The sequence below is a fragment of the Hyla sarda genome, chromosome 4, assembly GCF_029499605.1.
Source record: "Hyla sarda isolate aHylSar1 chromosome 4, aHylSar1.hap1, whole genome shotgun sequence".
Classification (NCBI taxonomy): Eukaryota; Metazoa; Chordata; class Amphibia; order Anura; family Hylidae; genus Hyla; species Hyla sarda.
Genome location: NC_079192.1, coordinates 161,564,648 through 161,708,826, shown reverse-complemented (window position 1 = coordinate 161,708,826; position 144,179 = coordinate 161,564,648).

Genomic DNA, 144,179 nt, shown 5'->3' with positions numbered 1-144,179 from the left:
TGAGGGGTTATTGGCTGACATCCGCACGACCACGGATGTTCGCCATTACCGGCGGGTCCCTGGCTGCTATCAGCAGCCGAGACCTGCCACGCATGACCCGAGCATCGCTCCGATGCTCACGGTTATGCATAGGACGTAAATGTACGTCCTGGTGCGTAAAGTACCAGCTCACCAGGAGGTACATTTACCTCCACTGTCATTAAGGGGTTAAATCTCCCTCATAGTCTAAATCAGACAGTTGCCATATTGCTACCTTGTATTGATAAATGTAGTTGAGCAAATTACAGGGTGGGCCATTTATATGGATACACCTTAATAAAATGGGAATGGTTAGTAATATTAACTTGCTGTTTGTGGCACATTAGTATATGTGAGGGGGGGAAACTTTTCAAGATGGGTGGTGACCATGGCGGCCATTTTGAAGTTGGCCATTTTGAATCCAACTTTAGTTTTTTCAATAGGAAGAGGGTCATGTGACACATCAAACTTATTGGGAATTTCACAAGAAAAACAATGATGTGCTTGGTTTTTTTGTTCAAAACTTTATTTATATTTTAAGAAAATATTACAAGAACATTACGGACATGCAGGTCCAAAACAGTAGAGATGGTAAACAACTGTTAGCGCGACACACGCTAATACAACAGTAGAACTACAAAGAAGAAAAAAGTAGTGCGTGGACTTCCGATAAATTCACAGTAATAAGAATAAAGTAAGGTAATAATAGACAAGAAAGGTAACCATCAAGTAGGGATAGTTTGTCTCGCCATCATTGACATGTCATACCTGCAAGCCCTTTTTCAATTCAGACCTCACAAGGTAAGTAGCAATATTGGATCTAAACATCTTCAACCTATCTAAAATCATAATTTCCATAGTACATGTATGTATAAGATGGTGTTTAAGTTTGGCCACAGACGCTATGTCCTGGGACTTCCAGTTTCTGGCAATGGATATTCTAGCTATAGTGAGTACATGGAAGCTGATTAATAAGCTGGAGTGTAGAAGTTTTTCTGGATGAAGGGATAATAGAGCGACCCCAGGGCCCCAAGAGAACGGTTCTGAGATCAGTGATTGTAGCAATGCGCGCATACTATCCCAGAATGCCCTCAGCTTCGGGCAGGACCACCAGACATGGAACAACGTCCCCTGTGCCTCCCCACATCGCCAACAAAGAGGAGAAGCTTCTGGGTAAATTTTTGCTAAACGGGCAGGGAACAAATACCAGCAGTACATTAACTTCCTGGCCGATTCTAAATGACCTACATTATGTGACAATCTAGTTGGAAGCGAAAATAGCCATTCTCATTTTTTCTGTGAAATAGAGATGTTGAGGTCACACTCCCAAGCTAGTTGATACGGCAGTGTAGGGGATTTAGATTGTGATGCAAAAACTAAGTAAGCCTTGGACACCCCTCCCCTACCTGAGGGCGACCCGGTGAAGTATGTGTTATATGGTGTAGCAGGCCAGATGTGATTCCACCTCAAGCATGGCAATAAATGTCTAAGTTGGAGGAACTTATAAAAGTCCCTACTGGGTATAGAAAAACCATTTGAGATCGTACTAAACTGAGAGAGTTTGTTCTCATCACTAATGTCACCCAGGGATTGTATACCAGCCTCCATCCATGTGGAAAGATCAGTACTAGGTAATAACAGTTGGATAGCCGATAGCGGTGTGGTGTTGTAGGGACCTGGAGAGACAAAACTGTTCCTGATAGCGTATAGCCGCATAGAGAGACCCGCCTGAATTGTAGGTACATAGCTCGGTTGAAAATCACGCTGCAAGTAGATAGACCAGAGTAGAGATCTAAATGACGACACATCTAGGATGTCCCGCTCAATATTGACCCAGTGGGCCGTAACCTCCGTGTCCCACCACTGTTTAACCTGTGTTAGGATAGCAGCCCTATAATAGCAAGCCAAATTGGGAAAACCGAGGCCCCCCGCTCTGACAGGCCTGTATAAAACTTTCGCTGATATTCGAGCTCTTGAGTGGTTCCATATAAACCCCATGAGGAGGGACTGCAGACGATGTAGAACAGAGATGGGAAAGGAGATTTCTGAATAGGTAAAGGATTTTAGGTAAGTAAAAAAAATTTTGACCACTGCTACATGTCCTATCCAGGACATGGGGATTTTAATGAATTTGGCTATCTCCGTCTTCAGTAGGGCAGTGAGGTGAGTCATATTAGTAGATAGGAGAGTAGAAGCTGATGGTGTCAGTTTAATGCCAAGGTATGTTATACAATCCCCCGACCACAGGAGTACCGGGATTTTAGAGAATGGATTGTATTGTGATCCAAGTTGAGGGGTAATATCACAGATTTTGTGGGGTTTAATTTGTAGTAACTAATATCACTAAACGAAGAACAAATATGCATTATTGACCTCAAGGAGGAGATAGGGTTGGTTACGGACAAGACCACATCATCGGCGAACAGTCCGATGCGGTGATCCCGACCCCCCCACTGCTATACCCGTGATATCAGGGGAGCTCCGGATATGGTGAGCCATTGGCTCCATGACAAGAGCAAAAATCAGGGGTGACAAAGGGCACCCCTGGCGGGTACCATTCGTTATGGGAAATGTCCTAGATGGAGTCCCCCCGTGTATACCCTTGCAGAAGGCTTAGTGTAAGGTGCCATTAATGCTGTAATCAAGGGGTCTGAAAACCCAAATCTTCGCATCACCTCCCTCAGATAACCCCAGTGGGCGCGGTCAAACGCCTTCTCCGCATCCAGAGAAAGGAGCAGAGAAGGCGTCCGACCCCTGTTGGCCACCGATATGAGGTCCAGGAATCTCCTGGTACCATCAAGAGTCTGTCTCCCTCTAACGAATCCCACCTGGTCCATAGTGACCAGAGACGGGAGAATGGCCGCTAAGCGGTTGGCCCACAATTTCGCGTATAGCTTCAAGTGCCCATTTAGTAGAGAGAGAGGGCGGAAATTAGCAGGAGTAGTGGGCGATTTCCCTGGTTTGGGCAAGGTCATGATTACCGCCGTCATCATTTCACTAGGAATGGAGCCAGTACGAGCTATTTCATTAAAAACATTCGCCAGGGGAGACAATAAGGATGCGTGGGTTAGGTAAAACTCATTAGTAAGGCCATCAGGACCAGGCGATTTGGCCGTTTTAAAGGATTTCAGTACTGACAGTACCTCCTCAGTAGTGAACGGCAAAGCGAGGTCAGCTACTTGAGAATGAGACAAGGTGGGGAGATTTATCGAGGATAAGAAGGAAGAGATAGAAGAAGGAGTCTGTTGGGTAGTGTCAGTGGAGGAGGAGAGGTTATAAAGAGAGGTATAGTAGTCAGCAAAAGAGTCCGCAATCCCCCTGGGGTCCACTATCTTTGCACCTAGGGTACCGTCTAAATAAGCTATCCTACTATGTTGCTGTTTTTTAATAATCTGTCGTGCAAGTAGACTACCAGGTTTGTTAGCGCGCCAGTAAAAGTTCATCCTCATACGCCTCAATGCTAAGTCAAAACGGTAGAGATCTAGTTGACGCAGCTCCTCAGTAAGAGAGGAGATGCGAGTAGTAAGTTCTATGGATGCATTAAGCTTGTTTCGTCTGTGCAGGTCGGCAAGTTCAGTATTAATAGCAAGCCATTTGGCTGTTGTAGATTTTCTAAGGAACGAGGTTTGACTAATAAGCTGACCCATCACCACTGCTTTAAAGGCGCACCATAGCGTAGAATTCAGGGAGACCAAGGCCTGGTTAGTTTCAAAGTAAGAGGCTATGAGAGACGCCAATTTAGGCTGGAATTCTGGGGATTTCAGTACATAAGGGCTTGCGTGCCATAGTCTATCAATGGGCCTCGCCAGGGAATCTCTAATGGATAAGACAATGGGCTCATGGTCACACCATGTAATCGTGTTAATAGATGTCTGGAGAAGACAATCTAGTAGGGGGGCACTAATCAAAAAGCAATCAATTCGGGAATAAATTTTGTGGGAATGGGAGAAAAAGTTGAAATCAGATTCGGTAGGGTGCATGAGTCGCCATGCATCATAGAGACCATAGGAGTGAATGGTATGAAACATAGGGGAGGGTTCAGCAACCTTTCTCATGGATGAGGAGTCAACTGAGGGCCAGACGGGGCAATTAAAATCCCCCATTATTATAACCCTATCACGAGGATTAATAGCCGACCTGCGCAGCACTGCACGCAAGAACTTAACTTGTTTAACATTAGTGCATAAACTCCAAACAATACATATGGTGTGTTATTAAGAAAGCATCTCACAATCAAAAAACGGCCACCAGCATCAGACTCCACCTTCACATCAGTTAACGCAACTGAGTTTTAAAATGCTAGAGACACTTCACCTTTTTTACGGGGGGCAGGAGCATGTAATACGGTAGGGAAGGACCTATGCGAAAGTCTGTGTGAGTCTTCAGAGCGAAGGTGTGTCTCCTGGAGGCAGATCACATACGCTCCCAGGTTGCCAGCCTCCCTCCAAACCATAGATCTTTTAAAGGGCGAGTTGAGGCCCTTACAGATGAGGGAAACAAACCTTAAAGGTATAGTAAAATATTAACACAGTCCTAAAGGCAATGAGATGAGAGGCACACCAGGTGGCCTCCCAAGGGTCACCAGTCACAACAAGGCATTTTGTAAGGTGGATACAAAGATGAGGGAAGACCACGCCCCAAACAGACAAAGGAAGGTAAACAGACAAAACAGCGGTCCAGAAGGGCCACATAAAAAAGGAAACAGCAGTTGCCAGACAGGGAGAGGACGTGGAGTACGCTCTCGGGGGATACATTGGAAACACCAAGTGTACTAAACCGTGGCTAAACTGGCATTATGGCTGTGCGAATAAAGGGTGCAGGGAGAACATAAGACATCTCAGAAATCATAAAGAATAGTCAAAGTAGAAAATAGACTAATGTGATACATTACAAATGGGCAGTCCATAATCAGGCTGTCTTCCTCTTCTTCTTGGTGACCGGGATCCATTCCTCCGCTAGACGGGCAGATTCTCCTCTAGTGGAGGGGAGAGGTGTGGGTACATCAGAGCAGAGGCCCCAATCTTGACAGAGTCTGAGCAAACCCTGAGGCGTAGAAGCTGAGTGTTTCTGTTACGCTGAGCGCTCCGGCTCCTCCTCCTCCTCCGGAGCGCTCGCGGCGTCTTCTGCCCTGCAGCGCTCCGGTCGGCAGCGCTGACCGGAGACGCTGCTCTGTGGTGCCCGGCGGGGATGCGATCCACCTAGCGGGACGTGCCCGCTCGCGGATCGCATCCCATCCCACTCACCTGTCCTGATCTCCTGCTGGGTCCCGGTGCGCGTGGCCCCGCTCTCTAGGGCGCGCGCGCCAGGGCTCTCAGATTTAAAGGGCCAGCGCACCGCTAATTGGTGCCTGGCCCAATCACCCTAATTAGCTTCCATCTGCTCCTTGTATATAAAAAAAACCACTTCCCCTTCCTGTCCTTGCCTGATCTTGTTGCCTTAGTGCCCTGTGAAAGCGTTTAGTGTGTTCCCAAGCCTGTGTACCCAGACCTTCTGCTGTTGCCCCTGACAACGACTCTTGCTGCCTACCCTAACCTTCTGCTACGTCCGACCTTGCTCTTGCCTTGTCCCTGTGTACCGCGCCTGTCTCAGCTGTCAGTTGGGGTTGAGTCGCTATCGGGTGGAAAAACCCGGGGGTTTCCTGCCGCTGCAAGTCCATCCCGCTTTGCGGCGGGCTCTGGTGAAAACCAGTAACCCCTTAGATTCCGTTCCCCTGGTACGGCCCACGCCATCACCCCACTGTCACAGAGGATCCACCTCCAGTGTCCTAGCTGCATACCAGTCCGGATCCTGACAGTTTCTCTCCCTCGTATGTCACAATCACCTTCACAGGGAATCCCCATTTGTAGCTGATGGAGTTATCTCTCAAGAAGCGGGTGCCGGCTGCAAACTCTCTCCTCCTCGCTAGAGTAGCAGCGGAGAGATCAGCAAAGATGGAGAGGGAGGCAAATCTTTCAGGTAGGGTGACAGCATTACGAGAGTGAAGCATGATTCGTTCCTTAATGTGAAAGAAGTGCAGGCGAAGTATGGTATCTCTGGGCGATGACACAGGTACAGACTTAGGCTTAGGGAGCCTATGAGCCCGGTCTATAAGGAGGTCTTGAGACGATGCCTGAGGGAGAAAAGCAGTGAAGTAATCTGTAAGGAATTCTTTTAAGTCCTCAGTTTTAACAGATTCAGGGATCCCCCTCACCCTGAGGTTATTCCTCCGAAACCTATCCTCCATATCCACAAGTTTAAGCCTCAGGGAGGTGAGCTCCTCATCCATGGAGTTAATCAGGTCGGCCATGTTATTGTGAGAGTCAGTGACCTCAGTCATTTTATTCTCAATATGGGACATTCTGGAGCCCAAGGAATGCACTTCTTGTTGAATGCTATGAACAGCCGTATGGAGGGCATGTTGGAAGGAAGCCTGTAAATTAGCCAGCAGAATTCTTATAGCAGCCTCAGTTATAGGAGCTGCAGGGTCAAAAGCAGTGTGAGCCTGATTGCTGTGCACGGCGCTGGACGCCGCCAGTGCAGGGGAGCGTCTCTGGGCTTTGATCCCTGACAGGGAGGGAGACGCTGCAGGCTGTCCCGGAATGTGCTCGGGTGACTGGGATGACATAGTGCTTACCGACACGTCAGATGGAGCAGGAGACGAGCGGCACAGACGACTCACCGCCACCGGAGGCTGGACGGCAGACGCAGCTTGCTGGGACAGGGCAGGAGAGAAATGCCCGGGAAGGTCAGCGCCATCTTTGGTCCGCTCAGCAGCGGGGAAGAAGGTGGTGAGTTTCAGAGGGCTTTTCTTCTTAGCTCTAGTGCGGGTCATGATCAAAGCAGTAGCAGTCGATGCCAGAGGTAGTCGGGCGTTGTTTAGGCCCTTTATTCAGCTATGTAGTTGCAATGTGCCGAGGTAACAGCCGGTTACTGACGGAGCTATGCACTCAAGCGACCACCGGCATGCGTAGCTAGCCACGCCCCCGATGTGCTTGGTTTTAACGTAACTTTATTCTTTCATGAGTTATTTACAAGTTTCTGACCACTTATAAAATGTGTTCAATGTGCTGCCCATTGTTTTGGATTGTCAATGCAACCCTCTTATCCCACTCTTCACACACTGATAGCAACACCGCAGGAGAAATGCTAGCACAGGCTTCCAGTAGCCGTAGTTTCAGGTGCTGCACATCTCGTTTCTTCACAGCATAGACAATTGCCTTCAGATGACCCCAAAGATAAAAGTCTAAGGGGGTCAGATCGGGAGACCTTGGGGGCCATTCAACTGGCCCACGACGACCAATACACTTTCCAGGAAACTGTTCATCTAGGAATGCTTGGACCTGACACCCATAATGTGGTGGTGCACCATCTTGCTGGAAAAACTCAGGTAATGTGCCAGCTTCAGTGCATAAAGAGGGAAATGAATCATTATGTAGCAATTTCGCATATCCAGTGGCCTTTGATGATTCCATTGATGAAGAATGGCCCCACTATCTTTGTACCCCATATACCACACCATGTCATCAATTTTTGTGTTCCAACAGTCTTGAAGGGATCTATCCAATGTGGGTTAGTGTCAGACCAATAGCGGTGGTTTTGTTTGTTAACTTCCCCATTCACATAAAAGTTTGCCTCATCACTGAACAAAATCTTTTGCGTAAACTCAGGGTCCTGTTCCAATCTTTGTTTTGCCCATTCTGCAAATTCAGTGCGCCGATCTTGGTCATCCTCGTTGAGATGCTGCAGTAGCTGGAGTTTGTAAGGGCGCCATTTGTTAGTAGCTAATATCCGCCGAAGGGATGTTCGACTAGTGCCACTCTCCAGTGACATGCGGCGAGTACTACGCTATGGGCTCTTGCTGAATGAAGCTAGGACAGTCACTGATGTTTTTTCATTATTGACAGATTTCATGCGTCCACATTTTGGCAAATCCAACACTGAACCAGTTTCACAAAACTTAGCAAGCAGTTTGCTAACTGTAGCATGGGAGATGGGTGGTCTCGTAGGGTGTCTTGCATTAAAATCTGCTGCAATGACCCAGTTACTGCGTTCACCAGACATCAACACAATTTCTATCCGATCCTCACATGTTAACCTCGACGACATGTCAATGGCTGTAAACAAAGAGAAACTTGTAAATAACTCATGAAAGAATAAAGTTACGTTAAAACCAAGCACATCATTGTTTTTCTTGTGAAATTCCCAATAAGTTTGATGTCACATGACCCTCATCCTATTGAAAAAACAAAAGTTGGATTCAAAATGGCCGAATTCAAAATGGCCACGATGGTCACCACCCATCTTGAAAAGTTTCCCCCCTCACATATACTAATGTGCCACAAACAGGAAGTTAATATCACCAACCATTCCCATTTTATTAAGGTGTATCCATATAAATTGCCCACCCTGTATAGTGGTCGCTTGATTCCTGACTTCTCTTACTGGTAGTTCGGTTAGGTTATGTGTTTAACCCCTTAAGGACCCAGCCAATTTTCGCTTTAGGACATGGCCATTTTTTGCACATCTGACCACTGTCACTTTAAGCATTAATAACTCTGGGATGCTTTTACTTTTCATTCTGATTCCGAGTTTGTTTTTTCGTGACATATTCTACTTTATGTTAGTGGTAAAATTTTGTCGATACTTGCATCATTTCTTGGTGAAAAATTCAAAAATGTTATTAAAAAAATTGAAAATTTTGAATTTTTTTTTTACTTTGAAGCTCTCTGCTTATAAGGAAAATGAAAATTCTAAATAAATTATATATTGATTCACATATAAAATATGTCTACTTTATGTTTCCATCATAAAGTGGACATGTTTTTACTTTTGGAAGACATCAGAGGGCTTCAAAGTATAGCAGCAATTTTCCAATTTTTCCCAAAATTTTCAAAATCGAAATCTTTCAGGGAACAGTTCCGTTTTGAAGTGGATTTGAAGGGCCTTCTTATTAGAAATACCCCACAAATGACCCAATTATAAAAACTTCACCCCTCAAAGTATTCAAAATGACATTCAAAAGGTTTGTTAACCCTTTAGGTGTTTCACAGGAATAGTAGCAAATTGAAGGAGAAAATTCAAAATCTTCATTTTTTACACTGGCTTGTTCTTGTAGACCCAGTTATTGAATTTTTACAAGGGGTAAAAGGAGAGAAATCTTCCTAAAATGTGTAACCCAATTTCTCTCGAGTAAGAAAATACCTCATATGTGTATGTCAAGTGTTCGGCGGGCGCAGTAGAGGGCTCAAAAGGGAAGGAGGGACAGTGGGATTTTGGAGAGTGAGTTTTTCTGAAATGGTTTTTGGGGGGCATGTCACATTTAGGAAGCCCCTCGGGTGCCAGAACAGCAACAAAAAAAAAAAACACATGGCATACTAATTTGGAAACTACACCCCTCTAGGCATGTAACAAGGGGTCCAGTGAGCCTTAACACCCCACAGGTGTTTGACGACTTTTTGTTAAAGTTAGATGTGAAAATGATAATTTTTTTTTTCACTAAAATGCTAGTTTTCCCTCAAATTTTTTTTTTACAAGGGATAATAGGAAAAAATGATCCCCAAAATTTGTAACAACATCTCTTCTGAGTATGTAAATACCCCATGTTAGGACGTAAAATGCTTTGCAGGAAAACTACAATACTCAGAAAAGAAGGAGTCAAATTTAGCTTTTGAAAAGCAAAATTTTCTGAAATGGTTTTTGGGGGGCATGTCCCATTTAGGAAGCCACTATTGTTTCAGGACAGCAACAAAAAAACACATGGCATACTATTTTGGAAACTACACCCCTCAAGGCACGTAACAAGGGGTCCAGTGATCCTTAACACCCCACAGGTGTTTGACGACTTTTCGGGAAAGTTGGATGTGTAAATGCTAGTTTTCCCCCAAATTTAAAATTTTTACAAGGGGTAATAGGACAAAATGCCTCCGAAAATTTGAAACCCCATCTTTTCTGAGTATGGAAATACCCCATGTGTGGATGTCAAGTGCTTTGCTGGCGCACTACAATGCTCAGAATAGAAGGAGCGCCATTGAGCTTTTAGGAATTGAAAAAAGACATACGTCCATCAAGTCCATCAATAAGGGGAAGGGATGTAGTTTTATAATTCTGCATAAGCATTAATGTTATTTTGTTCCAGGAATGTATCTAACCCTGTTTTAAAGCTGTTAATTGTTCCTGCTGTGACCAGTTCCTGAGGTAGACTGTTCCATAAATTCACAGTCCTTATGGTAAAGAAGGCGTGTTGCCCCTTTAGACTAAAACTTTTCTTTTCCAGACGGAGGGAGTGCCCCCTCGTCCTTTGGGGGGGTTTAACCTGGAACAGTTTTTCTCCATATTTTTTGTATGGGCCATTTACATACTTATATACGTTTATCATATCCCCCCTTAAACGTCTCTTCTCAAGACTAAACAATTGTAACTCCTTTAATCGCTCCTCATAGCTAAGATGTTCCATGCCCCATATTAGTTTAGTCGCATTTGACCCTATTTTGGAAACTTGACCCCTCACAGAATTTAATAAGGGGTGCAGTGAGTATTTACACTCCACTGGCGTTTGACAGATCTTTGGAACAGTGGGCTGTGCAAATGAAAAATTAAATTTTTCATTTTCACGGACCACTGTTCCAAAAATCTGTCAGACACCTGTGGGGCATGAATGCTCACTGTACCCCTTATTACATTACGTGAGGGGTGTAGTTTCCAAAATGGGATCACATGTGGGTATTTATTTTTTTGCGTTTATGTCAGAACAGCTGTAATCGGCCACCCCTGTGCAAATCACCAATTTAGGCCTCAAATGTACATGGTGCACTCTCACTCCTAAGCCTTGCTGTGCGCCCGCAGAGCATTTTACGCCAGCATGTTAGGGCAACACCAGCATGTTAGTGTAAAATGTTTTATTTTTTTATACTAACAAGCTGGTTTAGCCCCCAACTTTTCCTTTTCATAGTGGGTAAAATGAGAGAAAGCCCCCCAAAATTTGTAGTGCAATTTCTCCCGAGTACAGAAATACCCCATATGTGGCCCTAAACTGTTTCCTTGAAATACGACAGGGCTCCGAAGTGAGAGAGCTCCATGAGCATTTGAGGACTAAATTAGGAATTGCATAGGGGTGGACATAGGGGTATTCTACACCAGTGATTCCCAAACAGGGTGCCTCCAGCTGTTGCTAAACTCCCAGCATGCCTGGACAGTCAGTGGCTGTCCGGAAATGCTGGGAGTTGTTGTTTTGCAACAGCTGGAGGCTCCGTTTTGGAAACACTGCCATACAATACGTTTTTCATTTTTATTGGGGGGGACAGTGTAAGGGGGTGTATATGTAGTGTTTTACTCTTTATTATGTGTTAGTGTAGTGTTTTAGGGTACATTTGCACTGGCGTGTTACGGTGAGTTTCCCACTAGGAGTTTGCGCTGCGGTGAAAAATTAGCAGCAGCCCAAACTTGAAGCAGGAAACTTACTGTAAACCTGCCCGTGTGAATGTACCCTGTATGTTCACATGGTGGGGCAAACCTCCAGCTGTTTCAAAACTACAACTCCCAGCATGTACTGACAGACCGTGCAAGCTGGGAGTTGTACTTTTGCAACAGCTGGAGAAACACTGGTTGGAAAACCTTCAGTTAGGTTCTGTTACCCAACTCAGTTTTTTCCAACCAGTGTGCCTCCAGCTGCTGCAAAACTACAACTCCCAGCATGTACTGATCGCCGAAGGGCATGCTGGGAGATGTAGTTATGCAATAGCTGGAGGTACGCAACTACAACTCCCAGCATACCGAGACAGTTGTTTGCTGTTTGGGCATGCTGGGATTTGCAGTTTTTAGAGAACACTGCAAAATGATCTCCAAACTGTGGTCCTCCAGCTGTTGCAAAACTACAAATCCCAGCATGCCCAGACAGCAAACAGTTGTTTGGGCATGCTAGGAGTTGTAGTTTTGCAAGATCTGGAGGGCTACAGTTAGAGACCACTGTATAATGGTCTCAAACTGTACCCTCCAGATGTTGCTAGGCAACTCACCGGCTCCTGTCGGATTCAGCCGCACGTCATCGCCACCCGCCGATCTCCGTCGCCCGCAGCCTCCGTCGCCTACCCGGATGGGTAAGTGGATCTTTGGCACCGGTCCCCGTCGTTTCCCCGTCCTGCCCCGCCTATTGTGGGTGGGCAGGACAGGGAAAAGGAAAGTTAACCCCCCCCCTGCCCCCGATCTGCTATTTGTGGTAGCAGGGATAGGAGGGATAGGAGGGGTGGCACCCTTGCCACCTCACTCCTATCGCTTCAGGGAGATTGTGGGTGTCTTAGACAACCGCGATCCCCCTTATATTCCTGTAATTACCCGGAATCGCGCAAATCGCAAGTGTGATTTCACTTGCGATTTGCCGCGATCGCCGACATGGGGGGGGGGTCTGATGACCCCCCCTTTGGCGTTTGCACTGGATGCCTGCTGAACGATTTCAGCAGGCATCCCGGTCCAATCTCTGCCCGGGTGTCATGACGTACGCGTACGTCAAGGGTCCTTAAGGGGTTAAAGCCTATTCAATTTAATGGTATTTCTCAGTCCCATCTTAGGGACAGGAGGTTAGTATCTTCAGCAGATTTATAGTGAAAAATATATTGACAAGTCCTTCATTGGACCCTACAAGGTAACATTAGAGATGACTGAGCCGAGCCTGGGAAACCTGGTCTCGCTTGTAACTTTGTGGAAAAAGCAGCTCTAACACATGGTGTTTTGGCTTCATGTCAGCTTAGCAGGAAGCAGGAACACTGAGATGATGTCAGGACAGCCCAGTACACTTTGCAGCTAAAAACAAGATTACATGACTGCAAGTTAGCCAATCATTGCTTGCATACAGTCCCAGGAGAATCAGAAGACAGCATAGAGGTAGGTTTAAAGGGGTACTCCGGTGCTTAGACATCTTATCCCTTATCCAAAGGATAGGGGATAAGATGCCTGACCGCGGGAGTCCCGCCGCTTGGGACACCCATGATCTTGCACACGGCACCCCGTTTGTAATCAGTCGCTCTGTGATCGCTCGTAATCAGACCCGGAGCGAACACGCTCCGGGGACTGATTACAAACGGGATGGGCAAGATCACGGGGGTCCCCAGTGGCGGGACTGGTCATGCATCTTATCCCCTATCCTTTGGATAGGGGATAAGATGTCTAAGCACCGGAGTACCCCTTTAAGAGACTGATAAAATCCTGTGCACTGCATTGCAGCCATCATCTTGGAGAAATTGCAGACCACTGAGCATTGCAAAAAAGAACTCACTGTGGAACTATTGACCCCAGAAAGCCTTCACAAATACAATTCTAAATAATTTGAGCAAAGCATTGAACAGTGGGCTTACCCCAGTGACCTGCTTTACTGTGTGCAGTTGGTGTACTACAAATCCTATCAGTGTGACTGCAGAACAATCCCATAAATGCTATCGCACAACAATATAGAGCAATTGGAGCAAAGCATTAGGCTGAGCTGTATTTTAACATAAATCCATATGTATAGCATTGAGAGTGAAAGCGGAATAGGTATTTTACGCCAAATTACCTCAATTTACTGGGTTTAATTAAAAAACAAAGCATTTGTAGCTGGGTTCAACACAAATATGCATTTTTAGCATTAATAGTGAACTTGGAATAGCCTTTTTAACACGTAAATGCCTGTATTTATCCCTCCCCTACACCCAAAAAAACCCCTAGATAAATAGTTTTTAAAGTTTTTTCAAGCTCGAAGGCCAGACTTACTTTTGTAAATTAGACTGGGTGTGCACAGTGTGCACAAGAACTGACATGATAACTATTTAATTTTTTTTCATAATTTATTGGCAAAAAAAATGTTCTAAATTTTTAATAAGCAGTGCCAAGTACAGCCCTAGTGGGACTGGTGGTGGTAGGCATGGTGGGGATACTGTAAGGCATTATGGTGGATAAGCTGAGGGAGAGCAAGGAGCCCATGATCAGATATCAGAAGTTCACGCTGAGAGGCTTAGTGTTGTGATAAGGAGGAGTTTAATGATTATAATGTAGTTTTGTACAGGATGTGGCAAACAGTTGAGGAGGAAGTGATGTGTTCACAGTAGGAGGGTAGTGGTACTTTCAGCGAAGAAAAAGCGGAGCCGAGGTTGGGCCAGGAAATCTGTGGAACATACAAGACATATGCCTGCTGGTATGATCAGCTCAGGAGCCAGTGATGGCAACACTGTTGCATCTGGAGGCTCAAGAAAAAAACCTTCCAAAGGAGGGACACAGTCGGGTGGTGGTGTACCTATGTGGTTTTTGAGATACCATTCGAGCTGCAACTCTCAAGACAGGATTTTTCAACTTTTCAATGTTTACAAAACATCATCAATGCCTCCTGTTCTCTGGCTACAGCTACCACTAGTCCCCCAATGCCTGCTCTCCACTGGCTACAGCTACCACTAGTCCACAAATACCTGTTGTGTGCTGGCTACAGTTACCACTAGTGAACCCCACTGCCTGCTGAAATGAAGGAAAGAGGTAAGTACTAAATAGCCACACAGAGGGAGGAAGCTCGCTTTGTCACTGCATGCTGCTGTGTGATGCTGGAGCACCAAGATCATTTCTGTGATATATAGACATAATATACAGACCATGCTGCGACTGCCAGGAATGGAGGAGGTCAATGGACCGTGGACCATCATTGGACCGCATGTAACTGATCGGACAGATCGTGGGAGCTCCTGCTGTGACTACTGACACCCACAATGGCTGCTCACCCATGGCTTCCACCTTTAATTTACTGACGAAGAGGGTAATCATCCCCTAGAAACATGTATTCTGTTGATATCACTTGTTTGTTGACTGATACAACCTGTTAATAAAACAGAGTTATCCTTTCAACACATCTGGAAAACAGCGGTTAGCGCAACCACAAGCCATTCTTTCAAAGGGGAGTTTCTGCCAAGGCTCCTTAGAAACTGTTCTTCAAGTAATTAATTCTAAATTATGAAACATTGCAGTTTTTACACATGCGGACATCTACTGATCAAACATGCTGCAATGCAAAGAGAAAAAAAGCATCTTGTTTTTCAGGCCCCAGTGAGATTGAACGTTATCACTTGATCATTGCAAGTAGAAAAAGGATAAATCAGACAATTCAGGCCTATTGTAATACATAGGATAAAATAACAAAAGAAGAGTAGAGTCATATGACATAAGGACTTTTCACATGGGCCAATTATTGAGAAAATGAACATTCCTAGGAACACTTATTCTTGATAATCAGACATGTAAAAGGGCTAGCAATGAGCCGACAAACAAGTAAATGCTAGTTCATCAGTTGATTAAATATTTTGTGTGGCCATTTATATTATCATTATCGCCACACATCATTCTGTCTAAATAGATGATATGCAGCCAATAGTGATGAATCTGAATGGTCACACAAACGATCCAGGGATTTGTATTTATCTCAATAAAATAAATAGTTATTCAACTTCCTTTGCAAAACATAGTACTTTCTGGCAAAACCCTTGTTGACAATCACGGAGTTCAGATATTTCTTGTAGTTGGTCAACAGGTTTGCCAACATCTCAGGAGGGATTCTGTCTCACTCCTCTTTGTAGATCGTTCTTTAGGGGTACTCGGGTGGAAAAAAGAATTTCACAAATCAACTGGTTCCAGAAAGTTAAATAGATTTGTAAATTACTTCAATTAAAAAATCTTGTACTTATCAGCTGTCAGGATCCGGACTGGTATGTAGCAACGACACTGAAGGTGGATCCTCTGTGTCAGTGGGGTGGTGGTGTGGGCCGTACCAGGGGAACGGAGTCTAAGGGGTTACTGGTTTTCACCAGAGCCCGCCGCAAAGCGGGATGGACTTGCAGCGGCAGGTAACCCCAGGTCGTTCCACCCGATAGCGACTCAACCCCAACTGACAGCTGAGACAGGCACGGTACACAGGGACAAGGCAAGAGCAAGGTCGGACGTAGCAGAAGGTCAGGGCCGGCAGCAAGAGTCGTAGTCAGGGGCAACAGCAGAAGGTCTGGGTACACAGGCTTGGGAAGACACTAAACGCTTTCACAGGGCACTAAGGCAACAAGATCTGGCAAGGACAGGAAGGGGAAGTGGGTTTTTATGTGTTAGCAGGTGTAGGTACTGATTGGGCCAGGCACCAATTAATGGTGCACTGGCCCTTTAAATCTCAGAGAGCCGGCGCGCGCGCGCCCTAGAGAGCGGGGCCGCGCCCGCCGGGACAGAACAGCAGGAGGACAGGGCAGGTGAGGAGATTGGGATGCGAACCGCATCCCCGCCGGTGATAACAGTGCATCGCTCCCGGTCAGCGGCTCTGACCGGGGCGCTGCACACAGAAGAACGCTGCGAGCGCTCCGGGGAGGAGCAGGGACCCGGAGCGCTCGGCGTAACTTCAGCTGCTGTATGCTACACATGAAGTTGAGTTGTTCTTTTCTGTCTGACCACAGTGCTCTCTGCTGACACATCTGTCCATGTAAGGAACTGTCCAGAGTAGAAGCAAATCCCCATAGCGAACCTCTCCTGCTCTGGACAGTTCCTGACATGGACAGAGGTGTCAGTAGAGAGCACTGTGGCCAGACTGAAAAGAAAAACTCTACTTCCTGTGGAGCATACAGTAGCTGATAAGTGAAGGAAGGATTACGATTTTTTTTATAGAAGTAATTTACAAATCTGTTTAACTTTCTGCACCAGTTGATTTGAAAAAAATTGTTTTTCAATGGAGTACCTCTTTAAGTCATTAAGGTTTCAAGGCTGACATTTAGCAGCTTGAATCTTCAGCTCCCTCTAAAGGTTTTCTATGCGATTGAGGTTTGGAGACTGGCTAGGCCACTGTATGACCTTATTGTGCTTTCTTTTGAGCCACTCCTTTGTTGCCTTGGCTAGGGGTTTGGGTCATTGTCATGATGGAATATCTATCTAGGACCCATTTGATTTAAAATGTCAAAGAACTTTTTAAGAAGAACGGCACCCGCCAAGAGTGTCCTTTATCTGACTTGTTGGCAGTGACAATATGTCAAAATCCTGATGTTAAAGGGGTTAAGATAGGACAGGACCACCATAAACTTGCTCTATACGAGGTTGACTTCTTGCTGTGACTGAGGAGCTTACAAAGCCTGAAGCCTTGAATGTGTCTCTTGATTTTTTTTTTATTCTATCAGACACAACTTTCCATTTCAGTGGAAAAATTATTCCATCACATATCTTGGCATCCAGAGGAAGATGATAGCTGACCTTAATGCTTACCTGTAGGCATTTGTCATGGTTTGGAAGTACTCTCAAAATGGATGTACTTTCGAGATTTCTTTACCTTTTCAAGATTGTGCCAATCAGTGTCCAAATGAGTTATTTTAGTACTCAGTGGAGGGCATTCTCACACTTCATCTCATCTTTAGCAAAATCCCAGTTAGATTAAGGGGGCTTACTAAATTGAGGGATCTGTATCATGAGGCAGTGGTTTTAGTATGATTTCCCGATTGCAGCGCAACGCATGCCCATCATATGAATATTCATGATTATTAACTCTTACATCCTAGTGACATGAGAGCCTGCGGTCACGTGAGCACTCTGCCCTTCTGCCACAATAGCAGATCACTCATATGACCACAGGCTCTCACATCACTAGTTCATAAGAATATTCATAAGATGGGCGATCATAGTGCAGCACACAGGATGGAGGCAGGAAAGCTGGGCAAGCCGACTCCTGCCTCCATTGAGCAGCACACCTGATCTGCATTCCAGCAACAAGGGGACCATATCTTCAAAACTACTGGACCAATTTCTGTAAATTATACCTTATTCAACTTCCTGTTCACTCGCACTAACAGCCTTTCAGTTTCCCTTTAACTTGGAACCCTTTATTTGTTGGACCTGTTTTGTGTACTTTATCAACCACATTGCTAAGGTGTATGTAGACTTTGCCTCTTTGCATGAGGCATTGTTATTTTTTTTATATATATATATATTCAAGGTTTATTAAAGTTTTCAAGTAATACAATAATACAAGCATTGTTATTTATTATGCTTGATACATTATGGCTGTTTTTTGTTTTAAAATATAATAAAAATAAATTAACATTTACATTTCAATTGGAAAAAGGCTAATCATTTTAAAATATAAGTATTATGATAATATTAACATCCTAACATCTTGTTCTATAACTGATGTTAAACTGTATCTCTTTATGCATTGCAATTATGAACTATAAGGCAAATTGTTTCACACGGTCTGGCAAACACTAGCAAGTAGCCATGATATTGTGGTCATTGCTGTCCTCCTGTATTTTATGTGGCAGGGAAATGCAGCTTGATTTGTTTATTCTAGACCCTCTTTTATTAATCTGACTAAGATAGATAACCGTTTGCCTACAGAAAACCATTTGCCTACTTTAACTGAAAATAAAAAAAAGCAAAAGTCACAAAAATATAAAAAAAAAACATTATAAATAGTGATGAGCTAATGTATTCGAAAATAAACAGATTTTTTTTTTATTTAAAATAAATTTTAGATTAGTTTGAATTAGATTTGTTGGGGATTAGCGTTATGATTTGCTTACTACGAATTACTATGATTGAATCTGAATCAAATATATGCCTGGTAAGACATCCCCTAGGCTGTTTTTCCACTGTGTTTTCAACCGGAGTCCCTGGTCCTCTACAGTAAGGAATGAGGCATACTGCATATGGCGTCCTAGCATAGGACCCTACAGAATCTATGTAGTAAGGTCTGCTTAATTCTGTATAATTGACAATGCCATGCATCACCACTTAACTACTTACACTCACTGGGCCAAGAGCTCTGCCCCTGCCCAGTGAGAATAGGACTAAACCAGAATAAGGATTGAATCTTAATCAAATCTGATTCAAGTGAAATCTCCCAAAGCAAATCTTGGGAGGGTTGCTAATATTCATTTATGAATTTAAGGCATTCAAAAGGAGGAACAATAGCAGATTAATAGCACAACCGCACATACAGTAAATAGGTTGTCTCCAATGGGCAGCTCCGTTTAAGAATGAAGCCACCCTGGCAATCAACTGATCTTTGAGAGTTTAGTTTTCTGCTAAGTGGCTGCTCAACTGACCTGCAGTGCCTGCTGCAGATGAAAAGCAGTATTACATGCTTTCCATTTTAATCAATGACTAACCATGTACAGTAAAACTTGGTCAAGTCAATTCCATGAAAGCTGTCTATGTTCTAACAGGGTTAATGGAGGTCACCCAAACAAAATAACCCATTTAACCATGATGACACAGGATACATATATCCGTCATAGTGTCATTAAAAAAGTGTATGGAGAGGACTTCGAATGCAAGCATGCTCCAAACTTGGTGACCCCAACTAATAGCTGGCATAATCACAGTTGCTAGCTATAAACAGTTTCAAAATGTGTGATACTTATAAGAAAAAAAATTAAATGCACTCACCATTTAAGGAGTTTTCATGCTTTTAATTGGCTCAATGTTGCATTGTCATGTATCTTCAATACCAGCCTGCCTAGCGGTACAAATGCTGGGAGGGTTGGGGTGTGCAGGGGGTTCTTTTATCTTATAAGTATCACATGAGGATTGATTATCATTAGAGATGAGCGAATATTTAAAAAGTTCAATTCGGCCAATTCAGCTTATTTTCCGGAAAAAATGTGTTCGGTCTGAATTTATTTGCTGCAAATCTGTATTAAAAATGGCTATTTCTGGCCTACAGAGAGCCTCAATGGGGGTGTAGAACACTTACTTTGGCTTGCTGTTACATGCATAGGTTGAGTGCTTGGTTAGTGAAATAATACTGTTATTCAGTATGACATGCAGATTACAGGTGTCGCTATTAATAAGGTGACCATATGGTGGCTGAATCACACAAAGTGAAGGTGGCAGCAGCATGAGGGGACCATGCTGTATAGTGCCTGAATGACACAGCGTGGAGGTGGCGGCAGCATAAGGAGACCATGTAGTGGCTGAATGACACAGCGTGGAGGTTGCGACAGCATGAGGAGACCACATAGTGGCTGAATGACACAGCGTGGAAGGTGGTGGCAGCATGAGGAGACCATATAGTGGCTGAATGATCAAGCCTGGAGGTGGCAACAGCCTGACGAGACCATAGGGCCTCCCAATTGAAAAGATTAAAGATATTTTTTAACATTTAAATTGAAGAATTCAAATAGATTAACCTAAAAAGTTTTATTTAAAGGGGTACTTCGGTGGTCAATGTGTTTTTCCATTTTTGACTTACCCTATTTGCTTTGTTTCCTACTCTATTTCCATTCTTTGTTGTCTTTTTATCCCCCACTTTGTTTTCCTATCTTTCCTTCTATTTCCTGTTTCTTGCTATGCTGAAAACTACAAATCCCAGCATGCCACATGCCTTGCTGGTTTGGGGCGGCTCTTTTTTGTTTGTTTGTTTGTTTCGCCCTTTACCCACCCTACTATTTTCCCGGGTCGGCCCCCTTATCCACAGCACACTAATATAATCAGCCTTGGTTGGGATACACTAGCATACACACACAAAAGGGACTACAACTCCCAGCATGTGTCATTCAGGAGTCTTCAGTCTGTGGCATAACACCAGCATGCTGCCTCTGTAGTCTCCTGGGGGTTGTCACCACACCACACCACACCACACCTCTGTAGGGCATACACCAGTGTTTCCCAACCAGGGTGCCTCCAGGTGTTGCAAATTTACAACTCCCAGCATGCCCTAACAGCCTTTGGGCATGCAAGGAGTTGTAGTTTTGCAACAGCTGGAGGCACACTGGTTGGGAAACACTGGTGTAACATGATGTGTATGCTGAATAGGCTAAAACAGTGTTTCCCAACCAGTGTGCCTCCAGCTGTTGCAAATCTACAACTCCCAGCATGCCCAAAGTCTGTCAGGGCATGCTGGGAGTTGTAGTTTTGCAACAGCTGGAGGCACACTGGTTTGTAAACACTAGCATACACACACACAACAGGGACTATCAACTACCAGCATGTGTCATTCAGGAGCCCCCCCTCCCCTTCACATATAGAGATCATTCCCAGTATGAGATTTATTCTTCTGCAGTCCATACATCCCTAGCCCCTGCACCTTATCATCCTCCCCTTCAGATAACACTTATCTTCTCTGTGAGGTCTTTCTCCTGTGCAGACCTGCGTCCTTAGAATACAGAGCAGGGGGGGGGGGGAGGTGAGGAGCTGTGGAGCTGTGTACTCAGCTGGATGAGATGAGGGAGCGTGGCTTGTTTTTCTCTTGCAGACAGAGGAAAAAAAAAAAGCTGTGACATCTTGTCCACAATAGACTCAGAACTGTGGACAACAGTAAAAGAAAACCATCTGAACTACAGGACTTCCTGCCCAACAAACAGGTAAGAAAAACACATACATGCTGCCAAAACATATAACACATGTATATTGCAAAAAAACAAAACTTACAAAGAAGATGCCATTTAGTCAAAAAAATTAACCACTGGAGTACCCCTTTAATGTGCCAGCAGCATGAGGAGATCATATGGTGGTATAGTGACAAGCCTGGAGATGGCAGATGCATGAGGAGACCATATAGTGGCTGAATGAGACTGCCTGTAGTTGGCGGCAGCATGATGAAACCATATGGTGGCTCAATGACACAGCCTGAGTTAGCGGCAGCAAGAGCAGACCATATAGTGGCTGAATGACACAGCCTGGAGTTGGTGGCAGCATGAGGAGACCATATAGAGGCTGAGGGACACAGTCTGGAGTTGGCGGCAGCATGAGGAGACCATTTAGTGGCTGTATGACACAGCGTGGAGGTGGTGGCGGAATGAGGCGACCATATAGTGGCTGAATTACCCAGTCTGGAGGTGGCAACCGCCTGACAAGACCATAAGGCCTCACAATTGAAAAGATTGATGATATTTTTTTACATTTAAATTGAAGATTTCAAAAAGCGGAACCCAAAAAGTTTTATTTAATGTGCCAGTAGCATGAGGAGACCACATGGCGGTAAAGTGACACAGCCTGGAGGTGGCGAAAGCATGAGGAGACCAAATAGGGGCTGAATGGCACAGCCTGGAGTTGGCGGCAGCATGAGGAGACCATATAGTGGCTGAATGACACAGCCTAGAGTTTGCGGCAGCATGAGGAGACCATATAGTGACTGAATAACACAGTGTGGAGGTTGCGGCAGCATGAAGAGACCATGTAGTGCCTGAGTAACACAGTGTGGAGGTTGCAGCAGCATGAGGAGACCATATAGTGGCTGAATGACACAGCGTGGAGGTGGCAGCAGCAGGATGAGACCATATAGTGGCAGAATGACCCAGCCTGGAGGTGGACACAGCCTGACGAGACCATAGGGCCTCACAATTGAAAAGATTAAAGATATTTTTAAACATTTAAATTGAAGATTTCAAATAGATGAACCTTAAAAGTTTTATTTAATTTGCCAGCAGCATGAGGAGAACACATGGCGGTAAAGTGAAACAGCCTGGAGGTGGCAAAAGCATGAGGAGACCATATAATAGCTGAATGACACAGCCTGGAGTTGGTGGCAGCATGAGGAGACCATATAGTGGCTGAATGACAGAGCGCAGAGTTTGCGGTAGCATGAGGAGACCATATAGTGACTGAATAACACAGTGTAGAGGTGGCGGCAGCATGAAGAGACCATGTAGTGCCTGAATAACACAGTGTGGAGGTGGCAGCAGCATGAGGAGACCATATAGTGGCTGAGTGACACAATGTGGAGGTTGCGGCATCATGATGAGACCATATGGTGGCAGAATGACCCAGCCTGAGATGGCCACAGCCTGACGAGACCATAGGGCCTCACAATTGAAAAGATTAAGGATATTTTTAAACATTTAAATTGAAGATTTCAAATAGATGAAACTAAAAAGTTTTATTTAATGTGCCAGCAGCATGAAGAGACCAGGTGGCGGTACAGTGACAAAGCCTGGAGGTGGCGGAAGCATGAGGAGACCATATAGTGGCTGAATGACACAGCCTGGAGGTGGCAGCAGCATAAGGAGAACATATGGTGGCAGAATGAGACAGCCTGGAGCTGGCATCAGCATGAGGAGAACATATGGTGGCAGTTTAAGACAGCCTGGAGGTGGCATCAGCAGCATCAGGAGTCCTGAAAATGACCCGGTGACAGAGTGGGGCGGTGGGTGGCAATACAAGTACCCGGTGACGAAGGTGGGTGAAAAAAGGAGAACTTGGCATCAGATGTGTGGCATCAGGCGGGTGGCAGGATTATAATAGTAGCTGAAGCAGGAAGGTAGAAGAAAACGGTCTCTTTTGTAAAAGTGTTAGTGTGCAAGTATTGAGGATAGGCATAACGTAAAACTTAACTGTTAGGATTCGGCTAGCTGGATGTGGATCCTCTGTGTCAGCGAGGGATTGGCGTGGACCGTGTCGGTGGACCAGTTCTAGGTTGCTACTGGTTGTTCACCAGAGCCCGCCGCAAAGCGGGATGGTCTTGCTGCGGCGGTAGCAACCAGGTTGTATCCACCGGCAACGGCTCAACCTCGCTGACTGCTGAGAAGGCGTGGGACAGAAGGACTACGCAGAGGCAAGGTCAGACGTAGCAGAAGGTCGGGGCAGGCGGCAAGGTTCGTAGTCAATGAGGATAGCAGAAGATCTGGAACACAGGCTTTGGACAACACTAACGCTTTCTCTGGCACAAGGCAACAAGATCCGGCAAGGAAGTGCAGGGGAAGTGAGGTAATATGGACAGGGAGCAGGTGGAAGCTAATAGACTGATTGGGCCAGGCACCAATCACTGGTGCACTGGCCCTTTAAATGTTAGAGAGCTGGCGCGCGCGCGCCCTAGAGAGCGGAGCCGCACGCGCCAGAACGTGACAGCCGGTGAGCGGGACGGGTAAGTGGCTTGGGATGCGATTCGCGAGCGGGCGCGTCCTGCTATGCGAATCGCATCCCCATCGTGAATGTCAGTGCATCGGTCCCGGTCAGCGGGTCTGACCGGGGCGCTGCAGAGAGAAGAACGCCGCGAGCGCTCCGGGGAGGAGCAGGGACCCGGAGCGCTCGGCGTAACATTAACTTTTAATAATATTCTTAGGATAAAATTTATGTGCCCCAAATTTTTTTGAAATCAAACGAAAGGTGTGCAAAAAAACACCATGTGCCACCTACACCACCAAGTATTGATGTGATGCAAAGACCTCTAAAAGGGAACAAGTTATGGTTCATTGTAACCAGTGGGAATAAAAACTTCCTGTTTAGCATTGCGCTCCGACCGCACATGCCGGCCGCGAGCGCTTTGTCCCTGCTGTCTGCCGGGCTGGGATTTGCATCGCAGGACGTGCCCGCATGCGAGTCCCAGCCCCTTATTTACCATGCTCCTCTGACTCCTCCGCTGCTGCTTCTCAGCTCCGGCATGCATGTCCCCGTCCCCTAGGTCGCGCGCGCTGGAGCTCTGAAATTTAAATGGCCAGTGCGCTCATAATTATCTTGCACACCTGACAGTTGTCTATAAGTTCTTGCACCTCCTTCTCTTCCCTGCTGGATCTTCAGTGCCACTAGCCTGAGATTAAGCATTCCATTTTGCCTGTTTGCCTTATCCATGTATCCAGACCTTCCCGCTACGTTATTTGACTTTGCACCTTTGCCGTCTGCCCTGACCTTCTGCTACGTCTGACTACACTACTGCCTTATCCTTCGGTACCTCGCCTTGCCCAGCTACCTGTGTGCTCGAGCAGTGTCAGGGGTAGTGACCTGGGTGTCGCCTGCTTCAGCAAGCCCATCCTGCCTTGCGACGGGGTCTGGTGTAGACCAGCGGCACCTTAGACTCCACTCCCCGATACGGTCCGAGTCATCAGCCACACAGGTTAGAGGATCCACATCCAGCTCCCTAACAGCAAGATCCGACCATGGATCCCGCTGGGGTCCCGCTGCCTGATAATCCGGATCTTGCTTCCATTGTGGGGCTCCAGTCACAGCAGTTTAGCCAGTTGTCCACCATGATGCAGCAGTTACTCACTGCTCAACAACCGCCACAGCCTCCTGCTCCGGTCTTGCCTCCCGCTCCTGCAGTCGTCTCCGGATCAAAACTCTGCTTGTCTCTTCCAGACTTCCTGACTCACTGCTTCATGCACATAGAACTCATGACGGAACAGTTTTCTAAGGATCGAGCAAAGGTGAACTTTGTCATCAGTCTCTTAACTGGAAGGGCTTTGGCCTGGGCAACTCAGCTTTGGGATTGCAGTGATGCTCTCACTAGTAATCTCCAGACATTCCTGTTGGAATTTCGTGGTGTCTTTGAAGAAACTGTCCTAGCTTCCTCCGCTGAGTTGGCATTGCTGAGTCTATCTCAGAGTAACTCCTCTGTGGGCGAGTATGCCATATGATTTTGTATCCTGGCATCGGAGTTATCATGAAATAGTGAAGCTCTTTGTGCTACCTTTAAGAGAGGATTATCAAGTCATATCAAGGATGTCCCCGCTGCCTGGGAATTGCCTTCTAACCTGAATGCACTAATACAGTTGGCGATTGACATCCGTTTCTCTGAGCGATTTGAGGAACTACGCCAAAAAAAGAAGTCTGCACGACCTTGGCGCTTTCCTCGTCTGGCACCTGTTTTCCAGCAACCACCGCAACCTTCTATGTTGACTCCCGCAGTGGAGGCTATGTAAGGGGATTGGTCTCACCTGACGTGCAGGAAAGAACTAACCGCGAAATGGGAATTTTTGCCTATACTGCGCCAGTGCAGATCACTTCCTCAAGGATTGTCCTCTGCATCCACAGTCACAGGGAAACGCTCGCACCTAGGGTTTGTGGGAGAGGCCTCCCTAGGTGTGAATGCCACCTCTCCACGCGCTTAAATTCTACAGTTCAGCTTTTTCTACCTTCCAAAGAGATCCTCTCTGTTCTTGCATTTCTGGACTCAGCGGGAAACTTCATTGATGCTTCCTTAGTACATAGGTATCATCTGCCTGTGTCCTGCCTGTTAAAGCCTTTGTACATCTCTAAAGTCAATGGAGAGAAACTGAACTGTGCTGTGCGATATCACACAGAACCATTGTCTATGCAGGTCAAACTCTTGCATAAGGAGAACTTGTCCTTCTATGTACTACCTCATTGTACTTCTCCTCTCTTGCTTGGCCTACCTTGGTTGCAGCTCCATACCCCCCCAGCTGGATTGGAAAACTGGAGAAGTTCTTCACTTGGTTCCGCAGTGCAATAGCCACTGTATTCATATACGTTTGTCTAAGATGGAACCTTCATCTTCTTGTCCTCTGACTGGGTTGCCTTCGTTCCTCCAGAACTTTGCTGATGTCTTTGGTCAAAAGCAAACAGAAGTTTTGCCTCCGCATCATACCTACGATTGTCCTTTTGACTTATTGCCCGCCACCACTCCTCCCAGGGGCAGAATTTACCTTTTGTCTGTCCCAGAGACTCTGGCCATGTCTAATTACATCCAGGAGAACCTTCAGAAGGGGGTTATCAGGAACTCCTCTTCCCCTGCCAGACCTGACTTCTTCCTCATGGAAAAAAAAGATGGGTCTTTGCGACCATGCATTGACTACCGAGGTTTGAATAAAATTACAGTAAAGAACCGCTACCCACTTCCTTTAATCGCCTGCGAGGTGCCAGAATTGAATCTAAATTAAACCTTCGTGGGGCCTATACTTATTCGTATACGTGAAGGGGATGAATGGAAGACTGGTTTAAAACTCGTGATGGACATTTCGAATATCTAGTGATGCCATTCGGACTCTGTAATTCTCCAGTAGTCTTCCAGGAGTTTGTCAATTATATTTTCCTCCTGTACCCCTGTGTTGTTGTTTATTTGGATGACATGCTCATTTACTCGCCCAATGTCCAGTCTCATCGCTCTCACCTTCGCCAAGTGTTACAGCGTCTCCGTGAAAATCATCTCTATGCTAAACTGGAAAAATGTACTTTTGAAAAGACCTGCCTCCCTTTTCTGGGCTATATTGTTACCAGTCAAGGTCTTCAAATGGATCCCAAGTTTTCCGCAGTTCTGGACTAGCCACAACCTACTGGTCTGAAAGCTATTCAGCGCTTCCTCGGCTTTGCCAATTACTATCGGCAATTCATTCCTCACTACTCCACTCTGGTAGCTCCCATCGTTGTGCTCACCAAGAAGACTGCGAAACGAAAAGTCTGGACTCCTGAGGTTGAAGAAGAGTTCAAACAGCTAAAGTCCGCCTTCTCATCTGCTGGTGTTCTATCAAGACTCGATCCTAGAAAACCGTTTATCTTGGAAGTGGATGCTTCTTCAGTTGGAGCAGGTGCAGTGTTAACATAAAAGTCTACTAAGTGGAAAACTTTAACCTGTGGATTTTTCTCTAAAACCTTCTCCCCTGCGGAAAAAAAATATACCATGGGAGATCGCGAGCTCTTGGCCATTAAGCAGACATTAGAGATGTCGCAAATTGTTCTCCGGCGATCAGTTCCCGGCGAACTTAGCATGTTCGCGTTCGCATCGCCGGGCGAACATATGTAAAGTTCGATTCGCCCCCTATACTTTAACATTGCAGTAAACTTTGACCCTGTGAGTCAGAGTCAACAGACACATTACAGCCAATCAGCAGCAGTCCCTCCCTTCCAGACCCTCCTACCTCCTGCACGGACGCCATTTTACCTTCATTTGGCATACTGCAGGCTTAGAAAGTGGACGGACAGAGAAACTGCTCCTGCTGTAATAGTGAAAGCGATAGCTAGGTTGCTGCTAGGTGGTGTATTCAGGGTCCTCTTTATTCCTAAAGCACTAGACTAACATCTGCTTTAAGGACAGTACCCAAAAAAGCCCTTTTTAGGGCTCAAATATCAGTCCGTGTGTCTTGCAACAGCTGAAGGCTCCCTGGTTGGGAGGGAACCGCTGGTTAAAAGGGGTACTCCAGCGTAAAACTTAAGTTCCTTCAAGCAACTAACTACAGTATTAAAAGGGCTATAAGTTCAGTCCGTGTGTCTTGCAACAGCTGGAGGCACCCTGGTTGGGAGTTAATCGCTGGTTAAAAGGGGTACTCCGGTGTAAAACTTAATTTCCTTCAAGCAACTAACTACATTATTAAAAGGGCTATAAGTTCAGTCCGTGTGTCTTGCAACAGCTGGAGGCACCCTGGTTGGGAGGGAACTGCTGGTTAAAAGGGGTACTCCGGTGTAAAACTTAAAAGGGCTATAAGTTCAGTCTGTGTGTCTTGCAACAGCTGGAGGCACCCTGGTTGGGAGGGAACCGCTGGTTAAAAGGGGTACTCCGGTTTAAAACTTAATTTCCTTCAAGCAACTAACTACAGTATTAAAAGGGCTATAAGTTCAGTCCGTGTGTCTTGCAACAGCTGGAGGCACCCTGGTTGGGAGTTAACCGCTGGTTAAAAGGGGTACTCCGGTGTAAAACTTAATTTCCTTCAAGCAACTAACTACATTATTAAAAGGGCTATAAGTTCAGTCCGTGTGTCTTGCAACAGCTGGAGGCACCCTGGTTGGGAGGGAACTGCTGGTTAAAAGGGGTACTCCGGTGTAAAACTTAATTTCCTTCAAGCAACTAACTACATTATTAAAAGGGCTATAAGTTCAGTCCGTGTGTCTTGCAACAGCTGGAGGCACCCTGGTTGGGAGGGAACTGCTGGTTAAAAGGGGTACTCCGGTGTAAAACTTAATTTCCTTCAAGCAACTAACTACAGTATTAAAAGGGCTATAAGTTCAGTCCGTGTGTCTTGCAACCGCTGGAGGCACCCTGGTTGGGAGGGAACCACTGGTTAAAAGGGGTACTCCGGTGTAAAACTTAAAAGGGCTATAAGTTCAGTCCGTGTGTCTTGCAACAGCTGGAGGCACCCAGGTTGGGAGGGAACCGCTGGTTAAAAGGGGTACTCCGGTTTAAAACTTAATTTCCTTCAAGCAACTAACTACAGTATTAAAAGGGCTATAAGTTCAGTCCGTGTGTCTTGCAACAGCTGGAGGCACCCTGGTTGGGAGGGAACTGCTGGTTAAAAGGGGTACTCCAGTGTAAAACTTAATTTCCTTCAAGCAACTAACTACAGTATTAAAAGTTCAGTCCGTGTGTCTTGCAACTGCTGGAGACACCCTGGTTGGGGACCTCTGCTTAAAAGGGGAACTCCGCTGGCAACCTTTTTTGCTCATTGTCACACTAGTGCAAATCACATTTGGTGTGACAGTTGTTCAAATAAAAATAAAAAAAATACCTTTTTTGGCTGTGAAATAAAACCAGTGCTGCCTAAAGGGGGGCTCTAACTATGCACTGCCTAATATGGGGGAATCTATGTGCTGCCTAAAGGGGGGATCTAAATATGTGCTGCCTAAAGGGGGCTCTATGTACTGCCTAAAGGGAGGCTCTAACTATGTGCTGCCTAATATGGGGGAATCTATGTGCTGCCTAAAGGGGGGCTCTATGTGCTGCCTAAAGGGAGTCTCTAACTATGTGCTTCCTAACATGCGGGAATCTATGTGCTGCCTAAAGGGGGGATCTAACTATGTGATGCCTAAAGGGGGATCTAACTATGTGCTGCCTAATATGGGGGAATCTATGTGTTGCCTAAAGGGGGGATTTAACTATGTGATGCCAAAAGGGGGGCTCTATGTGCTGCCTAAAGGGGGCTAAAGCACATTATTCCAAAGAATTTAGGAATAATAGGTGATTTATGCCCTTTACGGATTAAAACCAGACTCTGCATCAACTATGTAATTTTCCATGGGAGTTTTGCCATGGATCCCCCTCCAGCACGCCACAGTCCAGGTATTAGTCCCCTTGAAACAACTTTTAAATCACTTTTGTGGCCAGAAAGAGTCCCTGTGGGTTTTAAAATTCACCTTCCCATTGAAGTCAATGGCGGTTCGCCCGGTTCGCGAACATTTGCGGAAGTTCGCGTTCGCCAACCGAAAATTTTATGTTCGCGACATCACTAGTTGGCGTTACAAGAATGGCATCACCACTTGGAAGGCTCTGTAAATCCTGTTACTATTTATTCAGACCACAAAAACTTGCTCTTCAAACTGCCCATCAACTCAACCCACGGCAGGCCTGGTGGTCTCTATTTTTCTCCAGATTCGACTTCTACATCCACTTCCATCCTGCGGAAAATAATTTACGAGTAACACTTGCCAAGAAGGGAATTAATGATGCGAGAGTAGGGCCTTACAGGGGAAATTTTTACCCCCACCTGTTACAATGGACCATACATTGTTCCTTTCCACCTTTTAGAGGTCTTTGCATCACATCAATACTTGGTGGTGTAGGTTGCACATGGTGATTTGCCCACCATATCTTTTGTTTAGTAAAAAAAAAAAAAATGTGGGTACATATATATTATTTTAAGAAAAGCTAAGTTTTAGCTAAAGCAAATCCTCAATACTTACTTGCGGTCTGATGCGGAGGAATGTCTGTAACTGGGGAGCACCACCTTAAATATGTTTTGCACTATCCATATTTGTGAAGTGTTGGTGTGGCACCATGTTCAATCTACTCTGATGCATCAGGCATTGGTGGGTGGAAATCCTGGATGATCCATGCCTGATTCATCTTCACAAAGGTCAGTCTCTCCACATTTTTTGTGGACAGACTATGGCCCATGCCGCACTAAACACCCGATCTGGTGGCACACTACTGTCTGGGCAGAACAGCTTTTCCAGGGCAAACTCTGCTGGTTGCGGCCACAAATCAAGTTTGGCTGCCCAGAAGTCCAGCGGATCTTCAAGATGTGTTGGCATGGTCATGTCAAGGTATGCCACCACCTGCTGGTTCAGGTCCTGCTCCAGGTGTACCTGCTGCTGATGAGTTGCTTCACTATGCAGGTGAAGAAAGCTACGCATCAGCGACTGTAGAATCAGGCTGCTGCTGATAGAGCTGGTACTGCTCCTGCCACCCCACCCCTTCTCAGCAGCCATGGAAGTGGAAGGTGAGCGCAGAGGGCCCACCGAATCAGACCTGCGAGAGGATGGACGATGGGGCAGATAGGCATCAGCCAACTGACTACATAGGATATCTCTGTAGTAGGTCAGTTTGTGCTCCCTCTCAGTGGTTGTAAAAAAAAGCCCCCACTTTGTGCCGGTATTGAGGGTTAAATAAGTTGGAGAGCCAGAAGTCATCCCACTGGCGAATTGTAACAATTCGGCGGTCACTACGCAAGCAAGTGAGCATGCATCGTGCCCTTTGTGTAAGTGACTCGGAGGGACTCCCTTCCTCCATCTCCACTGCATACTGCCACGGTGTGTCTGGGTCCTCTGTCTCACCTCCTGCTCCTCCTCTCCCGTCAGATAACTAGAAAAACTGCACATCTCCCGAAACCTAAATTTTGCTCCACTGTGCCCCTCCACCTCCTCTTCCAGTTCAACCCCCACAGGGCTCATGTGGTGGTGAGATGTAGGCACCACTTCACCAGTGCCCTGACCAGCCATAATTTCCAACATGTGTTGTAGTAAATGACTGACTTATAAGGTGGGTTCCTCAAAGGGCCTGAGCAAATGGCAGGTGTCACGTATGAGCTGCCCCTGGTTGCCATTGAAGTTACATAGGGGAGTTCCCCTATCCACTTGGATCATCAATAAATTAGCGATGGCTTTTCTCTGTTCGTATAGTCAGTCCAACATATGAAGGGTGGAATTCCAATGTGTGGAAACATCGCAAATCAGACTATGTTGGGGGATACCGTTCTAACGTTGCAGCTCAAAGAGGGTGTACGAGTGGCTGAAGTGCATGCAAAGTTTCCTTCCCATTGTTAGGATGTCTTGCAGATAGGGGAACAATTCATGAACCGCTTAACAATCAGATTGAACATGTGTGCCTTGCAGGGCGCATGCCTCAGGCTTCCTTGTCACAGCGAAGACAAGATGTTCTTCCCGTTGTCGATAACCATGGTTCCCATTGCCAGTTTTCATGGAGTAAGCCATGATTCGGTTTCTTTATGAATTACTTTTGGCAGTTCCTCCCCTGTGTGACTCCATTCACCAAGGCAAACCATGTGAAGAACAGTGTGACACCGCCGGGCCCTGAACACATGGTATGCTGGAGGGGAACTGAGACTTGTCCGTGCAGTGGAGGCTGAGGAAACTGTGGAGGATGAGGACACTGTCCCAGGACCAATGGTCTGAGAGTGTGGAGGCGGAAGCGGCGTGACCTGTCTAAGTTGCTGTCGTGGCTCTGCAGGAACCACATTCTACCAGTGCGCCTTAAAGGACATGTATTGTCCCTGATCGTAGTTACAGCTCCACATATCGGCTCTGTCGTGCACTTTGGTTCACACCAACAGGCTGAAGGACTGGCCCACCTAAGTTCCACAAAATTGTGCAGGGCTGGTACTGCCTTCTTTGCAAATAAATGACGGCTTGGGACTCTCCACCTCGGCTCGGCACAAGCCATCAGTTCTCTGAAGTCCAGTCTGATGGCACAGAGTCCACCATTTGAAAAGGGAGAAACTGCAACACCAGCAATTTGGACAGGAGCACATTCATCTTTTGCACCATTGGATGAGTGGGCACATACTGTTGTCTCTTGGACATGGCTTTGCCGATGGATTACTGGTGGAATGACTGACTAAAATTAGGAGGAGCAGGATCATCTGGAGCGACAGAAGATGGGTATGACACACAGCTCCCTTCGGCTGAGGTGGAAGAGCTTTGGCTGGCTGAAACTGGGAGCGTTGTGCCACTGGGTGATGCAGCAGGCTGGACCACCACATCGGAGCCACAGTTCTCCCAGTCCGCTTTATGATGACACTGCATAGGTTGACGCAGGGCCGTGGTGTCAATATTGGAACCCTGGCCATGCTTTACCTTCTGCCGACACATCTTGCATGTGGCCAGGTTAACATCCTCTGGATGCGTGATGAAAAACTGCCACACCACCGAGTAGCTGATTTTTCCGCCAACAATCTGTACTGATTGACTGCTACTGTCACCGACTCCAGGAACCTCTGTTCCACTACCTCCCGTGAAGATAGGCTGCTGCGAAGCAGATGGTCTAATCCGGGCATGTTTGGCTCTAGACTTTCCACTTCTGCCACCATGCGGACTGCCAACCATTCTACCACCTTGCTGGCTCAGCTGCTGCCTCACGGGCAACCTTAAACCCACTTCTCCTGATTATGATGAAGCCCCTTCTGCACCCGGCTCCCAAGTGCGATTGGCTGAGCACTCGCAACACCACCTCCCACGCCACTCTCCTCATCACTACTTGCCTGCCTAGCGGAGGAAGCGGCAGATGTCTCCTCCACTTCTTGGCTGGGCAGTAGCTGCTAACTGTCCTCTATTAGATCATCCTCACTAAATAGTGGAGCTGAACCCACAGCATACGATACCAGCAGGTGTGTACTTTTAGCTGGCTTTTCACGGTATCTAGGCCCTTAACCTCTTAAGGATGGCAGGCATAACAATACGCCCCCTTTTTAAAGTCCCTAAGGACTGAGGGCGTATGGATACGCCCGTGGGAATTCCGGTCCCCGCCGCTAGCCAGTCGGGGACCAGACCGGAATGCTTGCTGAAATCATTCAGCAGGCATCCTGGCACATCGCTGAGGGGGGTCCTAAGACCCATCCCCATGTCGGCGATCGCAGGAAATCGCATGTCAAGTCAGACATGAGATTTTCTGCTATTCTGGGCTGATCGGGTCTCTGGTGATCCGATCGCCCGAAAAATAGGGATGATTGGAGCTGTCAGTGACAGCCCCGATCATCCTGAGGGATAGGAGGGAGGTCGCAGTGGTGCGATCTTCTCCTATCCCCTGCCATTAGTCAGAAATTAATTCTGACCAATGGCAGCGCACTACAGGGGGTTGCCATGGAAACCCCCGCTCTGCCCACCCCTGGATGTCAGGCAGAACGGGGGAGAAGAAGGCGGCCGGTACCTGAGGACAAGATTCCTTGGGGACCGCTGATCATCGGAGGAGACAGCCGCGGTAGGGAAGCGACGGTGGGGGGGTTGAAGGAAGGGGGCAGTAAGGCGATATTTACTGCTGCCCTTCTAGTGGTTGCCAAATTGATACTCCCAGCATGCCTAGACAGCCAAAAGCAATCGATTTGATTGTAGTTTTGCAAAATCTGGAGGGTCGCATATTACAGTGGTGCCAGAACGGTAGCCCTCCAGATGTTGCCAAACTTCAACTCTCAGCATGCCAAGACTGCCCAGGCATGCTGGGAGTTGTAGTTCTGTAGCATCTGTCACTTCAGATTTTGCAATTTTCATGAAAATTTTGAAAATTGCTGCAGAAGTTTGAAGCCCACAAATTTTTTCAATAAGTAAAAATATGTCCATTTTTTGATTCCAACATAAAGTAGACATATTGTATTTGTGAATCAATATAAAATGTTTTTGGAATATCAATTTTCCTTATAAGCAAAGAGCTTCAAAGTTAGCAAAATGCTAAATTTTCAACATTTTCATGAAATTTGGGTATTTTTCACCAAGAAAGGATGCAAGTAACAACGAAAATTCACCACCAAAATAAAGAAGAATATGTCACGAAAAAACAATCTCAGAATCAGAATAATCAGTAAAAGCATCTCAGAGTTATTAATGCATAAAGTGACGGTGGTCAGAATTGCGAAAAAGGGCTGTGTCCTTAAGGTGAAAAAAGGCTCAGTCCTTAAGGGGTTAAGACTTTAACAGGAACAAAATGGTACACTACTTAGATGTACCGACAGGTTACACTTAATAGAGGACAATACGCTTTTAGTGCTCTGCTCACCCATACTGGATGGCTACTATTAGCTTTTAAATTGTTGTACACAAAAGTGCTGCAGCACATAGTCGCTGTTTAGTACACACAAAATTGCACTTTCTCTCTCAATCTCACTCCCTCCCTATCAGTGTTTGTAGGCTGGATTTGGGCTTGAGATGAATCACTACTGTAAAAATGCTTTTCTCTGCAACACACTGCTCTCTGTCACTCTCTCTGCAATAGAATGCTGATGCGACTGGGAGTGAATCGCTGCTGTAAAAATGCTTTTCTGTGCAACACACACTGCTGTCTGTCCCTCTCTCTCTGTAATAGAATGCTCATGTAACTGGCCACTAGATTGCTGCCGATTGTATAGGGCTGTTACATTACAGGGTTGGCTGGCTGCTGATAGGCTGAATGCTGCATGTGATTCAGGGTCATCCCGCCAACCCTTGTTCCCGTCTTCTAAGATTCCTTGCCCCATGTCCTCACATGTGGATCCGCCATTTTAGATGCCCTAGAGCCTGGACCACACTAAATGGAGTTTAATTAAGCAATTCGCATCACGGCGATATTCGCATTAGTTGCTTTTTAATGAAATTCGTAACTAATTCAGATTCGTCAGATTCGATTCACTCATCCCTAATTATCATACAAGACTGGAAGGACGAATGACCACAGCATTCAATATGCTGAAACAATTCTTCTTCTTTATTCAAACATGGGGATACACAGACATCGGGAGTGGAGACAGGAGGACGGGCCAACAACTGTTTCGCCGAACACTGCAGCTTCCACTGGACCCTCGCGAGGGTCCAGTGGAAGCCTCAGTGTGAAGCGAAATGGTCGTTGGCCCGTCCTCCCGTCTCCACTCCCAACGTCTGTGTATCCCCATGTTTGAATAAAGAAGAAGAATTGTTTCAGCATATCAATTCCGTGGTCATTTGTCCTTCCAGTCTTGCTTTGGCTATCTCTCCAGTTTTCATCTCCACTGAGCACTGACTGGCTGATCCCAGGTGCTGCAGCTTTCCGCCTTGACAGATCTCCAGGTACACAGGTGTGAGATTGTGGGACTTTTGGCAGTGCCGACCCATCTTCCTACCTAGATGTGACCTAATTATCATATGCAGTAGCACCGCCGGAGTCATCACATAGCCTAGCAGTTTAATATATCGGGACTCAATCATTAATGTACTCCAACTGTGCCATAGTAACTCGTCTTTCTTTTTTGATATGTGTCAATAGTTTCAAAAAGTGTAGTGGCTGAATCCGCTTAGCTGATCTATTGTCATGGCAGCTCCTTGTGGCTGCCGTGATCTATCTTTTGCTACAGGCTGCTTATGGCAGAATGCCGATATAATGGATGAACGTAGAACAATAGTATTACATTGATATGTTTGCTTACAGACTCCCCCAGGGAGACTAAAAAAGTGTTAAAAACGGTTATAAATAAAATTTAAAAAATCCCCGCTCCCTATAATAAAAATTCTAAGCAACCCTGTTTTCCCATTTCAATTTCACAATACAAGTAATTTGTTGCAAAAAATAAGCCCTCATATGGGTCTGTCGATGAAAAAGTAAAAGAGTTATGGCTATTAAAGGGCAAATGGGAAAAAATGAAAAGGTTAAAAGGTTAAAGGGGTTACACATGTTTTAAATAAAAATTGTAAAAAGGCCCCAAAACATATTAAAACAACAAACTGACTGATACTTACCTGCTCTAAGCCCCCATTCAGCCTTTTTTCCACACTGCGGTCTTGCTTTAGGAGCGGAGGTTGTGTGAGCCCCGCATCCAATCAGTGACTCCATACGCCTAGCATCACCTTTCAGTGAAGGGAGCCATGACACCAGGAGTACGGAGCATGAGTGCCCACTTGGGGCTGAACGGGGGCTCACAGAGGAAAGTATCAGTTGGTTGTTTTAATACATTATGGAGCCTTTTACAAATTTTATTTACAACATGGATAACCTCCAATGCATTGTCTTTAACCCCTTAAGGACCAGGCCAATTTTCACTGTAGAACCAGAATGTTTTTTGCACACCTGACCAATGTCACTTTAAGCATTAATAACTCTTGGATGCTTTTACCTTTCATTATGATTCCAAGATTGCTTTTTCGTGGCATATTCTACTTTATGTTAGTGGTAAAATTTTGTCAATACTTGCATCATTTCTTGGTGAAAAATTCCAAAATTTGATGAAAAAATTGAAAATTTAGCATTTTTCTATCTTTGAAGCTCTCTGTTTGTAAGGGAAATAGACATTCCAAATAAATTATATTTTGATTCACAAATACAATATGTCTGCTTTATATTTTCATCATAAAGTTGACATGTTTTTACTTTTGGAAGACATCAGAGGGCTTCAAAGTTCAGCAGCAATTTTCCAATTTTTCACAAAATTTTCTAAATCAGAATTTTTCATGGACCAGTTCAGGTTTGAAGTGGATTTGAAGGGCCTTCCTATTAGAAATACCCCACAAATGACCCGATTATAAAAACTGCACCCCTCAAAGTATTAAAAATGACATTCAGTAAGTGTATTAACCCTTTAGGTGTTTCACAGGAATAACAGCAAAATAAAGGAGAAAATTCAAAATCTTCATTTTTTACACTCGCATGTTCTTGTAGACCCAGTTTTTGAATTTATCTCGAGTAAGGAAATACCTCATATGTGGATGTCAAGTGTTAGGCAGGTGCAGTAGAGGGCTCAGAAGGTAAGAAGCAAAAATGGGATTTTGGAGAGTGAGTTTTTCTGAAATGGTTTTTGGAGGGCATGTCACATTTAGGAAGCCCCTATGGTGCCAGAACAGCAGAAAACCCCCACGTGGCATACCCTTTTGGAATTTACACCCCTCAAGGCACATAACAAGGGGTCCAGTGAGCCTTTACACCCCACAGGTGTTTGATGACTTTTCGTTAAAGTCGGATGTGTAAATGAAAAAAATAATTTTCACTAAAGTGCAGTTTCCAAAATTTACCATTTTTATAAAGGGTAATGGGAGAAAATGCCTCCCAAAATTTGTAACTCCATCTCTTCTGAGTATGAAAATACTCCATGTTAGGACGTAAAATTCTCTGTGGGTGAACTACAATACTCAGAAGAGAAGTCACATTTGGCTTTTTGAAAGCACATTTTTCTGAAATGGTTTTTGGGGGGCATGTCGGATTTAGGAAGCCCCTATGGTGCCAGAACAGCAAAAAAAAAAACACATGGCATACTATTTTGGAAACTACACCCCTCAAGAAATGTAACAAGGGGTACAGTGAGCCTTAACACCTCACAGGTATTTCACAACTTTTTGTTAAAGTTGGATTTGTAAATAAATAAAAAAAATTTCACTAAAATGCTGGTTTTTCCCAAATTTTACATTTTTACAAGGGGTATTTGGAGAAAATTACCCCCAAAATTTGTAACTCCATTTCTTCTGAATATGGTAATACCCCATGTGTGGACGTCAAGTGCTCTGCTGGCACACTACAATGCTCAGAAGAGGAGGAGCGCCATTGAGCTTTTGGAAAGGGAATTAGTTTGGAATGGAAGTCAGGGGCCAAGTGCGTTTACAAAGCCCCCCCTGGTGCAAGAACAGTGGACCCCCCCCCCCACATGTGACCCCATTTTGGAAACTACACCCCTCACAGAATTTAATAAGGGGTGCAGTGAGTACTTACACTCAACTGGTGTTTGACAGATCTTTGGAACAGTGGGCTGAGCAAATGAAAAAAATAAATTTTTCATTTTCATGGACCACTGTTCCAAACATCTGTCAGACACCTGTGGGGCGTAAATGCTCACTGTACCCCTTAATACATTATGTGAGGGGTGTAGTTTCCAAAATGGGGTCACATGTGGGAGGGGACCATTGTTCTGGCAGTATGGGGGCTTTGTAAACACACGTGGCCTTCAACTCTGGACAAATTTTCTCTTCAAAATCCCAATGACACTCCTTTTCTTCTGAGCATTGTAGTTTGCCCGCAGAGCACTTTACATCCACATATGGGGTATGTTCTTACTCAGAAGAAATGGGGTTACACATTTTGGAGGGCTTTTTTCCTATTTTCCCTTGTGAAAATGAAAAATTTAGGGTAACACCAGCATTTTAGTGAAAATATATATTTTTTAAATTTTCCCATCCAATTTTTATGAAAATTCTTCAAACACCTGTGGGGTGTTAAGGCTCACTATACCCCTTTTTACATTCCATTAGGGGTGTAGTTTCCAAAATGGGGTCACATTTGGGTATTTATTTTTTTACATTTATGTCAGAACAGCTGTAATATCAGCCATCCCTGTGCAAATCACCAATTTAAGCATCAAATGTACAAAGTGCGCTCTCAATCCTGAGCCTTGTTATGAACCCGCAGAGCATTTTACTCCCAAATTTGGGGTATTTCTGTATACAAATATTGGGGGTCTTTTTTTTCCTTTTATCTCTTGTGAAAATAAAAAGTAAAGGGCAACACCAGCATGTTAGTGTAAAATTTTAATTTTTTTACACTAACAGGCTGGTGTAGACCCCAACTTTTCCTTTTCATAAGGGGTGAAAGGAGAAAAAGCCCCCCAAAATTTGTAGTGCAATTTCTCCCGAGTACGGAAATACCCCATATGTAGCACTAAACTGTTTCCTTGAAATACGACAGGGCTCCAAAGTGAGAGAGCGCCATGCGCATTTGAGGACTAGATTAGGGATTGCATAGGGGCAGACATAGGGGTATTCTACACCAGTGATTCCCAAACAGGGTGCCTCCAGCTGTTGCTAAATTCCCAGCATGCCTGGACAGTCAGTAGCTGTCCGGAAATGCTGGGAGTTGTTGTTTTGCAACAGCTGGAGGCTCCGTTTTGGAAACACTGCTGTACAATACATTTTTTTTTCATTTTTATTGGGTGGGGGGACAGTGTAAGGGGTGTATATGTATTGTTTTACCCTTTATTATGTGTTAGTGTAATGTAGTGTAGTGTTTTTAGGGTACATTCGCACTGCCGGAGGTTTACAGTGAGCTTACTGCTAGGAGTTTGCACTGCGGCGAAAAATTTGCCACAGCTCATACTTGAAGCAGGAAACTTACTGTAAACCTGCCCGTGTAAATGTACCCTGTACATTCATATGGGGGGGCAAACCTCCAACTGTTTCAAAACTACAACTGCCAGCATGCACTACACAGACCATGCATGCTGGGAGTTGTACTTTTGCAACAGCTGGCAGCACACTGGTTGGAAAACCTTCAGTTAGGTTCTGTTACCTAACTCAGCATTTTCCAACCAGTGTGCCTCCAGCTGTTGTAAAACTACAACTCCCAGCATGTACTGATCGCCAAAGTGCATGCTGGGAGATGTAGTTATGAAACAGCTGGAGGTACGCAATTACAACTCCCAGCATGCCGAGACAGCTGTTTGCTGTTTGGGCATGCTGGGATTTGCAGTTTTGCAACATCTTGAGGGCTACAGTTTAGAAACCACTGCACAGTGATCTCCAAACTGTGGCCCTCCAGATGTTGCAAAACTACAAATCCCAGCATGTCCAGACAGCAAACTGCTATGTGGTCATGCTGGGAGTTGTAGTTTTGCATGATCTAGAGGGCCACAGTTCACTGCACAGTTATCTCCAAACTGTAGCCCTCCAGCTGTTGCAAAACTACAAATCCCAGCTTGACAGCTGTCTGGGCATGCTGGGAGTTGTAGTTTTGCAACATCTGGAATGCAACATGTAGAGACCACTGTACAGTGGTCTCAAACTGTAGCCCTACAGATGTTGCTAGGCAACTCACTGGCTTCCGTCGGATCCAGGGAGCCAGCCGCACGACATGCCGTCCGCTGATCTCTGACACAGATCGTCGCCTGTAGCCTTGCCCGCAGGTTAAGTGGACTTCGTCACTGGTCCCCTTCGATTTCCCCATTCTGCCCTGTCTATTGTGGGTGGGCAGAATGGGGAAAACGAAAGTTAACTCCCCTGCCCTCGATCTGCTATTGGATGTCGCTACTAGATGCCCAATAGCAGGGATAGGAGGGGTGGCACCCCTGCCACCTCCCTCCTATCCCTTCAGGGGGATTGTGGGTGTCTTGGACAACCACGATCCCCCTTATTTTCCGGGTCACCATAGACCCGGATGACCCGGAATAGCCGCAAATCGCAGGTGTGAATTAACTTGCGATTTGCGCCGATATCAGCAGTCACCCTGGTCCTTAAGTACCAGGGAGCAAAGGAGTACCTGTATGCCCTTGGTCCTTAACAGATTAAAGGGGTGCTCTGCTGGAAACATCTTATCCCCTATCCAAAGGAGCATGGCACCCCTATGATTCGGTGCATGGAGTGAACTCCGCTCCGTGACCAATGACTGGCGATGTGGGCCACCACGCGCCCTCCATTCATGTCTATGGGATAAGGCGTGACGGCTATGTACCAGCCATCACGGCCCATCCCATAGACATGAATGGAGGGGGTGTGGCATGATGCCATGAACACGGAACCTGCAAGCTTCCGTTTTCTAGACCCCACCACTTCCGGCCCGGAGGTCACGGGGGTCCTGCCGCTGGGGATATCCTTTGGAAAGGGGTTGAGATGTTTCAAACGGAGGACCCCTTTAAAATCCAAACCGCATAGCACATATATTAACCCCTTAAGGACTCAGGGTTTTTCCATTTTTGCACTTTTGTTTTTTCCTTACCTTTTAAAAATCATAACCCTTTCAATTTTCCACCTAAAAATCCATATTATGGCTTATTGTTTGCGTCACCAATTCTACTTTCCAGTGACATTAGTCATTTTACCCAAAAATTCACGGCGAAACGGAAAAAACAATCATTGTGCGACAAAATCGAAGAAAAACGCCATTTTGTAAATTTTGGGGGCTTCCGTTTCTACGCAGTGCATATTTCGGTAAAAATGACACCTTATCATTATGCTGTAGGTCCATACGATTAAAATGATACCCTAGGTTTGATTTTGTCGTACTTCTGGAAAAAATCATAACTACATGCAGAAAAATGTATACGTTTAAAAATGTCATCTTCTGACCCCTATAACTTTTTTATTTTTCCACATACAGGGCGGTATGATGGCTCATTTTTTGCGCCGTGATCTGAAGTTTTTAACGGTATAATTTTTGTTTTGATTGGACTATTTGATCAATTTTTATTCATTTTTTAATGGTATAAAAAGTTACCAAAATAAGCTTTTTTGGACTTTGGAATTTTTTTGCACGTACGCCATTGACCGTCTGGTTTAATTAATGATATATTTTTTATAGTTTGGACATTTACGAATTCAGCGATACCACATATGTTTATTTTTTTTATTTACACTGTTTTATTTTTTTTATGGGAAAAGGTGGGTGATTCAAACTTTTATTAGGGAAGGGGTTAAATGACCTTTATTAACACTTTTTTTTTTGCAGTGTTATAGCTCCCATAGGGACCTATAACACTGCACACACTGATCTCCTATGCTGATCACTGGCGTGTATTAACACGCCTGTGATCAGTGTTATCGGCGCTTGACTGCTCCTGCCTGGATCTCAGGCACGGAGCAGTCATTCGTCGATCGGACACCGAGGAGGCAGGTAAGGGCCCTCCCGGTATCCTGTAAGCTGTTCGGGACGCCACGATTTCACCGCGGCGGTCCCGAACAGCCCGACTGACTAGCCGGGATACTTTCGCTTTAGAAGCGGCGGTCAGCTTTGACTGCCGCTTCTAAAGGGTTAATATCGCACATTGCCGCAATCGGCGATGTGTGGTAGTAGCCACGGGTCCCGGCTGTTGATGAGTGCCGGGACTCGGCTCAGGACGTAAATATACATCCTGCGTCGTTAAGGGGTTAAAAAGAGATATGTGGTGTGGTACCTGAAAAATACTTGAATATTTCTGTCGTTAAATGTAAAGAATAGAACTTCTACTTTGGGAACATACTTTTCCTAACTTTCTGCTTTGTGAGTCCACTTGACTGTACCATTGAGGGCTAAACATTACTTTATGTACTTAAAGGCTATTCAGCACTTGTTATGACACCTAGTTATCCCATATAAACACTAATGAGCTGACTGTATATCTTCTTGTGTATTTCACATTATTATCCATTTATCTAGAGGCAATGTAGATTTTCTAAAGATCTAATTAATAAACAACCAGTAAATGCTGGCGGTGTAATTTACATTGTTAATGCCTACATGTGTATAATAAATATGCATTTCTATGTCTTCAAACAAAATCTTTGTAGTTTATAACCTGTGGTAATTTAGGTTGTCATCCAAGTAAGCACATCTCAGACAAAATCAGTAAATATAGTTAAGTGAAGTAAAGTCATCCTTGGAACTCCAGTTTACTTTTCAGCTTCTGTTATGTCCCAACTGTGAACTTCAGTTAATCAAAGAGAAACTCTACACGGTGGAAAGCAGGTGAGCTTTACACTTTTCTTTCTTGATGATCTGCTTGCTTTATGCCTACATGAACTTACAAAAAAATAAGTTTTGTATTTAGATGCAGGGATGCAATGCAATAAAAATCAATCCGACATAGCCTATGCACTTCTGCTTATGACTGTATTACATCTCTAAACATCCTTAATATTATACAGTATACCAATGGGGCCCCTACTATACCTCTTGGTGCATTTGATTTTATAATATTTCCATACAGAATGAAAAATAATTCCACTTGCATGAACATTAGGTGCCTCTGTAGAGGTTTTTTCATGAGGCTTCTGTGAAATCTATGTATCTTATATCATTGGTAAAATACAGTAGGTGTCTACAGCATCATTTTTCAAAACATATACGAGGATAAATCCTTGATATTAGAATTTTAGAAATTTTTCAAAAGCAGGTCAGTTTCTATTTCATTGTTTGGTTCAGCTGTTTAGCTGTTAACACAAAGAGTTGACCATAAGAAAAAGCTGTAAACAAAATACAGGCAATTTCCAAACTAAAAAACAAACAGAAAGTAGTCAAACAAGCCAGGTCCAAAATAAGATAGCAACGAGGTACAGTAGGGAAAGGTAGAGAATAGTTGAGTCACAGGCCAAAAAAGTCAATACAGAAATAGAAGTCATCACAGATATAAAGCCAGAAACCAGGTAGAAACCAATTACACAGGCAATGGGTGCTGACCAGACAAAGCTTTTTTAGCTCACAAGAGGAAGGCGTGGTCAGTAAGACAGATTACAATTGGCTTGTCCTCCAATCTTCCTTATTGTTCTGGATTTAGTCACGCAACAAAAGGAGTCTCAGCCCAGGGCGGTAAGAGGTTTGAATTGCTACTAGACTCAGAAGTAGACATGCCATAACAGTTCTTCCACATTTTATTAAAGAAACTGGTCCATGAAGTCCAGGAGTTCACATACAATGTTTATATATCAACCAATATTATTCAACCAATCATCATCTCATACTCTCATACAAATGGAGATCTTAAACTCTTTGTTAGTAAGAGTTATTCATTTACCATACAATTTATAATAAAGAGGAAAGCAAGGTAAACACCAGAAATATAATATACAAGTATTTAATAGCCAAATGTAAAGACAACTAGATAAGTATATATTATGTGCATATGTGTGCCGATACTAATGCACATGAACAAAAATATGCACATTGTTTAATATAAGTAAAATAGCAAAAAATAAGCACATTACTTAGTATAAGGAAAACAGCAAAACTTGATAAATGTAATAAACAGTGAGGTTCACCATAATAAACACCCCATCAATCACTTGGAGTAAATGTAGAAGACTCTAATTAATCTTCAGATGTGTATTTGATTCTAATGAGGTTTTCTTTCTATCCTTAGACAAAAAAAAAGCCTGCATCTGAGAAAGACACCCTATACCTTGTTTTGCTTATTTTCATATAGGGTTTTAAGGAATAGCTTCCTGCCATTATCCTTAAGTGAGCGTTACCCGTCTATATTGTAGGTTGAACCCATCTTGTCATTAGATCTGTAATATATTCAGAATTAATTAAGATACATTTTACAGTTGATGTGTGGCAAAGTTAATGCCTAATTTATGTAATTAGTCAATTAAACTATATTTCTAGCATATGCTTAAAATGGCCAGAAGGTATTTAGTATCCCAGGTACTTGTTTTGATGTCATGAAATGCTGCTAATTAATTTTGCATGCATATTAATTTCATATCTGTTTTGCAGCTCCCTTTGTGAAAGCAGATTTAATATTTATCTTTCTAACCTTTTGGGGAGAATTCCTCTGTTATTGTTCAAATAAAAGTGACTTTTCAAATAGCATTTAACATACTTTCCCTTTTTCGAAAAAATGATATTTGCATACGATTTTTATTCAATTCACATATTAAATAATATTTTAATTAGCTTTATTTCAGCTGAATTAGGTGACTTTGCAATATGAGTTTTTTTTCTTCTAAATGAATAATTAATATTAAACATTTTCATGGGGAAACTGTGTGTGTTTTTAAGAAAACAATATCCTTAGGATATTTAGACAAGTGTTTTACCTATTGACTGTGAAATAGTTAAATGAGATAATGGTTACAAAGCGTGTTGATTAATTACAATTGTTGTCTGTGCATTTTCCTCGGTGCCCTAAGTTATACAGTTTTTTTATGAAGATTTATACAGTATTATTTAAGGGTGAAGTCAAAAAGAACATACAAAGATCTATTTTATTTAAATTATATTTGCATAAAATACAACAAATAGGATATAATTAAGGGCTGTTATTTCTCTTTGAACCGACACATTGTAATACAACTACTTAGGCTCCACTATTGTGTTCTGCTAGACCATGGCTTACCTTACTGAAAACCACTCTGCATCACCCACCATTGCATGACACTGACTTTAAGATTACTTTTCGGATTATCCCACAGTACTTAGCCCATTGTATCCTGGATCTGCCTGACCATCAGTGCTTAGCTAGTCTAACTAACTTAGCCTCACTGCTACATTTTCCCATTGGTTCTTCAAATTATTTCCTTGTGTTCTGGTTCTACCAGGGTCATGAATGCCTGGGTGCAGTCTTGATTTGGGCACCCCCTGGCTGGCATGGTTATATAATTAACTACTCCCCTTCACAATTGTCAAAACTAGACATGAAAAAGGGGGACCTAACAAGCAGGAACCCCATGTATGAAGAGACTTATCAAAGGGGGGTAACCCTAAATTGGAACTAATTCAAACAAATCTTTAATGAGGAAAAGATAATGAGTCTCTAGATAATTAGATTAAGAGGCACCATAAACATTAGTCAGCGTTAGGAATAGCAGTGTAGTGCACATATTATTTGTTGGTTAAAGGAACACTTCAGGGCAGGCACAATAATAGCTTTAACTAATTGAAGTTAGGATGTCAGGAGGCCACCATAGCCACCTTAAAAGACTGGTTAAATTAACCCCTTAAGTAAAGACAGCATCGGGAACCTCCTGGAATAATAACAACTATATATTTAGATGAGGTTGTTAAGGTGCCTGGAATATTCCTCTAAGAGGCACTTGGTACTTTATTCAGAAGAAATGAGAAAATCTATTCAGAAGTTAAGGGTGGTATTAACATGGTGTGGGGGCACAAGACAGCACAAACATTTATTCAGAGGTTAAGAATGGGATAGCATTTATTTAGGGATGATGGGAGGGTTAACATGCTTTTAGAGGAGAACTAACAGATGCACCTAATACTGAGTGCAGCCTGTAACATTCTACTGAAATCCTGGTTCAGTTGGCTCCTTGGCTCGGCTGAGTCTGGACACTGACTGCATGCCATTTGGACTCCTGCTGCCACATTGCTCCACTCTCGCACCATGCTCTTCACAAGCTTTGGGCTCTACCTGTCTCTTGTGTGCAGGCAGATGTCTGAAATAAGAAAAATTCCTCCCTGATTTTAAACATGGAGCATATATCAGCATAAATCCCTAGATCAACATTCGGACTCTACAAATCTATTATCCATAACTTGTAATATTATAGTTTTCACCGAAAACATCCAGGTCATCACAACATCATGTTGTAGCAAGTTTACTTGTCTCTTTTGTTTTTTTATAGTCTCTTTTATAGTTTCCAAACAAATAGTTTACCAGTTTAGCTATATACTTGCTGAAGAGAGGCATGTCTGCACAGGGTAATTGGCACTGAGGTCAAAAAGTTCCATTTTGATCTCAACTGACCAGAGCACCATCTTTCAAATGTTTGCTCCAAACAGGATTTTTTGTAGATCACTTTCAGCTATATACTTGCTGAAGAGAGGCTTGTCTGCACAGGGTAATTGGCACTGAGGTCAAAAAGTTCCATTTTGATCTCAACTGACCAGAGCACCATCTTTCAAATGTTTGCTCCAAACAGGATTTTTTGTAGATCACTTTCAACACTGGCTTTCTTCTTGTCACTCTTCCATAAAGGCCAGATTTGTGAAGTACATGACTAATAATATGGTTGTGCCATATTCTTTCCATTTTCTGATTATGTTCAGTGAGATATTCAAAGCCTGGGATATTATTTTATAATCTAACTGTGCTTTGTACTTCTCCACAACTTTATCCTAGACCTGTATGATAAGCTCCTTGGTCTTCATTCTGGTGTTTGTTCGGTAATGTTCTATAACCAACTCCTTGGTCTTCATGCTGCTGTTTGTTCAGCAATGTCATTTAACAAACTCTGAGACCTTTACATAACAGGAGTATTTGTACTGACAAGAAATTTCAGACAGGTGGACCCTATTTATTAATTATGTTACTTGGAAATGTGACTTTTGAATGTAATTGGCCACACCAGATCTTAGTGAGGGATTTTACAGTAAATGTGATAATACCTATGCACTCAACATTTTTCAGATTAGTTTTTTTGTAAATATTTCATAACGTTTTCCAACTTTTTTAAATGATTGACTATTTTGTGTTGGTTCATTACATAAAATCATAATGACATAGTTTGACTTTTCCAAGAAAAAAGTCCAAGGGGGTGAATTTATTTTGCAAGGCACTGTAGCCCCCACAGTAGGCAGGTAGTGCCCCCTATGCCAGGATGCCCCCTTCTCTCAGATGCAGGCGGCCATGACTAGTAGTGTAACCAAATGCACCAGGGCAAACATCAGACTCTGCTCCCGGTGTAGACCACAGCCTAAAGTAGTCTGTGGCCTACACCAACAACTTTCACCAGTATGCACATGGGCTCATACAGTGTTAATTTTGACAGTAAATTTCGATTTAGCTTTAGTCATAGTTTTTTTTTAAATAAAATTACATTTAAGTTATATTTTAGTCATTTGAATTGCTTTAGTTTTAGTCTAGTTTCAGTCAACTGTCATAAGATTTTAGTTAATTAAATATACATTTGATGGATCCAGCTAAAGTGTAAGGTAAATTCTAAGCAATTCTTAAATAAGGCAAACTTAGGAAACAAATAGCTATTAAACTTATAATATATAAGATTAGTTCTAATCTTTCTAAATCTTATATTTTCTAAATCTTATGTTTTAGCCTCATTTTTGTCAGTTGACTAAAGGTTAATAAATTGTATATGAAGTTTAGTCAGCATAACTTTTTATTTTAGTCATCATGAGTTTTTTTTATTTTGTTTTAGTCTAGTTTTAGTCACTAAAAAAAAGTTTCTAAAGCCATGAAAAAATCATCAATGATTGATGAATCGATGAAATTAACACTGGTCCAGTGAGCATATATCTAGAGCAGGGGTACTTAACTATTCTTAGTGAGGGTTCGCTTATCTAGGTCTGCCACTGGTAAAGGTCCGAGCAAAGCACTGAGGCCTGATTCACACCTAGTGGTCGTAGTGCCATGAAGGAAATAGGAAAACGACTGAAGTTTGGAGGATGTAAAAGTACTGTTTCCTGTATTTTCTGAATACTGCCAGAGACTGTACCCTTAAATAAAATACTGCCACATTGTATGTCTCTGAATATAATACTTCCACACTCTGCCCCCCTGAATATAATGCTGCCACAGGCTGTACCCCTTAATATATTACTGCCACACACTGTACCCATGAATATAATACTGCCACACACTGTGCCCCTGAATATATTACTGCCAAACACTGTACCCCCTGAATATATTACTGAAGCACGCTATGCCCCTGAATATATTAATACCGCACGCTATGCCCCTGAACATATTACTGCCGCATGCTGTGCCCCTGAATATATTTCTGCCACACACTATGCCCGTGAATATATTACTGCTGCATACTGTGCCCCTGAATATATTACTGCCGCACACTATCCCCTGAATATATTAATGCCGCATACTGTGCCCCTGAATACATTACTGCCCTACGCTGTGCCCCTGAAAATATTACTGCTGCATACTATGCCCCTGAATATATTAATATATAGTGATATACCAGGGGCACAGCGTGCAACAGTAAAATATTTAGGAGCACAGCGTGTGGCAATATTATACAGATAACACAGGAACGGACAAAATCTGTGACATTGCTTTCTAGATGTGGCCACCAATAATACAGAGAGATTAACTGGAAAGACTTCCATACTGCTGAATGTCCAGCCAGTAGAGAAGAATGTCCCCAGTTCAAAACTCTACGTCTCAGTTGAGGTGGCATGAAGGATCTCCCAGGTGGAACATCAAACGCTCAGATACAGTATGCCGTGAATTTGAATCCAGCTCAACCACATCGGAGGACCTAGAGAGGGCATCGGCTCTGATTTTCTTATCTGCAGGATGAAAATGAATAAAGAAGTTAAACCTGTAAAAGAGACCATCTAGCCTGCCGAGGGTTCAGGCGCTGAGTAGACTGAAGGTATAAGAGATTCTTATGATCCGTGTAGATGCTGACTGGATGAGAAGAACCCTCCAATAGATGTTGCCACTCTTCTAAGGCAAGCTTATAGCCAGGAGTTCCCGATCTTCAATAGAGTAGTTCCTTTCTGCAGGCGAAAAAGTCTTGGAGAAAAAACAACAGGTAACAGTTTTTCCCTCTGAGGATTTTTGAGTCTAAACTGCACCAACTCCTATGGATGAAGCATCTACCTCCAAAAAGGAGGGTTTCTCAGGTCTTGAGAGGACAGGAGCTGAGGCAAATGTAGATTTTAAACGAGAGAAGGCCTCTTCGGCTTCAGGAGACCAAGACTTGGGATTACAGTTTTTTTGTGAGAGCCACAATCGGCACGACCAAGGGAGAAAAATGTGGGATGAACTGGTGAAAATTGGCAAAGCCCAAAAAGCATTGTGTGACTCTAAGGCCAAAAGGTCAAGGCCAGTCCAAAACTGAAGACATCTTATCAGGGTCCATCTGTTAAAGAGTACCTGTCATCAACAAAAACTTTTAATATGTTGTTCATAATCATTAATGAAGAGATATTGTAATATATCTTCATTAAAAAATATTAATATTTATACCAGTTTTTTCATTTTATACTTTTGGCCACTAGGGGTCTCTCTTCTATGCCTGGTCTGCAAGCAGCATTATATGCTTTTCATAGTAAGTGTACAGCTTTTAGGACTAATGCTGAAAGGGTTCTGGTCCTTCCACCAGAAGTTCAATACTCTCAGCTCACAGGCTGGGAGCGAGTCCTGAGCTGAGAGTACTGAACTTCCGGTGGAAGGACCAGAACCCTTTCAGCATTGGTCCTAAAAGCTGTACACTTACTATGAAAAGCATAGGATGCTGCTTGCAGACCAGGCATAGAAGAGAGACCCCTAGTGGACAAAAGTATAAAATGAAAAAACTGGTATAAATGTTAATATTTTTTAATGAAGATATATTACAATATCTCTTCATTAATGATTATGAACAACATATTAAAAGTTTTTGTTGATGACAGGTACTCTTTAACCTTGTTTGTAGGCAATGTAACCAAGAAATGGAAGACTTGATCTCTCGAATAGACATTTTGCAAGCTTGGCATAGAGATGATTATTCCTGAGGTGCTGAAGAACCTGTCAGCATGAGACTGATGCTTCTTCAAATTGGACGAGAAAATCAGAATATCATCAAGATACACCATTACACATGTATAAAGTAAATCGTGGAAGATTTCATTAACGAATTCCTGGAAGACAGCAAGAGCGTTACAAAGGCCAAAAGGCATCACGAGATACTCAAAGTGTCCATTACGGGTATTAACCCCTTAAGGACTCAGCCCATTTGGGCCTTAAGGACGCAGACAATTACATTTTTACGTTTTCATTTTTTCCTTCTCGCCTTCAAAAAATCATAGCTCTTTTATATTTTAATCCACAGACTAGTATGAGGGCTTGTTTTTTCCGTGACCAGTTGTCCGTTGTAATGCCGTCACTCACTTTACCATAAAATGTATGACGCAACCAAAAAAATACTATTTGTGTTGTGAAATTTAAAAGAAAACCGCAATTTTGCTAATTTTGGAAGGTTTCGTTTTCACGCCGTACAATTTAAGGAAAAAATGACATGTGTTCTTTATTCTTTGGGTCAATACCATTAAATTAAGATACCCATGAAAACATACTTTTCTATTACTGTTGCGCTTAAAAAAAATCACAAACTTTTTAACCAAATTAAATTAATGTTTAAAATCCCCCTATTTTGAAGACCTATAACTTTTTCACTTTTCCGTATAAGCGGCGGTATGAGGGCTAATTTTTTGTGCCATGATCTGTACTTTTTATTGATACCATAAATGCTTATATAAAACTTTGAATCAATTTTTTATAAAAATTTTTTGGAATAAAATGTTATAAAAAAGCAGCTATTTTGGACTTTTTTTTTTACATTCACGCAGTTCACCGTATGGTGTCATTAACATTTTATTTTAATAGTTCAGATATTTATGCACACGGCAATACCAAATATGTATATAAAATATTTTTTTAAGCACTTTTGGGGGGTGAAATAGGGAAAATGGGACAATTTACGTTTTTATTGGGGGAGGGTGTTTTTCAAATTTTTTTACTTACTTGCGGTTATTCTTAGGATGTAAATGTACATCCTGGTGCGTTAAGTACCACCTCATCAGGACGTAAATTTACGTCCTGCGTCATTAAGGGGTTAAAGGCCATCTTCCATTCGTCTCCTTCACATATTCAAATGAGATTATATGCTTTTCGCAAATCCAATTTGGAGAAAATCTTGGCACCCCGTAGACAATCAAAGAGTTCAGAGATCAAAGGTAGAGGATAGTGATTCTTGATTGTGATTTTGTTTAATCCATCCTTTTTCCCATCCTTTTTCCCATCCCTGCATCGGCAGGGGAAGAGGAAATTTGGATGAGACCCTTTTGGAGGTTCTCTTGGAAATATTTAGCCATAGCTTGCGTCTCTGGGACTGACAAAGGATAAATTCTTCCCGAAGAGACTTGGCCTTCTTTTCGCAGAACACTTCTGAATAATCCTGATAAGGAAGAGGCAGGCTCAGCATAGAAGGAGGCGAAGAGACCATCTTAGGCTGGGTAGACTCAACACAGTGGTTTTGTCAAAAAGGTCCCCAACGAGTGACCTCACCAGATTTCCAGTTGAGACACGGAGTGTGACGTTGAAGCCAAGGAAGAGCAAGAAGAAGCTCTGAAGTACACTGAGGAAACACGTAGAACTCAATCCTCTCATTATGTAAGACTCCTACTTGCATGATGAGAGGTTCAATGCAGCAAAGCACTGTACAATTAAGGTTTTCTCCATTGACAGAAGAGATATACAAAGGCTTAGCAAACCGAGTCACTGGAAGACAATGTTTATGGACCAAGGATGCAGCAATAAAATCTCCTGCGAAACCTGAGTCCAAAAAGGCTGAGGCGAAGAAAGATGTCTTAGAAGAGGAATAGACTTGGACCAGCATGGTGCGAGCCCTAGGTGCAAGGGTTTCCCGGACGCTGTGGACATAAAAAACAGTCTGTCGACGGTTTCTATGCTGCTGTCTTAGCCAAGTTTGATCCACCTGCATAGCCTCTTCGGCAGAAGGCAATGGAGACAATAAAGGAGCACGTTGGAACACAGGTGCCAGACGGGGAAATCGCCACGTTCAGACATGCTCCCTCTCCAAAACGAAGTTCTTAGCACCTCTCGGCAAAACGCACATTGATCCGAGCGGCCAAAAAGATTACTTCACTTAGGGTAGACGGAGGATCTCGTGCAGCGAGAGCTTCCTTGATTCTACTAGAAAGTCCTTTTTTGAATGTAGCACACAAGGCCTCGTAATTCCAAGCCAATTCGGAAGCTAAAGTGCAGAAATGAACCATTTAATCGCCAACTGAAGAGTCCCCTTGGTGCAGGTTCTTCAAAGATATTGCGGAATTCAGAGAGAAAGGCTTGCAGGTTAGAAGACACTGAATCATTACCATCCCAAAGAGGAGTAGCCCAGGCCAGGGCTTTTCCAGACAGCAGACTGACCACAAACGCCACTTTAGCTTGCTCTGTCGGGAACTGATACGCTATGAGTTCCAAATGCATAGAGCACTGGGTCACAAAACCTATACACAACTTGGGATCTCCTTCATACTTCATAGGAAAGGATAAACAAAGCTTAGATCTGGAAGAAACTGCAGGGAGTGAAGGAGCCTCTGGAACAGGTTGCGGCTGCTGCTGTTGTTGCTGATAAATGGAAAGAAGCTGTTGCATCATAGCAGACAACTGATTCAGCTGTTGCGCCTGATGAGCTAACTGTTGCGACTGTTGAGCCACGATGGTGGAAAGATCCGTAACATCAGGGAGAGGCACCCCAGTGGGATCCATGGCCGGATCTTACTGAAACGGCAGTGAAGCAGGGAATCCGCTGAACCTGTTTGGATGATGGCGTGGGCTGTACTAGGGAGCGAGCGGAGTCTAAAATGCCGCTGGTTTTCATAAAAGCCCGCCGCAAAGCTGGATGGACTTGCTGTGGCAGGCGGCACACAGGTCGCTACCCCTGATACGACTCATCCACACAGGCTGCTGAGGTGTAACGTGGCACAGATAAGATGAGGCAAACTCTTAGTCTGGACAGGAAAGAGGACAGGGCAGACGGCACAGGAGCGTGGTCAGGAACGAAACTAGGAGGTCAGAGGGCAAGCGACACAGGAGCAAGGTCAGGTCACAGAGCAAGAGGTCAGGAACACTGTAGACAACACACAACTGAAACACTTCCTCTAGGGCTAGTGAGCACAAAGATCTGGCCAGGAAGGAAGTGGGTGGTTAAATAGACACAGGACCAGACAAGCACCAATCAATGGTGCGCTGGCTTTTTAAATGTGAAGAAGCCAGCACGCATGCCCTGGGAGGTGGGGGTGCACATGCTGACAGCAGGGAACAGTGGAAGGGACTGAGATGCAGAGAGGAGAGCGAGAACCCACCGTTCGCACACGGGCGCATTCCTCGATGCGAATGGCGGCAGAAGCAGTGTGGGAGGACGGGGCCGGAGCACGCTTGCAGCCAGTACGTCTGGCTGCAGCACTACTTGTAACAACAGTGTTCTTTTTACCAACAAAATATTGCTACCAGAGATATTAGAATTGAAGGAGTGTCACATAGGGTTAACCAATTAATTACGTGTAAAGCCAACAATGTAGTGTGTATATAAGTATGCCCATGGGGCTTTGTGTACATGGGTAAAACTATTAGATGCCTGTTTATTTTGGTTTGTGAGCACCTGAGATTCACTGTGACTGGAAAAGGTGCCCCAAGGTTGATTGCACATGTTAGGGAACAGCACGGAGGAGATGCCTCATGTTTAAAGTTTGCCGCCTTAGAGAAGATCGAGTGCCCCAGATATGGAGCTGATAGACATAAGAACTTTCTCCAGTGTGAAATCAAAAGCATCCTTAGATTAAATGCTTTGGGTCCAACAGGTCTAAATGACCGTAACGACCTGTGCTCGTTTTTATAATTGGTTTTACTTGCTGTCTATGTCGCTGCTCATGTTTATATGTTTCCATAGTGATCTATGACTACCTATTAAATACTCACCTGTGAGCAGTGACGTATACCGGTGACCCGAGGAAGTGCGCTCGGATGCACGAAACAGTTTGTTGCCACAATTTTGCCCCACTGCTTCTACCTGCAGTACACTGCCTGCTGCTTTTATGGAAAAAAGTTCTTCAAGCAAGTTTATGATGGTTAGTGGATTTTGTTCATTTTCTCAAATTGTTTTGTCTCTGTTGGCAAGGCCAGCTGTGTCACAGGTTTGCAAATACCCAGCCGTCATCCTCAATGAGGAATACTTTCAACAGCGACAAACAGAGATCCAAGGTGGAGTTTGACCAGGACAGGTATGTATGTTATGACAGGAGGACTGGTTAAACAGAGAAGTCTAAAAAAACACACACGTATATAGAGTATCCAGTGAATCTGGACAAATCATTCAAAATGGCAGCCAGAAGCTAATATGGACAAAAGGATCAATGGACCTCAGGAAGTTGCCTGGTGGATGGCCCAATAATTACAAGGGGCTATAGATGTCAGAGCCCTTTTAGTGTTCTTAAAGCCTATTAGCGGTTATTAGAAGATTTGACCATTGCACAGGGAGGCTGCATAAATGATCGCTAGGTCATTTGTGTGGCCTTTGCTGTCATTGTTAGCAACAGGCCCCTTATTACCTGGGAAGATGTGCAGCCAATGAACAATGATTTTTTGACAGGTCATTCGTCGGCTAAGCACTGGCCCTATGAAACAGGGAGAAATTGGCCTTTTCGACTGACAAGCACTGACAGTATAATCTCAAGTCACAGACTCATAGTAATTATTAAGTTGTTAAGTCACAGCCACTATGAAACAGCCCACCCAGGAAATCCTACTGTTTTGTGGGGAGAATGTCTCACAGTGAGGAAAAAGGAAAAGAAAATTGATAGAGAGATAGCAGTCAGTTGTTGTGGAGCAGCCAGCTAAATTAAAGTCTTTAGATTCAGAAAGTTTAGTTTGTAATTGGATTAAAAACTGGCATAAGGATCGTACTCAGAGAGTGATGGTCAATGGTTTCTACTCTGAATAGTCCCCATTTATGAGTGGTGCACCCCATGGTTCAGTACTGGGCCCGCTTTTGTTTACCTTATTTATTAAGGATATAGAGGATGAAATCAAGAATGGTGGGATTGCCATTCTCCATCATCATCTTTAAAACCTTAAGGACGCAGCGTTTTTCCGTTTTTTGCATTTTCATTTTTTCCTCATCACCTTCTAAAAATCATAACGCTTTCAATTTTGCACCTAAAATTCCACATGATGGCTTATTTTTTGCGCCACCAATTCTACTTTGCAGTGATATTAGTCATTTTACCAAAAAATCCACGGTGAAACGGAAAAAAAAATCATTGTGCGACAAAATTGAAGAAAAAATTTCATTTTGTAAATTTTGGGGGCATCCATTTCTATGTAGTGCATTTTTTGGTAAAAATAACACCTTATCTTTATTTTATAGGTCCATACGGTTAAAATGATACCCTATTTATATAGGTTGAATATTGTCGTACTTCGGAAAAAAATCATAACTACATGCAGGAAAATTTATATGTTAAAAATTGTCATCTTCTAACCCCTATAACATTTTTATTTTTCCGTGTACAGGCCGGTATGAGGACTCACTTTTTGCGCCGTGTTCTGAAGTTTTTATTGTTACCATTTTTGTATTGATCGGACTTTTTGATCGCTTATTATTCATTTTTTCATGATATAAAAAGTGACCAAAAATACACTATTTTGGACTTTGTAATTTTGTTGTGCGCACGCCATTGACCGTGCAATTTAATTAAGGATATATTTTTATAGTTTGGACATTTTCGCATGAGGCGATACCACATATGTTTATTTTAATTTTCATTTACACAGTTAGTTTTTTTATGGGAAAAGGGGGGTGATTCAATCTTTTAATTGGGAAGGGGTTAAATGACCTTTGTTAACTTTTTTTTTTCACTTTTTTTTTGCAGTGTTATAGCTCCCATAGGGAGCTATAGCACTGCACACACTGATCTCCTATGCTGATCCCTGCAAAGCCATAGCTTTGCAGGGATCAGTCAGATAGGGGCTCAATTGCTCAAGCTTGTAGCTCAGGCTTGGAGAAATCAATCCCCGATCGGACGCCGCAGAAAGAGGTAAGGAGACCTCCGCCTGCGTCCCAGCTGATCAGAACATCGCGATTTTAACCGTTTACTCTTGTTTTCAGACGCGGCGATCTACTTTGATCGCCACATCTGAAGGGTTAACAGCGTGCGGAACAACGATCGGTGCCGCATGCTGTTAGCCCAGGGTCCCGGCTATCTTTAGCAGCCGGGACCGACCCGGTGTGATGCGGGGTCACGGCGTGACCCCGTTTTTCACACCGGGACCGGGCTTAGGGCATACAGGTACGCCCTAAGTCCTTAAGAGGTTAAGTGCATGGCTGCTAATAGCAATCATTACTTCATTTTTTTTTCAAATCAACTGGTGCCAGAAAGTTAAACAGATTTGTAAATTACTTCTATTTAAAAATCTTAATCCTTCCAGTACTTATCATCTGCGGTATGCTACACAGGAAGTTCTTTTCTTTTTGAATTTCCTTTCTGTCTGACCACAGTGCTCTCTGCTGACACCTCCATTTTAGGAACTGTCCGGAGCAAGATAGGTTTGCTATGGGGATTTTCTCCTACTCTGGACAGTTCCTAAAATGGACAGAGGTGTCAGCAGAGAGCACTGTTGTCAGACAGAAAGGAAATTCCAAAAGAAAAGAACTTCCTCTGTAGTATACAGAAGCTGATAAGTACTGGAAGATTTTTAAATAGAAGTAATTTACACATCTGTTTAATTTTCTGGCATCAGTTGATTAAAAAAAATGTTTTCCAGTGGAGTACCCCTTTAAAGTCTATGAAGTGAGCATAGTTTCTTTGCCTGCTCAGAGTGTAAATGTACTTCTTGGTGCAATAAGTACCAGGGCATACATTTATGTCCAATGTCCTTAAGGGGTTAAAAAAATATAATATTGTTAAAAAAAAATATTGCAGTTTTAATTGATAAAATGAAAGGGCATCGTAAGTAGTCTTGTAATGAAGGTAAATGAGCGTACGGTAAAATATTCACTAATCCGAAGCACTGGCAAAAGCACCTCTAATTCGATTTAGCCATAAAGGGTTGGAGTACTTCTAATGAGATTCCTCGGTCTGATAATTAATTGACACTGTTCTGAATATTCATATGTATTATTATCAATAGAACCCTAATTGCTCAGTGAAATAGATCTCAGAGGAAAGTAAATCGCCCTAGACTTAATTAAAATAATGTATTCTACATATAACATGCTTAAGATGAGCCGTTTTAAGCCTCAATAAAGGACACCTGGCTAGCTGAAATATAGAATACAACAAAAAGATGGAAAGTAGATTGAAATGTACACCTAAATCCCCTATCCAAAGAATAGGGGATAAGATGTCTTATCGCGGAGGTCCCGCCGCTGGGGACCCCCGTGATCTTGCATGCCGCACCCCATTTAAAATCAGTCCCTGGAGCGTGTTCGCTCCAGGTTTGATTGCTGTCAATCACGGGGCCGGCGGCGTATGACGTCACGCCTCCGCCCCCGTGTGACGTCACGCTCTGCCCCCCAATGCAAGCCTATGGGAGGGTGTGTGACAGCTGTCATGCCTCCTCCCATAGGCTTGCATTGAGGGGGCGGAGCGTGACGTCACACTGGGCGGAGCCTTGACGTCACAACGCTCTGGCCCCGTGATCGACAGTAATCAGACCCGGAGCGAACACGCTCCAGGGACTGATTTTAAACGGGGTGCGGTATGCAAGATCACGGGGGTCCCCAGCGGTGGGACCCCCGCGATCAGCCATCTTATCCCATATCATAAAACTCTTGATTCCAACAACTTCAGTGTGTCAGCTTCAGTGTGTCAGAAAAATGTGGCTTTATCTGTGAATGCAGCAAAGTGTCAAGTGGTTCATTTGACACTGCTTGTCCCGCCACTAAAATCATTTTAGTCTAGAGCTCCACAACAACAAAAAGTTGCCATTGACTAATGGTAAAATTGAACCATCACCGTGACTGCAGTCAATTTTCTTCTGATTTTTACCTTTAATCCTTAAAGAGGTACTCCCATGGAAAACTATTTTTTTAATCAACTGATGACAAAAAGCTAAACAGATTTCTAAATTACTTCTATATAAAAATCTTAATCCTTCCAGCACTTATCAGCTGCTGTATGCTCCAGAGGAAGTTGTATAGTTCTTTTCAGTCTGACCATAGTGCTCTCTGCTGACACCTCTGTCTGTGTCAGAAAATGTCCAGAGCAGGAGAGGTTTGCTATGGTGATTTGTTCCTGCCCTGGACATTTCCTGGCAGAGATGTCAACAGGGAGCACTGTGGTCAGAAAGAAAAGAAGAACCCAGCTTCCTCTGGAGCATACAGCAGCTGATATGTACTGGAAGGATTAAGATTTTTAAACAGAAGTAATTTACAAATCTATTTGACTTTTTGGCACCAGTTTATAAAAAAAAAAAATTCCACTGGAGTACCCCTTTATGTTAACAAAGATATATAGACTAAAATGGCTTTTTGCCATGGTAGGACAGCCTCCATTGCATTACCTAGTTTCCTCCTAAGTTAAAGTGTACCTGTCGTCAACAAAAACTTTTTATATATTGTAGATAATAACATTATATGTACATTTGTAATATACATTGGTTAAAAAATGTGTATATTTTGGGGTGAAAAATCCTGTTTCTGCAGTTATTGCATGTGTTTCTTTTTTTTTTTTTTACTGTAAATTTGTATTGACATTTTTCAAATATATAAATCAAAGGAAATGACAAGCAAGTATAGATACACGGGCATTGCCCACAAGGATACAGGATGTTATAAACAGAAGGCTAGCTACAAGCCACTATGGCGCAACAACAAACTAAAAGACAATTCTACAGCTAGACAATCAACATAAAGCACATTCCTGTATGTGAAAACAATAATCTGCTGAACCCAGAGGGCAGCACAGACATCAATAGGGGGGATGAGGGGAGGGGGAGAGGAAAAACACTGAGGGACCACATAGACAAACACCAAACAAGACATAAGACACAGGTCAGGAGAAAGAAGAAAAGGAGGAGAAAATAAACAGAGGGGGAGACGAGCCCGACAGGTGAATGTGGTTGTCGGTCAGAGAAACGATCCAAAGGTTCCCAAACCGAGAGAAAGGAGGGAATAGTGTTTGCATGTGTTTCTCTATGCAGAGTCCAAATACAGGAAGTGAGGACAGGACAAGCAGGGCTCTTGTGCAGGCTCCTGGCTTGTCAATCATCCCCATGTGTGAGCCGGGGGCATGTTACAGAGCCCTGCTTGTCCTCAGTGCACAGAGCCTACTTGTCCACCAACACTTCCTGTATTTAGACTCCTCAAGGAGACACACGGGCAGTAGCTGCAGGGACAAATTATATATATATATATATATATATATATATATATATATATATATATATATGTTGTGACGATCCCTCTTGGGGATTAGCTCTGGGATCGTCCTGGACCACGCCATGGGATGCATTTCTTCTCAATAAACCAGCAAACAAACGCTTATAATGCAAATCTGGCACCTTGCCAGTTTTATTAGACAGGTTGCAGGGAAAGACATAAACAAAAAGCAGGAACAAAACAAAATCCTAGACCGTCTGGTCACTGACTAAACAGATCAGCTTGTCCTGACTAACAACCTCTGAGCTTCCCTCAGCCGGTGAAACATATGTCCCCTGCAACCTTCTACTCACAATTCATGTCACTCTCTTTGAGCCACTCATAGCTCGGCCTGTGTACTCATCAGCAAGCTCTGTCTCTTCCCTACAGCCCACATGCTGTCTCCTAGGAAGAGCCCAGATTAGACTGAGTCTCCATCTCATATACACCCCTCCCTTCCCTCCTGCCTCATTACTTAAGAAGCAGGTGAGAGCTGCTGCAGGGTGAGCCAAGGAAATACACCCTTTCCTTGCCACATTGCCACAATATATATATATATATATATATATATATATATATATTAATATATTTTTTTTAACCAATTTATATTACAAATTTACATATACTGGTATTATCTACATTATATAAAAAGTTTTTGTTGATGACAGGTATACTTTAAATCTTTCTCTTCCCTTGTACTCTCCACTCTTTATAAACCATATTATCAATAAGCATAGATTAAGCAATAGACTTTGCATGTTATCCTCTTCACTATTTTAGGATTAAAAATGGTTTTGAAGGAGCATTAAGTAGAGTCTTAAGCTTGAGCCAGTAATTTAAAACATACATTTCCCAATGGGCCAATGATGGCAGTGCCTTACTAGATTATCTCATTCATAGGCCCCACAAGAGATAAGAAGTGTGCCAACCAAGACCCAAGGCGAGATTGCTGAATGGACAGAGTTATTTCACAGTACTCTAACTGGCACCAAGGGTCTCATTACCTTGAGGCCATTCTTTATTTAATATTTCCATTTTTATCTATATACAGGATTAACTCACCATGGATATTTCAAAGTGGTGAATGTATATGTTAAAACTAAAGGACTTAGCAATATAAGCCTTATTGAAGCCCTAAAACTAAAGACCTTAGCAAATAAGCACTTTTGAGAGATTTCCCTTACTACCAACAGGGCAGGAAGGCTTATGTTCTGTATACACACAGGAGAAAATTAGTCAAAACCTGTGTAAAGGAACAGTTGATCGGTTGCCCATATCAACCAATCAGATAGATTCTTTAACTTTTAAGGGTGCGTGTACATGCTATTAATAACAGCGGGTTTCACATTGCGGGAAACCTGCTGCGAGTTACACTACCATTGATTTGAATGGGTCCACAGACAGTCCACAATAGTGTCAGATTTGTGGACTGTCCGCGGACCCATTTAAATCAATGGTAGCGTAACTCGCAGCAGGTTTCCTGCAGCGAGAAACTCGCTGCTAGCTACTAGCGTGGGAATGCACCCTAAGGGTAGGGTCACACGTAACGGATCCACCGGTGACCCAACCCTTGTTGTGCCTCCAATTGTTGCGTCGCCGTGCCCCTGGCCTGCTCGCAGCAGCAATCTGATGCTACGAGCATCCACACAGAGAGCCTGCAAGTCGCCGAGACATTGCGGAGCAGCCACGATGTCTGAGTGCACCTCGCATGTGCAGATTGCCATTGCGAGCAGGCCGTCGGGGGGTGAGTAGGAGGAAAGGGGGTGGCAACAGCTGGAACCCCAAAATGATCAGGTCCCCGGCAGATCCGCAGCGTATTTTATCCGTTATGTGTGACCCTACCCTAAAAGCACCTCTGACAAATAAAAAAAAAGCTATCTGATTTGTTGCTATGGGCAACTGGGCAGCTTTTCCTCTACACAGGTTTTGATAAATCTCTCCAACAGGCTCCAAATTTATATATTTCTCTCAAGACAAAAACTGTTGGATTTGCCCGTAGGATCCAATCACAGATTAGCTTTCGTTTTACCAGAGCAATTTGAGAAAGCTGAGTTGTCGTTGGTTGCTCTAGGCAAATCAGACAATTATTGTCTAAGATTGATAAATCTAGGCTACAGTCGTGTTCTCTAATTCTCCATGGCATGCAAACAGTACTCCCTCTCCCTTCTGGGACAATACATCCCACCACACTTTAGATGGGGCACTTATTTGCTCTTCAGTAAGTGCTGGACTATTTGCTACTTTTGATATCTATTATCTACTAGCTGAGCACCCGGCACAGCCCGGTTTTTCCTACCTTATCCTTGTTGGGGAGGAAAAGCAACAAAGAAGCTTTTGTCCTCATATCACGTCTTTAAATCCTGACCCGATATCCTCTCCTCATATCTGACCCCAAATCCCCTCCTCATATTCTGACCTCATATCTTTTCCAACAACAAAAAACGTGGTCTCAAATGGCTGGAGGTGCTCAACCCCAAATGCAGTTGTGCATTTATACTGGGGGAGCAGATCCTGCCCTTGTAGTCTGTTGCTAGGGGCAATCCCCAGCATAAAAATGCATACAATGGAGGATGCCTGCAGCGGACTACAAGTGCCACAATAGAATCCTACACCAGATAAACGGTGTGGATGTGTAACAATTAGAATAATACAATACAGAAATTTAGGTGCACTACTGTGGTAGATGTATACAATGACATTGGTTCCCCAGTATAAATACACAACTGCATTTGGGGTTGAGCACCTCCAGCCATTTGAGACCACTTTTTTTATGTTGTTTAAAAATGTATACTTAGAGGTGTGTAAACTCCATATGTTAATGCGCCTTGAACATTTTCCTGGCAGCATTAAGGTTGCACCTGTGAGGCCATGCACCTATATCAGCCAACTTGGGTGGGGCTTGTAGCCTGTCTCTCCCTCCTCCCATTGTATGTGTGCTCAGTCACACTGGAGGGAACTGGGAGCAGGCTGCATGTCGGCCTAATGCTGCTGTAATTGCCCACTAGCCCCTGGTTTTTGCTTATTACGCACAGGTAGGTTAGCGTTAGGTCCCGTGCCATTTGAGAAACCTTGGCGTTGGTGTGCGGGCTCTGGTGTGTCCTTCATATAAGGATACACTGGCGAATGTCTCAATTTTAACATCAGTGTTGAGGGATAGCCAATGTCATTGTATACATCTACCACAGTAGTGCACCTAAATTTCTGTATTGTCTCATATCTTGTCCTAATTTTTTGTCCTCATATCTCGACCTCATATCTCGACCGCATATCTCGACCTCATATCCCGACCTCATATCCCATCCCCATGTCCTATCCCCATATCCTGTCCCAATATTCCAACCTCATATCCTTTGCTCATATCCCGGCCCCATATCTAATGCTCATTTCTAATCCTCATATCCCATCCTCATATCCCGTCCTCATATCCCGTCCTCATATCCCATCCTCATTTCTCATCCTCATATCCCACCCTAAGGTGGGGCTGAGTTGTGGTAAAGATATTTTAAATAAAAGGGGTGTGGCTAAAATGGTGGGCATGTCTTTGCAAGATGGGCATGTAATGTGGGGAGGGTGTGGCTTGCCAGTCGGTCTGACACATTCACCAGGAGATGCAGAGCGGTGCTTGTGGAGTAAGGCACCAGAAGTCCTATATACTTGAATGAGACTTGAAACAAAAACCCCATCCTTCATATATTGGGGGTAGGTTAAGGGTTAATTTAACTATTATATATTTTTATTTGACATATACCGTATATACTCGAGTATAAGCCGACCAGAATATAAGCCGAGGACCCTAATTTCACCCCAAAAACCCAGGAAAAGTTATTGACTCCACTATAAGCCTAGGGTGGGAAATACATCATTCCCTTATGTAATCATCCAGACTCCCGTCATTAACACCCTCATCATCACCGCCTGTCATCATCCCCCTTCATCATCACCGCCTGTCATCATCTCCCCCCTTCATAATCCCCCTTCATCCTCCCCCCTTCATCATCACCGCCTGTCATCATCCCCCTGTCATCATCCCACCCCCCCTTCATCATCACTGCCTGTCATCATCCCCCTGTCATCATCCCACACCCCCCCTTCATCATCACAACCTGTCATCATCCCCCTGTCATCATCCCACCCCCCCTCATCATCACCACCATAATCCCACACACCCTTCATCATCACCGCCTGTTATCATCCCCCTGTCATCATCCCACACCCCCCCTCATCATCACCGCCTGTCATCATCCCCCTGTCATCATCCTACACCCCCTTCATCATCACCGCCTGTCATCATCCCCCTGTCATCATCCCACACCCCCCTTCATCATCACCACCTGTCATCATCCCCCTGTCATCATCCCACCCCCCTTCATCATCACCGCCTGTCATCGTCCCATTGTCATCATCCCACACCCCCCTTCATCATCATCGCCTGTCATCATCCCCCTGTCATCATCCCACACCCCCCCTTCATCATCACAACCTGTCATCATCCCCCTGTCATCATCCCACCCCCCCTCATCATCACCACCTGTCATCATCCCCCTGTCATCATTCCACCCCCCCCCTTCATCATTACCGCCTGTCATCATCCCCCTGTCATCCCCCCCCCCCTCATCATCACCGCCTGTCAATGTGCAGTGGTCTTCAACCTGCGGACCTCCAGATGTTTCAAAACTACAACATCATCACTGCCTGTCATCATCCCCCTGTCATAATCCCACACACCCTTCATCATCACCGCCTGTTATCATCCCCCTGTCATCATCCCACACCCCCCCTCATCATCACCGCCTGTCATCATCCCCCTGTCATCATCCTACACCCCCTTCATCATCACCGCCTGTCATCATCCCCCTGTCATCATCCCACACCCCCCTTCATCATCACCACCTGTCATCATCCCCCTGTCATCATCCCACCCCCCTTCATCATCACCGCCTGTCATCGTCCCATTGTCATCATCCCACACCCCCCTTCATCATCATCGCCTGTCATCATCCCCCTGTCATCATCCCACACCCCCCCTTCATCATCACAACCTGTCATCATCCCCCTGTCATCATCCCACCCCCCCTCATCATCACCACCTGTCATCATCCCCCTGTCATCATTCCACACCCCTCCTTCATCATTACCGCCTGTCATCATCCCCCTGTCATCTCCCCCCCCTCATCATCACCGCCTGTCAATGTGCAGTGGTCTTCAACCTGCGGACCTCCAGATGTTTCAAAACTACAACTCCCAGCATGCCCGGACAGCCATCAGCTGTCCGGGCATGCTGGGAGTTGTAGTTTTGAAACAACTGGAGGTCCGCAGGTTGAAGACCACTGCCGGGCCTTCATCATCCTTCATCATCTAGACCCCGACCCCCCCCACCCCCTTTAGTTTTGTACTCACCTCCCCTCGGTGGGAAGGAAGGATGAGCTGGTCCGGGCCATCTGTGCTGCAGGGACCGTCCGGTGGGGAGGGATAGTCGTTCCGGGCTGTCCATCTTCACCGGGGGGCCTCTTCTCCGCGCTTCGGGCCCGGAGTAGTGACGTTGCCTTGACGACGACGTACAGGGACGTTGTGCATGAACGTCCCTTTGTGTCGTCGTCAAGGCAACGTGACTATTCCAGGGCCAGGCCCGAAGCGCGGAGAAGAGGCCCCCCGGTGAAGATGGACAGCCCGGAACGACTATCCCTCCCCACCGGAAGGTCCCTGCAGCACAGATGGCCCGGACCAGCTCACCCTTCCTTCCTGCCAAGGGGAGGTGAGTACAAAACCTGTCCGGGCATGCTGGGAGTTGTAGTTTTGAAACATCTCGAGGTCCGCAGGTTGGAGACCACTGGGGGCGGAGAGTTCACTCGAGTATAAGCCGAGGGGGGTGTTTTCAGCATGAAAAATTGTGCTGAAAAACTCGGCTTATACTCGAGTATATACGGTAAGTAATATGTGAGCAAGTAATATCGAAATATCTCCAGCCGTATGGAAGTTATGCTGGAACATACATTTCCCATAGGTTTGCATTGGACTTTAAACAAAAAACCCTGACTCTCGCAAATGAGGGTATGTTAGGGTTAAATTAACTATCCTATATTTTAGTGGACATATAAGTAACATGTGACCAAGTATTATTGAAATATCTCCAGCCGTTTGGAAGTTATGCAGTGACATATATTTCCCATGGACTTTTATGGAACTGAAATAAAAACCCTGACTCTTGCAAATTGGGGTGGGTAAGGGTTAAATTACATATCCTATGTTTGTTGTTGACATATAAATAACATATGTGCCAAGTTTCATGTTAGTATCTTTTGCTGTTTGGACGTGATGCTGGAACATACACACATACACAGACACACACACACACACACACACACACACACACACATACATACAGAAATTGGGGGAGATTTATCAATGTCGGTGTGAGGTAGAAATCATTTAAACTCTGTCAGTGCTTTCTATGTTTTGCATGCCTGTGCAAAATTTATCAACCATGCGCAAGCTTGTTGATAAATTTTGCTCATACATAGACATTCCTTCATGTTTCTACCGTCTGACACATTGGTACATGAACTCCTCAGTGTTCTATATTTGCGCAAAATCTGTTGCCTTTGCACAAAGTTTTAATATCTAAACAAAAAATGTGCAATAATAAATTGGTGTGTAAAGCAGTATTCTTTCTACGGTACACGAGCACGTAGAGAACATCGGAAAATATTCTATCAAAAAAGACGCAATGAAAAAATAATACACAAGAAAAAGGGGTGAACTAAATGATAAATGGTAAGGCCTGCGCAGCTGGCCTGTAATTGTGGGAAGAGTGGGATGACCATAAGCGGCGTTCCCCCTCACATGACGGCGAACTCACGGCGTTGCCCCTCTCATGACGCCGTGGGTTCTTCGCTACGTCAGCTGACTCCACATCAGCTGACCAGAAGTAGTCAGACGTCCCGTTCGTGCTCGGATCTTCGCTGGTGAGTAGCCGGGGACGCCGGGGGATATGCCGTCAGGCTGCTTGGTCGCGCAGGCGACAAGTGGACAGCCCGGCTTCCCCCCCAGGTTTCCCCGGCTTATTACTGTTATTTACTTAACATACAGGGTGTGGACGTAGAATTCTGGCAGCAGGGCTCATCTACCCGCCCCCATGCCAGACGGCCGAGCTTCATGCTTCCCTGCTCTTGTCAGCCACCCTCTGTGCCCGCGCTGTGTTCCACCCCCCCCCTCACCTCCCGCACCTGTGTCTCGCACTTCGCTATACAGAAAAAAATAAAAAAATAAAAAAATAAAATATATATATATATAAAGATGAATGTAGGCAGCACACCAGGATTCGTGCAAAATTAAGGTGATTTTATTCCAAAGATAAAGTCTTTATCTTTGGAATAAAAGCACCTTAATTTTGCACGAATCCTGGTGTGCTGCCTACATTCATCTTTATTGTAAAACGGACTGGAGCACCGAGGTCTTCAGGGCTGGCACCCACCCAAAGTACTATTAGGAGGTGCTGCTTCAATTGGGATTTCTATATCTATCTATCTATCTATCTATATATATATATATATATATATATATATATATATATATTATACATATATATATATATATATAAATATATATATATATATAAATATATATATACATGTAAATAAATTAATTAATAAAAAAAAAATTTTATTATAAAAATCACAAACACGATTTCTGCAGGGGGGTTGGTTCCCGGGCTGCCCGGGGTGTCCGTGGCAGTTGCGTCATAGGTGCAGGGCAACAACGACCCCCTAGACTGCCGTGGGCACCTTATGGTGGCGGGGGAGTTAGCCTTCCAGGTCCCATTCCGGCATATGGCCACGCCTCCTCACATTTCACCACCGTCACTGTATATATATATATCGAACGTTTTACCAGCACTCGTCCCACGACCTATGTTCAAGCCATAGGTAATTGGCACTTGCAACCACTCTTTACTTAGCTCAACTCACAGTCCAAATTTTACTTCATAACTAGCGCCTCCGCAGTCATACACCTTAGCCATCAGATTCGCACGGCACTATTTCCATCCACATGTAATATACCTACGCATTCAGTCTCATGCGCCGAGTCATACTCACCAATTGGTAGATTTTCACCTATATTGTGCCATATGTTTGTCTTACGCCGATAGATGCTTATGCTAGTATATCCAGAATGACATTCACGAGTCTCTATTTAATAGGTTCCTCGCCTACATCTCTACGCAGCAAACCAAGCTCCTCAGTTCGGTAGGTTAGATTCATGCACGTCCATATTTCACTTTGACTATTGTTCATTGGTTGGTCATGTGTTTGCAGGTTCAAGTTATTGCCAGCCTCTTTTCTTGACCTCGGGGTCTTCTGACACTGTATTTGCTCATCTTCTATTCCGCCATTTAGGTAAGCGCTGAGTGTCCTAGGGCTGAATCTTTGGTGTACCTTCCGGGTAGTATAGCAGTTTTATAAACTTACTGTAAGCAGGCGGTAGCCTCTAGTCACTTCCCTTTTATGTGCGTGTATTGTAGTGGTATAGCTTCCGTTCACTTCCCTCATATGTGTATGTATAGCAGTTGTATAAGCTTACTGTCCGCGGCAGTAGCCTTCCAGTCACTTCCTGCATTTGTGCATTTTGTCATCAGGTGGTGTCGTGGCATGTTTGGTAGTTCCCCGGATATAACTCTAAGTAGATATTCATCTCCGGCCAGGCAAGCGTTTCTGATAGTTTCATCAGGTAATTCGTGATATTTGCCTCAGGTATGTGGTCAGCCTGGTAACTAAGAGGTTAGGTTGGCGGTGTATATAATATGCTATAACTAAGCTTTGTTGCAGTGGTCGGATCCCGCTTAAATTCTGCTGCCACCCGGTTCATAAGCCATCCTCACCTATTATCAGCGTCATTCACTAGGTTGGTATAGAGGTCTCTTCCCACGTACCCTGAAGCTGTACTAACCCTGTCTCTTCCTTTAGCTCCCTGACCTTCACGTTGGCTGTATCCTTTCTAAGACTCTCAGAACTTAGTTCACAGGGATATAAGGTGTGTATATCTTAGGGTTAGGTGTCTTACAGTACAGAGTTGGTCGTTCCAGGTCTTAAGGTGTGTAACCTTCCCTCTAGGTTGAGTTAAAGGTCACTTCCTCGGGTAAGAGTTGTACTTTATTATCCAAGTAATCACCTCATGAGCCTGACACGTCTTCAGGTTGTGATTACTTGTATTGTCGGCGCTCCTCTTTCACGGTGTAGTCACGTTTTCAGAATGTAATTCATGGTGCTTTGGGTTGTTATGGTACTCATATTACGTTTTTGCACTTGCCACCGGGCACATAATCATCTAGGCCCAGTTACGCATACAGTTGTTATCCGACATGTCTTCGGATGCTTTCCCTCTGTTCTTGTTTAGACGGTCAGGTATGTTAAAGGTAAGGTGTGGTGTCATGGTGGTCAGAATGTCGCACGCATCTGACATAGAGGATTCCACTTCGGTGCTGGAGAATGCAGCCAAAGGTTCCGATCAAGCTAGTGTCCCTTCCCTGAGAATATGGACTGTTCACAAGCTGACGGCAGAGCTGGTCAGAAGGGGCATTCCCTTCCCAGCTTCTGCCCGCAAGGCGGAATTGTACAAGATCCTCACTGCAGAGTCCGCCAGGCACAGCAGTGAAGAAGTTTCCATGTCCACCATTCAAACTTCACTAACACAATTGCACACCATGATCAATAACCTAACTTCTGACATGAGCAACATCAGTCATCCCCAACATTTCTCCAGCCCATTTTATACCTGCCCATATCAGGAAGGAGATCTTAGAAGGCAAGGACAATAATCTGGCATCTTTACTTATAGCGACTCACGATCTAAACGAAAATAAGACCATAGCCTGCGGAGATGTCTCCGTAGTCCTTAAGTCCAAAGATACCAGATTAAATAGGACGCTCACCTTATCCGAGTTTGTTATGGCATTTAGCATCTTTCAGGACGTAATATGTTCGGCCAAACCAGATAGAAGGGAAGAACTAGATCAGTACCTTTATAAGATCACAGAGTTAAGCCATAAATTCGGTGGGTACTCATTCTACGAATACAAGTCATTTTCAGCCAAAGCTGCCGCTGCCTTAAGCCAATATAATTACAGTGTGAATTGGGCTATTGTAGACACAGAGTTGTACTGTAATCACTTTTCAGGTCTCAAACCCCCGGGGTGCGCCACTTGCCATTCCTCCTCACATACGACCGAATGGTGCAGCTCAGCCAGTTTAGAGACTCCTCCTGACACGCCCAGCACGTCTAGATCTGCCCAGGCTAGAGGTCCTAAGACGTCTGGTCTGACAGATAAGTTAGGCAGACCCATGCACTATTTAGGAAAATCGCAAATCTGCAACAATTATAACTACACCTCCTGCACTTACAACCAATGCCGTCTGCTGCATATCTGCTCAGTTTGCTTTAGGGCTCATCCTAAGACCGCATGCAGCCAAAAAAATGAGAAGTCCTGACTAGCGGTGGTGGATTCGGATCTCTTGGGGCATTTTCTGCAGGATCACCCTGAGCAGCCTTATGTCCGACACCTAGTCTCGGGATTCCAGAATGGTTTCCACGTCGGCTTCGTGACCCTGCCGCAGATGACCCACGAGTGCGGTAATCTAGCCTCTGCTAAGTCAGACCCAGAGATAGTCACCAGCCTTATACAGACTGAATTGGATAAGGGGTTTATCATTGGTCCGTTTGTAGAATCTCCTTTTGAGATATGGAGGGTTAGCCCTATGGGGTTAGCGACGGGCAAGTTCAACAATAAAAAGCGATTCATCTATGATTTGTCCGGCCCCTATTCTTCCGCGATTCCGAGTCTCAATGCTCTTATTCCTGCAGAGGAATTCACCCTTAAGTATTCTTAATCATGCTGAGCATGGGGCGGGGAGCTTGGTTGTCCAAGGCAGACATATCAGATGCCTTTAAGCTCCTCCCCATCATGCCTCAGCAGTGGAAGTGGCATGGCGTTTGCTGGCAGAGCTTATACTATTTTGCTACCAAACTTACCTTTGGTGCACGCAGCAGTCCATGGTTGTTCAACCGCTTCGCTTCTGCTCTCCACTGGGTACTAGAAAACCGATTTGAGTGTAGTCACGTCATTCATTATCTTGACAATTTTCTGCTAATTGAGTCTCCCAATAGCTTCCCTCGAGACCTACAGGTTCTTCGAGCAGTTTTTGATCTTCTTAAGGTCTCAGTGTCTCCCGCAAAAAGGGAAGGTCCTTCCAAGGTCATCACATTCCTGGGTATTGAGCTCGATTCGCAGAAAATGGAGGCAAGACTTCCTGAAGCTAAGCTCATAAGGATTAGAACAGCCATACGTAGACTTAGAGAGCACCCCTGTATTTCCAAGGTTGAATTACAATCCATCCTGGGGATGCTAAATTTCGCTATGCGGATCATCCCTCAGGGTCGTACATTCATTTCTCGCCTTTTGTCTTTGTTACCCACAGCTCCTCAGCAGAACAGTTTGCTGCACCTAGATTACCAAGCTTTAGCAGATTTGGCAATGTGGGAATCGTTCTTGCACGACTGGAATGGCATTTCGTTCTTCATCCCCAGTTTAGGGAATGAATCACCCAGAATGAAAGTTTCATAAGGAATTCGGCGGCCTTTGAACTGTACCCGATAGTGGCAGCAGCTCAGTTATGGGGGCCGGCGTGGAACAAAACCACAGTTTTGTTTGAGTCCGACAATGCCGCTACCGTGGATATCCTACTGAAGGGTAGGTCCAGATGCCCTATCATCATGAGCTTGGCTAGGTGGTTAGTTTGGCTGTCCCTACAACATACATTTAGTTTCACATGTGCTCACATTGAAGGAGTTCAGAATGTTGCAGCAGATGCCTTATCTAGGAACAACTTGTCACATTACTTTCAGGTGATGCCAGAAGCCGACATCATAGGGGCGCAAATTCCCCCATTCCATTTGCTAGTCATGAATTGAACCAGCACCTTCGGATAGCCAAATGTTTGGTCAGTGATTCCTTTTCCGCAAATACTCGTAGAATTTATGGTGTAGCGTGGAACTCATTCTCCAAGTTCAGGTCCAAGCACGCAGAGGGCAACAAGGTTTCAGTTCTCTTCTTATTAGCATATGTCAGGTTTTGCCACACCACACTACATTTATCCCATAATACTATTAAGAGTTATCTAGCCGGTATCCAACACCATTTTTCCTTAACCTATACCTGTAGTTACTCCATATTCTCTTCTCGCTTGGTGAAGTCCGCTCTGAAAGGTATCCTTAAGAAAGAAGTCCCTCGCAACCCAGTCAGACAACCGATTACAGGCAACATGTTCAGGAAGTTGTCGGACCTGTTAAATTCCTCACCATTGGGTGTTCACGATAGTCTTACATTGAAAGCAGCCATGTACCTTGCTTATTATGGGTTCCTCAGATCGGGTGAGTGCACTGCTAGGTCTGTTAACGCACCCTTTCTTAAAGTCAAACAACTGTCATATGTTTCTGACCATTTCGAACTGTCCCTCAGTCAGACTAAGACTTCTTCACCGGGTCAAACAGTGGTTGTCCGTTTTTTCCCCACTACGCACAAATGGTGCCCTGTTAAAGTCCTCCGTGAATTGATGAATGCCTGTGCTAACTTGTCGGCTGATGATCCTTTTCTCCGTTTCAGATCAACCCACTAACTATTTCTCAATTCATCAAATATTTACGCATTTTGGTCAGGTCACTGGGAGGAGACCCGACTTCGTTATCCGGTCAATCCTTCCGTATTGGCGCAGCAACAGCCGCTTCTAAGAACGGAGTCCCGGCCCATGTGATCAAGAAATTAGGACGTTGGAAGTTAGGGTGTTACATGCAGTATATTCCTAACCCTCGCAAAGAAATGGCTTACGCATTCCAGTCACTAGTTCTGTAATTTTGCAATAAACAAATGTTTGTTTAAATCCGGGTTTTGCCCTCTTTTTCATGCATATTTTTTTCGCCGCAGTTATGGCACATTTCAGACTGCTTAGTTAAGGTAAGAGTTGGTAGATAGGTTATTGCTAGGGTCATACGCATATCAGTCATGTAGCATCGACCACAAATATATATATATATATAGATGAAGGCTACAAAGAAGCCATGCTCTTGCTAGACATGGATGAGGTTCTATGGTAAATGTTTTCAAAACTCAATAGGTGCAACTTCTTCTACAACAAAGGATAAGCTGTTTTTACCTGTAATGTGCTTAAGCACTTGATGGCCCCACTCTGAATTTGCACGGTCTACCACTTCTTTTGTAACTCCTATTGCATGTGAAGTAGGACTTTCAGGTAATTGGGGGCAGTCTAGCAGATCAGAATTTCATGAACTGATCTATGGCAAACATGATATACTATATGTAATTCTGGTGGTCATAAGCACTCAAGTGCTGCTGGATGTCTTTCTGAGCACCGCTTAGCCCCCACCACTTGTCCAAGGCTTCCTCCTTTATTCCTGTCTCTGCTTTCTTTGCTATTGCAGTTTCTAGTTTGACCCATAGGATAGACATGCATACTCTTCCTGCTACTTACAGGGCCAGTTCATCCATTCCTAAGGCACCTATCCATACCTGTCACTATCTAGCTAAGGCTGCTCCACCATCTCCTGTGTGCCTGAGCAATAGTGTTGTTTTTCCATAACCATAGCGAAGATGTGCTGTTCCTAAAACTAATCTGTTACTCTGTATCTGGCCTGTGTCTGTTCTCTAGACATTGCCTCTGCATAACTTTCATATACCTCATTTCCTCTCCTGATTTTGACCCAGACCGCTAATCCTGAACCCGTGTTGCCCTACCATCCCTTTTCTGTCTGTACTTGACTCAGCTACCTGTGTTACCCACTACAACTTACCTGCCTGTTCAAGACACTTCTGTGTAGATACCAAACATACTCACGCCAGCACTAGACCTACCACTGCTTGTGTTTATGGTGTTTGGTATCAAGGCTGTCTGGCCCATCTGGCCAGGCACTACCCATACCAAGGTAGCAACCTGGTACCTTCTAACAACAAAGTCAATCTTTCAGATCTTGGAGTGAGATAATGTGGGAAAACCTATAGGGTACTTGGACTCAGCTCCACATCATTTTAGCAATATAGTATATGTATGCTGTAGTTGTATATAAAACACACAGAGATGATAAAGTATTGTGGTGTCCCGGCACCGTATTTCATACCGTGCCTTGGTGGGGGGCCCCAAAGTCACAGTCCCTAGGACTGTGGGGGTCCTTTTCTCTAGTTAGCCCCTAGTCACCCCTTAGTAAGTTCATATTTATAAAAATTATCATTGTAAATATGTATATTGCATTACTCACTTGTTTGGCGTCACGGGACCTAGGGTCATGTGACCCCTTACTCAGAACTCTATGGAATGTTGAAGGACCTTAGGTGGTTCTTGTGTCACGTGTTCACCCACAATGCCGTGTAATGGTGAGTGACAGTTGTTATGCACCAATCCAAAACGGCTCAGCCCCTGCCCATATAAGGGAGTTGCGGCCATTATTCTCTCTCTTGGGTTGCTGTCACTGAACGAGGTAGGACCTCCGCAACTTTCAAGTATGTTTACTAGGCCAAAGCCCTGCGGCCTCGGCCTATACCAAAGCGGTTGTACTTCTACAATTCCCCGCTACTCTCCGCAAGATCACTGGACCTAAATGCACCCCTAAATCCAGCGGATCTATGCAACGGAATCTTTTAAAAGCTAAACTGAGCTTATCTGATCCCAACCAACTGTAAATCGCTGCTCAACTGTAAATAGACTCTGTTATCTGGACTGTTATTGATATTGCCTGATACAGAAAATCTTCAGTAAAAGTTCTTGCAAGTTTTCAGTTAAACAGTGGTTGTGGACAATCCATTTATTACGCACTCACCTATCGCGCTTGGGAAGGGGGGCGATAGGCCCAGCACCATTACAGTATTTAACCCTCACCCTCGCGTCACGAGTGACAAGGGTTAACAGCACCCTATATTGTTCAGAACAGCAACACCCCAACTACCCTACACCCCCCGAGGTGAACCACAAAGCCTTTTTGGCGTCTCACGAACAGGATTTGGGTGTGTGCCTGCTGCTGTTGCCACTAGCGAAAGTGTACTCCCCCCAATATAACGGACTTTATTCATGTGCTGCAAACCGCATTACAGTGTACAACAGCGGTGGGTGTGGTGTGCATTACAAGGGGGCCACGTGAAAAGTAAGGGGGGAGGCAAAGATTTATTCGCAGCAAGAATGTGTAAACTGCTAAATGAATACATGCTACGATCCTATGGTCCGGTCAGCACAGGAAGAGTTAACCTGCTGCCGGAGAAGCGCGCAAAAAAGGCCCGTGCTGCGCCACGCCTCGCCCCTGGGCGTGGCTGTCAAGTTGCTGTATCACAGCCGAAAGGGGACAGAGGAGTTGTTTCTGGGAGGACGGTAAGTCGGGGCTGCACCGATGGCATTCTTCCTGCCGGCAGCCATTTTGGGGAAGCCCACAATAAAAGAAACTCTGCAAAGCGACCTCTTCAGTCTGCACAAAGAGCCGGAGAGTACAGACATCGAGCAGAGCAGCATTCCACGTGGTGAGAGCACCAAGATGGTGCCGGAGCAACAGAAAGTTGTGGCGGTCGCAGCCCAACTGTTCCACGAACTTGCTGACCGTCTGCAGCAATTATCATTAGATGAAGAGGGGGCCTGCAATCTTCCCCCACTGCCTGACTATGACGATGATTGGCCGGACACACCTCCAGCAGAGAGCGCTGGGACACCTGGAGGTGCATCACCGGTGAGACTGCAGGACACCACAGGACTTGGGGTTCGTGGGCCGAGATCCCATCGGAGGAGTCTACAGTGAGTACCCCACCAGAGGTGGCCTTCTCTTCCTCCTCCAGCCCTGAGCCTGAAATACCCCTATCCAGCCTGCAGAGTGCACGACCGCGCTCACCAAGTTTGCCCCAGTGGATTTTTGTGGACGAGCTGGGATTCATCGAATATATACACATGGTTCTACTACCTGTACCTGGGAAGCCACTCCCACCAATCCCAGCTGCACAAAGAGAAAGGGCCCGTCAGGAAGCTAGCTGAGTTGATTGACAAAATAAAGGCCCGACACAGAGAACTGTACGCCCCTAAGCATGTGCATTTGCCTCCTGAGGAGAGAATTCGTTATCAGGAGAATACTAAAGAAATGGAAGCACTGTTCATCCGCAAGTGGGATCATCCCAGAGAAGGGGAGGAGCCTTTAGAATGACGAAGAGCAACTGTGGCCAAGTTCGACAAGGTCAGAGGGTATGGGACACTCCTAGATTGCCACACAGGGCAAAACATCCTCGTAAACCAGCGATCAGTACAGAGGCCATATCTTCACAAAAAGTTCTACTTCCTGGAGGTGGGTGAAATTGTGGAATACACCCCCGTCCGGGGTCTGCGAGGAGAGTGGGCTGCAATGGTCACCAGGCCAACAGCTCCAACACAGCTTCCATTTAAATATTTTCCTTCAACTGATTGGGAGTCTGATCCCTTCAACCTGAGGCCGAAATGGCCTGATCCTGATGCCTCCACCAACGTACTCAAGGAAGAGGAGCCTCTACAACATCAGTCATTTTCTTCAGAATGCAGCAAAGTGCCAAGGCCTGCTCATGACCAGGAAAGTAGGCCTAAACTTCGATCACCAACGACTGTACCTAGGCCCTCTCGGAGCAATGAGAGCTTGCCTCCTGCAAGGGTACCAACAAAAGTGCTGTGGCCCGCTCCTGACATGGAGATGGGGCTAAAACCTTTGGCGCCAACCTTGATCCCAGTAACCAGGGCGACAAGCAAACCCCTGGTCACTTTGAATCCTACTGTAACCCACTCTACTCTCACCAATGTGGTGTGGGAGAGTTATATTAACTCCCAGCCAGCCCCTGATGTTGGAAGAGCTAGGGGGTCTAGAAAAGGAACAGCAAGAGTTCGGAGAAATGTGTTTTGAAGGACTGTCATGTGATGACTGTTATGTTTCTTCTTGCTAACCACTAGTGTTGCTCGCGAATATTCACAATGCAAATTTTTTGAATATTCGCGAATATAGCACTATATATTCGTAATTACGAATATTCTTTTTTTTTTTTCACAGTACACATCACAGTGATCATCCCTTTCTGCTTCCAGCTTGTGTGGTGTAAAGAAGGCTCTCATACTACTGTGTGAGACCGGTGTGCAAATTTTCGCATATGCGAATATTTGCATATGCTAATTTTCGCATATGCGCATTTTCGTTTATGTTAATTTCTGTATATGCTAATTTTCGCATATGTGAATTTTCGCATACACGGATTTTCGCATATGCGAACATAAATCGAGAACATTACGGATATGCGAATATTCACGAATATTTGACGAATATTCATCCATATATTCGAATATGGCCCATGCCGCTCAACACTACTAACCACTTTAATTTTTCAGCAACAGAAAAGTTCAAGACATGTGTGCCTAGCAGGACTTTGCTAAGACAGTTCCAGTTCCACATTCAGCAACGTAACCATTGAGCTTTGTGCCTGACCATTTGGTCAAGAGACTCCTAGCCAGTAGGAGATTCGTAGGTTTTGTGCCCGGCTGATTGTGGTACGGCCGTGTTTTTCATGGACTATTAGTGTAGGTGGACTGCAGATCCTTATATGCCAGTTTTGTGTATATACCTACATACTCATAAGACTTTCTTGCTAAAAATCGCACTTATCAGGTGATTGCGCCTGAACTTTGTTGTAGTGTTAATAAATATGTAAGTCTGTGTAATAAAAATGTATATGGTTCTTGTACACAGAAAACATTGCTTTGTATCTGTGTACATAAAAAGTAAGTGTTACGCCGAGCGCTCCGGGTCCCTGCTCCTGCCCGGAGCGCTCGCGACATTCCTCTCTCTGCAGCGCCCCGGTCAGACCCGCTGACCGGGAGGGCTGCACTGACATTGCCGGCGGGGATGCTATTTGCATAGGGGGACGCGCCCGCCTGTCCCAGTCCCCGGCTGTCATGTGCTGGGGCGCGCGGCTCCGCCCTCTAGGGCGCGCACGCGCGCCAGCTCTCTAAGATTTAAAGGGCCAGTGCACCAATGATTGGTGCCTGGCCCAATCAGCCTAATTAGCTTCCACCTGCTCCCTGGCTGTAATACCTCACTTCCCCTGCACTCCCTTGCCGGATCTTGTTGCCTTGTGCCAGTGAAAGCATTTAGTGTTGTCCAAAGCCTGTGTTTCCAGATCTTCTGCTATCCATATTGACTACGAACCTTGCCTCCTGCCCCGACCTTCTGCTACGTCTGACCTTGCCTCTGCCTAGTCCTTCTGTCCCACGCCTTCTCAGCAGTCAGCGAGGTTGAGCTGTTGCCGGTGGATACGACCTGGTTGCTACCGCCGCAGCAAGATCATCCCGCTTTGCGGCGGGCTCTGGTGAATACCAGTAGCATCTTAGAACCGGTCCACCGACACGGTCCATGCCAATCCCTCGCTGACACAGAGGATCCACATCCAGCTAGCCAAATCGTGACAGTAGATCCGGCCGTGGATCCCGCTGAGGTGCCGCTGCCGAGTCTCGCTGACCTACCCACGGTGGTCGCCCAGCAATCGCAGCAAATTGCCCAACAAGGACAGCAGCTGTCGCAGTTGACCGCCACGTTACAGCAACTTCTGCCACTGCTACAGCAGCAACCATCTCCTCCGCCAGCTCCTGCACCTCCTCCGCAGCGAGTGGCCACTCCCAGCCTCCGCTTGTCCCTGCCGGACAAATTTGATGGGGACTCTAGACTCTGCAGTGGCTTTCTGTCGCAATGTTCCCTACATATGGAGATGTTGTCGGACCAATTTCCTACAGAACGGTCTAAGGTGGCGTTCGTAGTGAGTCTTCTATCTGGAAAGGCTTTGTCTTGGGCCACACCGCTCTGGGACCGCAATGACCCTGCCACAGCTACAGTAGTCCAGTCCTTCTTCGCTGAAGTCCGTAGTGTCTTTGAGGAACCAGCCCGAGCTTCTTCTCCCGAGACTGCCCTGCTGAACCTGGTCCAGGGTAATTCTTCAGTAGGCGAGTACGCCATCCAATTTCGTACTCTCGCTTCCGAATTATCTTGGAATAACGAGGCTCTCTGTGCGACCTTTAACCCCTTAAGGACTCAGCCCATTTTGGCCTTAAGGACTCAGACAATTTAATTTTTACGTTTTCATTTTTTCCTCCTCGCCTTCTAAAAATCATAACTCTTTTATATTTTCATCCACAGACTAGTATGAGGGCTTGTTTTTTGCGCGACCAGTTGTCCTTTGTAATGATATAACTCATTATATCATAAAATGTATGGCGCAACCAAAAAACACTATTTTTGTGGGGAAATTAAAACGAAAAATGCAATTTTGCTAATTTTGGAAGGTTTTGTTTTCACGCCGTACAATTTATGGTAAAATTGACGTGTGTTCTTTATTCTGAGGGTCAATACAATTAAAATGATATCCATTATTATATACTTTTATATTATTGTTGCGCTTAAAAAAATCACAAACTTTTTAACCAAATTAGTACGTTTATAATCCCTTTATTTTGATGACCTCTAACTTTTTTATTTTTCCGTATAAGTGGCGGTATGGGGGCTCATTTTTTGCGCCATGATCTGTACTTTCTTTTGATACCACATTTGCATATAAAAAACTTTTAATAAATTTTTTATAAGTTTTTTTTTTAATAAAATGTATTAAAAAAGTAGGAATTTTGGACTTTTTTTATTTTTTTTCGTTCACGCCGTTCACCGTACGGGATCATTAACATTTTATTTTAATAGTTCGGACATTTACGCACGCGGCGATACCAAATATGTCTATAAAAAATGTTTTTTACGCTTTTTGGGGGTAAAATAGGAAAAAACGGACGTTTTACTTTTTTATTGGGGGAGGGGATTTTTCACTTTTTTTTTACTTTTACTTTTAAATTTTTTTACATTTTTTTTACACTTGAATAGTCCCCATAGGGGACTATTCATAGCAATACCATGATTGCTAATACTGATCTGTTCTATGCATAGGACATAGAACAGATCAGTATTATCGGTCATCTCCTGCTCTGGTCTGCTCGATCACAGACCAGAGCAGGAGACGCCGGGAGCCGCACGGAGGAAGGAGAGGGGACCTCCGTGCGGCGTTATGAATGATCGGATCCCCGCAGCAGCGCTGCGGGCGATCCGATCGTTCATTTAAATCGCGAACCGCCGCAGATGCCGGGATCTGTATTGATCCCGGCACCTGAGGGGTTAATGGCGGACGCCCGCGAGATCGCGGGCGTCGGCCATTGCCGGCGGGTCCCTTGCTGCGATTAGCAGCCGGGATCAGCCGCGCATGACACGGGCACATGCTTAGGACGTAAATGTACGTCCTGGTGCGTTAAGTACCACCTCACCAGGACGTACATTTACGTCCTGCGTCCTTAAGGGGTTAAAAAAGGCCTATCCAGTAACATCAAGGATGTGCTGGCCGCACGAGAGATTCCTGCCAACCTGCAAGAACTTATCCATTTGGCCACCCGCATTGACAAGCGTTTTTCTGAGAGACACCAGGAGCTCTGCCAGGAAAAAGACCTTGATCTCTGGGCACCTCTCCCTCAGTATCCTTTGCAATCTACGCCTGTGCCTCCCGCCGAGGAGGCTATGCAAGTGGATCGGTCTCGCCTGACCCATGAAGAGAGGACTCGCTGTAGGGAAAAAAATCTATGTCTGTACTGCGCTAGTACTGAACATTTCTTGGTGGATTGCCCTATTCGTCCTCCACGTCTAGGAAACGCACGCACGCACCCAGCTCACGTGGGTGTGGCGTCCCTTGGTACGAAGTCTGCTTCTCCACGTCTCACTGTGCCCGTGCGGATTTCTCTTTCTGCCAACTCCTCCCTCTCAGCCGTGGCCTGCTTGGACTCTGGTGCTTCTGGAAATTTTATTCTGGACTCTTTGGCGAATAAGTTCTGCATCCCGGTGACCCGTCTCGCCAAGCCGCTCTTCATTTCTTCGGTCAACGGAGTGAAGTTGGACTGTACTGTGCGTTACCGCACAGAACCCCTCTTAATGTGCATTGGACCCCATCACGAAAAGATCGAATTGTTCGTCCTTCCCAACTGTACCTCTGAAGTCCTCCTCGGTCTGCCATGGCTCCAGCATCATTCTCCCACCCTTGACTGGACCACTGGGGAGATCAAGAATTGGGGTTCTGCTTGCCTTAAGAAATGCCTCACCTCTCCTCCCAGTCCCGTCAGGCAAGCCTCAGTGCCTCCTCCTACACCTGGTCTCCCCAAGGCCTATCAGGACTGTGCCGTGCCTCCTCATGGCCCCCGTCTTGGTGACACCCTGCCCAGTGCCAAGCTTCACCCTCTGCCCTCCCTCCCCATTCCCACTCCTGCTGTACTGCCTGCCTTTGAGGAAACCCTACAATCACTCCCAGTGTCCTCGTCCCATGTGAAGCAGTTGCCGGACAAAAAAAGGGGGAGACCTAGGGGGGGGGTACTGTTACGCCGAGCGCTCCGGGTCCCTGCTCCTCCCCGGAGCGCTCGCGGCGTTCCTCTCTCTGCAGCGCCCCGGTCAGACCCGCTGACCGGGAGCGCTGCACTGACATTGCCGGCGGGGATGCTATTCGCATAGCGGGACGCGCCCGCTCGTGGATCGCATCCCAAGTCACTTACCCGTCCCGGTCCCCGGCTGTCATGTGCTGGCTCCGCTCTCTAGGGCGCGCGCGGCTCCGCTCTCTAAGATTTAAAGGGCCAGTGCACCAATGATTGGTGCCTGGCCCAATCAGCCTAATTAGCTTCCACCTGCTCCCTGGCTATAATACCTCACTTCCCCTGCACTCCCTTGCCGGATCTTGTTGCCTTGTGCCAGTGAAAGCGTTTAGTGTTGTCCAAAGCATGTGTTTCCAGATCTTCTGCTATCCATATTGACTACGAACCTTGCCGCCTGCCCCGACCTTCTGCTACGTCTGACCTTGCCTCTGCCTAGTCCTTCTGTCCCACGCCTTCTCAGCAGTCAGCGAGGTTGAGCCGTTACCGGTGGATACGACCTGGTTGCTACCGCCGCAGCGAGACCATCCCGCTTTGCGGCGGGCTCTGGTGAATACCAGTAGCATCTTAGAACCGGTCCACCGACACGGTCCACGCCAATCCCTCGCTGACACAGAGGATCCACATCCAGCTAGCCGAATCGTGACAGTAAGTCAGTGTTGTACACGGAATATTGGTCGTTAGATGCATGTGTACACGAAAGGAAAAATTGTAAGTAATTCTTGTACACAAGTACATACACTAGAAACATTTAAAAGGTGTTAAAGCAGTTGCTAAATGGGTGACTCTCCTGGCTCCTCAGAGAGTAGCATTATAGTCGCCATTCGCTACCACCGGTCTCAAAGGCCTACTCAGAGTAAACTACCCTTAAGATATCAAGACTAACTTTTAAGCAGTACTTGCACACATAGTACCTTAAATAGCTCACTTAAATGTACTACCTCAGTCTTTCAGTACACCAAACAAAAACATATCTCACACTCAAGAAACACTTTAGGAATTGTAGCCTACTGATATTCAATTCCTGCCACTGTTATGTACACTACCTGGCCAGTAGGTGCTCTTGCGAGCTTAAAAATTAAACACGTATTTCTAAAGGTAACCTAGGTAAGGTTATTCTGTTGTGTTCTAGGGGTAAGTAGCGTGTAGCCGATAGACCCTAGTAGCTAAACTTACTGGTAGATAGCCTCAGGCAAGCCAGTATAACTTTTGTGTACTAACAGGTTACTCATCATGGAGAAAAGAAAAAGAAAATGTGTTGAGATTTAAAAAAAAAAATATGTATATATATACAAAAATATTTGAGAAAGCCAGCGTGAGGCTTGAGAAAGCCAGCGTGAGGCTGGAGAAACGTAGTCTCTCACATCATGGAATAAACTCACCGTTCCTTTGAAATCTACCTGTGGTGTGCTGCTTCAATTTTTTTGTATGCATTGAGGAACCAGTGAACCGAGGTTCAGAATATGAGGGCACCCCGATTTCTTTTTTTTCTACATATTTTTCTATGCATTTCTGGAGGTGCTGTTCTTATTGGATATCTATCCATATATATATATATATATATATATATATATATATATATATATATATATGTCTAGACAGCTTGAGGCTAAATGTATATGTCAGGATCCGGATAGGTATGCAGGGACGACATAGGTAGTGGATCCTCTGTGTCAGTGAGGTGATGGCATGGGCCGTACCAGGGGAACGGAATCTAAGGGGGTTACTGGTTTTCACCAGAGCCCGCCGCAAGGCGGGATGGACTTGCTGCGGCAGGTAACCCCCAGGTCGTTTCACCCAATAGCGACTCAACCTCACTGACTGCTGAGTCAGGCGCGGAACACAAGGACTAGGCAAGAAGGAAGGTCAGACGTAGCAGAAGGTCAGGGCAGGCGGTAATGGTTCGTAGTCAATGGCAACGGCAATGGTCAGGAAACACAGGCAATGGACACATGGGAACGCTTTCTCTTGCACAAGGCAACAAGATCCGGCAGGGACAGAAAGGGGAAGTGGGTTTTTATAGTGTAGGGAGTGCTTGGAACTAATTGGGCCAGGCACCAATTAATGGTGCACTGGCCCTTTAAATCTGAGGGACCCGGCGCATGCGCCCTAGAGAGTGGGGCTGCGCACGCCGGGACTGAGCAGGAGGACGGGGACGGAGAGAGACACGGGATGCGACCCGTGGGCAGACACGTCCTGCCGCAGGGATCGCATCCCCGCCGAGAAACACAGAGCAGTGCTCCCGGTCAGCGAGTCTGACCGGGGCACTGCCAGGAGGAGAAGAATGCCGCGAGCGCTCCGGGGGAGGAGCGGGACCCGGAGCGCTCCGCGTTACAGTATAGATAGCTGTATAAATGTCTAGTAAGCTTCATAAATGTCTAGTAAGCTTCATGATTTTCTAGGGAGCTTGAGACTACTTGTTAGATAGCTTCATAATTGTCTAGTGAGAACACTAGTCTAAAAATGTGTAGAGAGTTTCAATTGTCTAGTAAGGATACTAGTCAAACTAAAAGAAAATTTTGTCAGGATGTATAGAATGTTTAATAATTCTGTCCTTGTCCTAGTCCCTCTGCCTTAGAGGACAGGCGTCGGGGTTGACTTGTTTTAAGTAAGGGGGTTTGTGGTGTCCCGTCACTGTATTTCATACTGTGCCTTGGTGGGGGGGTCCCCAAAGTCAGAGTCCCTATGACTGTGGGGGTCCGTTTCCCTAGTTAGCCCCTAGTCACCCCAGTAAGTTCATATTTATAAAAATTATCATTGTAAATATGTATATTGCATTACTCACTTGTTTGGCGTCGCGGGACCTTGGGTCATGTGACCCGTTACTCAGAACTCTATGGTATGTTGAAGGACCTTAGGTGGTGCTTGTGTCACGTGTTCACCCACAATGCCGTGTAATGGTGAGTGACAGTTGTTATGCACCAATCCAAAACGGCTCAGCCCCTGCCTATATAAGGGAGTTGCAGCCAGTGGCGTACCAAGGGGGGGGGGGGGCGGGGGCGGTTGCTACTCTCAAGGGGGGTGCCAGGGGCAGACTGACCCGCCGCCGCCGCTGCTGGGGTCCGGGACACTCGTCTCAGATCCCCAGCAGTATGTGCTACATTCTCCTGTATGCGCGATACACGCACATACAGGAGAAGGTGTCCCCTCTGTGTGAGCCTCATCTGCAGCTACACAGAGGAGATGTGCCCTCCGCCCCCACGCAGCACACAGCACAGGCGCCGGTGACGTCACTCATCTGGCGCATTGACTGTGGAGGGGCGAAGATACGGGCCCTGCAGCTGAGGAGATCGCTGCGTGGGATATCAGTTGAGCATCCTTTTTTTTTTTTTTGCTCTGCATTTACCTACAGGGAAGGTTGGGAGAGGGTGGGTGCTCTGCATTTACCTATAGGGAAGGGGGGGAGAGGGGTGGGTGCTCTGCATTTACATATAGGGAAGGGGGGAGAGGGGGGGTGCTCTGCATTTACATATAGGGAAGGGGTGAGAGGGGGGATGCTCTGCATTTACCTATAGGGAAGGGAGGGAGGGGGGATGCTCTGCATTTACCTGTAGGGAAGGGGGGGAGAGGGGGGGTGCTCTGCATTTACCTATAGGGGAGAGGGGGGTGCTCTGCATTTACCTATAGGGAAGGGGGAGGGGGGGTGCTCTGCATATACCTATAGGGAAGGGGGGAGAGGGGGGTGCTCTGCATATACCTATAGGGAAGGGGGGGAAGGGGGGTGCTCTGCATATACCTATAGGGAAGGGGGGGTGCTCTGCATATACCTATAGGGAAGGGGGGAAGGGGGGTGCTCTGCATATACCTATATGGAAGGGGGGTGCTCTGCATATACCTATAGGGAAGGGGGGAGAGGGGGGGGTGCTCTGCATTTACCTATAGGGAAGGGGGGAGAGACGGGGTGCTCTGCATTTACCTATAGTGGAGAGGGGATGCTCTGCATTTACCTATAGGGAAGGGGAGGGGGGTGCTCTGCATATACCTATAGGGAAGGGGGGAGAGGGGGTGCTCTGCATATACCTAGGGCTGGGCGGTATGACCATATATCTGTATCACAGTATTTTTTTAACTTACGGCGGTTCCATGGTATAAAACGGTATTCCCCCCCCACAATCATGTGACCCGCCAGCACTGTTCTGCTCTCCCCAAGTAATGATCAGCCCAGCGAGGTACTACTCACAAATGTCAAGCACTGCACTCCTCCTCTTTGTTGGGGGCCGCCAGCAATGGAACTCACTGTACGCCAGTGGTCTCCAACCTGCGGACCTACAGATATTGCAAAACTACTACTCCCAACATGCCCGGACAACCAACAGCTGTCCGGGCATGCTGGGAGTTGTAGTTTTGAAACAGCTGGAGGTCCGCAGGTTTGAGACCACTGCTGTACACTGTATATCTATGCCCGGGCTGCAAAAGATACAGAAAATAAACTTTTAACTCACCCACATCGGCCGCACGTTGGGGACGGGAACGCCGGACAGCCGTCAGCCTATCACCGGCCAGAGCGATGCCTCGCCCCTGCCAGTGATAAGCTGAGCCCACTGTCATGTAAGAAGCCGGCTTCATACATGACAGTGGGCTCAGCCTATCACTGGCCAGGGCGGGTCATCGCTCTGGCCGGTGATAGGCTGACGGCGTTCCGTCCCCAGCGTGCGGCCGACGTGGGTGAGTTAAGTTCATTTTCTGTATCTTTTGCAGCCCGGGCATAGGTATACAGCGTACAGCAGTTGTCTCCAACCTGCGGACCTCCAGCTGTTGCAAAACTACAACTCCCAGCATGCCCGGACAGCCGTTGGCTGTCTGGGCATGCTGGGAGTCATAGTTTTGCAACAACTGGAGGTCCGCAGGTTGGAGACCACTGACGTACAGAGAGTTCCATCGCCGGCTGTTCGGGCATGCTGGGAGTTGTAGTTTTGCAACATCTGGAGGTCTGCAGGTTGGAGACCACTGGCGTACAGTATAGAGTTCCAACAAAGAGGAGGAGGGCAATGCTTGACATATGTGAGTAGTACCCAGCTGGGCTGATCATTAATTGGGGGGAGCAGAACAGTGCTGGCGGGTAACATAGGATTAGTTCCCCGATGTGGGGACAGGGCTGTGCTAGGCTGATAATACATTCCGGAGGGGGAGGGGCCCAACCGGTATTGCGGTATGGGGGAAAATTCATATCGTGCAGCCCAAAAAATTTGGTATTCGGTATGAACCGGTATGCCGCCCAGCCCTAGATATACCTATGGGAAAGAGGGGGGGGGGGTGTAGCTCTGCATATACCTATGGGAAAGAGGGGGGGTGTAGCTCTGCATATACCTATGGGGAAGAGGGGGTGGGGGGTTTAGCTCTGCATATACCTATGGGAAAGAGGGGGGTGTAACTCTGCATATACCTATGGGAAAAAGGGGGGGTGTAGCGTAGCTCTGCATATACCTATGGGAAAGAGGGGGGTGTAACTCTGCATATACCTATGGGAAAGAGGGGGGGTGTAACTCTGCATATACCTATGAGAAAGAGGGGGTTACCTGGCTACCTACCTACCTGCCCTTTTACTGTGCAGGACACCAAGGAGGGCATTATTACAGTTTGAGGGCCTATAGTTTGGAAGATTGTGTAGAGGAGGGGAGGGCACTGAAAATATGCAGAGTCTGACATGTTTTTCCTGCAGATGTTAAGAGATCCACATGGCGGTCTTATCCGGACGGAGAAGAAAAGGAAAGAGGACGCCGCTGATCAGAAAAGACGTAATTGTGAGTCCCAAAATGTAGCTGTAATCACTTATATGGTATACACATCCTGTGTGCAGCTGATATCTACCGCCATATGGTCCTGTGTATAATCACTTATATTGTATACAGATTCTTTATAGTATACTGGTCTGTATATAGTGGTTTTATACAGCATGGCGCTATTATCCAGTTATTGTGTGGTGGTATATATTTACTCCTTGTATACCAGTATTATTGGTCATAGAAATTTACCTACGTTAAAGTGTTTCTTACATATATAAATTTTAGTTTATTGTGGGTGGGATTTGGGTGGAATGGGAGCGTGGCAGAAGATTGAAGAGCTGCAGAGCCTAGCAGGGGCCCTTGCCTTTTTTTTGGTCCGGGGGCCCCGAGTATTGTCAGTCCGCTCCTGGGGGGAGGGGAGGGAGGGGGTGTAATTAAGGGGGGGTGCGTGTGTGTGTGTGTGTGTGGGGGAGGGGGTGCCAAACAAAGGGTCCGCCCCGGGTGCCAAATGCTCTAGGTACGCCCCTGGCTGCGGCCATTATTCTCTCTCTTGGGTTGCTTTCACTGAACAAGGTAGGACCTCCGCAACTTTCAAGTATGTTTACTAGGCCAAAGCCCTGCGGCCTCAGCCTATACCAAAGCGGTTGTACTTCTACAATTCCCCGCTACTCTCCGCAAGATCACTGGACCTAAATGCACCCCTAAATCCAGCGGATCTATGCTACGGAATCTTATAAAAGCTAAACTGAGCTTATCTGATCCCAACCAACTGTCAATCGCTGCTCAACTGTAAATAGACTCTGTTATCTGGACTGTTATTGATATTGCCTGCTACAGAAAATCTTCAGTTAAAGTTCTTGCAAGTTTTCAGTTAAACAGCGGTTGTGGACAATCCATTTATCACGCACTCACCTATCACTCTTGGGAAGGGTGGCGATAGGCCCAGCACCATTACAGTATTTAACCCTTACCCTGGCGTCACGAGTGACAAGGGTTAACAGCACCCTTTATTATTCAGGACAGCAACACCCCAACTACCCTACACCCCCCGAGGCGTACCACAGTATCATACAAACATAATTTGTCAATTAATGTGTTAAAAAGTCTTGGTTTGGGATTTAATAAAACTTTACATTTCCCACATCATTTCTGGTATTACACTTTGACTGACAGAGTACAATACATTGTATTTTCTTTTACTAACATCCTATTGTAAGAAGAGATGACAGCAATGGATGCAGATATTGATAGATTTCCCCAATCCCATGTGCACAATCACTTACTTTCCTCCCTGGGGAATCGTTCCTTTGTCTCTCTACAATAATAAATCAGAGAGAAGAGGGTCCTGGCTTCAGCCCAAACCTTTATGTGCTAATTATGATGTGTCCCACATAGAGCTACTTCAATGTCACCACTATATACACAGTTTAATCATAACTCAGGCTTTGTTAAACACCATAAAAACATTGTGTACTTCTCTCTCCATTTACAGAAACAGTTTAATGTGATTTAGAATCAACTGCTGAATGGTGAGGATGGATAGCAGCTAAACAGAACTGACTTCTCTTTTTCTAAAGAATATGTAATAGTCGCTAGATCTGCCAATGTACAGTACAATAGTCTTCATGGATTTTTAATTTAAATGCATTGCCTGGATTTGGGCCAGATAGAATATAATTCCTACTGATTCATTTTATTATAGGTAGTATGTTCTGAAAAATGAATTTCAAAGGGATAAAGATGCATAACAAGTAAAAGATTTCTTGAGCATTCTGAAAGTTTTTAGTATTGGGATATAGCACATATTAAATGGGCACTGTCACATTAAAGGGGTAGTCCAGTGGTAGTTCAGATCGTGGGGGGTCCGACCGCTGGCGCCCCCCCCCCCCCCGTGATCTCCTGTATGGGGCTACGGCTCCCTGGCCAGAGAGCGGGTGTCGACCACCGCACGAAGTGGCGGCCGACACGTCCCCTCAATACATCGCTATGGCAGAGCCGGAGATTGCCGAAGGCAGCGCTCCGACTCTGCCATAGAGTTATATTGAGGGGGCTTGTCAGCCGCCGCTTCGTGCTGTGGTTAACACGCTCCCTTTGCGCAGGCTACCGGGGTCCCGTACAGGAGAAAGCGGGGGGCCCCAGCAGTCAGATAGGGGTTACGTTTTCAGCACTGGATATCTCCTTTAAGAACTTTTCAAAATTTACAGTTTTTTATTGGTCAGGATCTCAGTGCTGACACCCCCACCGATCAGGAGAATGAGTGGGCAGGGATAAGCATGCTATAGTTGCTCTGTTAAAAGTCTATGGGGCAGCAAGACAAACATTGCTGAGACCCGGGAGTTAAGCTCTCTACCACGCTTTTATCAACCAATAAAGATTTTTGACATGTCAATAGTTTAATGCGTGTAATGCATCCATACACAGTACTGTATAGACAGTGTATGCACATGATGTCTCTCAATAGTTGATACTCAGAATTAGTAACTGAAATGGTTGAGAAAAATAAATGACAGTTTCCACAGTTAGCAGTTTTAAGGTTCCAGAGAAACCTGTTCTGTTACTAACATTGCTGTATACAGTATAGATAATTTAACCTCTTCAGGACGCCGGGCGTATGCATACGCCCAGCATCCTGAGTCCTTAAGGACGTGGGGCATATGCAAACGCCCATGGGAATTCTAGTCCCCGCCACTAGCCGGTTGGTGACCGGACCGGGATGCCTGCAGAAATCATTCAGCAGGCATCCCGGCACATTGCCCAGGGGGGTCCTGAGATCCCCCCCCCATGCCGGCAATCGCAGAAAATCGCATGTCAATTCAAACATGCGATTTTCTGCTATTCCGGGCTGATCCGGTCTCTAGTGACCCGATCACCTGGAAAATAGGGATGATCGGAGCTGTCAGTGACAGGGGCGATCATCCTGAGGGCTAGGAGTGAGATCACAGTGCTGCAATTTCCTACTATCCCTTGCCATTGGTCAGAACTGATTCTGACCAATGGCAGAGCAGGACAGGGGAGAAGATGCCTGGGAACCGCTGATCGTCGCTCAGATCCTGGCTCAGGTAGGGTAACGACGGTGGGGGGGGGGGGAATGAAAGTGAAAGTAAAGTGATCTTTACTGTGGCAACCACTAAGAAGGCCAAACTGCAACTCCCAGCATGTCCAGACAGGGTCTGGAGGGTCACAGTTTGGAGACCACTGTTACAGTGGTGCCCAAACGGTAGCCCTCCAGATGTTGCCAAACTACAACTCTCAGCATGCCTAGACTGCCCAGGCATGCTGGGAGTTGTAGTTCTGTAACATCTGTCCCTTCAGATTTAGCAATTTTCATGACATTTTTGAAAATTGCTGTTCTACTTTGAAGCCCTCTAATTTTTTTCAAAAAGCAAAAATATGTCCATTTTATGATGCCAACATAAAGTGGACATATTGTATTTGTGATTAAAAATAAAATTTATTGGGAATATCCATTTTCCTTACAAGTAGAGAGCTTCAAAGTTAGAAAAATGCAAAATTTGCAAAATTTTCATGAAATTTGGGGATTTTTCACCGAAAAAGGATGCAAGTAACTCCGAAAATTTACCACCAAAATAAAGTAGAATATGTCACGAAAAAAACAATCTCAGAATCAGAATATTTGGTAAAAGTGTTTTCGAGTTATTAATTCGTAAAGCGACGGTGGTCAGAATTGAGAAAAAGGGCTCAGTCCTTAAGGTGAAAAAGGGCTGCGTCCTTAAGGGGTTAAGCATTTACTCCAATTACTTTTAACCTAATGCAATGTGCTTTAGCCTTGTTTCTGATTTGTATTATAAATAAAAAAAAATTTGATAGATAAGTGGAAATTAAAACTTGCTTTCATGTTCTGTGTAATGTGTCGCCCATGAAGCTTTGGAATAAGCACTAGATATATTTGGTATATGGGAACAGTAGCTAGGGATCACTAGACTTTGGTAGATAATGTAGATAAGAATAAACATGCTGGAGACTAGTGTTGCTCGCGAATATTCGCAATGTGAATTTTATTCGCGAATTTGCGAATATTCGCGAATATAGCACTATATATTCGTAATTACGAATATTCGTTTTTTTTTTATTATTATTTTTTTTTCACAGTACACATCACAGTGATCATCCCTCTCTGCTTCCAGCTTGTGTGGTGTAAAGAAGACTCTAATACTACTGTGTGAGACTGGCGTGCGAATTTTCGCATATGCTAATTTCCGCTTATGGGGACCTTCATATCTACGTGATACCAAAGATATGCTATTAAAGTTAAAAAAACATTACTGTTACAGAAACAACATCCCTGGCATTCCTCGATGTTTAATATACAGCAACATAAAACATTCACTGGGTATCACAACAGTCACACATTTTTTGAATACTAGAAGCATTTTCTTCTCAGAACACAATCACTTTATTATTGATCTTCATACTTTCATTCTTGCACACAATTATTTTTTATTCAATGACACTTTTTTTCACCAGACACAAGGCACTGCCATGGGGATTTCCGGTGCACCAAATTATGCAAATCTTTTTTTTAGGGTGGTCGGAGGCAGTGGCGTTGCGACCTGGGTGCGGGGGGTGCGGCCCGCACCGGGTGACACCAACCTAATGGGGTGACACCAAGATGCTCCGCAGCACCCACCCCTCCCCCGCTACACAGACACCCCCCATCTGTGCCCGACCGGCCTCCCATCCATCAGCACCCCCCCCGCGCTGTGTGTGCGGTGCGCCCTTCCGTCCGTCAGCAACCCCCCCTCTTTCACCTGCACTGTGCGTCCGTCCGTCATCACATCCCCTCGCCGTCACAAGCACTGTGCCCGGCCTCCGCTCCCACGTCTGCGCCGGCCTGACGTCACACTGCATGGCCGCGCAGGAGGACCTCAGTTACGTCACTCGCAGGGCGCCAGGTGAGAAGGAGCGCTGCGCTGGATGGGTGAGTGTGTGTGTCTGTCTCTCTGTCTGTGTATGTGTATGTGACTGTGTGTGTGTGTGTGTGACTGTGTGTGTATGTGACTCTGTGTGTGTGTGTGTGACTGTGTGTATATGTGACTCTGTGTGTGTGTGTGACTGTGTGTGTATGTGACTGTGTGTGTGTGTGTGACTGTGTGTGTATGTGACTCTGTGTGTGTGACTGTGTGTATATGTGACTCTGTGTGTATGTGACTCTGTGTGTGTCTGTGACTGTGTGTGTATGTGACTCTGTGTGTGTGTGTGACTGTGTGTGTATGTGACTCTGTGTGTGTGTGTGTGACTGTGTGTGTATGTGACTCTGTGTGTCTGTCTGTGAGTGTGTGTCTATCTGACTGTGTGTGTGTTTGTGTATGTGTGTCTCTCTGTGTTGTATGTGGTTTTTTGTGTGTGTGTGTGTGTGTGTGTGTGTGTGGTGGAGGTGGGGGTGGGGGGTTGAACCAGCGATCTAATGTGGGGAGACTTTGACCCATTGTGGGGAACCTGCGGCCTAATGTGGGGAAACTACTACCAAGTGTGCGGAGTCTATGCTACCTAATGTGGGGAGTCTATGCTACCTAATGTGGGAAATCTGTGCTACCTTATGTGGGGAGTCTATGCTACCTTATGTGGGGAGTCTATGCTACCTAATGTGGGAAATCTGTGCTACCTTATGTGGGGAGTCTATGCTACCTTATGTGGGGAGTCTATGCTACCTTATGTGGGTAATCTGTGCTACCAAATGTGGGGAATCTATGCTACCTAATGTGGGGAAACTGCTACATAATGTGGGGAATCTGTGCTACCTAATGTGGGGAAATTGCTACCTAATGTGGGGTAACTGGTACCTACCTAATGTGGGGGAACTGGTACCACATGTGGGGAATCTATGCTGCCTAATGTGTGGAAAAGATGCTATCTAATGTGGGGAAACTGCTACCTACCTAATGTGGGGGAACTGCTGCCTACCTAATGCTCCCCCCCTGGCAGTAGCACCCTCATCATCCACCAGCAACACCCACCCCCCAGCAGCAGCACCTCCATCAGCAGATCTTGGTGGTGGATGATGGCGGTGCTCCTGCCAGGAGGATGATCCTGCCGATGGATGATGGGGGTGGTACTGCCAGGGGGGATGGCCAGTAGCACCCTCATCATCCTCCAGCAACACCCCCCAGTAGTAGCACCCCCATCATCCACTAGCAACACCACCAATACCCCCATCCCGTGGTAATAGCATCAGCTAACGGATGTTGAGGGGTGTTACTGCGGTTGTGGTATTATATTCAGAGGGTGCACTGTATGGCAATGTTATTCATAGGGCGCAGTTTGTGGTAGTTTTATATTCATTGGGCTCAGTGTCTGGTAGTATTATATACAGAGAGTGCAGTTTGTGGTAGTATTAAATTCAGAGGGCGCAGTTTGTGGTAGTATTATATTTAGAGGGCGCAGTTTGTGGTAGTATTATATTCATAGGGCGCAGTTTGTGGTAGTATTATATTCAGAGGGCGCAGTTTGTGGTAGTATTATTAGAGATGAGCGAACTTACAGTAAATTCGATTTGTCTCGAACTTCTCGGCTCGGCAGTTGATGACTTACCCTGCGTAAATTAGTTCAGCTTTCCGGTGCTCCGGTGGGCTGGAAAAGGTGGATACAGTCCTAGGAAAGAGTCTCCTAGGACTGTATCCACCTTTTCCAGCCCACGGGAGCACCTGAAAGCTGAACTAATTTATGCAGGAAAAGTCATCAACTGCCGAGCCGAGAAGTTCGTGACGAATCGAATTTACTGTAGTTCGCTCATCTCTAAGTATTATATTCAGAGGGTGCAGTGGGTGGTAGTATTATATTCAGGGGTACAGTATGTGGCAGATTTATATTCAGGGGTACAGTATGTGGCAGATTTATATTCAGAGGGTACACTATGTGGCAGATTTATATTCAGGGGGCGCAGTTTGTGGTAGTATTATATTCAGAGGGCGCAGTGGGTGGTAGTATTATATTCAGAGGGCGCAGTGGGTGGTAGTATTATATTCAGAGGGTACAGTGTGTGGCGGTATTATATTCAGGGTTACAGTATGTGGCAGATTTATATTCAGAGTGTACAGTATATGTTGGTATTATATTCAGAATGTACAGTGTGTGGTAGTATTATATTCAGTGGGTATGGTGTATGGAAGGTTTATAATCAAAGAGTATAGTGTATAGTAGTATTATATTTAGAGGATACTGTGTCTGGCAGGTTTATAATAATAACTGTTTTCATATAGAGGATGAGAATGCGCTGACATAGAGAGGAGACGTCTGGGCATCACATTCTGCAGACAGAAGTTTTAGCTGGGACAAGTCCTGGCGGTATGTACCATCTGAATTAGATAAGGGAAGACTATAGAGAAGACGTCACCTGTAGTCACTGATATCATTGTGTATTCTCCTCACTATAGAGAAGACGTCACCTGTAGTCACTGATATCATTGTGTATTCTCCTCACTATAGAGAAGACGTCACCTGTAGTCACTGATATCATTGTACATTCTCCTCACTATAGAGAAGACGTCACCTGTAGTCACTGATGTCATTGTGTATTCTCCTCACTATAGAGAAGACGTCACCTGTAGTCACTGATATCATTGTGTATTGTCCTCACTATAGAGAAGACGTCACCTGTAATCATTGATATCATTGTACATTCTCCTCACTATAGAGAAGACGTCACCTGTAGTCACTGATATCACTGTGTATTCTCCTCACTATAGAGAAGACGTCACCTGTAATCACTGATATCATTGTGTATTCTCCTCACTATAGAGAAGACGTCACCTGTAGTCACTGATATCATTGTACATTCTCCTCTCTATGTCCTATCAGAGCTGTAGTCACTTGTAAGTTCTACAGTTATGGTGAGTGAAACTACAACTCCCAGCATAACCTCACCACTGCTCAAAGGGGTACTCTACTGGAAAACATTTTTTTTTTTTATCAATTGGTGCTACAAAGTTAAACAGATTTGTAAATTACTTCTATTTAAAAATCTTAATCCTTCCAGTACTTATTAGCTGCTGTATAAGTGATTCACAGGAAGTTCTTTTCTTTTTTAATTTATTTTCTGTCTGACCACAGTGCTCTGTGCTGACACCTTTGTCCATGTCAAGAACTGTCCATAGTAGGAGCAAATCCCCATAGCAAACCTATCCTGCTCTGGACAGTTCCTGACATGGAAAGAGGTGTCAGCAAATAGCACTGTGGTCAGACTGGAAAGAACTAGACAACTTCCTGTGGAGCATACAGCAGCTGATAAGTACTGTAAGGATTAATATTTTAAATAGAAGTAATTTAAAAATCTGTTTAACTTTCTGGCACCAGTTGATATAAAAGTAAATGTTTTCCAGTGCAGTACCCCTTTAAGTAATTCTGGGAGCTGTATATTTAAATGGTGAAAACTTCCTTAACACTTTCCTATTCTGTGGCAACTGGTATATCTGATTATTATACTGGAATTTCTCACAATGCGCTACAACAGTGGTGTCTGTCACAACAGGCTAAAAACTTACTGGGGGGAGGCGGTAGGTATGGGGGTGACACCATTTTCTACCGCACCGGGTGACACCAACCCTAGCAACGCCACTGGTCGGAGGACACTATTGTTTTTGGTGATTTATTGCATGCTTTCACTTCTCACATTTTATTTTGGGGTAAATACTTTGATGATGTCCTGATTTTATTGGACGGAGATAAAGCACTTTTTCATGATTTTGTTTGCTTTCTAAACACTAATGATATAGACATGTTATTCAAATCTGAGTTTGGAGGCAGATCCATCAACTTCCTGGATTTAACCTGTTGGGGTTAACCTGTACACCCTCTGCCCACTCCCTGTAGTAGCGGGTAAGGCTCAGCACCTAGTAGTGTTGAGCGGCATAGGCCATATTCGAATTCGCGAATATTCGCGAATATATGGACGAATATTCATCATATATTCGCTAAATTCGCATATTCGTAATATTTGCGTTTATTTTCGCATATGCATAAATTCGCGTATGCGAAAATTAACATATGCGAAAACTAGCATATACAAAAATTAGCATAAGCGAAATTCGTATAAGCGAAAATACGCATATGCGAAAATTAGCATATGCAAATTTTCGCATACGCGAAAATTCTCGCGACAGTCTCACACAGTAGTATTAGAGCCTTCATTACACCACACAAGCTGGAAGCAGAGAGGGGTGATCACTGTGATGTGTACTGTGATAAAAAAAAAAATAATAATAATATTCGTAATTACGAATATATAGTGCTATATTCGCGAATATTCGCGAATTCGCGAATATGCAATATTCGCGAATAAAATTCGCATTGCGAATATTCGCGAGCAACACTAGCACCTAGCAATGGCCAGGACCCGTGGCTAATAGTGTGTGGCGACGTGATCAGTGCCGTGCACTATTAGCCACGGGTCCTGGCCGTTTCTAGGTGCCGGGCCCAACCCGCTATGACGCGGGGCCATGGCTATTAACCCTTTAGACGCGGCATTCAAAGTTGAACACAGCGTCTAAAGTGAAAGTAAACCATTAAATGACTGCTCAGTGCCTGAGATCCAGGCATGAGCAGTCAAGCAGCAGAATCATTGATCAATGGTTTCCTATGAGAAACCATTGATCAATGTAAAAGATCAGTGTATGCAGTGTTATAGCCCCCTATGGGAGCTATAACATTGCAAAAAAAAAGTGAAAAAAAAGTAAAGATCATTCAACCCCTCCCCTAATAAAATTTTAAATCACCCCCCCTTTTCCCATTTTAAAAAAAACTGTGTAAATAAAAATAAACAAATGTGGTATAGCAGCGTGCGGAATTGTCCGAATTATAAAAAATATATTGTTAATTAAACTGCACGGTCAATGGCGTATGCACAAAGAAATTCCAAAGTCCAATATAGCATATTTTTGGTCACTTCTTATATCATGAAAAAATGAATAAAAAGTGATCAAACAATCCGATCAATACGTAAATGGAACTGCAAAAAATTAGCCCTCATACCACCCCAAACGCGGAAAAATAAAAAAGTTATAGGGGTCAGAAGACAACAATTTTAAACATATAAATTTTTTTGCATGTAGTTATGATTTTTTTTCAGAAGTACGACAAATTCAAACCTATTTAAGTAGGTTATCATTTTAATCATATGGATTTACATAATAAAGATAAAGTCGTTTTTACGACGTAGAAACAGAAACCCCCAGAATTTGCAAAATGGTGTTTTTTCTTCAATTTTGTAGCACAATTATATATTTTTTTCCTTCCAACGTAGATTTTTGGGTAAAATGACTGATGTCATTACAAAGTAGAATTGGTGGCACAAAAAATAAGCCATCATATGGATTTTTAGGTGCAAAATTGAAAGGTTTATGATTTTTAACCCCTTAACGACGCAGGACGTATATTTACGTCCTGCGCCGGCTCCCGCGATATGAAGCGGGATCGCGCCGCGATCCCGCATCATATCGCGTCGGTCCAAGCGCTCATCAACGGCCGGAACCCGCAGCTAATACCACACATCACCGATTGCGGCGATGTGCGGTATTAACCCTTTAGAAGCGGCGGTCAAAGCTGACCGCCGCTTCTAAAGCGAAAGTGAAATTGACCCGGCTGCTCAGTCGGGCTGTTCGGGACCGCCGCGGTGTCCTGAACAGCTGACCGGACACCGGGAGGGCCCTTATCTGCCTCCTCGGTGTCCGATCGGCGAATGACTGCTCCGTGCCTGAGATCCAGGCAGGAGCAGTCAAGCGCCGATAACACTGATCACAGGCGTGTTAATACACGCCTGTGATCTGTGTAAAAGATCAGTGTGTGCAGTGATATAGGTCCCTATGGGACCTATAACACTGCAAAAAAAATGTAAAAAAAAAGTGTTAATAAAGGTCATTTAACCCCTTCCCTAATAAAAGTTTGAATCACCCCCCCTTTCCCATAAAAAAAATAAAACAGTGTAAAAAAAAAAACATATGTGGTATCGCCGCGTGTGTAAATGTCCGAACTATAAAAATATATCATTAATTAAACCGAACGGTCAATGGCGTACGCGCAAAAAAATTCCAAAGTCCAAAAAAGCGTATTTTGGTCACTTTTTATACCATTAAAAAATGAATAAAAAGTGATCAAAAAGTCCGCTCAAAACAAATATCATACCGATAAAAACTTCAGATCACGGCGCAAAAAATGAGTCCTCATACCGCCCTGTACGTGGAAAAATAAAAAAGTTATAGGGGTCAGAAGATGACATTTTTAAACGTATAAATTTTCCTGCATGTAGTTATGATTTTTTCCAGAAGTGCGACAAAATCAAACCTATATAAGTAGGGTATCATTTTAACCGTATGGACCTACAGAATAATGATAAGGTGTAATTTTTACCGAAATATGTACTGCGTAGAAACGGAAGCCCCCAAAAGTTACAAAATGGCGTTTTTTCTTCGATTTTGTCGCACAATGATTTTTTTTTCTGTTTAGCCGTGCATTTTTGGGAAAAATGACTGTCACTGCAAAGTAGAATTGGCGACGCAAAAAATAAGCCATAATATGGATTTTTAGGTGGAAAATTGAAAGGGTTATGATTTTTAAAAGGTAAGGAGGAAAAAACGAAAGTGCAAAACGGAAAAACCCTGAGTCCTTAAGGGGTTAAAAGGTAAGGAGGAAAAAACTAAATTGCAAAAACGGAAAAACCCTCTGTCCCCAAGGGGTTAAATATTTACATGAATGAAATATTTACATGAATTAGGTACTATCCAAACTAAAATTTATAGAAACCAACATCTAAAAATGACAAAGTTGGCATCCAAACACCCTTAAGAGCAGCATACCAGTAGGGCAGTATTTATGCACACGTAGGAACTGCTCAACAGAGGAACAGTTTCATACTGAGTGTAGAAATTTTTACAGTAGGTTTAAACAACGTGACTACCCACAAAAACATCTAAAACTTCTAAAAAAAAGGCCTTTAATCGGGCCACACAGAGTAACAGAAGAACTCTACTGGTTAACGCAAGACCAATGGAAGAATCTAAGATCATACACTGTATAGGAACCTTTGATGGTTATACCAATCGGATGATGGGAATTTTACAGCGCTATTGGCACTTACTATGGATAAGGATCTATCTGATGTCTTGAATGAGAAACAAAATGTGACCTATCGGAGAGGAGGAAACTTAAAAGATTATTTGATTCATAGCCATTTGGAAAAAGAAGAAAGAGAGGAGACCTGGTTACCGCGGAGCCCATCGTGATCGTTTCCATGCGGTCACTGTAACTTTTGACCCACCATTATCAAAACTAAATAATTTACAAATCCCATTGACTCACATACTTACCATATTCGAAAAAAAGTATAAAATATTAAATTTTAATATAATATACATAGCCATATAATATACATAGCCACATGTAATTGTTCCAAGGTATTTGTGGGCAAAACAACCCAGCAGTTCAAGAAAAGAATCTGTAAACATTTAAGTACAGTCCTGACTCGGGCAGACACTCAAATTGCCCGTCACATGCACCTAGTACACAATGGTGATGTAAAAGCGATTTGCTTTATTAGTTTGTGCCAACTGAAACTGGGCCCAAGGAGGGGCAAAATAGACACGTTGTTATTAAAAGAAGAAGCACATTGGATTAATCTAATTAAATGTATGGCTCCCTCAGGCCTGAATGAGGGTTTTTTGTTCACCGCCTTTAAGGATAATATTTTCTTCTTAGCAAATTACTGTGTATGTTAATTTAAGGTTAATTAGTTTCTTTCTACCTACCTGGAATTTATAGTTTAATTAGGGATACCTACCTCTCGTCATCACAGTTGTTTACCTGCAGTATCCGATGTCAGGTTGTCATAGTATTCCACAAATGAATAATAATGATACTTATCCTGTATTCAATTCATTACATATTGAAGAATTCATAGTCAATCCTTATCATTCACATATTACCTATGGCATGTATTATCGTTAGACATAGCAATAATGAACGTGTAGCTAGGACACCTTAATCATGGATATTGCTATACTGTATATGTCTTGTATATGTCTTGGATATTATAAATGTTGATAACTTTGGTACTATACAATGGAGAATTCATAGCTAATCTCCAGAAATGATACACTATCTAAGGCATATTATCTTACCATCACTTATGGTATACATTAATATACTAAAAACATTTCGGTAATATCTATATCCGTCGACATTTAAATGAAATTAAACTCTGACAGGAGACCCAGGAGGACCCCACTGCTGACACAGAGACATAAAAAAGCAAGAACAACATTTTGCCAAAATAAACTTGAGTAAGCCAAAATCCTTCTGGAAAAACATCTTGTGGACAGATGAGACCAAGATAGAGCTTTTTGGTAAAGCACATCATTCTACTGTTTACCGAAAACGGAATGAGGCCTACAAAGAAAAGAACACAGTACCTACAGTGAAATATGGTGGAGGTTCAATGATATTTTGGGGTTGTTTTGCTGCCACTGGCACTTGGTGCCTTGAATGTGTGCAAGGCATCATGAAATCTGAGGATTTTGGGTCGCACTGTACAGTCCAGTGTCAGAAAGCTGGGTTGCATCCGAGATCTTGGGTCTTCCAGCAGGACAATGACCCCAAACATATGTCAAAAGACACCCAGAAATGGATGGCAACAAAGTGCTGGAAAGTTCTAAAGTGGCCAGTAATGAGTTCAGAGATATCTTAAAATTGCTCTTGGGAAAACAAGAGAGACCTGAAGCAGTTTGCAAAGGAAGAGTGGTCCAAGATTCTGGCTGAGAGGTGTAAGAAGCTTATTGATGGTTATAGGAAGCCACTGATTTCAGTTATTATGCCTAAAGGGTGTGCAACCAAATATTAAGTTAAGGGTGCCAATAATTTTGTCCAGCCCATTTTTGGAGTTTGGTGTGACATTATGCCAAATTTTCTTTTTTTCCTCCCTATTTTGATTTACTTCCAATACACACAAAAGGAATAAACATGTGGATTGCAAAACATGTGTTACTGCAATCCTTTTCTGTGAGAAATACTTATTTTCTAGAAAAATTTCAGGGGTGCCAACATTTACAGCCATGACTGTATGTTAGCATATATTTTACTTGTTAACTTTCAATAAAATAAAGATAACCAAATTATCATTGTTATAAATATTAACAATTCATATCATTGTTGTTACTATGATGAATAACATTTTAATATTAGATAACATTACAAATATAGATATTTTGCATAGTTTCATCACAACTTCTTCCACTGATGATCCTTTTATATGGCTATAAGCATGAATAAGCTCTGGACTTTTATGTTATTTATTGTCCACTTTCTTGCTTACATGTGTCTAATGTGCAGAGCTATGAGTGGTTTTAGAGGACAATCAGTTTTAAGTAACATCATCCATCACATAATGGGATAGAAGGTACAACATTTCCTTGGATGCTATGAATTATACAAGGGTCAGCAAGTTAAAGTCGCGGTTGACAACACAAACATTGGCCTGAGGAATCAAAACCATCTAACCAGCTGTTCTCTTCCATATGGGTTCAATGAACTGCGGAGAGTACAAGACTTTGCTGGTTGACAATGCTTGTGAGCTTCCATTTCATGTCATCGGCATCATAAAACAACCATCGGAGAAGGTGCCTACAATTTATCAAAAGCTCATCTGGTAGCCAGCCGCTGACAAAAGGAAAAATGTCGATATTAGAAGGAAACAGATGTGTTATGTCAATTCAGGTGCTAGAGACATTGAGGGAAGCTAAAATTTGAAGTATGAGGAGAAGTGGGCATTGCACCTGTGCCTCATTTACCATATGGATAATACATTAGAAACCATAAAGATGTTGCAAACCCCCTAAACAATAACTCTAGAGCATGATAATGATAATAAATGACAGTTATCAACTAACTAAAGATATCAGCAAATTCCTATATATTCCATCATGTTCAGTGATCATGGGGCCATTCATGAGAAATACAATATTCATCTCTTCATTTTATATTATAGTTTATATAATGTTGCAAAAAATGTTAATGATAAAAATGTCTGAGCATTTTTAATCCCATGAGGTGCAAAGTTCACTTATAACATGGTAAGGTCATATATAATGTGCACTAACAGTAAGGTATTTGCAAGTTCACTTCTGTAGAATCCTCACTGAATTAAAAAGTGGTGCTTTAAGAGAGATATGCTTTTGGATGAACCCTGCTTCCTATTGCCAACTTTGGTTAAAAAAAAGTCTGCAAGTGCAGAACATAAAATAAACGATCTCCTTCCGGCCTTGCTGTTTAACCATGGATTTAGATGTGGCACTGAGCAGACATCTCACAGTCATTGGGATACCCTTGTCTAACTACTAATGGTTTGTAAACAGTACGATTTACCTAAAGCAACTTCTCCAATTTAGATTGTACTGCATACAAGAAGTATGAAGGTGATTTGTCATATCTGATAATCCTTGGTTTTACAATTTTTTACAGTATGTAATACAATGTTATCTAGCACAAATAGATGTGCACGCTTAAATATACAGACGCTAGTGTGTGCGTAATTGTATTCCTACATACTGTATATTGTAAATATTTTTGTAGCACCTTTAGTTCCAGGATGCTGTACATATGATAAGGAGTTAAAATACATAAAAAAAATTATTGCAAGTACAGTGAACATAAAACAGTTAATGACAAAATTATATAAAGGAGAGAGGGCCCTGCCTGTGAAGGTTTAGAATCTACAAATATTTAGAGATCCATACACAAGAAATCAGCGCTGTGTTTTAAAATGATGCCAAGAAGTCCATGAAGCCTAGCTTAGCCTTCAGAGCAATGTATAAATAAAAATAATGCACTTCTGCATAATTCACTGAACATTTATGGACTAATATGGACTTATTTATGTATTTACGGTACATGTTGCGTGGATTATTATATTGTTTATTATTATTGGAATGTTTATATTTTTTAATAAAAGATCTACAGGATGTAAAAAAAAAAAAAGAATAATGCAGTTCAAATCATTCATAAAGGGGTTATACGTACCTGGCAGACATTAATGGGCATGCTTAGGAAGGATCTGCGCTTGTCTTGGGGCTAAATGGCTATGCTGTGAGATTTCCATAATACTGTGGCTAGCTTTTTGTGAACTGGCATTTCCTGTTTCAGTTTTCTTTTTTTGACTACAAATCCCATAATTCCATTTTCCTCCCTCCCACACATCAGCCACCCCCCCCCCCCCCCCATTGAAACATAAATTGCATCCATTCAAAAGAGCTGTGGTTTCTTAATCGGGGTGCCTACAGCTTTTGCATTAGTTGCAGATTGATCTCTCTCCCACCAAGTGACCTCCCCCCCACCCATTGAAGCAGACAGGCTCCCTGTCATCAGCTGACTATTGAGTCAGGTCTCAGCCACATTGCAACCTGGGAAAAATCTGAGACAACGGTCATTTTATATGCTGTTAAAAATAAATATTGGGGTGAAAATCACATAAGAATTGTGAGAAAACCGACACACACAGGTACATACACTATATTATGAATTACACTAACTTTACAGCCCCGGGAATACCCCTTTAACATTACATGGGGGATGCATTAGCAAAGTATCTGGTGCCCTCCTTTCTAATTCTTTTGCCAGGGACCTGCCAACTGTAGTTCAACTCTGCATTAGTTTAAATGGGCACTGTCAAATCCATAAACTTTTTACATGTTGTTACGGATGAAAATTAAAGACCTTTTGTAATGTAATGCCCCAACGGGTGTGGACCTGCTGTGACACTTACCAGTTTGGCTTTGGGCCAAACTTGAGAGCGGTGTCTAAGTATCTCCCTGGTTTTCACCCTTCATCCTGCTCCAGATGCTTAGCTGCAGGGAGATAGCACGTCGCTGCAACAAAAGTGGCAGCTGGCCAAGCAGGCCAAGCTGGCCAGAAGATCCTTAGTGCAAAAGGACCTGGGAATCCAGGTAGATAAGGCTGGCTGAGGCTGGGTGGAGTAGCACAGCAGCAGAGTGTGTAGAGACTAGACAGGCTAGTTGTTGTAGCTGAGTTGGAGCTTGGAACAGCAGAGCTGAGTAACACAAGCGCAGATGCTCAATAGCAAGCAGAGTTGTAGTCCTTCAGTCCGAAGTTTGTACTAGGAGAGTCAGGAAAGTACCAGGGTCAGGCAAGAGATGGCATCACAAAACAGGCAGAGGTCAGGAAACACGGGATACAGCAGAGCAGCACAATCACCCCAACTTTCGCAATGGAAAACCACTTTGTAGATCAGGTGAGAAGGTGAGGTAGGAGTGCCATTAAATAGGAAATGTCAGTCAGGGATTGGAGGGGCAATAGATTCAGAGGCACTCACGAACCCTTAAATAGACAGGCCTCGTGGGGCCCCTGCTAGATGCACCAGACACTGTTGCTGGATGAGATAGTGTGGATGGAACATTCCGGAGCCTGCATCGAGCAGGGGGAACTGTGTGAGCAGTTCGGCCAAGGTAGGCAGTGGTATGTGGTACACGCTGGCGTCTGCCAACCACCAGCGTTACGTTAAATATGGTTGTTTAAAAAGTTTAGAATCTATATATATAAAACTCAATGTGTGTGTGTGTATGTATGTATGTATGTATGTATGTTCCACAAAAAACGTCCAAACGGCTAAAGATATTAACATGAAACTTGGCACACATGTTACTTATATGTCAAAAAAAAACATAGGATAGGTGATTTAACCCTTACTCACAACCATTTGCCAGGGGCGGGGTTTATGTTTAAAGTCCCATACAAGTCAATAGGAAATATATGTTACTGCATAACTTCCAAACGGCTGGAGATATTTCCATAATACTTGGCCACATGTTACTTATATGTCCACTTAAAATATAGGATAGTTAATTTAACCCTTAACTACCCCCATTTGTGAGGGTTGGGGTTTTTGTTTAAAATCCCATGCAAATCAATGGGAAATGTATGTTCCCACATAACTTCCATACGGCTGGAGATATTTCAATACCTGGTACACATATCGGGATATGAGGACGGGATGGGAGGTCGAGATTGGAGGTCGGGATAGGAGGACGGGATAGGAGGATGGGATATGAGGACGAGATATGAGGACGGGATAGGAGGTCTGGATAGGAGGTCGAGATAGGAGGATGGGATAGGAGGTCGAGATAGGAGGACAGGATAGGAGGACGGGAAAGGAGGACAGGATAGGAGGACGGGAAAGGAGGACAGGATAGGACGGGATAGGAGGTCGGGATATGAGGACGGGATAGGAGTTCGAGATAGGTGGTCAAGATATGAGGACGGGATAGGTGGTCGGGATAGGAGGTCGAAATAGGAGGACGGGATAGGAGGATGGGATAGGAGGACGGGATAGGAGGACGGGATAGGAGGTCGGGATAGGAGGTCGAAATAGGAGGACGGGATAGGAGGTTGAGATAGGAGGTCAAAATAGGAGGACGGGAAAGGAGGACGGGATAGGAGGTCGAGATAGGAGGTCGAAATAGGAGGACGGGATAGGAGGATGGGATAGGAGGACGGGATAGGAGGACGGGATAGGAGGTCGGGATAGGAGGTCAACATGGGAAGTTGAGATAGGAGGTCAAAATAGGAGGACGGGATAGGAGGACGGGATAGGCAGTCAAAATAGGAGGTCGAGATAGGAGGTCGGGATAGGAGGTCGGGATAGGAGGTTGGGATCGGAGGTTGGGATATGAGGACGGGATATGGGGTTGGGATATGACAACAATATATGAGGACGGGATATGAAGTCCAAAGCTTCCTCCTTTGTTTATTTTCCTCCCCAACAAGGATTAGGAAGGAAAAACCGGGCAACACCGGGTACTCAGCTAGTTTTTAATAAAGAAAACAGCTCCTGAAAATCCTACCACTAGGGGTCCCCATACCTACTGGGACACTAACCAGTCCTGAAGCCGCATAAGGCTTGTCCATCAGTTATGGACAAGAGATGAGCAGGCACACTTATCACCTCCCATCACTACAAGGAAGGACACGCCCCCTTCCCCTGAGGGGATTTCTAACACTGTGAAATAATAAAAAGAGGTATTTTATATAATAAATATAGGTGATAGAGGCATCAATATTATATGTACATGGCCAGGATTGCATAATGAGTTATATATATATATATATATATATATATATATATATAAAATATATAACATCCAATTGGTATAGGTCACAGCAAAAAGTATGCAGACTCCCAATTTCAAAAAGGCTGTGGTCTTTATTTAGGTCATCAGCAATGCAACGTTTCGGCTATAGTGTAGCCTTTGTCAAGCATGACTTGACAAAGGCTACACTATAGCCGAAACGTTGCATTGCTGATGACCTAAATAAAGACCACAGCCTTTTTGAAATTGGGAGTCTGCATACTTTTTGCTGTGACCTATACCAATTGGATGTTCTATATCTGGACTGGTTATCCGGATGGTCACGGGCATAAGAGCAGGGACTAGTGCTGTCTTCCTCCTTGGACGTATAAAATATATAATTTATTTATTTTTGTGGGAGCTCACAGGTATGCTTTAAGATGTCCCCAGCATCTCAGACTAAATTATGCATAGTAATCATCAGTATACAGATACATTTTCAGATCTTGATGATCATCAAGATTGGTCCGTCCAAACACAAGGAGGCGGTGCATAGGATAGTGTAAGGAGCTAACAGACATTTTAGAATCATGTAGAAGGAAATTAAAATTGCTGGATCTGCAGAAGGACTAAAAAAAGAAAAGCATTAGGCACATACCCATTCTTCAAGTTCTGTTCAATATTTACCGTGAACTGGGTGAGTAATTAAAAAAAACAATGTATTTTTCATTAACCGATATGTAACATTTTATATATAACAGAATGAATATATATATGTATCCTCCCTTTTGAGTACCATGGTTTTAAAGGAAACTTTTGATAGGATTAACATTATGTTGAGCAGATGTCAACTGGAAGCGCAATGGAAAATGTTTTACATTTCAATCACATTTTTAAGTTCTGAATTGAGAATTAGTGTAATATATATGCAATATATTTAGACCATAGATATATATATGTAGGCTGTTAACAGACTGCTACTGCTACAATGTTTTTATTTGCTGTGTAAGGCAGAAATATAGCTCTTTGCTATTGATGTTAAAACACAGTTAATGGCCTATAATAATCTGTGAAATTGAGGAGAAGAAAGCTTATTGATTTTGTGTCACTGAGATGTAGGTAAAAAGATGTAAGTATTAAATAATGCTCCTTGGACACTTTCGGTGTGACCAGCAGACGCAGGAGAGCACAACATATTTAATGATCTGTAGCACACAGCTTCTGGGAGGTCAATCACGTGTACTTAACCTCTGCACTTTCCCTGTTGTCTGCTTGTCTAACTGCTTTATGAACTGTGTGTTAACATGATTGGGGATTTAGGGCAGCAGCACCTTGATCTCTAAAATTTCTCATAAATTGTAGAAACAATTATTCAAGCCCAAATATATCATGCAGCAGTTAACTCTTGTTATACAGTAGTGCGCATTTATATCTAAAATCTCTAAAGTTATCATCTGAGACTCTGAGAGTGTGATACTGCAATAGTTTATAACTACAGCATGTACGCCTCCAATCACATGCATTCTAAGTACTCACCTGCCTGGGTTTAGTAACAATATAACAATATTTTTTTTGTGCTACACAAAATTTATGTTGATATTGTTAAATTCATCTGAATATCATTTTTGCATAATATACTAAAAGTGTGTAGCAAGTAGGATGGGCAAATACAAGGTCAATTGTACAGCAGGAACACATAGCAAGCAGATTTAGCGTCCAGTTAATATCTATATAATATCCAGTCCAGTTCAATACCTTTATTATATCTATATAGTATATAAAAAAGTTTTTGCTAATGGAATGGAAGAAAAAAAAATAGTCATTAGGGAAATTCGCACATAGCTGTAGCAATTTTTGTTGCAGGTTTATTCAGCAGGTAGAAATCGTTACTTTACATTTCCCATTCCTCCTGAATTTACTTCTGGCTTTGGCTGAAAAAACTAATACAAAAAAATGTAAAAGTTATAGGGGTCAGAAGAGGACATTTTTTTAACAAACTAATTTTTACATAAAAAGTTATAAAAAAAAAAACTGCCTAAAAAAAACTGTCATAAATTTTGCGTGTGAAACCACACTTTAACCCCTTAATGACCTGCACTGTAGATATATGCGGCGTGGCCATGCGGCAGGTCTATAAAGCGGGCTCAGAAGCTGAGCTCACTTCATATCCATTCGGTCCCGGCTGCTATCAGCCAAGACCTGCTGCTGATGCCAGACACCGATGATCTGGCCGGTGGCTGGCATTAACCCTTTAGACGCCATAATCAAATTTGATTGTGGAGTTTAAAATGCCAAATATACACTCCAAGCAGCTCAGCGGAGCTGATCGGGATCATCGCAGGGAAATCGCAATGTCCCGATCAGCGGAGAGGACAGCGGGAGGGCTCTTACCTGCCTCCTTGCTGTCTGATCGGTTCTTCAAGGCTCCAGTTAGCCTCAGCAGGCTGGAGCAATGGAGTACCAATAACACTGATCAATGATATGCTATGGCATAGCATTGAACAGTACATTCAATCTAATGATTGCATCTAATAGTCCCCTATGAGGACAAAAAAATGTGTAAAAAAAAAAAGGTTAAATTAAATAGTTAATAAATGTGATTCAACCTCTTCCCTGATAAGTTTGAATAACCCTTTTTCCCATAAAAAAAAATGTAAACAAAAATTAACATAAACATATGTGGTGATGCCGCATGCGTAAATGTTCAAACTATAAAAATATAATGTTAATTAAACCACGAAGTCCAGAATTGCATATTTTTTGTCACTTTGTAGATCCTAAAAAAATTATAATAAGTGATAAAAAAAAAGTCCTATCAAAACAAAAATTCGGCCAGTAAAAAAATACAGATCACGGTGCAAAAAATTAGCCATCACACATCCCCGTATACAGCATACATCCACGTATACAGCAGATAGAAACCCTCCTGAATTTACTTCTGGCTTTGGCTCAAAAAACTAATACAGAAAAATAAAAAAAGTTATAGGGGTCGGAAGAGGACCTTTTTAAACATACAAATTTTCATACAAAAAGTTATAATTTTTTTAAAGAAGTATTTTAATTTGGGTATTGTTGCAACCTTATAGACCTACAGAATAAAAATAAGGTGTCATTTTACCGAAAATTGCTCTGCGTAAAATCGGAAGCCCCCCAAAATTTACAAAAAGGAGTTTTGTTTTGTTTTCAATTTTGCCCCACAAATAATTTTTGGGGGGTTTGCTGTAGATTTTGTGGTTAAATGATCTATGTTATTAAAAGTACAATTGGTGACGCAAAAAAAAAAAAAAAAAGCCACAGGTCTGTAGGTAGAAAATTGAAAGTGAGTGAGGTAGAAGAAAAAGAAAAGTGTAAAAATGGAAAAAAAAAACTGTGTAATGCTTTCAATTTTGCACCTACAGACCCATATAAGGGCTTGTTTTTTGAGTCACCTATTGTACTTTGCAATGACATAATGACATCACTTATTTTATACACAGTGCACTTTTAGGTAAAAATGATATCTTATCTTTATATCTATAATTTATGTAGGTCTTATTTTATTTTACTACTTTAAAAAAATGATAACTACATGCACCAAAATTTGTATGTTTTTTTAATTACTTTTGTTCTTTACACAATACAAAAGGAAAAAAGAAATATCAACCATAACTGAACAATATTATATATACTTAACCCCCCACCAATAACCCACCTACTACCAAGGAAGAGAGAGAGAAAAAAACTCAAGAAAAAAAAAACGTTATTTCCCCAAATTTTTGCTTCCCAAAGAACAAGATTATTTACTTCAGAAATTACTCAAATTCCATACTGCTAAATTTTTGTTAAAGAGCCTCTGTTTTTTAATACTACCCCTAGCCGAGAGGTTCTCATACTGCCCAATTTTACTAACCAGTGCTTTCCCTTCATTTATACTAGGTATAGCAGTGGACATCCAAATACGCAGTATGATCAACCTGGCACAGAACATTCATTTCTGTTGATCCCAGAATGGCTAGATCTATCCTGCATTCAAAATCCGTTCCCAACCTCCCATTCATGACCTGAAAGATCCCCTTCCAATATTTCCTCAAGCCTACACACTCCTAAATCATGTGGAGGAAGTCCACATCTGGATTGAAGCATCTTTTACAAACAAAGTCTCCCTCGCCACAAAACTTAGCCATTTTTTTCAGGGTACAATATGTGTTATATAAAATTCTTAGTTGATTGGTTATGTAATTGTAATTAATAGAGATGGCATTGATATTTTTAAGTATACCCATCCATTTACTATCAGGCAGTGGGCCGATTTTCCTGTTTCCTCTCCCAAAAATGTACATCTTAATGACCTCAAACTCATATATTATCATCTGTCCTTTTTTGACCTGTGCTGTGTCATGCAAAAACTCACCAATTGAGAACTCAGTAGATTTTTAGTCTCTTAGACAAAATTTGGGCCAAGATTTTCGCATCCGCATTTAGCAGTGATAATGGCCTGTAGGATTCCCTGTGCCTGTGTGTGTCTTTCCCATTCTTTAATATCCGGAAAGCCACCCATCTTACAGGATTCATAAGCTGTCTCCAAAAGTATGGGAACCAATATCTCAGAATATTTTTTATAAATTTTGAATGCGAGGATGTCTGGCCCCGGGGAGGAGCTATTCAGAGATGAATTAATCACCTCCCTTACTTCCTGCAAAGAGATGGGCTTCTCCATTTCCCCCCTCTGTTCCTCCGTTATTCTGGGGACATTAATTCTGGAGAAGAATTCTTGAAGTTACCATCTGTCAGATGAAATTGTGAAGTGTATAAGTCAGAATAATAATCTAAAAAGGCCTGTTGGATTTCTGCTTCCCGAACCGTTTGATGGCCAGATTGCAAAACAAAGCTTCAATCCTAGCTCTCCCTCACTTTTGCTTGATAATACCAGCCAAGAATTTACTAGGTATGCCCCCCTCTGAGAAATATATATGGCCCACAAAGTAGACCTGGTTTTGTGCTTTTACTAATAGATAAAGCCCCAAGATTCACTGTTTCTCCTTAAAGGGTTAGTCCCGTGGAAACTTGTTTTTTTTAATCAACTGGTGTCAGTAAGTTAAACAGATTTGTAAATTACTTCTATTAAAAAATCTTAATCCTTCCAATACTTTTTAGGGGCTATATACTACAATGTAAACAATGCTTTACTTTTAAGATTTCTCTGATGTCATTACCACAGTGCTCTCTGCTGACCTCTGCTGTCCATTTTAGGAACTATCCAGAGCAGCATATGTTTGCTATGGGGATTTTCTCCTGCTCTGGACAGTTCCTAAAATGGACAGCAGAGGTAAGCAGAGAGCACTGTGGTCATGACATCAGAGAAATCTAAAAAGTAAAGCATTTCCTCTGTAGTATATAGCCCATAAAAAGTACTGGAAGAATTAAGATTTTTTAATAGAAGTAATTTACAAATCTCTTAAACTTTCTGGCACCAGCTGATTTAAAAAAAAAAAAAGTTTTCCATGGGAGTACCCTTTTAAGTACTGTTGACAACGTTGAATCACCACCACCAGCTAATTGCTCTTCTACCTGTCCGGAGGGATGTCTCCTTCTGTCTAAATAATTTATTTTTATATACTATTTCCTTAAGCAGGAGGCCTCTAAGGTATTCCTTTAAGGCATCCCAGACAATTTGGGGGCTGGCTGACTCCTTATTACAGTTCCAAAACATGGAGATCTCCTGCTTAATGAAATTCTCTATAAAGTATTGCCAGACAGTGGGCATTTAATTTAAAGGTTCTTACTGGAAGCCCCCCTTCCCCACTCAGGTCGATTAGCACTGCTAAAAGAACAATGTCAGAGACAGAACGTGGGTCACTAATAATTATCATAAGCCTTCCCTTAACTTGGTAACTACAGATTAATAGATCTATGCAGGATGCTGAATCATATGAAGAGCTATATCAAGTAAACTGGGACTTATTCCCATATAGAGCCCACCACATATCTACCCACTCAATTTCACACAAAAGTCTAGATAGGAGCATACTCGATGGAGGTGGGCTCCTGCCTCTCTCCTTCTATCTTGACTAGGATCTATAACTGCATTCAGATCATGCAGTAGAAAAAGAGGAAGCTCCCGAACAAACCGCGTGGTGTTCCTGGGAGGCCCACCTCTTCCTAACTTTCTGCACCGTTTCACTTGTTAGATGGGTCTCCACCAAGGAAACTATTGCGGGGAGATGTCTTGTTATTTGGTTGAATTCTGCGCATCTTTTTATTCGATCCCCCAAATCCCTAACGTTCCACATAACCCATGACGTTCCACATAACCATTTTCGTCATCTTAGCCCCCCAACCCTCTCCCCCCACTGAGCCTTATAGGACAAGCCCACACAGATCTCTCACCTATGCCCCTTATCCCCCTCCACCCAAACCCCCCTCACTCCCCTTTCAACCCGCCATTCAGGAACAATTAAAGACCCCGTAGTATCAAATCCTGATGGAGTCCAACCAGCTAGCTACATCACCCACATCATAAAAAAAGTGGGAACAGTCCTTGTGTATCACCCTCAGTCTGGCTGGGAAGGGCAGAGAATAGCAGATTCCAGCTGCCGCCATTTGCTTTTTCACCTCCTTGAATGAGGCATGCTTTTTCTGAGTGGTCTTACAAAAGTCTGGGTATAAGGAAATGCACCTCTCAGGACTATGTCACAGTCTGCTGATAACAAGATTTTAAAAATGAAGGAGCGGGGGGGGGGGGGGGGGGAGCTCCTGGCACTTGCGATTTGCTTGGGATGTGATGTGCTCATTCAATTTTAAATAGCGAGGACAAAGGAAGATGCTTAAAAGTGTCCTTAATCCAGACTTCACAGAAGTGTGTTGCATTGCTTCCCTTCGAGCCCTCAGGCAGGCCGACCAGCCGGATGTTACATCTGCTAGAGCGATCCTCAAGGTCGGATAGCCTCTGCTTTTAATCCTCATTGTCTTGAGATCTAGTATTACCTGATTTAGCTGGCCTGTATATCTGGAATCTGTTGCTCGATTACCAGAAGACAAGTTCTAGTATTTTTCACGCCTTCTCCTATCAGAGAAATATCTGTAGTCAAATGTCCAACTTGGAGGTTAAGCTCTTGGAGACCTCTATTGCAAGTTTTAATCTCCGCAAGGATGTCCAGCAACATTTGATTCTGGGGCCCCTCCTCCACTGCCTCTCTCCTGCCCCTGTGAAGTCACACTGGTACCTGATTCATCCAGGATAATTTTGCACCCCTCCTTCTCCTTTTTGTCCTTGTGTTTTATTTTAGGAACAGGTGCTTGCATGAATTTCTTTTTTATTGGTGAAGCCACTATGGCTGAGTTCTTGATTTTTGGGAACATATGGAAAGGAGACCTGGTTTCTGGCAGCCACCAGACCCAGCTTGCTCTCTCTAGGAACATATTTTGGTTGTAAAAAAAAACCCACCTAAGGTACAAAAGGGGAAACAAAATTCCATTCAATCAACCAATACGGTGGGCCAGATCAGAAGATCGACACACGGGACCAGGGCACTGCTGAGGGGAAGGGGGAAAAAAGGAAGAAACCCTGCACTGTCCAAAACCTCCCAATCCCCCCCCCCCCCCCTCAGCAGGAACCCCTGGACCCCCTGTGTCAATTCCCTCACTGCCTAAACTTCATATCACTATAACAACCTGGACCTCCCATCTAATATAGTTTAAACAAACAAGGACTCCCCCGACCCCCTCCTAATTATATAGCTTTCTCAAAGTTCCCAACTCATACAAATCATAAGCATCGCTTCATGTTGCGATCTTATATGTAGATCTTTAGTTTTAGTAACATTTTATAGTAGGGGCTTCTTCAGGTCCTTCTGGAGGAGACCTACAACCAGGCTGCAGCTATCCCAGGTGGAGGATGAAGGAGCACCTCAGCCGGGGAGGACCACCACTGTCGCACACCCAAACAGGGGCAGACAGGATAGAGTCCGAGAAGACAAGCTCCGTCCAATCCCCCACACAGGGAGAGAACAGAGCGTCCACCGCATGCAGACCTGTCCTCCATCCCCCCAACAGACAGATCAGCCAGGATAAGAAAACATTAGGTGGGAGTCAGAAAAGTCATCGCACAACATTCGCAATGGCATAGATTGAAGTGTCCTCTTACCATCATGTACTTGCCACCTCAGCCACTCATGGTACAAACTTTTAGTTTTCACAAGAATCCAGCTCAGTCCTCCGGCGCCAGTAAAGTAGTAAAGGCAAACAACGAGGAGACTGCCAAGAAGCCACTGCAGATGCATCGGAATGGCAGCGCCGAGCAGCCTCTCATGCTGCAAGTGAAGTGTCTGCGCTCGCATCTCACGTATGCCACTCCTGTACCACATTTGCAACGAGGTGGCGCGTGCTCGAGAGAACTAGGCGCCGGCAGTGAAGCAGGAAGGTAGGGCCGCAGGGACCAGAAGTCGTAAACTCGCATACACCAGCCCCGGAAAGGAGACCGATTGCGCAGCAGCTGGCGGGCACCAAGCCCGGTACCTTTTATCTTGGATATCCCGGGAAGAGGTTCCAGCGCCGACCGGCAGGGGTCCGGTAAAGCCCAGATCAGAAGGAGTCCATCGGGAAGGTAGAACGGAGGGCAGGGAGTGGGCGGGGAGGATGAAGTGGAGAGCAATGGCAATACGTCATGCTGTTAGGGCGTCGTCCAAAAAGGGGTTTTGTTTTGTTTTCAATTTTGCCCCACAAATATATATATATTTTTTTTGTTTGCTGTAGATTTTGTGGTAAAAAGATTTATGTCATCACATATTACAATTGGTGACGCAAAAAACAAGCCCTCATATAGGTCTGTAGATAGAAAATTGAAAGAGAGTGGTGAGGTGGAAAAAAGTAATGGAAAAATGGAAAAAAAAACTGTGTCCTTAACCCCTTGGGGACCAAGCCCATTTTGACCTTAAAGACCAGGCCGATTTTTATTTTTGCACTTTCCATTTTCCCTCCTTCCCTTCTAAAAATCATAACACTTTAAATTTTGCACCTACAGACCCATATAAGGGCTTGTTTTTTGTGTCACCAATTGTACTTTGCAATGACATCACTTATTTTATACGCAGTGTGTACTTTTCGGTAAAAATTATACCTTATCTTTATTCTATAGGTCCATACAGTTACAAGGATACACAATTTCTGTAGGTTTTATTTTGTTTTACTACTTTAAAAAAAATTATAACTACTACCAAAATTAGTATGTTTAAAATTGTCATTTGTCATAACTTTTTTCTTTTTTTTTTTTTGCATACGGAGCTATATCAGAGCTAATTTTTTGAGCTGTGGTCTGTAGATTTTATTGGTACCATTTTTGTTTTGATGGGACTTTTTGATCGCTTTTTATAAAAAAATTTATGGTATATGAAGTGACCAAAAAGGAGCAATTTTGGACTTTGGTATTTTTTTTATATGTACGCCATTGACCGTGAGGTTTAGCTACCCTTATATTTTAATAGTTTGGACATTTATGCACGTGGCGGTACCAAACATGATTATTTTTATTTTTTATTTTATTTAAAAATGGGAAAGGGCCCCCCCTTTCCCATTTTTAAATAAAATAAAAAATAAAAACTTTTATTATGAAGGGGTTAATTCTTTTTCATAAACTTTTTTTAAAACACTTAAATTTTTTTTTTTTAGTTCCCATAGGGGGCATAGTGATAGCTGTTACGCCCCCTCCCGTAGGCTTGCATTGAGGGGCGGAGTGTGACGTCACATGGGGGCGCAGACGTGACGTCACACACTGCCTGGCCCGGTGGTTGCCTGTAATCAGTCCCGGAGCGAACACGCTCCGGGGACTGATTACAAACGGGGTGCCGCGTGCATGATCCCGGGCAGTGGCGTCTCCAGCATTCATATTTAGGGGGGGCACATGGGGGGCCAGTGACAAAAGTGGGGGGGGCAATTTTAAAACGTGTGTGTGTATGAATACATATATATATATATATATATATATATTTTTATATATATATATATATATATATATATATATCATAAATAAATACAAACAAATATATATATATATATATATATATATATATATATACATACATACACACACACTGTGCAGAACATGTTTAATAAAAAAAAAATGTAATTTAAAATCTTCATACATTCTTGTTGCACAATGATTTTTTTTTTCCGTTATTGCCGTAGATTTTTGGGTAAAATGACTGATGTCATTACAAAGTAGAATTGGTGGCACAAAAAATAAGCCATCATATGGATTTTTAGGTGCAAAATTTAAAGGGTTATGATTTTTAAAAGGCAAGGAGGAAAAAACAAAAGTGCAAAAACGGAAAAACGCTTGGTCCTTAAGGCGTTAAAACTTTTGGACACTACCATCATCTTTGATAGCGGCATTTAAAGTGTTAATGTCAAACATCAGCCTGATTGGTGATGTCTGGCCTTAGCCGAGGGTTCTAGCTAATGATTTATACAACACAGTGGGAGCAGGCACTGTGCGTACACATATGCCTTGTGTCCTTAGGGCTCATTTACACGGATGGATCCCCAGCATATTTTACGCTGCAGATCCCCCGACAATGGACCCTACAGTGCTGCCTCCATCTGTGCCTGCTCAAAACAGCAATCCTCCACTAGGAGCAGACACGCTTTGATGTGTATACTCGCAAACATCACGGATGTTCTCGGCCTAGCTCAGAGAGCAGGAGGAGCGGCCATGATGTGTGCGAGTATACACATCAAAGCGTGTCTGCTCGTAGTGACGGATTGCCGTTATGAGCAGGCAAAGATAGAGGCAGCACTGTAGGGTCCATTGTCGGGGAATCTGCAGCGTAAAATACACTGTGGATCCACCCCTGAATGAGCCCTTAGGGTACGTTCACACGTACAATATCTGCTGTATATTTTCTGCAGCTGATTTTGCTACCTATTGAAGCTGATGGGTTGCAAAATCAGCTGCACAAAATATGCAGCTGATCCTGTACATGTGATTTAATGGGGTTTAATGATAAACTAGCAGTGTGTTCACATGTTGTCCTTCCAGAGGGGTCACTTTCCCTCCTCCAGTGTCCACAGGTCACCAACAGGTCACATTACCAGAACAATTTATGGAAAAATTACGGCAAAAATTGGGCGGCTTTACCGCGATTTACGAAAAATCGTGGTAAAACTGCGCAATTTTGCCGTGATTTTTCCCAAAAATTGTTCTGATAATGTGACCTGTGGACACTGGAGGAGGGAAAGTGACCCCACTGGACTGCTACTAAACACATGACCCAGCCCCAGGATAGACTGCTGATCAGGGGGAGAGAGGGAGGACACGGGACATCACTCACCTCACATGAAGCTGCTCTGTGTTCCGGAGGCCAGTCAGCTCTCTGCCCCCGTCCTCTCCAGTGCTGGGGGCGGAGCCATCATCAGGTACCTTCATCCCTGCTCTGCCTGTCCCTGCTCTTTACCCAGCCGGTCAGTCCTCCCCTGGCCCCGATACTAGTATCGGGACATCCTTATTTATTTTAAATTGGGGGGACACAAGGGGGGACACGGCCTGATCTAGGAGGGGCCATGGCCCCCTCTGCCCCCCCCCCAGTGACGCCACTGATCCCGGGGGTCCTCAGCGGCGGGACTCCCGCGATCAGGCATCTTATCCCCTATCCTTTGGATAAGGGATAAGATGTGTAAGCACCGGAGAACCCCTTTAAGTCCCAAGCCTGCTCCACAACCAGTTAATTGAGAGCCAATCAAAATGTACATTGACAATATCAGCAGCCATCTGCCCAATAATATTACTTTATGGAAAACTAGCTTGCCATGTGACGTACATAACTCAATTCTGCCCATAACCATTATTACATATCTAGGAAAGAATAGAATAAAATGTAGAAATATCAGTCTGCAAAGAGTCAAAAAGCAATTACTTAGGCTCTTGAACTTTACAGTACAAAGACCTAAAATAAAAAGTTTGCACATAAAACCTCCTACTGATGTTCAGAATTAAAGAAATTCTGTAGAGATGAGTAGCCTATTATTCCAAAACAGCCATGGGAAAGTAACTTACAGTAGGTGTTTAATTGCAATTCTTGTATTCTTTTTTCTTACGGCGATACAACTAGTTACTGTTTTGTTTTTAATATGGATGATGTATATAACTTTTTGTTCTTTAAGGTAAAAATCCTCATAGTAGCAGAAATCGCTAAGCAACACCAAACAGTTCTGAGCATTATATTATATTTGATTCTGAAAATTGGTCAAGATCAGATAAACTGAAATACGATCAGACTGACTGACATGTCATGAGATCCTGATCTAGTTATAGTTAGACTGTGATTGTATTTCCCCTTTCAACCCCTTAACCCCTTAAGAACACAACCCATTGTGGCCTTGAGGACACAGGCAATTTTCATTTTTGCCTTTGTTTTTTGTAATGACATAAAATGTACAACGCAACCAAAAGATATATTAGTTGTAGGGGGAAATATAAAAGAAAACTGCAATTTTACTATTTTTTTTTTTTTGGGGGGGGGGGTTGTTTTTACGTTGTGCACTTTAATATAAAGCTGACATGTTCTCTCTAGTCTGTGGGTCAATACGATTAGAATTATACCAATGTTTACACACTTTAATATTGCTGTACTGCCTTTAAAAAAGTAAAACTTTTTAAGCAAAATATATTTATGCCGTATGCTGTATTCTCAACCCTATTATTTCAAATTTTTTGTATACATGGCTGTTATGAGGGCTCATTTTTTGTGCTGTGACCTTTTCTATTTAGTGTTACCACTTTTTTGCATATATCACTTTTTGTTCACTCTTTATTCAATATTTCTGGGATGTGACCAAAATTCTTCAATTTTTTGCTTTGGTATTTTTTTTTATGTTTACGCCATTTATCAGACAGGATCATACACATTATATTCTATAACTTCAGACATTTACATATGCGGCGATAACAAATTTGTGTTTTTTAATTTATAAAGGGTGATGATCTATTATATCAAAAAAATACATTTATTATTTTATTGACACTTTTAAAGTCCCCATAAAGGATTTTTACATGAAATTATTAGAATGGTAACACTGAATAATGCTATTCTATTGCCTAGCATAATTCAGTGTTATCGACGATCTTCTGATAGAGCCTGCCTCAGTAGGTTCTATCAGCAGATTGGACACGGGAGAGCAGGTAAAAGGACTTTCGGCAAGCATTCAAACCATTCAGACCCTTGCATACATGTTGCGGGGTTGCCGATCAGGTAGCGGGATAGTGATCGCGGTTCTTAAGTTCTGTTGCACTTCACTCAAAGTCTATAAAGCGAGCGCAGCTCTTAGTGGGAATTCCGCCCAGGATGTAAATGTACATCCTGGTGTGTAAAGTACCAGGGCACCAGGCTGTACATTTACATCTAATGTTCTTAAGGGGTTAAAGACACAGCCAGTTTTCATTTTCATTTTGGTTATGGTAATACCAGATCTATACCGTATAATATCTTTGGTATGTTTTACAAAAAAAATTGCTTTGCATCACCATATTATGACCCCTATAAATTGGGCAATCTCATCAAGGTTGCTCATCTCTATCTCTTTGTTAGAGATGAGCAAGCCGATCGCTGAACTCTCAAACTTTTACCAGTTTGGTATGTGTGAAGCATGTGAATATAGTGCTTTACTTCACAAACACTGGTTACAGCTTCATGTTTGGGACATAGCATTGCCTTAATAAGGGTATACATTTGGCAAGGATTAGCACTGTTAATACATTATCCATAAATATTATATTGGTTTCAGCAAACACGTTACATCTTCCTGTTTGGGACATAGCATCACTTATACAAGGACCTGCATTTGACAGGGGTTAGCCCTGTTAATACATTATTCATCAATATTATTGGTTTCAGTAAAGACCGGTTACATTTTCCTGCTTGGGACATAGCATCGCCCTAACAAAGACATGCATTTGACAGGGATTAGCCCTGTGAAAAAAAAATTTGTGAATAGTATTGGTTTCAGCAAACACCTATCACATCATCCTGTTTGGGACATAGCATCACCTTAACAAGGGTGGGTATTTGATAGGGATTAGCCCTGTTACTATGTTATTCGTGAATATTATATTGGTGTCAGCAAACACCAATTGCTACTTCCTGTTTGGGACATGGCATTGCCTTAACAAGAGTGTACATTTGACAGGCATTAGCTCAGTTAATACGTTATTTGTGAATATTATTGGTTTCAGTAAAGACCGGTTACATCTTCCTTTTTTGGGACATAGCATTGTCTAAACAAGGGCATGCATTTGACAGGGATTAGCCCTTTGTAACATTTTACCTGACTAGTAATGGTTTCAGCAAACATGATAACATCTTCCTGTTTGGGACATAGTAGCGTTTTAACAAGGGCATACATTTCTCAGGGATTAGCCCTGTTAATATGTTATTCGTGAATATTATATTGGTTAAAGCAAACACCAGTTAAATCCTCCTGTTTTATTACATAGCATCGCCTTAACAAGGTTGTGCATTTGACAGAGATGGCCCTTTTAAAAACATTTATTAGTCTAGAAATGACTACGTTCAGTACATTTTGGAGCATATACCATTTATTTGTGGGACTCAAAAGCATGATTGACCACTCTTTTTAATCCCACAGAAAAACATTTTACACTCACAAATGGCATTTCATTCTCCTGGGTTGACATTTAACACAGAATTTGACTTTGAACAAATGAAAACCTTCCCTTACTTATAATGGGGGATGACTAGGTTTGGTTGAAGCTCTGTAAATACTGTTGAATATGATGGAATCTGCGAGTAACCAAATGAAGCCTCTAACACAGATGTGAACCTAGCCCTTCAGAAGCAAAGGCTCAAAGTCTATATGCCAACATCACAACACATAATGCATTTGTGCTTAGCATATAGTAAAGGACCATATATATTTTGTCACTTGTTACATAAAAAAATTAAAGAGGTATTTCCATCTTACTTGTAGAGCACATCAAGTTAAATCCTTTTGCTAATGCATTCATTAAGCAAATTATATTCCCATTCCTTTCCTACCCTTGTAGACAGCTCGCAGCCTAGATTGCAGACCTATCTATCTATTTGTATATAGATAAACACACCATATATATATATATATATATATATATATATATATATATATATATTCATGCTTGAAAATGGCTCCAGGAGGAATTGAAACGTTGAAATGCTGACATGAGATATTAAATCACACTGTTTTTTGGAGTGCTGCGCCTGTTTTTGGTTTCTATATATATATATATATATATACACATATATATATATATATATTTATATATATATATCAACATAGATGCAGCACACCACGAAGGTAAAATTAGCGTGAGTAGTTTATTCCATGATGTATCACAGACAACGTTTCACCAGCCTCACGTTGGCATGAGAAAGCCAACGTGAGGCTGGTGAAACGTTGTCTGTGATACATCATGGAATAAACTACTCACGCTAATTCTACCTTCGTGCTGTGCTGCAACTATGTTATTATTTGGATAAAGGAACCAGTGGACCGAGGCTCCAATATGTGTGCACTGCATTACTGGCTGGACTTTCTACTTGATGTGCTGTTCATATTGGGACATATATATATATATATATATATATATATATATATATAGACATACCAACCCAACTGTAATTCTACTAGTTTAATTATACTGGTTGAGATGGAACATTGTCTATATTAGTTAGTAATCTACATTGCATTGCAAGGAAATACAGGAGATACAAATTAGCATCTTACCTCAAAAAATATAGCTGTCAAAATCAGATAGCTGTTTCCATGCCCAACCTTTAAAATTGGGGTTTTCTTATATTTGTAGCCTTACAGGTTCCCTGGAGTACAATATCACATTGTCTTTAAGTTGTTAGCATGTTATAATGTTATATTCATATTGAACTAGATGATATGTTTAACCCTACTGTCACTATTACACACCCAGGGGTCTTTTTCTATTAAAGATACAATTGAACATGTTTAACCAGACATTTAAGACTACATTATAGATGAGGTTTCTTTATCAGAAACATTAACAGACTTCTGCCTGTTCACCAGATTGAACTTCCTCATCTTGATAATCGGATCTAAATGCACTTGTAATTGTCCGGCTTTTAATTGGTGTTGAAATCTACCATGCAGGAGTTTGTCTTTTTTATGTTTGTGAGCTAGACAGGCAATGATATGATGAAAGATATGGAAATCCATCCCTTCTGGGCAACTGTAAAGAGTCTAGTGACGGATGAAAGGGTTAGCTATTCACTATAACGGTTACTAACAAGAGAGGCTGTGCTGCTGTGGGCTTCTTGCAAACTCATTAGGCAACATGCATTGTCTTAATACTACTCTATGTATCACGAAGGTATTTGGTTAGGAACCCTGTACCGAGATGCAAGCCCAAGGCTGAGGACATACAGAGTTATATGCACTATAAAGAAGAAGGTCAAAAAGTAATTGGAGAAAAATAGCTTAGTGGTGAAGGTGCTTGCTTTGTAAAAGGTTATTTTGGGCCAGCAAACTGTATCTTCTCTGAGAATGCATTAAGGTACATAGTATGTGAAGGTGTATAATCCATTCCTTATAACTAATCTTCACAGAGATATAAATATAGAAATCCTGTTTAAAAACCTACTGCCTTGGCATTATTTAGGGTGACATACTTTTTAGCATATTATTGACATGAAATGTCATCAGGTCTCTGTACCTCCCAATTATATTGAGAATAAGTATGACATAGGTGCTTAAGTTTGATAGTTACAGCAGTATACAAGTTCCATTATTCTGCACAAAGCACTTTGTACACCTCAAGCGTGTGCCCTAAAATCTACAAAACCTTTTTACCGATATGGAACACTTTTACTAAGTTGTACAAGGAACAAATGACTTATATGCCACAGTTGGGCAGCTATGATGTGGATTATCCGCATCCTATGAAACTAATCAATGGCTGGGACATTCAGGGTATGTTCACATGGGTGGGATCTATTGTGAGTTACTCGCTGTAGGTTTCTGCCATGTCAGGGTTTCCATAGCAGAATTTATACTACAGAAAAAGGTCTACTGCTAAAAGCCGCAGTGTTCCCATCTGAACGAATCCTTAGGCTATGTTCACACGGTGGAAAACAATGAAAACAACACAATTTCAACACAATTTATGAATGGTATTTTTCCGCTGAATTCCACTGGGAAATTCTGTTGTGAGAACATGACCTTAGAGGGGAAAATCTGCATCAGAAATGAAAAGGTATGCCCTCAAATGTCTGATGTGGATTATCAACTGATTTGTCATATTGAAAAGTGTGTTGTCTGTATGCACCCTACATTTCTGGAACTGTCCAATTCTTCTGTGTGGTGATCAGAGCAGAAATCTAAAATCTGACCCCCAAAACAACCTATTAAAAGAATAGAACTTGTTACCCTACCTGTTATCCCATACCTGTTTTAAGTAAAAACATGAAAAAAAAATGCCATATTCACTGCATTGTGTTTTGTCTTTTGGCCAGGTTTTAACTAGGAGTCAATAGGGAAATATAAAATGCCATACCTGCATGGCATTTTTGTTTGTGGTGTTGTTTCACCCTTTCAAAGTATTTTTATTATTATTATTATTTATTTTTTTGATTAGTCGCTGTGGCTTTGGCATTGTTTTATTGATTTGTGCCATTTTTCCTCCAATAGATCACCACTGGTGGAAAACCTCAACAAAATGCATGTGTACATGTATGTGGGTGTTTTTTTCTGTGAATTATTTCCCACATTCTCAAATGGAAATCCTTAAAGGGGTACTCCGCTGCTCAGCGTTTGGAACAAAATGTTCCGAACGGTTAGAGCCGGCGTCTGGAGCTTGTGACGTCATAGCCCCGTCCCCTCATGACATCACACCCCACCCCCGCAATGCAAATCTATGGGAGGGGGGCGTGAAAGCTGTATGTGAAGGGTGCATCACATGATATGTAATGAAAAAGGGATCAAAGGGGTAATATTTCTCCTTCAAGAAAGCATAATTAAAGTGCAACTGTCACTGATTTTTAACCCTTCAGACCAACATCATGAATTCAAAGATGATTACTATTGCAATGCAGCCATACCTTTGGCTGGTGTTCAGAAGTCTTTAGAAGCCAGAAAAATGCTTTTTTTGTGGGGTCAGCAACAGTTGGACAGGCGTAGCACTGAGACAGCTGAGCGATTGACACACAAGTCCTCAGCGCATGTGCCCCTTATCTTTCTTACGTGCGTGCTGTGCGTACTTTAGATAATGTCCGGTCTCCTCTTCTTTCTTGTGTCAGTGCCGTAGATGCGATGGGTGCTTTCACTAGAGGCAGAGAGTGAGCGAGCTCTCTGTCCCTAGCATTGTACAGGCGTGCGGAGGAAGCAGTGGTCGAGAGCAATCGCTCAGTGATCTCTGATTGGGGATTTACAGCACACACTTAAGGAAGATAAAGGTGCATGCGCTGAGGACCTGTGTGTCAATCAAACATAGGTCCCAGCTCTGACATACAGGACCCCACAGCCGCCACGCCTATCTGACTGTTGCTGACCCCACAAAAAAATTAATAGAAATTTCTGGCTTATAAAGAATTCTAAATTCCAACAAAAAGTATAGCTGTATTGCAATAGTAATCATCTTTTCATTCATGGTGTTCATCTAAGGGGTTAAAAATCTGTGACAGTTGTGCTTTAAGACGTGTTGAGGCTTCATGCTCCACTGGGAATTCTGGGAAGAAAGAATATGTAAAGCAGCTCTCACACAAAAACTGCATCATGGAGGAGAAACAGAAGGGGGTTCAGGTTTTGTGGTGTTTTTTTTTTTATTTTATTTTTTTTTCAGGCCAAAAAGTGGCTAACAAAATGTGTGTCTAAAAAAAAAGCCTAAGGTATCTTCATGCAGGACAGTTTTTTTTTTTTTTTTTTACAGAAATTTCAGTGACTGTTCCAGACATCTGTATGGGGTTTGTGAAAGTCAACACACGTTCTCCAGAATCAAGTCCACTCAGATGTATGAAACAGATTTAAAGGGGTACTCCACTGGAAAACCTTTTTTTTTTTTTTAAATCAACTGATGCCAGAAAGTTAAACAGATTTGTAAATTACAAACAGCTGAAAGAGCCAGCAACGTAAAGCACGATTTATTGGATTCTTTTAAAATTTCATTTTGAAAGGCAGTATAAAAGTGTAAATCAGGCAATATTAGGAGATAGACCGTTGGAGCAGGAGATATCGGAGCTGGATGAAGAAGCCAGGAGAGGTAGTAGCATAAAATCAAGGTAAATTTATTGGATGCAACGCGTTTCGCTGCGCATGCGCAGCTTCCTCAGGCAACTTCCTTGATGCCTGAGGAAGCTGCGGCGTGGGATAGATCTCTTCCCCCCCCCCCCCATGGGCCTGACCTGCTGATCCCGCACATGGAGCGCCTTCTGCTTTCCTTTTAGACATCAGGCAATATGGCAGTAGCAACAGTTGGGCATAAGGGTAAATTACATCTATATAAAATCTTAAAGGGGTATTCCAGGCAAAAACTTTTTGTTATATATCAACTGGCTCCGGACAGTTAAACAGATTCGTAAATTATTTATTTTAAAAAATCTTAATCCTTCCAATAGTTATTAGCTTCTGAAGTTTTCTGTCTAACTGCTCAATGATGATGTCACGTCCCGGGAGCTGTGCATGATGGGAAAATATCCCCATAGGAGCTGCACAGCTCCTGGGACGTGAGTCATCAGAAAGCAGTTAGACAGAAAACAGCAACTCAACTTCAGAAGCTAATAACTATTGGAAGGATTAAGATTTTTTAATAGGAAGTAATTTACAAATCTGTTTAACTTTCCGGAGCCAGTTGATATATAAAAAAAAGTTTTGGCCTGGAATACCCCTTTAATCCTTCCAGTACTTATCAGCTGCTGTGTGCTCCACATGAAGTTCTTTTCTTTTTGAATTTCCTTTCTGTCTAACCACAGTGCTCTCTGCTGACACCTCTGTCATTGCCAGGAACTGTCCAGAGCAAGATAGGTTTGCTCTGGTGATTTGTTCCTACTCTGGACAGTTCTTAAACTGGACAGAGGTGTCAGCAGAGAGCACTGTGGTCAGACAGAAAGAAAATTCAAAGAGAAAAGAACTTCCTGTGAAGCATACAGCATATGAAAAGTACTGGAAGGATTACGATTTTTATATAGAAGTAATTTACAATTATGTTTAACTTTCTGGCACCAGTTGATTTAAAAAAAAAATGTTTTCCAGTGAAGTACCCCTTTAAGGGTTAAGAAATGTATGTCTTATGTGAACATACTCTGTAAGGATACATCAGATTGCTATACAGTGCTTGGTATGAAGATGACACTTCCCAGAATGCAAGAAGTGCCACATATTCACAATTTTTTTTCCCTGCAGATTATAGCCATATGTAAACTGTAAAATAATGTAAAAAGCTTTAATATATTATGTGTAAAACATATACGTAAATATTACAAATGTAATAAAATGCCATGACTACAGAATAGAGGTTAAAAACCACGTTATTCAAAGTAAGAAGTGCAGATTAAAGGTGCATGTAAAGCCATAAGAAATATTCCCTGATCTTTCTGTACACAAAGTTAAAATACTGGGAATAGTCATTCAACAGGTTGGAGACCACCAATGTATACTGTAGACTATACAAGCAAACAGATTTTCAGCTCATCTCGTCTAACAGTGTGCACGGACCCCCACCGATTCAGTTGTTAGGTGATTTACACGAAACAGGAAAAAGTTTCTTGATCCAGCACTTTTCAAAACAAGTAAAAAGAGTCATTATTGTTTCCTTTAAAATATTCTACTGTAGACTTATTTATCTGAGCTCTTTTCATTGAACAACAGTGCGAGTATCTTACTGAAAACTTCTTGTTGACTCTTCTTGCTGTATTTAGATAACTATACGTGTTGCAACATCGTGGAAATCGCATATGCAAAGATTATGCAGCAATTAATTTCTATTCAACAGACAGGAATCTTTATGTCATTCTCTATAAATTATCAGCAACCTATATGAAATAGAAACAGATTTTTTATTTTATTTAATTAACTGCAAAAAAGAACTACATTTTTTTTTATCAATCCCTGAAGAAGAAAAAAACATCTATATAATAAAAACTCACAAAATAATCTGCGACGCTCTCTGTGTTCTTTTGCACCTGCCCTGATCTGACTATACGTGTAATTAAAAATACAAATGTTCCAAGCTGGCGGCTTCTTATTAGGAATTTGGGAAACAAAATTTAATTTATTCACATTCGATATGGTCCGTAATACCTACTATTACATGCATTCTGCTGCCCTTTGATTAGCTATGGATTAATAAAACTTTTATATCTTCTTTGTCAGCCTCATTTTGAACTCTGTTTTTGCATACTGTTACTATTAAATAAATGAATTAGTGTCTAGAAATGTGTCATGCATATTACCTAGCAGCAGGAAGTCTAATACAGTGGTCAGCTCCCCGAGAGCGTTATAAATCCGAACACGAACACTAACCTGCTCGTGTGGCCCTATTAAAAGCATGGTGATTTAGTGTGAAGCTGTATTTGTGCTTAACAATGAAATTTCGGTTAATTCAAAACAATGTAAATCATCCCCAATTACGGTATTTGAATATTCACAACTTCTACACAGGAATATTTGCTGTTGCCAAGGAAAAGCAATGTAAAGGTTGACTGGAGCTTAGGTTCTGGCATCTAGTGTTTAAACAGAATGTTTTATGATTAGATGGCACCGGATATAATATTGTTATAGCTTATTTATGGCATTAGACATACTGCATATGCCAGCTATGCCCGCTGCATTGGTTGGCATTCTACCTATAAATTCCCCTAGGCTGGATGCCAAATTGAGAGTAAAATTTACATAGACATTGTAAAACCTACAAGTGTTACATTTTCCTGTTTCTCTTAGCATTTTACTCATCAAAATAAAATGGGGCATTTTAGGGGTTCTCAACTTCTAATAACAAGTGCCTTATTGGATAAAAGTTTGCAGTATATTTCCTCGAGATGGATCTTGAGGGGGATGTATGTGTGTGTGTGTGTGTGTGCATACTGTGCAGCATAGACATACTGGTACCCGTAGATTACTTTAAATGTGTAATAGGTTTTTTCTGGAACAGGAAATTAATATTTCCTCTGACACATGGGCACATGCTTTCCTCTAGAACAGTGGTCTCCAAATTAGGGACTTCCAGATGTTGCAAAACTACAACTCCTAACATATCACTCAGTTTCTTGGCCTCAGGAAGCTTTTATGATGTGGCTACAAGAGGCCAGGAGTGTCTCTTCCTTATTCACTCCAGCACAGGTACACACGAGATGACTTATCATGAAACCTGCACCAGAAAAATGTGCAAAGTCAAACTGGATGGAACATACGCACATACGGTTCTCTGCGGTTCCAGTTTTCAATACAGTTCCGTACGGTTTTCAAATTGAAAATGTGTATGGGAACTATTGCAAAAATGTGGTGTGAATGCCTCCTAAGGCTGCATTTACACCACAATTGCAGCCTTCGGTTGCCGGATCCGGCTGGGAGAGGGGAAAACCGGTGGGACCGGCGCTGAAATTCATTCACTTTAATGAGCCGACCGGAGTCAAACAGTGACTCCGGTTGACTCATTTCTGCCCTGTATCAAGTTTTGTGACCGGACCTAAAACCATAGTATACTACGATTTTAGCTCCGGTCACAAAACCGGATATGGGGCAGAAATTAGCCGACCAGAGTCACTGTTTGACTTCGGTTTAAAGTAAATGGATTTCAGCATCGGTCCAGCTGGGGTACGGCAGCACCTAGCTTTCCCCTCCCCAGCCAGATCTGGCAACCGTAGGCTGCAATCGTGGTGTAAATGCAGCTTAAGAAAGAGAAGATGCTAGTGCACTGCCAGGGGCCAAGGGAAGGCGAGTATTTGTTGCATTTTTTTTTTTAAATCTTGGCAAGAGGGCACCTATCTAAAGGGGGAAACTGCCTACCTACAGTACCTAATGAGGGAAACTTCCTTCAAGGTACACCAACCTAATTGAAAAAAACTGGGGGCACCAACCTCATGGACATAACTAAACTACCTATGGAGGGCACTTATTTAGCTCTATGTAGTGGTATCATGGTATCTAAAGTTATTAATGAAATAATAATATAATTTTTGGTGTATGTAGTTAAGTAGCAAAAACAAAATGACCTAAATGGCAAGTAGGGGCCCTTAACTGAAAATATACCAAACCCAAGGGCCGTAGCCCGGGGTAAAAAAAAACCCCTGATAAACTTCCCCGAAAGTATCGCTTTAATTGTTTACAAGTAAAAGGTAAATAACTCCCTAACAAATGTTAAAATTGGCCTCAGTGATAGAGAATGTATCAAATATTTTTAGTGTACAGGAACTTTCCTGTAATCAACACATAGAAAGTACATTGCACTGCAGTATACTTTGATAATCTCTACCACTGAGTTTCTTAAAAGATGTCTGTCATGCCTTCCCCGACATGTTTCTCCGTAATAAAGGCATTATCAGGAGGCTAAGGTGGCAATGGCTAGTTAAGTAGCTGTATAGAGGTAATATTTCATGACTGTATGGAGGTAATATTTGCTAACTATATATGTATATAAATCTTTTTTCTTTTTTTCTTTTGTGGGAGTGGAGATGGGATGTGCCTTGGGGTTCAATTTCTAAGTGTACCCTGTTCTGTTCACATTGGTTTTTCTCTTAGATGTATATTTCAAGAGTATTCTGTAATGTACTGTATCCCTCTAACAGTAGGATATGATGTATGCTATATAGTGTTACATCACATATAGTTTCCCTTTACTGTGTGGTGCCCTACCATCTAGGAAAGTGTAATCTCCTGTGCTTTCTCATACAGGCCAATACATACCACTCCAGTATAGGCCAAAAGGAGTTTTTTGGGGCCACAATCAGGAGAATGTGGGCCTAGGAAAATGTTTGGTGTATGCATCAGGAGGATTTCTGGCATATCTGCTGAATGAATCAGTTTACAAATTGTTATTGTAAAAACCTAAAACAATAGCTCATTGTCAAGGGATTTTCATTGTGTGCTAGTTTAAAACAGGTTGATGCACACAGGGATTGTCACACAGCAGTTGTCAGTGGTATAGATTCCCACCCAATACTAACTAAATCTTTAGCTTCCTGCCAGCGATTGGCATCCTAAGAAAGGAATTACTTTTCACAGGGTCTTTAGTTGACTCATTCATCTTGATTGATCGATAATTAGAGCTGACAAAAGAAAAGACCAACACAAGTTACCAGGACAAAAACATCTGGGACTCTCTGTAACAAGACAGCCCCAGCTCCTCTATAGTGCTAATTGCACAGTATGCAAAAGATTGTATTCATAGTTGTCTTTGCAAATGGCACACATTAACACATCATAAAGCACTGAAGTGGCTCAATATGCTGCTTAAGAGACATTATGCTGGTTCATATTAGGTTACGAGCTCTAAAACATGGAAGACATGCTTTGCATGCATTGACAAGTGTTTAAGCAAAGATAAATAAGTCATATTAATGAGCTCTATCTGCTTTTTAAATAAAAAATTGTGAATAAATAACCGTAATGCTTCATTGTTTTCTGTTACAATGAAAATATAAGATAAGATTTATATTGAAATAATACATTGTTGAGTGGAGGCAGGACCCAGCATACCCAGAATCCCTGCCTTCTTCACCTCTGCTCCGCTATACCGCCCATCTCATGAATATTCATGTAACCCCCTTTGATCATAAGGTGGACAGGGATGCTGTGTATGCAAAGTCCCGCCTCCATTGCGCAAAGTTGGCTATTTCTATATTAGCAACAGAGGATAATTCCAGGTGAATCTCTGGAACAGCAACGTCGATCCAGGTAAGTGATACCTCATTTTAATCTGGATCACCGTCACTATAGCCCTGTGTATTGGGTTTAGTGCAGGTGAAACAGCTGTCAGTTTATCTTTAAATCAAAACTGAATGGTTTTTCAGAGTAAAATTTATGTAGGGGCAGCAAAGAAGCCTGATAGGAAAAGAAAGAAGCAATTTATCTGATAAGATATATTACAAAGTTTCTCACATTTGCTTGCACTATTTATTGGTTTGTGCTGTGTACTGTGATTTGTTGAAATAACTATGACCATTTAAAAAAGGCACATATGAAGTGACTACGCTATAAGCTTTAAGACTGTATTAATCATACAATCAACCTAGGCTTCATTAAACATCATGAGAAATAGACAAAAGTATAGGGGATATGATGTCTGATCGCGGGGGTCCCGCCGCTGGGAGCCCAAGCGATCTCTCCTGCAGCACCCCGTGTCATCTGCAGCACGGAGCTAACTTCGCTCTGTGCCTGATGATGGGCGATACAGGGGCTGGAGTATTGTGATGTCATGAACCCACCCCCCTCGTGACGTCATACCCCGACCCCTCAATACAAGTCTATGGGAGCAGATGACATGACGGGGGTTCCCAGCAGCAGGACCCCAGCGATCAGACATCTTATCTCCTGTCCTTTGGATAGTGGATAAGATGTCTAGGGACGCAGTACCCCTTTAAGTGATTGACAAAAACAACATATCGGCCTTTATTCAGAGTCTGCTATGTGTTTTTCTGCAGGCTTGTGTGCACAGAGTTTTCAACATTCAATAGGGTTATTAAATTTGACCTGCAAAGTTGTCTCACTGGTGGAAGATAACAGCAGTGTATGACATAGATACATTTCTTTTAGCAATAAATATTAATGTTAATTAGGACTGTTTATTTCTCTTCAGTTCTGTACAATAAGTTGTGTATTTTGCTTGAAAAAAGACATTTGAGACTAGCTCAGGAAATAAAGAGGATTACTTTGAAAGCAAAATAGTCTCCATTTTCTAGGATTAACATATCTATACTTATAAATAGGAGATAACTAGAGTGTATGAACCACATTTATTGAAAAACACACACCCATACTAAATTTGCCACATCTTGATGTCTTTTCATGAGTCAGAAAATCATATCTAAAAGTAGCACCTTTTGCACCTATTTTCTTTAACCCCTTAAGGACTAGGCATTTTTCATTTTTTGCACTTTCGTTTTTTCCTCCTTACTTTAAAAAAATAATAACTCTTTCAATTTTGCACCTAAAAATCTGTATTATGGCGTATTTTTTGCGCCACCAATTCTACTTTGTAATGACATCAGTCATTGTACCCAAAAATCTACTGCGAAACGGAAAAAAAAATCATTGTGCGACAAAATTGAAAAAAAAAATGCCATTTTGTAACTTTTGGGGGCTTCCGTTTCTACGTAGTAAATTTTTCGTTACAATTGACACCTTTTATTTATTCTCTAGGTCCATATGGTTAAAATGATACCCTACTTGTATAGGTTTGATTTTGTGTTACTTCTGAAAAAAAATCATAAATACCGTATTTATGGGGGTATACCACGCACCGGCCTATAACACGCACCCTCATTTTACCAAGGATATTTGGGTAAAAAAAGTTTTTTACCCAAATATCCTTGATAAAATGAGGGTGCGTGTGTGTGCATGCGTACACCCCGATACACCCCCAGGAAAAGCAGGGGGAGAGGGTCCGTCGCTGCCCGCGTCTTTGCCCCTGCCTGTCCTGGGGTCTAGAGCCCTGCTGCCGCCGCTTCTCTCCCGCTGGCTATCTGCGCTGCTGCCCGTTCTCTCCCCCTGACTATCGGTGCCGGCACCCCATTGCCCGCGTCGATAGCCAGGGGCGAGAGAAGCGGCACCGGCAATGGGGCAGCAGCGCCGACAGCCAGGGGGAGAGAACGGGCAGCTGCACCCATTGCCGGCGCCGCTGCCCCGTTGCCTCCCCCATCCCCGGTTGTATAATTACCTGTTGCCGGGGTTGGGTCCGTGCTGCTTCAGGCCTCCGGTGTGCGTCCCATGCGTCGTTGTTATGCACTGCACGGCGCAGCGCAATGAAGAGTGACGTGCAGCGCATAGCAACGACGCAGGGGACGCACACCGGAGGCCGGAAGCAGAGTGGACCCGACCCTGGCAACAGGTAATTACACAACCGGGGATGGGGGAGGCAACGGGGCAGAGGCGCTGGCAATGGGTGCCGCTACCCCTTCTCTCCCCCTGTCTGTCGGCGCCGCTGCCCCATTGCCGGATCCGCTTCTCTCCCCCTGGCTATCGGCGCCGGCAATGGGGCGCCGGCACCAATAGTCAGGGGGAGAAAAGGGCCGGCAGTAGGGCTCTAGACATCAGGACAGGCAGGGGCAGAGAAGTCGGCAGCGCTGGCGGTCTCTGCACCTGCAAAGCCGCTGCAGTTCATTGATTTAAAGCGCCCGCTTTAAATCATTGAACTGCAGCGGCTTATCGGAGTATAACGCGCAGGTAGACTTTAGGCTAAATATTTTAGCCTAAAAAGTGCTTGTTATACGCCGATAAATACGGTACATGCAGGAACGATTATACGTTTAAAATTGTCATATTCTGAGCCCTATAACTTTTTTACTTTTCCATGTTCAGGGGGCTATGAGGGCTCATTTTTGGCGCCGTGATCTGAAGTTTTTGTCGGTACCATTTTTCCATTGATCGGACTTTTTGATCGCTTTTTATTCATCTTTTCATGATATAAAAAGTGACCAAAATACGCTATTTTGGAATTTGGAATTTTTTTTGCGCGTACGCCATTGAACGTGCGGTTTAAAAAGCAGTATATTTTCATAATTCGGACATTTCTGTACGCGGTGATACCACATATGTTTATTTTTATTTTTATTTACACAGTTTTTTTTTTATTCTTGGAAATGCCAGGTGATTGAAACTTTTATTAGGGGAAGGGATCATTGAAAGGGTTAATGATTTTTTTACACTTTTCTTATGCAATATTATAGCTCCTATAGGGGGCTATAACATTGCATTAACTGATCTTTTACACTGATTGATCCATCTCCATAGGAATGGATCAATCAGTGTTTTCGTCGATTGAATGCTCAAGCCTGGATCTCAGGCTTGAAGCATTCATTCGGTGATCGGACAGCTCAGGAGAATGTAAGAAGACCTCCTCCTGTGCTACAGCTGTTCGGGATTAAACACAAAAAGAATAAACTGCACCAAATAGGTATATATTGTAAGCTGTTCGGGATGCCACGATGATATCTCGGCGATCCCGAACAGCTCCCTGAGCTAGCCGGGCACTTTTACTTTCGTTTTTAGCCACGCGGCTCAGCTTTGAGGGCGCGGCTAAAGGGTTAATAACGTGCGGCACCGCGATCAGTGCTGCGTGCTATTAGAGGCGAGTCCCGGCTTCACTATGACGCCGGGCCCGCCACGATATGATGCGGGGTTACTGTGTAACCCCGCGTTATATCACGGGAGCGGGACTAGGGGCGTAAGTTTACGCCCTTGGTCCTTAACAGGTTAATAAATGTGGCCTTAAAGGGAAGTTGTCAGCTGCAATTGACGTCCCAAACTGCTGACACTGTTAAGAATCTTTTAAGGCAAGTTGACACATGTAGATTTTCATGTCTTGGTCTGTGCTTCCATAACATAGGAAAATGTTTTATTCTTGGGTGCCAAGAGTCAAATAGGTGTTCCCAAACCACTAAAGTGCCAGGGTTTGAACACCTCCCACTCCCCATTTCTATCCCTGCTTGATTGGTAGTCAACTGGAAGCCAAATGTTGACTCAGTCAAGTAGGAACAGGGTTGGAAGGGGAATGAGAAAGTGTTCCAGTCAGCAGTAATTCTAGGGCTTTAGAACACCTCTCCAACAATTTACATCAGAGAAGGCTGGGTTTCCACACAGGTTTTTTTTTCTGGTGTTTTTTGGAATGCTGCCACTGCAGTTTGTGAGCCAAAGCCTGCAGTGTATTCAAAGGGAATGGAAGGACTTACACTTGTCATTCCTTATGGATCCACTTCTGACTTTGGCTCAAACAAATGCTGAGGCAATTTACAAAAAATATAAATAAATGCCAGAAAAAAACTGTGTGGAAACCTAGCCTAAAAGCAATTTTCTATGTTATGTAAGCACAGACCAATATATGAAAGGTACTATATGTATCCTTCCATTGTCAGCATTTTGGAAGATGAATTGTGTCCAACAATATCCCTTTAACTATATTTTATCGGAAACCAAGCTTGCATCACTTTCCAAATTTGGTAGAAAAAAAGTTCTATTGTAAGTCAAAACCTCATAAAATGAATAAAAATTAAGATACATGATATTTTAGTTGAGTACCAGTTGAGTAACAGACAAAAAAAAATCTAAAAGCCCTTTATGAATTCTCTAAATAGCCCAGATTGTTACAGATACAGTGATACCAATAATGCATACACACACACACATATATATATATATATATATATATTGTGATGACTCACTCTTGCAGACAGATGTGTTGCAGTATAAAGGCACGGAAACAGGACTTTTCAAATCAAAGTTCAGTGTTTTATTCACACTTGGCAAACAGTCTTAAATGCAGAAAAAAGGAAAAAATAACAAAAGTCCACCTGCGTTGCTTACGCCTGAGTCCATGCCATGCGGCATCAAGCAAGTCTTTTACAAGTCTCCAAGCAGTCTGCTCACCAGCTTCCACAGTCTCAAGGAAGATGCTTACACACAGCTCTCTCTGGCAGTGTGAGCTGCAACATGCAAAATCCCCCTCAGCTGGTGAGGCCTGGATTGTGGGGAATGACGGCCTGGGTTGTGGGGAATGGCCCCCACCCTACACTTGACCATTCCCAGTAAGAGCCGTCCCGGATTGGCCTTCCAGCCATACTACGGCCACAGTGTCATTCTGCATCGCAGCACAGACACTGACTAAATACCGGCTCTTACTTCACCAAGGCCAGGAGCCTTGGTGACACATATTGCCCATCAACCACCATGCCCTTCACCTTCTCACATATCCCCCCCCCCTTTGTACAAGCCTGAGGGGTTGAACACTTGTGCAACAGTGGACTCGTGATAGGGCATCTGAGTTGCCTAGCAACCGACCTGCCCGGTGTTCAACCCTAAACTTTAAATTCTGTAATGACAGAAACCATCTGGTGATCATGGCATTTTTGTCCTTGGCTTAGCACATCCACTTAACCCCTTAAGGATCGGGTTTTTTTCCGTTTTTGCATTTTCGTTTTTTGCTCCTTGCCTTTAAAAAATCAATTTTGCACCTAAAAATCCATATGATGGCTTATTTTTTGCGCCACCTATTCTACTTTGTAATGACATCAGTCATTTTGCCCAAAAATCTACGGTGAAACGGCAAAAAAAATCATTGTGCGACAAAATTGAAAAAAAAAACGCTGTTTTGTAACTTTTGGGGGCTTCCGTTTCTACGTAGTAAATTTTTCGGTAAAAATGACACCTTATCTTTATTCTGTAGGTCCATACGATTAAAATGATACCCTACTTATATAGGTTTAATTTTGTCGGACTTCTGGAAAAAATCATAACTACATGCAGGAAAATTAATATGTTTAAAATTGTCATCTTCTGACCCCTATAACTTTTTTATTTTTCCGTGTATGGGGTAGTATGAGGGCTCATTTTTTGCGCTGTGATCTGAAGTTTTTAACGGTACCATTTTTGCATTGATAGGACTTATTGATCATTTATTCATTTTTAAATGATATAAAAAGTGACAAAAAATGCACTATTTTGGACTTTGGAATTTTTTTGCGCGCACGCCATTGACCGAGCGGTTTAATTAATGATGTATTTTTATAATTCGGACATTTCCGCACGAGATGATACCATATATGTTTATTTTTATTTTTATTTACACTGTGTTTTTTTTTTTATTGGAAAAGGGAGGTGATTCAAACTTTTAATAGGGGAGGAGTTAAATGATCTTTATTCACTTTTTTTTCACTTTTTTTTTGCAGTGTTATAGGTCCCATAGGTCATTCGGCGATCGGACAGCGAGGAGGCAGGTAGGGGCCCTCCCGCTGTCCTGTAAGCCTGCAACTTTCACTTTCGCTTTTAGCCGCGCGGCTCAGCTCTGAGCGCGCGGCTAAAGGGTTAATAGCGTGCGGCACCGCGATCGCCCCTGCGCACTATTAGAGTTGGGTCCCAGCTTCACTATGACGCCGGGCCCGCCGTGATATGACGCGGGGTTACTGTGTAACCCCGAGTTATATCAGGAGAGCAGGACCAAGGACGTACCGGTACGTCCTTGGTCCTTAAGGGGTTAAGGGGGGAATGATCCGTCACAAGACGAAACTTCCTCCCCAACAGATAATAGCGGAGAGACTCGAGTACTTACTTAATGGCCAGGCACTCTCTCTCCACTATACTATACCTGGTCTGGACCGAGGTCAGTTTGCGGCTGAGAAATACAACAGGATGCTCTCCCCCATTGACTTCCTGGGAGAGTACAGCACCGAGACCTACTTCAGAGGCATCGGTCTGTACCACAAATTCCCTTTTGAAGTCAGGTGTCTCCAACAACGGAGAACCACATAGGGCCGACTTCAAAGTGGAAAACGCCTGCTCTGCCTGTTCATTCCAATGCACCATTATGGACTTGCATCCTTTCAGGAGGTCTGTTAAGGGCGCAGCCACCATAGCAAAATGGGAGATAAACCTAATATGGTAACCCACCATTCCTAGGAACGACTTCACCTGTCAGGTAGTGACAGGTAGGGGCCAGTTCTGGATGGCCTCTATTTTGTTTACCTGGGATTTGAAAATTCCATGCCCAATGACATACCCCAGGTACTTGGTCTCTTCCAACCCTATGGCACATTTCTTGGGGTTAGAAGTTAACCCTGCCTTCCTAAGGGAGTCTACCACTGCCTGTACTTTTGGAAGGTGACTTTCCCAGTCTGTTCTGTGAATGATGATATCGTCCAGATAAGCTGAGGCATACCGACGATGTGGCAGGAGTACAATATCCATTAGCCTTTGAAACATAGTGGTAGCGCCATGTAAACCAAAGGGTAACATCTTGTACTGGAATAAACCTTCTGGTGTGACAAAGGCTGTTTTATCTTTGGCAGCCTCCATCAAGAGTAGCCTTTCAATAAGCTCATCAACTCGGGGCATGGGATATGCATCAAACTTGGAAATTTCCTTAAGGCTGCTTAAATCGTTACAGAACCGCAACGTACCATCTGGCTTGGGTATTAAGACTATCGGACTTCTCACTAACTCTTTAACTCCTCGATGACATCCAATTTTAACATCTGCTGTACCTCTTGGTTTCAACTGTATTTTTACTTGGGGTTCAGTGACAATGTCATGGGGGATGACAGAAGTACGTCCAGGAAGGTCTGAGAATACATCGGTGTTCCTACTGACCAACTCCCTGGCCTCCTGAGTCTGTGTCGAAGAAAGGTTGTCAGCAATTTTCACTGTGGCAACTGTTTCCCTCGTACCAGACTGAGGGCCAGGAAACTCCACCTCTAACAAATATGGCCAGGGGCTGTCATCCACACTAGTCTCCGTATCTTTCCAAGGTTTCAACAAGTTTACATGGTACACTTGCTCTGGCTTCCTTCGCCCGGGCTGGTGTACCCTGAACATCACCTCCCCTACCTTTTTGATCACTTAGTAGGGACCTTGCCACCTAACCAGAAATTTACTTTCAACCAGACTGAGGGACAGGAAACTCCACCCCTAACAAACATGGCCGGGGGCTGTCATCCACACTAGTCTCCCTATCTTTCCAAGGTTTCAACATATTTACATGGTACACTTGCTCTGGCTTCCTTCGCCCGAGCTGGTGTACCCTGTACATCACCTGCCCTACCTTTTTGATCACTTAACCAGAACTTTACTTTCGACTGTTGGTACCAGAACCAGAACCATTTCTCCTTAAGGACGTGGGGCGTATGCATACGCCCGTGGGAATTCCGGTCCTCGCCGCTAGCTGGTTGGGGACCGGACCGGAATGCCTGCTGAAATCATTCAGCAGGCATCCCGGCACATCGCCGAGGGGGGTCCTGAGGGGGGCCATGTCGGCGATTGCAGAAAATCGCATGTCAATTCAGACATTCAATTTTCTGCTATTCCGGGCTGATCGGGTCTCTGGTGACCCGATCACCCAGAAAATAGGGATGTCAGTGACAGCCCTGATCATCCTGAGAGATAGGAGTGAGGTCGCAGTGCTGCGATCTCCTCCTATCCCCTGCCATTGGTCAGAACTGATTCTGACCAATGGCAGGGCAGGACATGGCAACCCCCTGTTACTGTGGCAACCACTAGGAAGGCCAAACTACAACTCTCAGCATGCCTAGACTGCCCAGGCATGCTGGGAGTTGGAGTTCTGTAACATCTGTCCCTTCAGATTTTGCAATTTTTATGATATTTTTGAAAATTGCTGCTCTACTTTGAAGCCCTCAAATTTTTTCAAAAAGCTAAAATGTGTCCATTTTATGATGCCAATATAAAGTGGACATATTGTATTTGTGAATAAAAAAAAATGTATTTGGAATATCCATTTTCCTTGCAAGTAGAGAGCTTCAAAGTTAGAAAAATGCTAAATTTTCCAAATTTTCATGAAATTTGGGGATTTTTCACCAAAAAAGGATGCAAGTAACACCAAAAACTTACCATCAAAATAAAGTAGAATATGTCACGAAAAAACATTCTCAGAATCAGAATATTCGGTAAAAGCGTTTTCGAGTTATTAATATGTAAAACGACGGTGGTCAGAATTGCGAAAATGGGCTCAGTCCTTAAGGTGAAAAAGGGCTGCATCCTTAAGGGGTTAAGTCATCATGTATACACAACACTCCATCCTGTTGTCCCGTGTACTCCATGGGTGACACCAGGTTGGACCTCACTAAAGCTACCATACTACCCGAGTCTATTAAAAGGGTATTCCAGGAAAAAAAACTTTTTTTTTTATGTATCAACTGGCTCCCGAAAGTTAAACAGATTTGTAAATTACTTCTATTAAAAAATCTTCCTCCTTTCAATAATTATCAGCTGCTGAAGTTGAGTTGTTGTTTACTGTCTGGAAACAGTGCTCTCTGCTGACATCTCTGCTTTTCTCGGGAATTGCACAGAGTAGAAGAGGTTTGCTATGGGGATTTGCTTCTAAATTGGGTGGTTCCCGAGACACGTGTCATCAGAGAGCACTTAGACAGAAAAGAACAACTCAACTTCATGAGCTCATAAGTACTGAAAGGATTAAGATTTTTTTATAGAAGTCATTTACAAATCTGTTTAACTTTCTGGAGCCAGTTGATATATAAAAAAAAGTTTTTTCCTGGATAACCCCTTTAATGCCTCCACAACACTACCTCCCACCTTCACATGGCAGAGGTGACCCGAGTCCCCTGTCCTGGGGACACTTGTGGCACACAGTCTCTCTGAGAATACAGGGACGGGTGGAGTACATAATTGATGTCCATCGGTTCTTCCCTTTGGGGACTATTAGCCCTTACATGTCCCAGCTCCTGATACCCCCAACATAGCAACGGGGTGGGGCTTTTAGGGTTTTCCAGCCACCTGGGCAAGGGTGAGGACCTCCTGGGTTTAACCGCCCCCTCCCGCAGTTTTACGGTGGCTTCAAATATTTCTACCAGGTCAACCATCCCCAGTGCATTGCTAGGGGACGCCTGGCCAATCCAGTTCTGGAGTGAGTACGGCAGAGCCCTCCAGAACATATCAGCCAGGAGATGGTCCAACATGGCAGTGGGAGTCAACACCTCCGGCTGTAGCCCTTTTTGCAGGCGTTGCAAAAGGTCATAATATTGTGGCCTGGCAGGCTCAGCCAGCTTATATTCCAACTATTGTACCCGCTGGGCCCGGACCCCCACATTTACCCCCAGTCTTGCCAAGATCTCATACTTATACATAGTCAGCAGCCTGGTCATCGGGCAAGTCAAAGTACGTCTGCTGGGACCCCGATTTTAGGAATGGAGCAATAACCTCAGCCCACTGGTGTCAGGGTAACCTCTCCCTTGTGGTAGGTCTCAACATCAGCCTAGGGGGTCATCTTGGGGATCGCCATCCTAACAGCCTTCCAGGCATCCGGGTTGGTCCGGGTCATCACTGAGGCTTGTAGCGCCATTATGTGATGTAACAGCAGCTGTTTGATCTCCTGTAGATACGGCCACCATCAGAGCTGTATCGGCTACATGAAATAATACAGCCAAAAGACATTTTGCTTAACAGAATCTGAGAATCTGTACTACATTGATTCCTGATGAAATTTACAGTGGGAAACGCGTTGAATTGCATGAAGGACTGGGGTATCACAAGTAACATGGCGACTATTTTATAGGAGCAACACCCCAACGCTTACCTCTATAGCCAGGGTACCGAGGGTACCTGAATACAAATACCGGATAGGACCAGAACTACTGCTCAGGACTGCTATGCAATCCAGACACACCGAGGCAGAAGCAAGTTCGGGATCACAGGTTTTTAAATAACATTGTACTCTGCACACGATATCCCATGTGAACTGTTGCCTAACATGGATAGAATGTTTTAAAAGTCATCAATTCCCCATGTATGTGAACCTTCTTGGGATTATAAATCTCTGTACACTAGAAATTAGTTTTGCCTATAATGGTATTACTATTATGGGATACATTGCAAATAAACAATAGCTGAGAGGTGTAAATATTAAAACTAAATTACACCTGTGAACCTAGGACACATAGGATACCACATGGTCAAGATGGATAGTGGTTGATGTATACTGTTCATGGTTATGTGACTACCATCTTAAATATATAGCAAGTGGCGGTGTGAAATTGGTATCCATCTACACAGTGTGCACAGAGACTTTAAAATATGTGCGGTTTGTCACACTTGATGCACTAGGATTATTTGAACATCTGCAAATATGGCACCATTATTAGTGTGAACAGAGACTCTACTCTAGAAGCGTTTTTGGGTGTTACAGCCTGAAATTATATGGCACCAATATCTGTGTGAACAGAGACTTGAACTCTCTAAGCGTTTTTGGGTGTAATCTACTCCTGGCAGAGTGTTACAATCCGGAGCTATATGACACCAATATTAGTGTGAACAGAGACATGAAGTCCACAAGTGGTTTTGGGTGTAACTTACTCCTGGCAAGAGACAATTGTGTTGATACCGCATATCATATTACCTTCATATTACCTTTTGCACTATTTATCAATCATTTTTTGTTCTCAATTTTATGGGAAATAATAAAAGTAAAGTTTTAAATTTCTCACAATCCATCAGTGCTTATTGAATTTGAGTGAGAAACTACCTCTATGTATTGTGGGAATACACGGATCAGTGCAACATGATCTCCTGTTGATGCTTGTTGGACTCCTGCTGTTGCTTGTTGGTCTCCATGAGTGCTTTCATAACAGCCTCCATTTTGGCAAAACTGCGGTCACTGGAACACTGCTTTGCCTTGACCCTCTGGAGAAAACACTCCCACTGTACTGTCAGTCACTTGTCAACAGGATCGTTGCCCCAGCAACAACTCATACGGGTTATCCCAGGCTCGGTTCTTAGCAACAGCATGCTGCAACGTAAACGCTGACCTCACGGCATTGTCCGCATCCTCCACCAAATGTGATGACTCACTCTTGCAGACAGGTGCGGTTGGAGTATAGAGGCACCGAAACAGGACTTTTCAAATCAAAGTTCAGTGATTTATTCACACTTGGCAAACAGTCTAAAATGAGAAAAGGAAAAAGTAACAAAAGTCCACCTGCGTTCCTTAGGTGTTTGTTCACACCTGAGTCCATGCTATGTGGCATCAAGCAAGTCTTTTCCAATTCCCCAAGCTGTCTGCTCACCAGCTTCCACAGTCTCCAGGAAAATCCTTACACCCAGATCTCTCTGGCAGTGTGAGCTGCAACATGCAAAATCCCCCTCAGCTGGTGAGGCAGCCTAGCTTTAAGGTCAACAAAAGACTACCTGGATGGTGGGGAATGGCCCCCACACTACACTTGACCATTCCCAGTAAGAGCTGACCTGGATTGGCCTTCCAGCCATACTATGGCCACAGAGTCAGTCTGTATCGCAGCACAGACACTGAATAAATACCGGCTCTCACTTCACCAAGGCCAGGAGCCTTAGTGACACATATCGCCCATCAACCACCATACCCTTCACCTTCTCACAATATATATATATATATATATATATATATATATATATATATATATATAAAATTAGGGACATGGAATTGTGTATGTTTATAAATTTAAAACTGCACAATCTCCTGATTGCACATATATTTAAGTGCAGTTCAGATATGTTCTGAGGTATGTTATCAGTGTTACACTGGTGATCAGACTTTGCCTAAGGTTGTTCTGAGACCTTCAGTTACCATGGCTATGATTGGCACCCCACACTCACTTTGCAGGGTGTCGATGGGGAAGAGAGGAGCCTCCTCCCTCTGTCACTGTGCTAGGCATAAAGGATTAACTACAGGGTTAACTATCAGAAGTTTTTATGAAGTTTTTATGAAGAGCTGTACAACATAGATGTACATAACCCCATGACCAAGGGGAGGGACTTTCGCACTAAAGTGAAGGCTTACTAAGTCAGGTTTGCCAAAGCTAGATATGAGGGAAATAGAATAATTAGAGAAGACCATTAGAGAAGAAGAAGTAAGACAGGCACTAAGATCAGTGAAGGAGGGGAAATCGCCAGAACCCGATGGGTTCTCTTTAGGTTACTATAAATGTCTAAAGGAAATATTGAATCCCTTTTTTCTGAAAGCATTTAACTCTCTGGCATCAGGACAGGCCCTATCTAAAGACACAACTAGAGCACACATAACCCTGATATTGAAGGAAGGTAAAGATGCATCACAATGCTCAAGATATAGACCAATTTCGCTGCCAAATATTGATGTAAAATTATTCTCTAAGATATTGGCCAGTAGGCTGTCAAGGTGCTTAGGTAGAATTATACATTATGATCAAGTGGGGTTTATCGAGAAAAGGGTAGCAAGAGATAATATCATTAGAACACTGAAAGTGGTCTAGTTTGCCTGGTCAAAGAATATACCGCTGATGTGAGTGCCCCTTTCTCTTTCTTTTATGATTGAACTG